A 144179-nucleotide genomic window follows, 5' to 3' on the forward strand; every position below is an offset into this window, starting at 1 on the left:
TCTGTGATATTTTGTTACGGCAAGGCGAGCTGAAGAATCTGACACATAACAATAACGCTGTTAGCACTCCTTAAGAACAAAACCAGGACTTTTAATATAATCTATTATCCAGCCAGGGTTTTAATTTCTTGAATTACTTCATAAACTTTTTCTAGTTGGATTGTGAGACTCAGGACCCAAACATGTTCCTAAGACAGATCTACCAAGCACACATATTCACAGAAGTTTAGCTTCTTGCTTTTTCCTTCCATGGGAGGCAATTGTCTCCTTCCTCCATAGGTAGTTATTTAATTTCTTTTATGGTTTAGCATTCTGTATTTTAAATAAAAGCAAAGACAGTCATAATTATATTCATAATACTTTTCCATTTCTAAGAGAAGTAATAGCATATTTACATTTTCTTTTACTGCTTTTGGTATGATAACACTTTTTTTGTCACAGTTTGCTTCTTTTTTGTGTGAGGAAAATTGGCCCTGAGCTGACATCTGTGCCAGTCTTCCTTTATTTTATGTGGGTGACACCACAGTGTGGCCTGGTGAGCGGTGCTAGGTCTGCGCCCGGGATCTGAACCTGTGCACCCGGGGCTGCCCAAGCGGAATGCACAAACTTAATCAATATGCCACAGGGCCAGCCCCAGTTTGCTTCTCAACATCAGAGTAATTTAACTTTATTTCCTCGATCATCTTTATTAACTTTGTTTCATATCTAGTTTTACTTAAATGGTTTCTCAGTTCTTAAATAAATACAAACATGATAGAAAGCGATCCTTTATATCCATTTTATATGTTCTAATCAGGAGTTTGTAACTTCTCAATTGTTTTTTATGAACCATTCCAAGACATCCTTCCAACTGGAGTTAAATAATGTGTCTGAATTTTATCAACTTTTTTCTTCTCAGATGTTCTGACTTTTTGTTTTGAGTTTTTAAAAGCATATGTTAGAAGTCTTTAAAATGTCATTATGTCCCAACAGCCTTATACTGGGGAGACTATCTTGTTACACAAAAACTCTTCAGAAAGTCCAAGTTTGCATGTGTTTAAAATACTCTATCAACAAGAGGAAGCTGAAAAGAAAAAATATAACAGTTGTAAGCTACCAAAGTAATCAACAGTTTCAGGTACTGTGGAGATTACTTTTACTCTGATGAGATTAAGGGAATGAATTGAGCAAGATACATACTCTGTGTTCTTACGTATGTTTTTAAAAATTGCTTGCAGCTGCCTTTTGAAAGACTTTGCTAAGAGAATGAAAAGACAAGCCATAGGCTGGTAGAAAATATGTGTAAAACACAAATCTGTTGGAGGAATTGCATCTAAAATATACAAAGAACTCTTAAAATTCAGCAATTAGAAAAAAATCCAATTTAAAAATGGACAAAAGATTTGAACAGACACCTCACCGAAGAAGACATACAGATGGCAAATAAGCATATGAAAAGATGTTCAACATCATTTGTCATTAGGAAACTGCAAATTAAAACAATAATAATATATTGTTATCCACCTATTAGAATGGCTAAAATCCAAAAAACTGACAATAACAATTGCTGGCAAGGATGTGGAACAGTGAGATGGCTCACTCATAGCTGCTGGGAATGCAAAATGGTACAGCCACTTCAGAAGACAGTTTTTCATTTTTTTACACACCTAAACATAGTCTTACCATGCAGTCCAGCAATTGCAATCTTAGGCATTTACCCAAATAATCTGAAAACTTATGTCCACAAAAAAATGAATTTTTATAGCAGCTTTATTCACAATCACCAAAAACTGGAAACAACTAAGATGTCCTTAAAAGGTGAATGGATAAAGAAACTGTGATATAACCATTCAATGGACTATTACTCAGTGACAGAAAGAAATGAGCTATCAAGCCACGAAGGACATAGATAAATCTTAAAAGCATATTGCTAAGTGAAAGAGGTCAATCTGAAAAGACTGCTGCATCTTATAGGATTTCAATTATATGACATTCTGGAAAAAGTACAAACTATAAAGACAATAAAAATTCAGTGGTTTCCAGAGGTTCAGGAGGAGGGGAGGAATGTTGAATACACAAGGGATTTTTTAAGACAATGAAACAATTTTGTGTGATACTACAATGGTGGATATATGACGCTACATGTTAATGAAACTTTAGTCTTCTACTTACAATTTTCACACCAGGTGACTGTGATGATTGTGAGAATTTTCCACAAACTGGCATCGGACTCCATTCATTTTAAACCTTGTTTCTCCTCCATTAGTCACATACTTCTGGTGCCAGGTCCACAGGACACCTTCACATCAAGATACAGCCTCTGGCCGCACACTTTTGGGTCATGATGCCCTAGTGGATTGGCACAGTGGTCAGTAGGATTGTTGCTGGAAGCCATTCGCAGAATGACTGCTAACACTTTAAAGGTAAATGGAAGTAGCCACAAATTTAACAAGTACACGACCATGTGAACACATTGCTAGCCCTCTTCCTAGGACTTATAAAGAACCTCTATAAGTGAAGGGTCCAGAAGTTTGAGCTTCATTAGCCTCGCAGAAAATCAGCCTCGGGTGCTAGGAGTCTTTAGCAGTTCTCTTTTATTTTTTCAGTTTTCAAGGTGAAATAGCAACCAAAATGATCAGCTAAGAGTGAGACTGGGGAATGAAGCGGGTGGTTTGAAAGAGAAAATAATGTATGAAATTGTCAGCCATGAAAATAGAAAAATGATTGGACTAGGGAAATTTGGTATAATTGCTGAGCAGTACTGAGGCCCACTTGCAGCTCACAGGAAGGAATTTATAGGGGACTGGTAGGCACGATGGTGTATTGTACTCCAGCTGTGTTTAGCCATACAAGTGTAGACAACGAGCAGGTGGAAAATTGGATTTGAGCAGGGGTGTCATTTATTGGGAAGTGAGAAGGATCAAGAGGGAAGGTGTATGTGAGAGAGTGATTTTAATGTTGTACCATGAATTTTACCTTGTGTAAGGAGAAAATAGAGGACATCAAAGGTTGTTAGTGGAAAATCATGGAGTCAATAGATTGACAGGTCCAGTGGGTCAAAGGATTGTTGGGATTGAAGTCCATGAGAGAGTAAACTGGAAAGATATAAAGTGGTAGTCAGAGATAGAGTGCATGGGATTGAGATATGGATGGGCTGCAGTTAATGGGAATGACAAAGGCTATGGGATGACCATCAGACGGATGACTAGGGTGGTGTTGACAACTGGTTCATTGGGAGAAAAGTTCAAGGACCTGAAAGGACAGGATGTTGAAAGGATAAGGTATGTGCATGTCAAAATGCCAAGAATTAAGACAGGAGTACAAACGAATTGAGTGACAGCAATGAGGAGGAGGAACCTAGGAGTTAGTACTTGAAAGCAACAATGAGTGGCAGTGGGTATGTAATCATCTGATAACATGAGATTCAAATCTGGGAGGGTTTAGGGAGGAGAGAAGAATGGCCCAGCCCCAGGGACAGCTGTGGAGGAAACACAGCCGCCCACTGAAAGGGCCCCAAGAGGCAGATATGTCCTCAGAAGAGAGCCTCATTTCAATTTTGAGTAAGATGATGAAAAGTTCTGAAAATACATCGGATTTTACTAAATATAGCCTGGAATTCCAAAGGGCGCACATTACATTACAACCTCAATGTCCACCTATAATTTCCTGGTTACTATGGTAGAGTAGATAAAAGTTTATCTGGGCTGATGCAAAGTGTTCCACATTCTTCTAACAAATGGAATAGGTAAGGTAAGAGCATAGTATTGCATATACATATGCATATATATAGTTTGCTCATGTCCCCCCAAAAATTCTAGAAGTTAATAAATAGTTAGCAGTGTTGACCTCTAGGGGAACTAACCTTTAATGTTGAAGGGAGATTTTCACCTTTGTTTTATACCCTGCTTTAGTGCAATATTGCAATGTACAATGATGAGAGACAATTAAAATGTGAATACTTACTGGCTCTTTGATATTAAGGAGTTGTTCATTTTTATTAGGTATGACAAGGGTATTATGGTTATGTTATAAAAAGTGATAATTTAGAAATACACATAAATATTTACAGATCAAATCTTTTTAGGCATTTGCCTAAAAATAATATGAAAGGGAGAGTGTTATAAACAGGGCGCTTAGAAAAAGTAAGGCCTTTCAGGAGTTGAGTAAGGTTAAAGCTGGGTGATGGTTCCATCGGGGTTCCTTCCACTCCCCTGTCTACTTTTGCATATATTTCAAATTGTCTATAATAAGTTTTAGAAAATAACTTTTAACTTATAGGACATTATAGTTGATTATAGCTATTCACATCAACTTTTGTTTCAATTCCATAAATTATTATTTACATTGAATTTAAGGAAGGCAGTGGTATAAGTATTCATGTCCCAGTCCTCATGTTTTTATGGCTTAAAGGGGAAAACAATTAGCAATCCAAAAAACCCCGCAAAACTATGAGATAGATGGAGCAGGGCCTTGTAAGTCATGTTGAGGAGTTTGCGTTTTATCCTGAACATAATAAAAATGTTTTAACCAGAGGAAAATATCGTTTCTCCATATTATTCACTTTAACTTGATGAATTGATTAAAAAAGGGCCAAATAGTGGAGGAGTGTGATCAGTTATAGTTGTCTAGGCTTCTATTGGTAGAAGTCTGTAACACAAAGGGTGAGAAGGGAGAATCAGCAAAAAAATTGAAAAGAAATGGTGGGTGAATAAGTGGTGGCATGAAGCTGGGAGATGGGGTCTCAAGAGTCAAACACCAACCAGGGGTTAAGTGGAATGATTATTTATTGCCTAAACCACGTAAGCCATAATGGTATTTGATCTTGTCATTCCTCTTCTCAGAAACACACAATGGCCTTCCGTTACCCCTAAGAATAACGTCCACTCTCTTTGCTGTGGCATTCAGGGCTCTGGTCTCATCTCTCTGTATATCTTTTTACGCATTATATGCTCAGGACACACTGCTTTGATTTGATGGGGTAAGCTCAGAAATTTTATGACTTCTTCCTTTGGCAAACGCTGCTCAGACTGAGTATAATTCTCCTTCTCTATCAAAATTGGTCTCATCCTTCTAAGTCTTAGTCTAAACACCAACTTCACCATGATCCTCCCTAGTCTGTATCCATTTCTCCTCCCTACATGCCCTAAGAGCATTAACTGAACCTCAGTTTTGCACTTGTTACTTCCATGTGGCTTTATGCATATTACAGTCATTTTCATATCTTCTCCCCAACTAAGTTAGAAACCTCTTGAGACCAAACAATGTGTTAATTCAACTTTATCTTCCCTGATTACCTTACCTATTTTAGTGGCTAATAAATATTTATTGAATTAAAATGATTTCTTATCCCCTTGTGTACATATTACAACAAAATATAGATTAATGACAAAGTTTCCATAGAAAAATTTGATTTTAGCTTAATACGTGCTCAACCATGTTGTAAACGTGTGAAAACCTTAAGATATCAAATGACAGGGCAACTTTATGAGAGTGCATAAAATTCTTTATTTAGAACAATAAAGTATATGTATATATAATGTAATTTCAAATTCAAACCTGTATAAAAAAGGGTCAGGACATATACCTATTTTAAAAAGTACACATACAGTATATACACATAACACATCACATTTTACAACCTTTTTTATTTAATTAAACTTCAGTCATAATAAAACTATTTAGAATAGTGTTGACATACATTTACATTACAATACGCAAACTCCAATCTATGACTGACTAGCAATATACCTGTGCATCCATCTAAATATCTGAATACTTTTCAAGTCCATTGACTTAAAAAACGTGGCAAGTGGGACACTATAATCACACATTAATCCTTAGACTATAGAATAGGATATTTTGATTGGAAAATTTTATTTAGTGAGTCTTATAGCTCAGAAATCAAGTAACTGAAAATACTATGGTTTTTAGTTCAAACTATTATTATCTTAATTTTATTTTTAAAAACAACATCATAAGGATGTAGTTGGAGATGGCAGTTATAAATTTACAATGCTTAGCAAACATTTTAGGATCATAAATATTCATTTTAATATGGATTATTTCTAAGACAACACCTTTTTAGGAAATCAAAGTACCATTATTTTATCTTTTCAAACAAAGGCATTTCCAGACTTGTTAATGGAAAGCAGCAACACCATCAATTGTATGATCAAATACCAAAAATGAACTAGTCAGAATTTCCACCTGAATGTTTATCTTTTAATGCCATTTCAAAATAATATTGTTTCAAAGACAAGCTGGCTTACTTTAAAATTCTTATCCCCCTTTTCAATTTTAAAATGTAATTTATGGATTACCCCTTTCCAAATGGATTCTAAATGATCTTTTGGCATTCAAAAATGTTATGAGCATCTTACATTTTCTGCTCTTAGCTTTTAATAAAATGAGAGCATTTAAATCCTTGATGTGGGGCATTTCCAAATGTTACACGCATTTTATAGAATCTCTTCCTGACTAAAATCACGAAAATGTACTACTGGTTTTCACTCTTCAGAGGTGATCCAAAAACATTTATTTAAGCAAAGAAAAAAGCCATCTCTTGTATACATGGTTATCCAATTCACCCTACATGAGACTGAATTTCACTTTTACTAATGGACCCTATTTACATTACAAACAAGAACTAACGGTAATGACTTTTTATGTTCAAATTGCTTATTCACAGAGATCAGAGTTGGATATTTTATATGGAATAGTTTCAGCTCTGTTTTATCTTTTTTGTCTGTCATATATCAATAGGTTTCACACCTAAGATGTGACCTCCAAGTTCAGTATATAAATAAAAGAATTGAGATCCAAAGAGGAGAGGTGATTTACCAATATGAGTTAACGGCAGAATAGAGCCTCCTGACGATTTTTCCCAACATCTACCCCACTAAGCCAAACTGTCTTTTTAAAAAAATACATTTTTTAGTTAAAGAAGCATAGATATGGAATGGCTAAAAGCTCTATATTGGAATTACATGTTGAAACAAAACCTAGCTGCAGAAAAACATTAAGAAATACCCATGAATTCTGAATAGATGTTTTTGTTAATTTAACTTCAATTGAATTAGAGTACCAAAAAATGCCACAACGTTTCTCCAAAGTACTTTAATGCTCAATGAAATGTGTTTCTGATTAAAAGCAAACAACATTTCATTATGGACACATACTTTTTCATATGTTTTCATTTTTCACATACTTAACCCTTTTTTAAGAGGATAGGTTCTATTACTGTATTAAAAAACAATCTGACTCATTAAAAAGTGGCACTGTGGTAAGCACATTAGATTGTAATACAGAATCCAGGAGCACTTCCATATCACTGAACAGGCACCATTTATCACAGAGCCAGTTTCTTTATAGACTTGGGTTCTACCAAAGAGGTGCAAAACTTTCAGTATAATTTAGAATCTGCAGACTTCTGACATCATTTTAAAAGGCAATTTTGAAACATTACAAAAGAGAATGATCAGATACATGGCACCAATTTAAAAAGTGATTTCACGGTTTACAATGTCAGTTGTGAGTTTTCCATGATTTATGAAGACGGATATTCAGAATACATATCAGATAACATAAAGCCTAGATATAGATATATTTCTTTTTATCTCAAAGCAGATATGACACAGTTAATGCCCAAGCAGCTAGCATCCAAAATAATGTCCAGCATTTTTCTATTGTTCACGCATTTTATGGAACTTTAGTGTTTTAAAAATTGGTAATCCATGTAACTCTCAATGAACCAATGTTTCATTAGGCAGAAAACATCTCCCCTCACCTACTATGCCAAATTTCATAACTTGCTGAATATGTCTATTTAACTGTATTGATTAGGACCACGTCCTTGAGTGTTAAAACCCAGCTCCTAGCCTTGAGAACAAAAGCACATTTACTGTACTCTCAAGCTCATTAAACAGCATATTCACATGCCTAAGAAAATTGAAACCACCGGTAAAAGAAACCAAACTATTAGATTGAGAAGTACCAATCTTCTCATCTACACATGACCTACACACAAAACTCATATTAATCTATGTCTATTTTCCTCAAAACGTCAATATCACACACTGAGACAGGTCCTTTCAGCAATTAAACTGATTTCTGATTTTCAATTAATCAATTGTACCATGGGATATCTGAGGGCCTGAATAAGTTAATGCAGCTTCCCAAAGCAACTGGCTTGGATCTTAGTGAAATGACTAGTGTTTGAAGAACCACAGCACTTTAGAGAAGGAAGGAATCGTAGAAATCATCTGGGCTCTTTGGTACAAAAAAGAGCAAAGGCCACTTACTGAAATTATATCTGGATTAGCTCTGAACATAAGCTAAAATCCAAAGATACTAGAAATTCTTGGACTCTTGAAATCAAAGGAAAGCTAGCAGTTAGTTTGTTATGTTCTTTCATATCACTACATTGAAAATGGTCACCTGATGATGGCAGAACATGGCAATAATGTTATTACAAGGACTAAGTTAGAATGGAAAGCTTTGGACTCCTTTATGTGTATGTTCGTGATATGCTAAAAGAACTTTCATCAGAATAAACCATAAGAAATCATTCTTTGACTTTAGTCAGATGTTCCTTTGACTGCAAAAAAAAATTGGCAAGGGGAATTCACATGATGTCTTATAAATTCTAGTTTAAAAGCGCAAGTCCATCTTGGAAATTCTTGCCAAATTCACTCTTAATATGACAAATGCCATCACAAATTTTAAATAGCAAACTGACATGCATAACTACATAAAGCTCTCATTTTTAATTCATAAACCTTAATGAATATAGAGCGCCTGATTTTAAATAAATGGATCCTTTAAACAGATAATAGTGATTATACTATAAATAACTAGTTTCCTGATTCTTTGCATTCTTGTAAAAGCCAAGTAACCTAGTTTTCAACACCCATATTAGCATGTGGGTGTGGTTTTCTACCTTTAGGTACTAAATATCATAATTTATTTTTACTCTCTCCCATGGCAGAAATTGAAAATGGGACCTTCATACATTCAGCAATTTCTCCTAAGTCCCTTTACATAACTCTGTAATAGCTTTAGAATATAAACATTTCGTAATATATTTTGCAAGCACAGTTTATACACTTTATTGTGGTCAAGGGAAAAGGTCATCCTCACCATGGGTGCCAGATGTCCTCCTCGGTGACTGTCCCACTGTTCAATGTTCATAGCTGCTTTGTGCAATGACTCTTTTGGAGTCTCTCCTCTGCAAAGGTGTCACTGTTCTAATTCAGTACTGGCTCCCCTGCATGGATAGATCCAGCCAACCATGCCCATTTGTCTAGTGGGATATAGGTGGGTGTGGCTTATGTCAGGAAGAGACCAAGATCAGACCCATATCATTAATCTGCGGCTACAAGGCTGACACGTTGCCTGCTCCAATCAGTTTGTTGACACTGTTTTCTACTGTACAGTGGCTGATGCTATAAGTTTTTGTTTTTAAAATTTTTTCCAGATCCCTTTGAGAAAAATTATTACCCCGACTATCCAGGCTGAAATCTACTTGCAGAGACCAAGATAACTACGGTTGTAATTGAAAATAAAGCTATGTGGCTTTTCAGTAATTAGACATTTCTGGAGGCATGCAAGATGGTGCATGCAGTCTGGAACACATGCTTTCTTTTCCAACATCAGTTATAAGTTCTAAATGAGACCACAAGTCCCCCAGGTCTTAAAATAGAGTCCTGCTCCATGCAACTTCTTCTTTACAGATGATTAATTCAGTGCCAGTTTCACAGTAAAATACTTTGTTCCAATTTCTGAATCATCCATACAGAGTTGTGGGTAGTAAGAACAGATAAAGATGCAGTCTGTCACTCCAGACAGAATATGAATTTGTTTAAAGCTGCTTCATTTATGAAGCAAACATGAACTGTTACCCGCCTAGAAAAGAAAAAATAAAAAGAGATTATGGCGTATCTGCTTTCTGCCTTCTTCTCATTCTCAATGGCTGAATTCACACGACTACAGAATGAGTAATAGATTTACAAGGCATGCTTCACTTACACAGCCTACAAGAACTTGATAAATGTTTTCCTAGATACTCTGATCAGTCATTCTCTATGATCTCCCTAGTAGCAGTTAACATTATCCGAAGTGATCTTGCTCAGTTTATTGATTGTCTCCTCCCATTAGAATGTAAGTTCGGTGAGGACACAGAGCGTTGTCTATCTTTTTTACTGCTCTACTCCAACCCCTAGAACACTGCCTAGTACAAAATCCGTACTCAATAAGTATTGCTTAAACAAAAGAATGGAGGAGTGAATGCTGTGGCTTTCATACCCCCAGGCATACCATAGATTATTGCCATTTGTGATAAGAGGGTTATCAATCTATATAGCCTTAGATTTCTCTAAGAAGGCTCTGAAAAGACAGTAGACAGGTGGTGAGGGGAGAAGGTGTGAAGGACAAAGGCAGTGTCTAGAGAGAGAAGATGTGGAGATAGATGGAGTCGCATGAAAGAGATGGGGCAGGTGGAGAAGCTGGTCACAGGCCACCAACAAATAATAGCCTCCTGGACACTGAGCAGCGCCAGCATCTTGACCACCTACCCAGGTTCTAGCAACTACTTCTCTCAAATGAGGAAACAGCAGCAGCAAGATCTCATTCAATACTCTCAGCCAAAAAAAGACAGAAATCCTGGCACCACATCCTGACTAAGCCTCTGGGGAGGTTCATTTGGCCTCAGGACAGCTTTGGTGCTTGTTGAAGCATGAAAGCCAGACTTTGTTTTAGTTGTTCAGTGTGTGTTAAAGCACTGAGCTTTGGACTCAGCTTTCAGACTTCTTGACTTCCAAGTGAAGTATTTGTACTTCCTTGACTATTCTTTCTTATAGATAGTATCTTCATGCTATCTTCAATCACAACCCCTCAATGTGTATCTTGCATTTCTTTTCTTCCTGACTCACTATTCTTTCCCTATCTTTGTCTTTATTTATCAATCCCAGAATCACAGATCGATTGGTTTTAAAATAATTGGGATCATTATACAAAATAAGGACAGTATTTTTTCCAGTCTTTCTGTATGTAATCTATTAAAAAACTATATTACCTAATAATTTACCCAACAGAGAACTCTAGAAACTAGAGAACCTGTATTTGAGAAAGTAGAATTAAATCTTGAAGGAAAAATTAAGAAACATTAAGGGAAAACTTCAGAAATCCAAAATACATGACAGATATTTCAAAAATAAAGCTTGGTTATTAAAGCAAAAGAGAATCATGAAAAAGCAAAAGGATTTTTTTTAAAAGCTATGAATAATTTGAAATTCTAAACTTGATCAAATGCAGAGAAGAAAGATTGGAAATTTATTTCTGATTTTGTTGCTGGGTCATTTAGCAAAGAAAATAAACTTGAAAGCTCACAACTCTTTCCCCATAGAACAAAACTACAATTTTTGTAATGATACCTCGGATTCTTGCAACAACCCCAGGAAATAAGCAGAGTGAGTATTATTATCCCCTCCTTATAAATGAAAAAGCAAACATTGACTCATCCAGGAACCCAGAGCTGGTTAAGTTGCAGAGCCAAGGTTTGAATTCAAGTCTAATCTCTTCTAATTCTCTGCATTATAATGTGTCTACAGAAAGAGAGCTCAAAAACAAAACTTTCAAAGCTCCAGAAATTCTTAGAAAATGTCTGGTAAAGAGTCATAGATCTTGCCATTTGGTAACCAACCATTCCCAAGTTCTATGCACTGAACGACCAAACTTGACTTGAGCTCATCTGTATTCCAATTATAGAACTCTTTTCTTCTGTCTTAGTTGAGATCTATCAGAAACTTCCAGGTTGTGTTTCCTTTATGAATCTCTCCACCAGCCTAATTATACAGCCTAATTATAATTATTTTCTGCCCTTACCATGCTGGGGTAAGTCAATAAACACTGCTAACTGAGTGCCTACAAACTCCTGCTACTTACTGTCAACCAAACTGGGCCTTGTCTGTGACTAGGCAGTCCTTCTCCCAAGGTCTCAATTACAATTCTTTGTAGATGACTCCCAAATCCTAAACCTATTATTTCCAACCCTGACTGTTCTCTGAAGTTCCAGTCTTGGAAGACCGGCCACTGGTCAATATTTACTAACAGCTCCTTGTCCCATTTTCTTTTAATGGCATCGTCATCTAGTCAGTCCCATAGGCTCCGAATCATCCTTGAGTACTGCCTGTGATGTCAAGCCTCACATACCATCAGTAACTGGGCTTTGTTGATTCTTTTACTGAAGTGTCTCCAAAATGGTCCATGCTTTCCTATTTCTATGGCCCTGACCCTAGTTCAGGTCATTCTCTCACATCTATTTGGAAGACTGGCCTCCTAAGTGGACTCCCTGATTCCAGTTCACTACTCCCATCCATCTGCCCACACCAACATCTGATTTCTTTCCTAAACCCTCCAACAATTCCTTATATTACTCAGTAGAGTGTAAGCCCTGTACTTGGAAGTCAGACCCTTTTTCAAATTGATTCCCACTCTTTCTTCTCAGCATTTTAACCCTTTATGTTTGACTTCCACTGGAGTCCAGCTGTAGAAACTGACTCTTAAACACAGTCTGTACCGGGGCCTCCCTGACTTAGTTTACACCATTTATAGTATCTGGATTACTCCTTCTCTATTGCTAGTAAAATTTCACCAATCATCCAAGATCTAGCTCAGTACAAATGCCACCTCCATTATCTACACAATGAAGCCTTTCTCCTGTTGGTAGTGATTTCTTTCTCCCTTCAAATAACGCAATTGTATATGTGTGCATGTTACAATTCTAAGGGATGCCACCCATTCCAATGTCTAGAGCTATGTTGAGGACACATCCTGCACAACAACATGCAGTGGCCTTGCCTTTGGTCTCACTGCATTTTCTTGGTAAGTGCCTTTCGTTGCTTTGTAAACCTTACAAACTTCCAGTTTCCTATATATAATAGGTTATCATGCTTATATCTTATTTCCTCTTGTAGGCTTTAAGCAATTTGAGGACACAACTAGGTTACTTTAAGCTCTGTATCTAACAATGCACCTACCAGACTTTGTTGGAGTCATATTTGTGGAAAGAATGAAGCATACAATTTTCCTATGATATACTCTTATTTTATTTCTTTTCTTAAACTCTGCTACACAAAAGCCAACAAATGAAAACTCCTTATGGAATGCCACATATGGATACTTGGCATCAGTTAGTTAACTAAGGGGATTTTTAACTTTTCTTCTATTTTCATGCTTGATGTCAAAGAATCACAGCCTTAGCATATTTTCTCTTAGAGGCAACATCTTTTGTTTCTAGTTCATTATCTATATTCCTTCCACATATTTAAAATATCAAACCCTCCTTTACTTCACTTTCCAATTACAGCTTGGAGAACTAACTATTCCATATGCTTCCTGGTCTAGTGTTCCAATATTTGTCCTGATTTAATTTGTTTTAGTTGGTGAAATTTCCATTTCAGGGAGAAATTCTTGCCATAAACCTGAGTCATTCCCTGCATTTTTCCCTCTCTTGTTAACCAAGGAAATGACTATAATCCAAATTACATCTAATTTTTTAAATATCTAGTTACAACTCCACATTTCTTTTCTATCTAGGTATTTTTCACTACTGCTATTCTTGTTTCTTGGCAGATTTCCCCTCCTACCAAATCATAGTCTGCTCTCCCAAATCTTTCCCTCCATCACATCCCTCTTCTCAAATTATACTCAAATTTCCTTGGCATGTTTTAAACCTCTGTTGGTACAGGGCCAAGTATAAGGCTTTACTCTATACAACAGGTACTCAGTAAATGACTAGAAATGATACATACACATTTTGACTCTGGGGTTTGAAGATTCATGATAATGAGCTGGTTCTTTTTTCTTCCCTTTTCCTATCTTTCTGTCAATGTTTGAATTCTTATTTACTTCTACCTACATAAGTCTATCTTTGTTTCCATAAATTTTATTCTCACATTATTGCATTTCTGAGATATTCATTCATCTCTCCATTCATTTATTCAACAGCTATTTCTTCATCACTTACATGTGCAAAGTATAAGCTCTATAGTTTGGTGGGATTCCAAAATGAAATTCAGAAACCAATTCTGCCCTCTAAGAGCTTATGGTTTAGAAGAAGACGCGAAATGTCTATCTAGCTAACGATGATGTCCTACTAATATATTAGTATTATGTGTCATATGAAATATAATTAGAGAGCCATAAAAAGAGATTACTTTCATTTGCAAAGCCAGTTTTTTTGGATGTGCTGGTACCCAAGCTGAACTGTTAGAGAGCTTTGAAGAGATGATGAGTAAGGTATTCTATGAAGGAGAATGCCACTTCTTCATTCATTCTGTCATCCATTTCACACCACCTACTCAATGATATATGAGTTTATTTCTAAACAATTTGGGGTTTCTTTAGCCTGTCTAATTTCATTCATTTATACATGAGTAATATTTCATATTTTAAGAAAAATAAATGAAGTTAGTAATTTCCCATGACTGTATTCCCCCTTGCTGTCCTATTGACTAATATCATCAAAACACATTTAATCTTATCGCAGTAAGAATATTTAACACGAGATCTACCCTCAACACATTTTTAAGTATACAATACAGCATTGTTAACTATAGGGATAATGTTGTACAGAAGATCTCTAGAACATATTCATCTCGCAAAAAAACAACAAAGCCCTACTTCAGAAGAACTATCTTCCTTACCACTTGGTCAAACTTTCAATTGGGGTTTACTCATTCACTCAGTTACTCATTCAACAAACTTTGACTGAGAGCTTACAAAAGCACAGGCAACAGGTGAGGTGATACAGTAAGAACCAGACAGACTCAGTTTCTGTCTTTGAATGTTCCCTGACTCGTAGACGTATGTATAAGTTGCTTGACTATGGTAGCTTTAAAATGCCATCTTTTTTCTCCTAAACAAGTACCCTGGGTTTTCCCACCATAATCCATTCTCCAAATGTCACAATTAAAAACCACACGACTAAAGACTTATGTGCTGAAACAGGATCCTAGCAATGCAATCCAAAGCCAAACAACAGAGACATTACTTGAGCCTTTAAAACTCAACCATTTAACGTTGGTTTGTGGATGTCTGACTTAAAGGAATAGAAACGGCAGATGGGGAAGATACAGAGAGGCTTGTGTTGGGGTTGAAGGGCAAAGAAATAGGTTCTAGGAAAAACAGTGACTTCAGCTTGGAGAATATGGCTCCAGAAAAAAGTTGAGCAAACAATCTACTCACTTACATTATCTGACAGGAAACATGAGCCCAGAGAGAAGCTAGGATGGGGAGCAGAAAAGAAGGGAGGGTGCTATTCGTGTTTTGGATACGGGGATCAAGGACACAATGAAAGGCAAAACTGAAGAAGTCTGTGTCACAGCAGGGTTAACGTGTTAGAGAAAAATGTGACACAATTATTATTGTATCATGTTATTTTGGGTTGTTGAAAAATGATGTTCCATAACTATAAAAGTGAGCTCCCAGGGGAGGCAAGAGGCTCTCTATGACCCACTTTTCCTAGGGAAGTTTCAATCTAGAGATAAATCTCTGAATCTGGGACAGAAGTGAAAGCTGGAAGGACAGTGATCAGTAGGGAAAGGGCAAAGCTCACCACAGACCATCTTTGCAATAATCAAGGAGAGTAAATGATCCTCTGACAATGAGGAAGTATAGGGAATAACTGAGGATTTAGGAAGGTGAGAGAACACTCACACATCACTGTTATAAATGTGCTTGGGATTCCATGGGCATAACAAAATTAACAGCCAGGTAGCAGAAGTGAAGGTGAGAAGAGCATGAATTGATCTTGGATCAAGTTAGTTCCATTCAGGGTGATTCCCAAAAGTATCTGGAGCTGAGAGAGTCAACAAAGAGGAGCGAGGAATATCAGAGCCTTCTGGCCACGCTTTCTTACCCTCCTTTCTCCACAAGCCCTCCATGAATCCACATAATCACAATAGCTCTCTGTCAGCGGTTTATACACAGTGCATTCTGGGCTCTGGACTGTGATGAGGCACAATTATTACCAGTCACGTGGCAGGTGGCACTTTACCTGACAATTTCCCTTTCCTGACTATAAGATATTTTGACCTTTTCTCCTTTTTCTAAAAAAGCAGGGAAACATTTTTGGCTTTTCCTCATTTTAGCATCTAACAAATGAGATACTTTTTCTATTATGTTATAGTAGTCACACTTAATTGAAATTGGTTTTATTTACTCTTCCTCTAGCAATAATATTTTATTTTAGTCCTAATTTGCCCTATACCCCTTTTGTCTAATTTGTTCTCTGGCCTCAAAAATAATAAATACTCAACTGTTAATTTTTTGTATATCTTCCATACAAGATAAATCCATTAATCAGGACTAATACTGCCTACCTTTCAAAACTCGAGGACACACCATGAATTAGATATGTACAATTCAATTATGTAACAGCTTCACTGAATATACTGACATCAGCTTGAGAGAAGACAATACATTTTGACATCAAAGATGTTGTATAGTTCCTGTTAAATCTTTCAGCTTGAATTCTAAAAACTTACCAATGTATGAAAGTAACAGTGTTGACACAAGCCACAATTACACTTCTTGAAACTCTCTCTCTTTTTCTTGCAACATACTGAAAAACAACAAGAAAAATGCTTATTTGATTTTGGACAGAGATTCTGAAGTACACCATGATCTGGGCATTGTAAAAAGCAATTTTTTTTCTGTAAATATAGTAGCAAAAGGTTGCAAAATTGAAAAAAAGCTTACCTTCATAAGTATTACTTAATCAACATAGTCTCCCAAAGTAGTTTAAAAAATTCTCTATGCATATGCATATATACATACTAAAAAAGTTTATACGCACTTAATATGTAAATATGTATACACAGGCATGATATGAGAGAAAGCAACACGTCAAATGAAAATTACAGCTGAATGTAAAATCAAAGTATTGGTCCTGGGGCAATTTGGAGTTAGGTAAAAAGCGATCAGAGTCAGCTACAGTAAATGGAAAGTTATCTTAAAACAAATTTTGTATTTGGCTTTGGAGAAAATACTGAATAGGTTGAGAAAAGTTAAGGGTTCTGAAAGCTAGCATGAAGTCAAATATCTTAAGTATGCAAGAGCAAACCACTGAAAGTATCTTTACCAGGAAGTGTTATTACGATCCAGGATTTAAGGAAGAAGGAGACAAAGATGGAGTTTAGAAGAGCCGAGGAAAAGATTCTGTGGCAGCAACTCAGCCAAGACATGACGAAGATATGGATGAAGATAATGACTATCGCCAAAGAAAGAGCTAAGCTTGGGAAGAGACTCAGGGAGAAGAATAAGTATGTCTTGTAACTGTGTGTAAAAGAAGGAGAAGCAGCAAACGCACCTCCAGAGCTCCGTGATCCAGGAATTTAAGCAAGATTCTGCTGCTCACAGAAATAAAGAAAGCAGAGATAACCAGTTATGATACCTTAAGAAGGGTTATGAAGACAGTTATGTGAAGGTATTCTACTGGTAAATGGAGATGGAGAACTGAAGAGAGAGGGAGAGATCAGATATGTAGATAAAGACTTGGAAGACACAGGGTGGGAGCTGCCATTCTGGGAGTGGATAACTTCTTAAAGACATTACGAGCATGTGCTGGTATGTGAAATGGCAACGTCAAGCTTACTTATGAACACATTTAGTAAAACAAAATACCTTATCTCATTATCCTCTTCGTTAATCTGTATATTTTCAACTGCCCTTGTAAGATTTGGTTGTTTCTTCTGGGAAAAGAATGACATTTTATGTAAGAATATCAATGAACAGTATAATAGTTAAGAGGTAAATGGTCTCCACTCTTATATCAATAACTCCAATAACAGTTTTCTTCAGCATGCAGCATGTAAAATATTTTGCAGTAAGAAATTATGAAAAATGTGCAGTATTATCAATCCAACATTTTTAGGATGTTCGAGGTAAAAGAGTAATAAACAAACTGAAAGATTTAAATAGTAATCAAATTGAGAAGACATTTCAGAAAGCTGAGTCACAATGAGTTAGCACATTTAAAAATTTAGACAGGCTTCAATAGGAAGAGAACAAAAGAGTAGATATTCAAAATAGCAGATAACACAAATGGCCTTTGTATGTGGTTTGAAGTACAGTGTAAGATTTTCAGCATATTTTCTTCCTTTTTACATTTAGTTTAGGCTATTAAAACCAGTTCCCGTCTCTTAAGTGTGCATTCTCAGCTAGAGGAGTTGTCTCCAAAGCATAATGAAGAATGGGGAAAAATCTTTCTAAGATATACATTCTATTGGAACTATAAGTTAAGGTAGGACTTAACCTATCTTATTTTCTTGTTAGGATCTGTTCTCGAAAAAAGGGCAGTTTGTTATCACGTATGTAAATATGGTATGAATAAGTAAATATATAAAGTTCAGAAAGTTTTTTATCAGGAAAAAAACCCAGCAACACTCACCTTCCAGTATAAGGCTCCAAAAGCAAACCCAATTACAAGAGAAAAGAATGCTGGCAATGCCATGGCTGCCCATTGTAGGTTGGAGTCTCCAGTGAAATTTGAGGCCTTCCCTGTAATTTAAAGAGGACAGTGGTGAACAAAGCACATCCATGCTAGAGGTTTTGCTCTTATGCTGTGGTTGTTCCCAACTGTTTCCATAACGTACTCTTGATCTATCTCTGTTTAAAATATCTGAAATGCAGATTTTTCTGCTGAGTACTGTTTTGGGACAGCAATACAAGTCCACGTAGTCTCCAAAAGATAAACATCTTGAAGGAAGGAAATATCATGAAGAAGGAAAGAAAGCCCACAGACAGAAGATTTGACTTGCTTAATGTTGATACACATGGAACACAGACTTGACATATTCCTGGGGAGAAAATGATTTATACTATAAAGCAAATCAAGCAGTAGCCAAGTATTAGGAGTCATGCCCTGGAGGTGCAAGCCAGCCTTTTCTGATAACATCGTTTTTCTCTCCCTGCAAGAGTTATAAGATGGGATTTGGTATAATTGAAGTGGTACTATTATTACAATAATATAGCTGTTTTAAGGGTCATATAAGATTACATGTACTAGTCTTGGACTTAACTACTATTTATAAAAGTGTTTTCCTGAGAAAATAGGTTCAGAGTTATAGGCAATTCCTACCATTTTAGGAATTTTAATGTCACTATCTGGAAATAATTTGGCTGTTTGTTTGTATTCCTGTAACATGTTTGAATTCTCTTTGATGGCCAACCTGCTATAGTCCACACTGTCTCCTGGGAGTGTTGGTATATAATTTTGATAGATTTGACCAGGTAACCTCCCTGAGGGGCCCTAACCAATGTCTACAGAGAGAACAAAGGACGCTATTGGTATTTGGTCCCCAGACCCCAATGGAACACTAATGAGCTGGGATGCTGCTGTGGAGAACTGCATTACTACCTATGTTTGGGCAGCCAGATGCCCTGGAATCCAAGCAGCCAAACACCCTGTTCTTCCTGTTCTATCCCATTCAGACCAGAGGAAAGACCACGCCCACTAGCAAAGAGCAGAAGGAGCTTTCTAGAGAGTGAGGTATTCTGAGATTCTTCACTCAAAATCCTTCTCAGGTAGGAGGATGGTCCCTAAGGGAGGTGCTCCAAACAGCCCCAGTAAGGAAGGCTCACTCGCACTCCAGAGTACTGGGACTTTTTAACTACTTTGAAAGGTCCACCCTTAGGACTATGGCCCCAAACGAAGTCCTAGAGTCTGAATAGCCTCAGTAGCAGTTAGCTGCCTGTAGGAGATAGGGAGGGAGAGGCAAGGTAAAGACTGAGAGGAGGAAGGGGACCACAGGAAGTGAGCTTCACTTCCTAGAGAGATCAATGTTACCTCGCTTTTGTTGTTATTTCTCATTAATGCAAATGGCTTAATAGCCAGGCCTTTGGTTGTCTCTGGTAATACTGCCATCCCTCTTGCAGGGAGGGAAAAATGATGTTATCAGAAGAGGCTGTTATTTCTTGTCTTGTTAATTATAGCCATTCTGATGGGCATGAGGTGGTATCTCATTGTAGGAAACAACCTAAGTGCCCATCAAGGGACAAATGGATAAAGAAGATGTGGTATATATTACAATGGAATACTACTCAGCCATAAAAAAGATGAAATCTTGCCATTTGTGACAACATGGATCGATCTTGAGGGTATTCTTCTACTTGAAATAAGTCAGAGAGAGAAAGTCAAATACCATATGATCTCACTCATAAGTAGAAGATAAAAACAACAACAACAAACAAACATACAGATACAGAGATTAGATTGATGTTATCAGAGGGACAAAGGGGAGGGAGGATGGTGAGAGAGGTGACTGGGCACATGTGTATGCTGATAGACAGTAATCAGTCTTTGGGTGGTGAACATGATGTAGTCTACACAGAAACTGAAATATAATGATGTACACCTGAAATTTATATAATGTTATAAACCAATGTTACCTCCAATAAAAAGAAAAGAAAAAAAAAAAGAAAAGAATCCAAAACCTAGAAATAGCCTTACACGTAAAGATGACTATTGCTGTATTATCTGTAATGGTGAAAAAAAATTAAAATAAGTTAAATGTTACACAATGAGAAAATTATAATTTAATTTGTAATAAAGCCACTTGAAGTCAAAAAAAAAAAAGAAAAAGAAAAGGCTGGCTTGCATCTCCAGGGCATGACTTCTGATATTGGCTACTGCTGCTATCCACCAAGGATCAATGAGATTTGAATTGTATGCCTCTAGGCCCATATAAAGGGCATTTGGGACCAAAGCCCAAGCCAGTAACAAAGCTTTGCTTTTACGTAAAGATTGCCCAAGAAACCTTGTGCAGTGGGGAGCTCATCTGGACAGGATTTAAGTAATCTCCAATTCGTGTGTAGCTTTCCATATTAATTGTATCTCATTATTACAAAAACTGTCCACTGTCCAAAATTCGTGGGAACTGACTAGTTTGGTTTGACTTATAATACCCGACATCTGTACAAACATAGAAGACAAAAAACTGTGCTACAATTTTGCTGAACTCCTTTTGACAGTGAGTCTGCTTATTGGCACCATGCCTGTGAATGTGGATCTCTTGGTGCTTAGATAACATCTAATTCGGTACTCCTCCTTGATTCAGATTCAAAGCTCACAGTAGGCTTGCCCCAATTACTTCCGGACAGCCTTGGTGCATCTAAGTGTGCTAATAATTAATGGTGAACATATACTATGCATCAAACATGGCTCCAAGTACATGTGTACTAACTCATAGAAACCCTATGAAAGAGACATTATCATCCTGCATTTGAGTGGGGAGTCCAGAGATCCAGAGTCCAGCCCAAGGTCATGCAGCTAGCCAAGAGCTAGAGCTGGGATATAAGCCCAGGCAGTACGACTCAAACTATATTTCTTGAAGATGTGTAAGGTAATGTCAAAGTAAGGATTTCCTTCCATATCATTTAATACTGCAAGGATCTCAACCTTAAACATTTTTTAAATATCCTTTTAGCTTAGTATGAAGGATATTATTACGATTACTTTGAAAACACAACTCCCTTTGGATAACTTGTATGCTTTTATATTGCAGCATGATTTTCCCTTAAAAGCTACAGAGAGGACACTCACATTTCTGGACTACCCCTTAACATGCCCTGGTCCTCTGGCTAGTATGGCCACTTTTGGGGTATTATCCCTGAAAATAACATGCTTTCTTCAAATTTCCCAGATCCTACTCCCAAAAAAGTCTTACCTCTTTTATGCTACAATTAAAAAGATTTACACACTTCTATTATTATACACATTATAATATACATATGTTATAAAATACCATGAGTACTTTATGTCTGTTTCTCTTGTGAGAATGGAAGCTCCATAAGAGCTAGTCTTGTGCATGGGTATCTAGGCACCATATTCATGAATGATATCATCTGAGAGCTGCTGATTACGCAAAGACCCACATATTTTACAGAAAGGAAGAAAAAAGAAAGCAAAACATAAAAGAAGGCTGCCCATTCATTTTGCAATTTAAAAAGTACCTTCAGACTCAGAGGCACAGGGCTGAATAGGAGTTTTACATTCAGTTTGTTTTTTAAAGTAAGTAGAAAAAACTTTTGCTTTCAACCATGATGGGAGATTAGCCTTCCCAACCTAAATTATTATTATACTAGACAAATTACATGAGGCAACTTTTTTCAGACATTAGCCAACAGCAGCACAAGAGCATAATCCCTGAGAGAGGTCCAAGATTGCCTGTTTTCTGGCTAAGAGGCAGCTTCAGACTGAGGTATGAAGACAGAACCCAAGTAGGGCTTAGTAGTTTCACTGAGAGAAGGAACCAGAGACTGAAGTTCAGGGTCATTGATGTGACTGAAGTTTGTGAGGCCAAGTTATTTGCAGGAAAGAAGTTACGCAGAGAAGATCACCAGAAATCTCCAGAGGAGTTTCCTTAAGTCATTGGTCGAATACTAAGCTGTACATGCACAGGAAGAGACTTCAGAAAACCTGGGAATAAACAATGCTCTGGAAGCTACGACTTTAACAGAGACAGTAGCAGTCATACAGAGACAAAGGCATTCTGACAAGCAAGACTGGAGAGATTTTCTTGGCACTCAAGAGATACCTCAGAAATTCCATGCTATAGAAATAAGGCTACTCTCCCTCCTCCCTCTAAGAAAGCTTAAAAACAAGCCTGGGAAAGAGGATAAAGCCGATCTGTCAGTAACTGAACTGCTAGCACAACAAAATTCAAGTCTCTAAAGGAATGCTACAAAATCCAGATACTCAACAATTCAGTATCCATAATATCCAGCATATGTTAAAAAATTACTAGCATCTAAACGGAAATGTGACTCATGATCAAGGAGAAAAAAGTCAGTTAACAGAAACCAACCCTGAGTGCCGGCCCCATAGCCGAGTGGTTAAGTTCACACACTCTGCTTCTGGGGCCCAGGGTTTCGCTGGTTTGGATCCTGGGTGCAGACATGGCACCGCTGGTCAAGTCATGCTGAGGCAGCATCCCACATGCCACAACTAGAAGGACCCACAACTAAAATATATAACTATATACTGGGGGGATTTGGGGAGAAAAAGCAGAAGAAAAAAAAAGAAAGATTGGCAACAGCTGTTAGCTCAGGTGCCAATCTTTAAAAAAAAAATAAAGAGAGGGGCCGGCCTGGTGGCACAGCGGTTAAGTTCGCACATTCCGCTTCTCAGCGGCCTGGGGTTCACCAGTTCGAATCCCGGGTGCGGACATGGCACCGCTTGGCATGCCATGTTGTGGTAGTTGTCCCACATATAAAGTAGAGGAAGATGGGCACGGATGTGAGCTCAGGGCCAGGCTTCCTCAGCAAAAAAAAAGAGGAGGACTGGCAGTAGTTAACTCAGGGCTAATCTTCATCAAAAAAAAAAAAAAAAAAAGCCAACCCTGAGATGAGCTACATGTTGAAATTAGGAGACAAGAACTTTAGAGCAGCTATTATGACTATATCCAAGGGCCACAAAAAAAAAAATATTGTCATAATGAATACGCAGATGAAAAATCTCAGCAAAAAAATATAAAATATAAAAAGAATCAAACAAATTCTAGAACACAAAGTACAAACTTAGAAATGAAAAAATGTACTGGATCCAAACCCATAGAATATACCCCAGCAAGAGTGAATCCCATGTAAACTATGGACCTTGGGCAATTGCGATATGTCCATGAAGGTCCATCAATTTTAACAAAGGTAGCATTCTTGGTGGGGAATGTTGATAATGGGAGAGGCTATGCACATGTTGGGGCAGAGGATATGTGAGAAATCTCTGTGCCTTTCCTTCAATTTTTCTGTGAACCTTAAACAACTCTAAAAAAATAAAGTCTTAAAAAAATAAGCAAAAAAAATGTACTGGAAGAAAAATTCAGCAGATTAGAGAAGGCAGAAGAAAGAATCAGGGAACTTGAAACAGATAAGTAGAAACCATTCATTTTGAAGAAGAGAGAGAAGTTGGGGGAAAAAAACTGCACAAAACCTCCTTAATCTGTGAGACAATATCAAACTGCCTAATATATGTCTCATTGATATATTTGTGATTATATATAAAATATGTGTGATTCCTCTCAGAAGAGGACAGAGAATGAAGAAAAAAGTATTTAAAAGTGTTATGGAGAAATTTTCCTCAAATTTTGGGGAAAACAAACTTACATATCTAAGAAGCTTGACAAACAACAACAAAGATAAATGCAAAGAAAACCACTCCCAGATCATCTTAGTTAAACTGCTAAACAGAAGAAAATTTTAAAAGGCAGAAGGAAACATGACCCAGTACATACGAGGAAAAACATAATGTAAATGCCAGTTACCTTTTTTTCAGAAACAACAGAAGCAGGAAGAAAATGGAGTGGTATCTTTAAAGGACTAAAAGAAAAAAATTCTGTTAACCCAGAATTCCAGATCTAGTAAAAACTACCTCACTACTGAAGACAAAATAAAGACATATTTCAATTAAAAGAAAAAAATGTGTTGTCTGCGATCTGAACTGCAACAAATACTAAAGAACATTCTGCAGCCTGAAAGGAATTAACACCAGATGGAAACTTGGATTTACAAGGGGGAATTAAGAGTACAAGAAATAATAAATATGTGGATAAATATAAAAGACAATATTTTTTTCTTCTTACTTTAAAAGACATATGATAGTTTAAAATAATTTTGAGACTGTATTGTGGGGTTTATAACCTATATAGATATATATGTCCACGAAGCACAAAAAATGGTTGTGGGTAAGTGGATCTACCCTGTTTCAAGGTTCTTATACTTTTTTATGAAGTGCTACAATATTAACCCTAAGTAAAATGTTACAAGTTAGGACATATATTGTAATTCCCAAAGCATTCATAAAATAATGCCAAGAGATGGTGTTGAAAAGCCAAGAGAATAATTAAAATAGAACACTTAAAAAAATTAATCAAAAACAGGGCTAGAAAAAAGGAAGAGAGGATCAATAAACAAATGGGGAAAATAAGAAACAAATAACAAAATGGTAGACCCACATTCAACCAAACCAATAATTGTATTAAATATAAATAGATAAGACACTCTAAGTAAAAGTTAAAAAAAGACTAGATATAATAGCAAGGCTCAATTATATCATGTCTGCCAGAGATGTACTTTAAAAATAAATAGGTTGAGAATAAAAGGAAGGAAAAAGATAAACCATGAAAACAGTACGTCTAAGAAAGACCGACTATACTAATGTCAGACAAAATATACTTCAAGACAAAGAGCATTACCAGAGGTAATGAGGGATATTTCAGTAAGATATAAAGGTCAATTAATCAGGGAAGATATAACAATAATAAATGGACAAGCACCTAATAATAGAGCTTCAAAATATATGAAGCAAAAAACTCAGAACCAAAAGGGGAAAGGGCCAAATCTACAATCAAAAGGAACAATTTTTAGTTGCCCCTCTCTAAGTAATTGATTAAAACATTAGACAAAAAATATAATAAGGATATAGAAGATCTGAACGGTACCAATCACTTTGATCAAATTTGAGAATACTACACCTGATATTTGAATAATACACATAAAATAAGTTTCTATAAATTTCAAAAGATTACAGAGAATGTTCTCTGATAATAATAGAATTAATTTAGAAACCAATAACAATAAGACATCTAGAAAAAACAAATGTTTTTAGACAAACAACCCACTTTCACATTACCTATGTATCAAGGAAGAAATCACAAGGAAAATTAAAAAATGCTTTTAAGGAAATGATAATGGAAACACAACATACCAAAATGTGTGGGATGCAGCTAAACCTGCTTATAAGGAAATTTATGCCTTTAAGTGCTTATATTAGCACTTAAAGAAGAATGGTTTGAAATCAATGACCTAATTTTTCCACCTTAAGAAGCTAGGACGTGTTGAGCAAATTAAATTCAAAGTAGAAGGAAGGAAATAATAAAAAGATTAGAAATCAATGAAATATAAACAGAGAATTGAAGAAGCCAAAAGTCGCTTCTTTGAAAAGATTAATAAAATCTGTAGTTAGTAGGAACGACCTTAATTGACTAACACGTATACAAAAACTTTTCAGATATGATGTGTCACTTAATTCAGAATTTTAGATTTTAGAAGGTCTATTTTGCAAATATTGTATATTCTATAGTATCCTCAGTGAGGTCTGGGTAGCACCCTGTAATCAAACACATTAATATTTCTGTAGTGAAACGTATCTATGTTCACTTTTAGAAGGATAAAGACTATAAATAGCCTCATCTCAGTCCAGGTCAGGTTTTGGTGGCACAAATTCCAAAACAAATTGGATTTTAGGGTTTTTTTTTTTAAAAAATTGAATTATAGAATTGCATTTGTGGATCTGTACTAAATTGACTACTCCTTCTTACAGTTAGGTCTTCTACGTCCCTGAAAATATGACAGTGCTCCATCACTAAGTCTTAAGGGATGATTTTCTTAGCTAAGACGACAGGATCATTTTTTCCTCCTACAGCTTCCATGAGACTAGAGGGTCAGAATATTTAGTAATTCCAATGACCTATACCTAAATTCGAAAAGAGGACATTAGATTTCTAGGAAACTGGGTTCTTGGCCAAAGAGGACAGAAATTTCAGGGAAAGAAGCATATTCTCCTCCAACATATAATTTTATAGTCAAGTAATAAAATCATCAAATCTCCAAACATATAATAGTAACTACTGATAAATACAAAACTGAAAATATCCTTGGAATTCTATACAATCAGCATTTTTACTTTCCATTTTAAAATTCCATTTTTCTCAGGCAAATTCCACACAAAATATATTTTAAGTTAACAATAAAAAAAGCTTAAATCATATCTCTAAAAGTAAGTTCATGCCTTATTTAAAATAATTTTAGCAGACAATTTATTAGCCCAGTTCTCTAAATATTATCTCAAGCCGTAGGGAAACCCAGTTCTATGAGGCTGATATTTAATTCTCAGGAAGACCATAAGAGGAAGAACAGTAACAGAACAGTATTAATAGTAATAATTGTAGAAATTTCCTTTAAAGCCCATGCAATACTCCTACAGATGCTAAGTGGAGCCATGCATGCAGTAAATCAGATATGTGTACTTACTATTACTGCTACTGCTGTCATTCCTAAGGGAGCTGGCTGCAACAGGGGGTAACATAAATGGTTTTGTGACACTGACTCTGGAATCTAAATAGAAACAATAACGTGTCAGTGTTGCGTGGCGATTTACATAAATTACAGAGTCCCCAAAAGGCCAAGTGCAATACCAGAGTACTTTCCAGGTACGCTTCCCAAATCTAGATTATTCAGATCCTATTTATTTCATACTGGGTCCTGCTGTTGTATCGTTATTAAGAAATTCACCACAATCACCTTATAGAACCAAGATTCATTGCTTCCGTCTGCTAATAAAAGTAAATAATGCAAATTGTTGTTAACGGGCTGTCTTTTAAAAAAAGTAATGAAATTAAGATTTTGTATTATAGGGACCCAGTGGGGGGAAAAAAGAGTCTCAATACAGAGTAACTGGTGAGGATCAGAATTCATGAGTCAAGAATTACACCCTTAGTGAAAAGATTTGAGAAGAGGATATTAAGAAGACTGGAGGTGAAGAATAATTGTATATTACTAGCAAATATCAGATAAAAAAATGAGTGGCTATCTTATTTATTGTTTACTCACACACAATTCTTTAATTTGAAAATGATGAATATTGTTTTGGCTTGAAAACCAACAAATCTACAACCATTTATTTCTTTCACGCAATTGATATTTGCTTTTATTAGACATATACACATACACCTTTCTCTAGCTGTGCATATATTTGAGTCTGAGGCAGATTCTGATCTACACACGTAAGATTCAAGCTTGCCTGTTACATTTAAATTAGAAATGCTTATATGTCTTACCTTTTTCAGGACTTAATGTTGAAGACACCACACATTCACTAGTTTTAGATACCACCATCTCCAAGTCCTTGAAGGCATCGATGGATCTATTAAAAATTCTAAAGAATTCTTCAGGAGTAAATAGCCTGGATTCTTGGCTCTTATATGATTTTTTTACATTCTAGAAGAAGAAAAAACAGGATTATATTTTTCAAATAATCTACAGATTTAACTGATGCCAAGGTAATAGACTATAAATATGTCCTTGAAAGATTCAAGTAAAACTAACACTTTTAGACAACTCTTTTAAAACACATCATTCAAATTGGCACTGCAGGATAGTGATCCCATCCAGTTCAGTCTGGGCTCAACTTCAGAGAAAAGGATTGGGGTAGCGGTGGGGGTGAGTTAGGTGACTATAACACCAAAACAACAAATTAGAGACACTGTTCTTTAGAGGTACTCATTAAAATCATTATTCCTCATTAAAAAACATACCCCTCCATAACACATGCTCCAAATAGCCAAAAATTAAGAAGTCTGATGATACTAAATATTGGCACAGATATGGAGCAAAGGGAACCCATACATTAGTGGAATCATGTAAACTGGCACATCTGATATAATCTAGTAAAGTTGGACATGTGCCCATCCTGTGACTCATAAATTCCACTCCGAGGTAAAGACCCTAGTGAAGTTCTTGCACATATGACCAGGAGACATATAATAACGTTCCTAGTAACAGTGTTTATAAACCCTCACATCAATCAATAAGAGAGTGGTTTAATACATAGTGGTATATTGAATCAATGGGAAACTCTATATGCGCTAAATTAATTACAGCTATATGCATCAAAGTGGATAAATCTTACATACGTAATGCTGAGTGAAAGAAGCAAGTCACAAAAGATTAAAAAGAGTATGATTAATTTCTATGAAGTCCCAAAAAAAGCAAATCAAAGCTATACTTTAGGAATTCATAAATGTATGATTCTCTGTAAAGAAAAGCAGGTAATAATAAAAGTTAACTTGTATGTAGCACTTACTATGTATTCCTCTAAGTGCTTTATATATATTAACTCGATTTCAAAACAATTGAGAAATACCACCTGGTATGAATCTCCTGGGTTCCAGCCAAAGTGCCAAGATCAGTAAATGCACATTCTTCAGCATTTGGAATATTCTTCCTGAGACCACCATTTACTGAACACCTAACTCATCTTTCAAGCAACAAAGTGTATATTTCCTTCATGACACCTTGTCTGACATACCCTACTTTTTGTGACCTTTTTGTCATTGTTATTATGTCAAATTGGCTCCAACTCCCGGTGACCCCATGAATGAGTCATGTCCATAATGTCCTGTCCTCAACAGCCCTACTCAACTTCCATAGATCCATGCCTATGGCTTCCTTTATGGACTCAATCCATCTCAGAGTTGGTCTTCCTCTTTTCCCGCTGCCTTCTACTTTTCCCAGCATTACTGTCTTTTCCAAAGAATCCTGCCTTCCCATGATGTGCCCACAGTAGGACCTCTACTTCTTATCAATGCTATTAGCACACTGTTTGAACTATATGATATAAAAGAGATGTCAACTGTAAGATGTCATTGATTGTAATATACTTTCTGATTCATAAATTAGAAAGTAAAACAATAGAAGTGATAAAACACACTGATTAGAGGTTATTATCATGATAAGAATTCTGAGATTGAAGAACACAAATGGGACTGATGTTGAGTCTTAAACGATAAGTGGAATTTGGATGGGGAGGGAATATTTGAGTATTACAGTACAGAATCATGTTTAAAACCTTGGGTTTAAACTTCTAGAAGGCCTCTAGGCTAAACCTCAGCTTGTGAACTCAGTGTCAAAGCAGGTCTCCTGAGACCTATTCTATTATGGACATGGTGTTATAAAAACAAAAATAAAAGTATTTATTAACATTTATTTTGCCAGACGTGGTGCTAAAGCACTCATCATGAATCATCTAATATCAACTCTATGAGATGGATCCTGTATTGTCCCTATTTTAGGCATAAAGACAGTGAGAACAGAGGGGTTAAGTTCACAAAGCTAAGTAGTGACAGAGTCAGGATTTGAACTCCAATACCACCTCCTAATCTCTAGGGGTGCACTGCTGGCTTCTTCAATATGCTTAGAACCCAAAGCACTGCCATGCCCATATTCTGAGGTTGGTGACAACTAATGACTTGGAGATGTTAAAATGCATTTCTTTGCTGTGACATGATTATCATGGATAGGAGCTCAAGTATAAGTGTTCATTATGGACAATTTTCCATTTAAAGGTAACTAAACATTTGTAATCTAATAGAAAGGTTATGAGAACTTCATCCAGTTATAAAATAAAGTCAGGCCTGTTTTTATGTTGAAGTGTGAATACATTTTATTTGAATATTGACAACATATAAGTCAATGTACATTTCAACACTATGATATAACTAGAAACACCTATTTTTCTGTAGCCATCTTAAAAAAATTTTTTTAAATTAAAAGTTTATGAATTAAAAATCACACTAATGAAGACCCCTTCACCACCACCACTACTCAGCACAGGTTTTAGAGAAGAGTAATAAAAAGCCCAATCCCCATGAATGCAAGCTTACCTCAGATGAGTGTTCTTCCATGCACTCCACAAGATCATCCACTATTTTCACAAGTTTGTCTATGATAGAATAATTACTCAAGCCTTCAGAAATATTTGAAAACTTCTCCAAAAGATCAGTCAAGCTGACTGACAAGTGTTGCACCATCTCGCTTATCCAACAATGACTAGGCTGCAAGAAATGAAAGAAAAGTAGATAAAGCATCTATTTTAAGTACAGTAAACTCAGAGCACCCTTCAAAGCCATCAATGTTTCAGTCATTGAGTGCTGGACAAAGGATTTTCTTATATCAGAATAGGTCAGTTCTTGTGTTTTGCTTAAGTCAGATTTACAAATGCATAAAGATCAGAGGAAAGTGTTGATGGTAAAGATTTTGCTTTTCCATGGAAGTAAATTAAGGCAAGACAGATCCAATTCTTAGCCTTGACAAGGTTCAGATGTTAATGGAATTTAATTCTATTGAAGAATATTTATTGTTTACTCTGTTCTTAAACGAGCTTTAGGCACGGAGGGAATTACAAAAAATATTATGGGAGAGAGTCCTAGCCCTCGAAGAACTTCCAGTCTTTTGGTGAACTGAAATATGAAACAATGAATTAATAGCTTATTTTTCTAAAATGCTTGATAGATTTCAAGGCTTCTTCAAAGATGAATTTAATGTGGGTGTTAAAAAAAAAAAAAAACCTGGCAGGAATGTAGTCTGAGAGAGAAGCACTTTTGCCTTAGTGGCAGGACCACCTACATAATTTGTGGGGTCAAGGGCAAAATGAAAATGTAGTTATTGTTCAAAATACAATTGAGATGGTGACCACCATTTCAAGATGGTGACAGCAGAGTATTGAACCAAGCATGGGGCTCTGTCCAGGGAGCCAGTTCTGCCCACTGAGCTAGAAGCTCAAGCCTTGGAGTCCTTGGCATAACTGAGTTTAATTCAGCTGAGAGACTCCAGGCAAGCTACATAAATTCTCTGAACTTCACTTTGCCTGTCTACAGTTTGGGAATAATGGAACAAGATAGTTGTGAGGAGATAATATATATAATTTGAATGTAAGTTTCATGAGGGCAGAATCTTTATAAAATATTATTCCCTACAGTGACCCTAGTGCCTAGAACAGTGTCTGGCATATGGGAGTTGCTCAGAAACTATTTGCTGAACTAATGCATGAATAAATAAAAAGTGAATGAATGAGAAGTCTCTATCAGGGGATCTATACTTTCTGTAAAGGGTTAGATAGCAAATATTTTAGGCTTTGTATGCCAAAAGGCAAAAATCAAGGATATTATGTAGGTATGTTTATATAAGAGAAAATAAATTTCCATAAAATTTTATTATAGAATTAAAAATGTAATAATAATTGAATATATACTCTTTTGCATAATAATGAATTTAATTTCTTTTGCAACACAAGTCTATCAACAAGAAGAATGAAATTCTTTATTTTGGGCCAATTTCACTTAGCTGGGATTCAAAGTCAGCATTCTCTATCATCAAGCAGATTCAAATGGTCATTTGTAAACACCAATCTCAGCTAGCTGGCCACACAAAATCAGACAGTGGACTGGATCTAGCCTATGGAGTATAGTTTGCTGACCCCTGCTATAAATGGCTGTGGATCAATAAAGGTTTAGATTATTAGGAAAAACTTCTCGGCATATTAGAAAGGATTTTAATTTTTTGAAGAAGAAGATTAACCTTGAGATAATATCTGCCACCAATCCTCTTTTTGCTGAGGAAGATTGGCCCTGAGCTAACATCCATGGCCATCTTCCTCTACTTTATATGTGGGACACCTGCCACAGCATGGCTTAATAAGGGGAATGTAGGTCCACACCGAGGATCCGAACCAGCAGCTTGGGCTGCCGAAGCAAAGCACGTGATCTTAACCACTACCCCACTGGGCCAGCCCCAGGATTTTAATATTTTTAAAATAAATATGACATTACTCAAAATACAATAGTTGGTCATAAGTTCACATACTTCATATATTTTAACATTATCTTTTATAAAGATCTTTAAAGTAAAGGCTCTGATTTATTTTTTTAACTCTGCTGAAGTGTTACAGTGAGAAAAATAAGACAATTATTAAGGATAACTCAAATTGACTTGGCTTATTAAGATACTAAATAATTTAATATAACTCCTATTGTAATAAATATCTTGTAATCATAGAGAGTAGCAGATGCTATGTAAAACAAATCAAACCACTAAACTTTCTCTACTTACCAAGAGAATATCTCTGTGGGGGAAGGTCAAGCAATTTATTTATTCTAAATTATACAAGTAGGCCATTTTATATTCATTTAAGAGAACAGTCTTAATTAATATAATATAGCCAAAAAAAGAAACTGGTTTATCTACAAATAGGTAAGCCCTAATTCCTGGAAGCATTAAATGGCATTCTAAACTTTTAGCATTGTTGGCTCTGACTTCAGATAAGTAGAATAAACAAGTCTCCAAATGGGAATTAGTTCAAATAGGTCATTTCATTTAACTCATCAACCAAGTTCTCAAAGACGGTGTGTTTCCAAAGTATGTTCAGAATGCATTCTTTGCTATGTCAAATCAACGCTTATCTCAAGCACATGCAAGTTCATATTTGTATCATTAACAAGTCTGTTGTCAAGCTGTCAGTCTCTCCTTTGCGGCTGAAATGCTCTCCAAGTTTCACTCCATTTAGGGAGGGTCAATTCCCTTTAGATTCAGCCCTATCAGCAAGAGGCAGATTTCCTAGAATATGGGATACAGCACATACTGGAAATATAGTTTGAATGGTATTTATATGGAACAGCCTTCATCAATTAGTTCATTCTGTTGTAATTGAGCAAATTCTTCTCGTCACGATTAGCCGCATATTAATGTATACAAACTGTCCTTGCTCCACTTTGTGAATATGCTTGCCTATTCTCTCGGATCTTCAGACATGTAGGAACCAAAATCAAATGCCCTTGTTTTTTTTTTAAGATTTTAATTTTCCTTTTTCTCCCCAAAGCCCCCCGGTACATAGTTGTATATTCTTCGTTGTGGGTCCTAGTTGTGGCATGTGGGACGCTGCCTCAGCGTGGCTTGATGAGCAGCGCCATGTCCGCGCCCAGGATTCGAACCAACGAAACACTGGGCCACCTGCAGCGGAGCGCGCGAACCCAACCACTCAGCCACGGGGCCAGCCCCTCAAATGCCCTTGTTTTGAACTAAGGTACTCCTTTTGTTTCTGTAGTCTTTGACTTAAATGAACAGGTTCCTTTTTTTTTTTTTTCTGTTTTGCTTTTTTATGGTTAAAGTAGAAAAGATGTGCTTATATGTTTCTTATTTTTAAACTGGGGAACTCTAGGGTGCTTAGTGCCACTTCTGTTTATCTCTCTCTTCAACTGAAGTCTATGTTTACATTCTTTAGTCAAGTTCTCATTTAGCCATAATTGTGCCCTCACCGCCACCCACCCTCTGTTTTCACATACCTCATCAACTGTCCAAGTAGTCAACTTTTTCTACAAAATTTTCAACGTAACCCTGTAATTTCTTACACAATCTAATTGTAGCCCAATAACTTCCCTTTTAAAGTTCTCAATTTGTTGATATGAACTTCTGGTCTACACTGCTGAAAAATATATTTCTAAAAGTCCTATAATTGTATTTCCTTCTTCACTTTTGCCATAATTTCTTTGGAAAAGACTGTATAATAAATTCAAAGTTCTATCTTTTCATTAATCTGTTTAAATAGTTATATTTTATGCTTTTATGTTTCTTGGATTTATTAAAGATAAAACTGAGGTAAACAAATAATATTAAATATAACCCAGTTTTGACTTGGCTGCCTGCACGAGAGGGAACCAGTTTTGACTAGAATATTAAACAGTTTTGCATTTTCTTTTTAATTAAATACAGTCAATGATTTGCAAAGAGAACAAAACACGTGAACTAAACATTTCATTTACGAGATGATAGGAGGTCGTTGTTTTTCAACTCTTCCAAGATTATGATTGGGAAATGGCTGATTAAGTGTTGCGACACTCAAAAATGTAATTTTTTCCTTTGCCTTAATAACAGGCTTTACTGTCACTATTCTTATCTTTCAGAGACCATTTTAAACTTAAATAGATCTATATAAATATTAATTCACAACATTCATTAGAAGAATATAAAATATATTAAATATTCTCTATTTCACTAGTAGAAGAATGTGAAGAACTAGGAAAGTTGACAAATTCACACAGGATATCAAGGAGGTGATGTAAAGAATAACTTTCACACTCCTGTAGTACATGTAATTCAATGTTTATTCACTAGTATACATTCAAAAAGATATAAGTGGGCCTCCAGTATCTGTGAGTTCTGCAACCCTGGATTCAACTAACTACAGATTGAAAGGCCTATGATGGTTGCGTCTGTACTGAACATGCGCAGACTTTTTTTTCTTGTCATTCCCTAAACAATATAGTATAACAACTATTAACACAGTATTTACATTGCATTAGGTATTATAAGTAATCTAGACATGACAAAGTATATGAGAGGATGTGCACATACTACGCCATTTTACAGGAGGGACTTGAGCATCCATGGATCCTGCCTGGTACCCACAGGGCAGCTAGAAACAATTCCCCGTGGATAAGGAGGGATGACCGTATAGTTCTTGCTTTGAAAGGAAAAACTTGTCTGGATTTTCCTTAACTTCATACTCTCAATTTCTTTCTTTCTTTCCTGTTAGCTTCTTTCTTACATTCTCTGGGTTTATTACAGACGTTTTAACTAAGACTACTGGAACAACATATGCTTTCTATTTCTATGTATTTATAACATGTATCATTCTAGAATGCTAACTGAATCAATGCTGCATCAATATCCTTGACCTACTAGCACGCCACTATCACTGAAGGTTTGGTTAAAAACTGTGAACTTCCTTAGAGATTTCAAAGTCCTATGAGCACCAAATTAGTGATTTAACTAAAGGACTAAATAAAAAATATAAAAACTAATATAATTAAAAGTATTCTAAACATAGCTAGAAACATGACTATTTCTGAAAACCAACAATGAAAATACCCATGCACATTCTAAGACTACTCATAAACTTAAAATAGATGATATGTGAATTTCACAAGATGTATGATATAATACTTCTGCAGTCTGAGAACTGGTAAATTTGAAACCCTGGCTGAAATAAATTGTCTGCTTTAAAAACATTCTGGGGACTTGCTAAGTCTGGCCTGCTTTCTCCTCTCCGCTCCCTGCTTCATTCAAGAAACTGTTCTGGTTTGTTAGCTGAAAGAATTTGACACATTATTCTGCATTTGTCTTAGATGCAGAGAGAATCTCTAAGAGCAGTCACCATAAGCTTTATGAATTTAGAAGGTAAAAGTGGACAAAATCAAACATTTCTTCACAGAGGCACTTGGCATTGCTCTCCATCTGGTAGCTATTCTCATAAAGACACCTGTGCGCTTCCTTAGGGCGCCTAAGGTAGGGATCTACCCTGTGAGGGAGTTGTCTACAAAGGAGCTCAGGTGAAACACCCATTGGAGATTCTGGGGGAGAGAAGCCCTGGCTCATAAACTCTGAGGCCTCTGAGGACTATTCACAAGGATTATTCACCCAGCCTTGTAATGCAACTAATCTAATTACTAGCATGACCGCCCAGTTTGATTATTTTTGTTTCGTTTTATTTAGCATGCATCAATCCTCGGTCTTGCCTTGCCGAATGTCCAGGGCACAAGGCATTCCTTTCTTGTGCTTCCAGCATTTACCTCCTGGCTGAGCAATCAAAAGAATCTAGAGCCATGCCATTAGAATCACAATAGTTTAGATATGGAAAGAATATTGAAGACTGTCTGGTCCAGTCTCACGAATTTCATACATGGGAGAGAGCAGTGAAGTGGTTTGTCCAAGGTCACACAACAAATTTAAACCAGAAACACAAGAAACCAAGACTCCCCCACACTGACCTAGTTCTTCCACCAGTGAGTACAGTCAAAGCACATGCAGCTGAAGTATTTTTTCTGCCAGGTTCACCATGACTCTTGTGGTCTCACATCTGGCCCAGGCACACTGGTTCTCAGGCTCAATTAAGAGATTTCTTGGGAATGGAAATGACTCTTTCTGCCTCATTGCAATGAGTCCAGAGTTATAGTGATGAAAGCAAATTTCTCAGAGCAATCGTCACCACCAAAGAGCAAATGCCACTTGCCATTAGTGGACTCTCTTTACTTCCTTCTGGTTTTTACCATCAGGACTCGAATGAAACGCCCCTGCCACTCTCAAACATTCCACGGCAGGCAAATGTAAAACATTCCTATAAAAGTACTTTGCAAAATAGTGTGTGCTCACATTACTAGTATAGTCTCCAAATCTTAACTCCTTGTTGGATGAGCTGGGTTTTCTCATGATTTATTTTAGTCCTTTCCCTAAACAATTAATTTGGGTCTTCGGTGTCCACTTTAGGCATCTAACTTTGCATTTTCTTGTTTGTGTTAAAGTGATGTAGAAACCTCAATCTGATTAAGATGGTAATCAGCCCAAACACTGTAAATATGTGTTGTTTCCCAGGGCCTATAAATGGCCCCTGAGCCAGACACAAAATAGCAGAGTGATGGAGGAACAGTGTGGGGAGATGAGGGTAGCAAAGATGAACCAGAGGCTCAGTTTCCACTCCCAACTCTGTCAACATGCTTTGTGATTTTAGGCAAGTCACCTAATCTATTCAGAGTCTCAGTTTCTCTATCTTCAAAATAAAGCGGTCTGTCCAATCTGTGCTAGCCAACATGGGGGCCATTAGCCACCTGTGGCTACTTATCCTTCAGAAGGTGGCTAGTGTGACTGAGGCACTAAAATTTTAATTTTAATTAACTTTAACTTGGTTAAATTTAAAAATCAATACTTAACTTGGTGACTGGAAAACTTCTAAGTGTATTTGGAAAAGCTTAGGTATGAAAATCTGCATTTTCAATAGTCAATTTTATGAAAACCGAATATGGAGTAAATATTTCCAATGAAAATTTACCATCCAAACTGGAATGTGGTGTAGGTATGAAATACACTGTGGATTTTGATATGAAAAATAAGGTAAAATATTCCAATCATAACTTTATATTGATTATAAAGTGAAATATTTTGGATATATTGGACTAAATAAAATTAATTTAACTTAACCTGTTCCTTTTTACTTTTTTTTTGTGGCTACTGGACATTTTTTAAGATTACACATGTGGCTTCCATTATATTTCTATCAGACACTAATGGTCTAGACCTTCTGAACAGTGTCTTAATATATTCACTTAATTATTAAGATAGGCCCTGTAGTTTGAGTACACAAAAAAGCCATTTAATGATAGTATTTAAAGTTACATTTTAATCATTTAACATTTTATATTCACTCCTTTCAAATAAATACTTTCTTATTATATGGGAGGTAGAAATAAGATAAGCACAATGTCTATCTGGCTGACTTCTATTTCTATAGGAAGTACCCCAAATCATAGGGGTCAACCCTCAGGATCCATACTTACAACTGGTGAACTTGCCCTGTGGCCATAGCTGATTGGACAATGGTAGACCCCTGAGCCAGACAGGCCAATCAGAAAGTCCCTCCTCAAAATTGGTAGTGGTGATAGGAACGGATAATCAGTCTCTGAGGAGGGTCTAAACTATAATATGTAAATTTGGAAGCTCTGAGGCAGTTAACATTCCACCAGGTGACTGGAAAAGAGGAGAAAAATTCTGTGCAGATAGAACAGAATGAGGCAGAGATTCAGAGATGGGGAAAGGAAAACCCAGCATCTTCCCAGTCCTGGTTGGAGTCCCTGCATGAGGGCTGGCCGCATCCTGGCCCTTGACTGGAATGCTGTTCTTAGATATCCTTATAATAATGGGACTTTTATTTGTTTGTTTGTTAAGCTTGAGTTCATTACTGTTAGTGAGATGCAATGTCTTGTGGTTAACAAACAAGATGGGCTCCTTCGAGGTTTGGAAATCAGACCTTTTTTGCCAATAGTTAAACGTTTACTGGTAAGCAGTTTTTAAGTAGCTACTACCTGCTCGAATGGTGAGGAAATACAAAAGAGTGAAAGATTTGATCCTTAATCTTTAGATAAATAAAATACAATACAGAGAGAAAACATAACAACAAAATAATGATGAACTCTGACAATTACTGAATGTATACTGTAACTTGGACTTTCCATATTTTAATTATTTCTCACAAAAATACTTTGAGACAAATACATAACACACACAATTTTAAACAGCTACGTAAGCAATATCAGGTACCCAAAACGAATACTTTCAGGATAAAGTCTATAGAAATTCAGAGATAATGATAAAGGTAAGGCCCACAGGACAGATACCATGTCAGTGTTGCTGACCACTGCATCCCTAGCGCCAAACAAAAACACAGGGTAGGGGTGATGTCAATTTTTACTGGCCAAACGATACAGGGAAGAGAGCATGGTCTGAAACAGTAGAAAACGGCCTTGTGAGAAAGAGGGATCTTAGGCTGACCTTGGAGGAGACGATCACTAAGACGTTTTCAGTCGCAAGATATTTCATGATTCTGTGGGTAGAATTTGGATGAGTGGACAGGAGAGGAAAGAGCATGCCTGGCAAAGAGAAGTAGCACTAAGCAAAGGCTTGGAGTTGAGAATAAGCACGATGATGTGAGGAGGCAGAGATGCATTTGGCTGGGGTGGCGAGTTGTGTTGGGGAATAATGGGTATTAAGATAAGGTGGTTAGGGTGGGGCAAGATTCTTGAGAGTCATGAACATCAGATTCAGGAATTGGCTTGCAGCCTTCAGTCATCAGGAACAATGAGAAAGTTATGAGTATGGAAATGACTCAAAAGGAGTGTAACAGAAGGCTCAAGGAAACCATGATTCCTCAAAATTGCATAACACTCTTACACCTTTTCTCTCCCGTCCACTCATCCAAATTCTACCCACAGAATCCTGCAATATCTTGTGGCTAAAAGCATCTTAGTAGTCATCTCCTCCAGGGTCAGCTTAAGATCCCTCTTTCTCACAAGGCCATTTTCTACTGTTCTATTTTTTATAAAATGCACTTGTATCTAAGAGAACATAAGAACATAGAGGTGCAGATATTGTGTGAGGAGACCCAGGAATTCACCTCATCAGAATAATCTTGTGGATTCTCAGGGAAATTACAAGTGAAAAATATGTTGGAAAACTTTTCTCCTTCTCTGCTTTCACTCCTTTTCCTTCACTTTCTCTCAGCAGATAATTCCTTAAGTGCCTATCCTCCATTAGGCACTGAGGATATGACAGAGCAAAAATATACAATTCCTGTGCTCATGAAGTTTACAGATAAATGGGAGATTGTTAAATAATCCCACAAATAGTGAAAAACTGCTACACTGAGGAGTGCTATGAAAAGAGTTTCTAATAGGAGAATTTGGCTTCACCAAGGAGGAGCGAGAAGGCTTCCTTAAAGAAATGAAATTGGAACTCAAAGAGTCAGGAGTTCCCTAAACAAAAGGACCCACCAGGACTTCAGGTAAGAGAAAGCCAGGTGCAGAGGAAGAGCGGCAACAGGAGGAGGGGCTGAAAAAGGATTTGGAAAGGTGCCAGGTCACAAGAGCCTTGGGGGGCCTTGTTTAAGGAGTGCCTGTTTCCTAAGATCAACAAGCAGCCATTCAAAGAATATGAAGGAGGGGTGAAAGAGCAGGTGTATTTAATTTTTTTTTAAAAATCACTCTGCCTACTCAAGAAGAATCAAAACCTCAAATGATAAATCCTGGGATGGCAAGGGAGATGGGAAAAGCCCAGAAGCAGCAGGGCCAGGCAAAAAAGAGGAGAATACCTGAGTAAAGAAATTGTACATACCCCAGGAAGGCAGCTACAGAGAGAAGACGGCTGGGGGGCTTATCGTTAGAGTGACATTACATATAGCCAAAACTTCCATGTTTGAACTTGCCCTTAAAAAACAACTGAATTAAAACTGACATGACAGTAAAGACTGGTTCAGGTAAGAATCATCAATATATGCTAAATCTATAGGAGAAAATTTGATGAGGAGCTAGATGTTTATATGGTCTTAAAGATTGCTTATTAATTGATTATTAGTTGCTAGTGAGTAAATACACAGAAATAGTGTAACTTCATAACTAGGTGATCAAAACAAATAGCACCATGAGGGGAAGATAGACTTTGTGTGTCTCTGGATGGGATAATGTGAGGACACATCATCACTTATGTAATACCTTGGCTTGGAATGCATAATCTGAACACAATTATTAAGAAATGTCAAAGGGAAACATTTTTATTCAAAAATTTCAACATCACAAAGACAAAAGAAGGCTGAGGAACTCTTCAAGTAGACTAAAGACACATGATGTATTAGTTTCCACGAACTTAGTGGCTTAAAACAGTACAAATTTATTATTTTATAGTTCTTGAGGTCAGAAGTCCAAAATAGGTCTTACTAGGCCCAAATCAAGGTGTTTTATGGGGCTGTTTCTTCTAGAGGTTCTGCAGGAGAATCCCTTTCCTTGGCCTTTTCCAGCTTTTAGAGGCTGCCTGCATTCCTTGGCTTGTGGCCCCTTCCTCCATCTCCAAAGCCAGCAGTGTAACATCTTCAAATCACTCACGCTGGCTCTGATACTCCTGGCCCCTCTCTTATAAGGATTCACATGATTAGATTGGACCCACCTAGATAATCCAGGGTAATCTCCCCATTTAAAATTCTTAACTTAATTATATTTGCAAAAGCCCTTTTGCCATGTAAGGTAAGATTTTCACAGCATGAGACATCTTTAGGGAGCCATTATTCTGCCTATCACACATTACATCAAAATGCAAATCAAGATCCTAGATTGGATCTTGTGCTGGAGGAAAAGAAAGGCTAAAAAAAAAAAAAGATAAAATTGAAATACAGCCAATAGACTGAAGTATTTTAGTTACTACTAAATTTATTGAAGCTGACAACCATACTGTGGTTACATAAGAGAAAATCCTTTACTTAGGAAATACACACTGAAGTATTTAGGGGTAAACAGCCATTACGTATGTGACTTAACAGGTTTAGAAAAATAATAAAGCACATATGTGCACACAAAGTAAGCATTTAGTAAAGTAAATAAGGCAAAATGTTAAAAGTAGATGAATCTGGATTAAAGGGTATAGGGGTGTTCTTTGACTACTCTTACAACTTTTCTGTAAATGTGAAATTATTTCCAAATAAAAAGTTAAAAGAAAACTGATGAATAGATCATTTATTTTAATTAAAAATTGGTGAAGAATTTCTTACTCAAAACCATAAGCAATTCATAGTTTATATCATTTTGTAGACATGAGAATGACTTCAGATGTGTGGCACAAATTCAGCAACTCAATTTTTGTTCTCTCTACAATGCTAGTAAATGGAGAGGATCAGAAATGTTAAGGATTTTGAAGGTTAGGGACTTAAAGCAAATCCTAATGGTCTGGCAATATTATAGTTTTGAAGAGTTTAAAATAGAATTGGTTATTATCATTGGATTTAAATAGCAACTGTTTGATCACACCCTGCTATTTATTTGTGAGAGAGAATCTGCTAGGTAATTTTCTAAGGCCCTTAGAAAAGCAGCCTCTCCTTTTCAGGAGTATTTAGCTGATTTTTAAAACAAAAGCAAAAAATAAAGTGCATTCTATTTTAGAGCTTTCTTCCACCTAGTGCCTCAGGCAGAATTTTATTGCTTTGGCCCCAGAGAATCTTTTTGGTGCCTGACTACCACTCCACCCTTTATTGTTTAAAGACAAAAGATAAGGCAGCTGGGACTCTGACCTCTAACAAATAATCAGGGGCCTCTCCACTGGGAAACTCCTCTCGTCTTGGCAGAAACTAACATTTTAAAATGAAGGTAAAACAAAGCAAAAGATCCCCGTTTCTGCCCAAAGCCCTGTGCACGGGTTGTTTTTCCTGCCAACTGTGGGAGCCAAGAACAGAGTTTCTCCTGTTGTGCCAGGATGGTGTGCCAAGATCAAATAATAGTGGACTTTTCTCAATTATAGAAACAAGAAAAAAATATGTGGCACTGAATCAGATTTATTTTTACAAGTTTGGCTCTTGCTATTACCAGCCCATACTGAAATCTATGATTTTGCACAATCTAAGATTACACCAGCACGAAATAATCTGTTTCATTATTTTCAGTTTAACACTTGTTGTTTTTCAAAGAGCTGCATGATTTCTTTGAGCAATCAGAGGCCTAAATGCTTCTACAGGGTGAGCAGGGTGTGTCTTTATTACTTACCTGCTTCACTTAGAATACTTTCCCTCGCTATTGTAATTATTTAGATGCTCACACTCTGTTAACTTGGGGTTAAGAGTCAGACGACCTGTGATTTCTCTTTAAGACCTTCACTTTCCAGTTGTATAACCTCAGGCAAAATACTTCTGGGCTGTAAACCTCAACGTATCATTTGTAAAATAGGAACCATAGAAGCTATCTTGCCTTCCTCACAGGGCTTTTCTAATCATCCAAGGAGATAAATATGTGAAATCATTTTGAATATAAAAAGGCCAGAAAATTTCCTAGTCAGTTATTATTAAAGGTTTTGAACATCAGTCTGATTGATGTGTATTTATTTCTTAAAGTGTCTGGTAAAGTGCTTTCTCCCTAGTTTTTCCTAAACAAGTACTTGCTGACTGAGTGATTGAATGACTAGATTAGTTCATTTTCAGGTTGCTATAATTTTATATTCCTATTTCCAGAGAATTCCCCCTAACTCAGTAGGACAGACAATGACCTAGACTTGAAGATAATTGATTCAACATGAAGATACGTGTTCTAAGAAGTTCTAAGGAACTTTAGATAGTTCATGGTGAAATGCTTACTCTACTAAATAAAAAGAAACATGCCTTTCACATTGTCTTGAAATAACAAACATGTAGTCTTTGAAAGACTTTTCAAGCACAAGCACTTAGTGATGTGCTTAACACACTTAAACTGGTAATAATTTGGATTGACTAATCCCCAGAAATTACTCAAAGCCTAAAACAACTTGCAAAGATGGATGTGTAACAAGCATTTGCTAAATTATGGAAAGATGTTGACTTGCGGAGCAGAGAGTAACCCAATTGGCTTAAATTAACTCAAGGAACACAATACAGTAGTTAAAATGGAGCAACATGGTACATGTCACAGGCATGTTGCAAAATATAAGCTAGTTGCAAAGTGGTATGTGCAGTATAACAGCATTAACATAAACTATGAAAACATGCAAATATCTTACGTATAGATGCATAGTTCGCAGTAAAAGTATAAGAGCATGAAGGGCTACTATGCACTGTCAGGCTCAACACAACTCGGGGCGATGCTCTTCTCATGTCAAGCCCTGAAACCATGCACTGGAATTAAAATTTCCAGCTCAGAATACCTGTCCTTAAGAGACAAAGTATTGGGGGCTGGCCCTATGACCGAGTAGCTAAGATGGCGCGCTCCACTTCGCTGGCCTGGGGTTTTACCAGTTCGGGTCCGCTCATCAAACCATGCTGAGGCGGCACCCCACATAGCAGAACTAGAAGGATGTACAACTAGAATATACAACTATGTACTGGGCGGCTTTGGGGAGAATAAGAAAGAAAAAAAAGGATTGGCAACAGACGTTAGCTCAGGGCCAACCTTTAAGAAAAAAAAATATAAACAAAGAAGGAGGTGCCAATTAATCAGACTGAAAGTGCGTGTGAGGTGGTTGACTCGCTATCTGCAGGCTCACGACATTAGAAAAAAAATAAAGAGACAAATTGTCCCTAACAGACAAAGTGAGGACTAATGGAGATAGGAAAGGGGCATACAGGGGACTTCAGTTATATTTTTAACGTTTCATTATTAAAAAATATATTTGAAGCAAATATTGCACAATGGTAAGGTTTGACAAGCTGTGTGGTGGGTACTCAAGCATTACATGTATGAATTCTGAAACTCTGTAATGAGAAAAATAATTAAAATTTCTTGGTTGCAGTAATAAGGAGTATTTATTTATTAAACATACCCACATATTTTTATTGTAAGGTTCTAGGAATCTATCACACTACTAATAAATTCTGAGATAAAATATTTTGTGTTCTCTAAATAAGAAAGAGACTTATAGAGGACCTTTTCAGGTATGAAAAGAATTTACATAATTTTCCACTCAAGCCTTTTTGGGGTAGGCTAAAGGAAACAGAAATTTGTGGCTTGCTCTAAGGAAGACAATCTTATTTACTTTGGGAGAATAGATCTAAGACACATGTATTGAAATATTCACCTGGAATCAAAGTTTAGCAGCTGCTTGAGGGAAAAAAAAACTATGCAAGTCAAATTCCAAAGATATCTTCTGCAAATCCTGACAATTAGCAAACTCCTAAACGGCAGATAATTTCCTGTCTCAATGCGAATGATCCCATCTCTTTTGTTGGCTCCTAAAATGAAACTCTTAGAAATGCACAGTTTACATACCAAAACGTCCATCCCGGGGACATATTTGAGGGTTATCTTATAGTCTTTTGGAAGATTTGCCACCTACAGAAACCAAAAAAAGAAAGAAAAAAAAATCGGTGAGAAAAATCCATACATATCAATTAATCATATTGTTTTTAGTGGTTTGGTGAAAAACACATACAAACCTGTTATGTTTTTAAGCTACCACTGCATTTCAATATTTACATATATAGTGACTTTTCATTCTTCATTTTCCTTTGTAATCAAAGGCACTCTCAAAAAATAAAGTAAGTGATAATACAAATCTTTTGGACTCCAAATTCAGTAATGGGTGGCTAAGTATAACCTACTGAGTTTTGGGAACATGATCTGAAATTCAATTTCCATCTGTGGTCTTGGAATTCCTTTCCAAGTAGTTTGTATTCCTTTCCAAAATAGTAGGACTATTTTCCTACTTGTTCCTTGATAGAATTAGTAATGCAAAATATTTTCTTATATATTGGTTCTCAAAATGATGTCAACATCACCAAGGAACCTGTTAGAAACACAAATTATCAGGCCACACTAGAGCTACCGAGTCCTACATAACAAGTACTTTAGATGATTTCGATGCTTGCTTAAGTTCAAGAACTACTGTTCTTTGTTGCTCCTAGAAAAGTCAGTGAAACTTCAAAAGAACAACACTACTAATGAGATGCAAATGGTTTATAACTTAAATAATTTAGAAACATTCAGTTCTGTGATATAAGCTAATTTACTTACCCAGGACTGAACATTTGAGATGCCTCAAATGTTTACCTAGTTTCTTTTAAAGGCTTTAAAAAATATCTTAACACATTTCCATCAGTCATTGTGGCATAAGTTGAACAAGCACCCAATTTGGAACCAGGGAATTTAGAAAGAATCTAAATTCTGTACTTTGCTTTCTCTCATCTGTAAAATGGAGATAAATGTACCAATGCCAAATAGTTTATGATTGAGATAAGTGAATATGCCAAACATTTCATAAACACTCAATCCATATTCTCTGTTGAGAGCTATGTTGGCAGCTGACTTCCAAGGCATATATCCTGGTAAGTTACAGAGTTCTAGGTTCTCTTATCTTCTTTCTTACATACCATACCAACTCTGTCATCTCACCCTTCTAGCACCGTTAAAATTTCCAGCTGAATAATACAGCCAAAAACTGATTTAGTCCATTGAGTCTCAAAACAATATACAACATAAAATGTCATTTTGCACTCCTACATCTTCAACAGACCTAGCTTGCTTTTGCAGACTTATTTTCCCCTTCATCTATTTCTAAAAACTTTACTGGTCCCCATAGTACGCCGAGATCTTGTGCCTATTTGCTGGACTAGGTCATCTCTGACAAGTCTCCTATAAACAATCCATAGGTTTCTTCTTGGCCTTGCCAATAGCTTCTAGAATCTGAGAACAATTTGGTGAGAAAAGAATCCAGGCAAAGGCATAAGTAGGCGGAGAGGAGCCAACGTAGGAACTGATCCCATTATGCTCACTACCATTCAACCTCCTATGGTACCAGCTCACACTCTTCTCAGCCTTGAGCCTAACACTTACTGAATATTTACCATGTGTGGGCATGGTGCTCACTAAGGGCTTATGTCGCATGATCACATCCAATCCTCACATGCCTGTGACATATTATCTCTATTTAACAGATGAAAAACTTGAGGCTCAAAGAGGTCAAGTAACTTGACTAAGGTTACACAGCTACTATGCATTAAGTCTGGACTAGAACTCAGGTCTCTGACAGCAGAGCCCCCCTCGCCTCTTAGCTCCACTACATTTTCATCCACGCTCTGGACACTTGTCCTGGTATTTTCTATCCACAAGGCTCCCCATCATCCCTCCTCGTGCCACCCCCAATAAATTAGTAGAGTCCTTGCTGCTTCTTGAAAACACATCTGGGCTGCCACACAAGGTGGCATTTTTGTTTTTAATTTAGGGGGCACTTTCCTGCTCTTTACATTTAACTTTCTTCCTCTCGGTCAAACTTCCCACCATGCTTCCATAATTTCTTTTGTCTTCTGGATCTTCACCTTCATCTTTGAAAAGCAAAATGGACCTAGTCATTTTATGAAAACCTTGGTGGTAAAGACACAGCTGACATCTCTGCAGGTACAAAAGCTGGAATGAGCTAAATAGTAACATTCTATTTTGTTATGAACCAACCATGTAAACTAAAGCCATTCCAGATGGAGAAACATGGCCAGAAGCGGCAGGTGTTCTGGACACAAGCTGCTTGACAATCTAGCCCCTCCTTAAGCATAATTTACATAATAAAAAAGTAAAGATAGCATCAATCACATTAGTATTCAGAAAACTTAGGGCCCAAGTATATATCTAAAGAGCAGAGAAAATGTAAAGGATGTGCTGACCAATTCCATTGTATTAGTAATTTATATATAAAAGTTGGTTCAAAGACATCAAAGAAATCTTACAAGTTCTCTGACCAACACACTGAAATCTCCATACTTTACCCACTTGAGAGGTATATAATAATAAAGTAATTTCTGCATTAAATAGGTTTACTAATACTTAATTTTTGATGGGACTAAAAAGTAGGACTATTTTTGAAAAATACTTTACAATTCATAATAAGTTTTGATATACAGTCTTTACTACAAGCCCATGAGATATATATTATCAAGCCTAATTACAGAAGAAAACATGGAGGTTCAGAGGTTAAGTGGCATCCCAATGCTAGAGGCATCAGGAGTTCTGGTGGGCAGGATGCAAACCCTGTCTCTGTGTGCTGTCTCAGCACAGTTATCCACAGAGCAGTCTCCCCTGTATTACTTTCTTGGCTTGCATTGGTTTCCTTCCAATTACATTTGGAAGAGAATTTAGGAAGTCTAGTTGTAGATTTTTATGGTTGCTTCATGAATTATTATATTACTTTTTAAGCATTTATACTATATTGAATAGCATTCCGAAAGCACAGATAACCTTGTGATAAATTTGGCTTCTCTGATGTATATTGATCATTGTGGAAACTTTGACAGAGTAGAGGGAGCCTTTGGCCTGGACCTTGGAAGATGTTCCTTCACGGCAACTAGTTTGCTGTAGAAGTCACAGTGCAGGTTCTGGGGACACACTGCCCAGCTTGGATTCAGGCCCTGCCATAGGCTAACAGAGATCTTGGGCAAGTTACTTAACCTATTTAACCTCAATTTCCACATGTGTGAAATGGGAATCATAACAGAATCCAGAGGATTTATAAAGACTACACAAGGATTAAATAACTTGTTTAAAATACTTTGTGCTTGAGCATGGTGTGTGAATGAGCATGAGTTTTTATTATTATTAAATGCAAGGGAGTGGGACATTCTGGATAGAGGAAGGGTCATATGCAAAGACAAAGACATGGGAAAGCACAAGGTGCATTTGGAGAGAGGGACAGATAATGCAGGCTCCAGCAGATAAGAGGTAAGAAATACACCAGGAAAGCCACATTCGAGAAGCACCTGAATGCTAGGCTAAGGAGGTCAAAAGGGAGGCAGTGAAGTCCAGTGGGACCAGTTCTACCACCAGAACCCTATGGCAAGTCACTTTTGCCTCAGTCACTCTGCTTCCTCTCTACAGAACTTCTACTCCTCGTCTGTAAAATGAAGAAGGTGAACTAGACAATTACTAAATACTCAGTCTGCTTTAAGCAGCAGTACCACACTGTGTTTAAGCAGGGAGGGAACACAATGGTAAATTTAGGAAGATTTGTCTGGAAGATGAATTAGAGCAAGGAGAGAATAGAGACAGGGAGCAGTTTAGAAGGAAAGTGCCGAACACGGGTTCAATATTTATACAGAGACTGGAAGCTGAAAGAAGGAGAAATGTGGTTTAGGTTCCAGGGAAGTATGCTATTGGTAGGGTTAAATGGATAAGTAAGCAAGGCTACAGATTTTTATCCCAGTAAAATAAGTTCAGGGCAAAAAAATAAAATAAATAGAACATAAATGATGGAAAATTTTACCAAAGGCCAAATTATTTCCATGAGTTTTGTAGTTTGGAGCATGAGGATGTCAACACTATGCCAAACAGTAAAACGTACAAACTGCAAAAACAAGACACTTGATGATGGGCTCACTTTATTAGGGGGACCCATTTGCTACCTTCTTTGAACGTCTTAAGGATTGACCATACTCAGTGACACTGGGAGGAAAACCCCACAAAAACGCATATGGGAACAGCATGCAGAAATGCTAGAAACTCAGCCAAGAAAAAGTCTCTGCAAGCCAAACAGGCACTGGCTGCATCCTACCCCCTGCAGGTATCTGGACTCAGGAGAAGAAGAACTCAAAGTCAGAACATTTAACTCCCTCTCTAGCCCACTGATCTAAAACCTTTGGATCTCATGATTCAAATATCTTTGAGGTCTCTAAATCTCATGAAATCAGTGGCTGCTCAGACATATTTGGTGAGACACTTACTGGTCTGGCTGTCTCTCCCAAGTTCTAGGTAAGAATCAAAATGCAGTAGCAACTCATGATTCCTTTGACATTATACCTAAAATGTTGTGCATATATGAACCTTTTTGGGAGAAGAAATCCACAGTTTTCAGTCTCATCGGACCGAGAGAAGTTTAAGAATCAATGCTGTAGAGAAAAAAAATCTCCACTTGTACTTAAATATCACAGTTGACTCATGAACAGCGGCTTAGCATAATGTTGGTTGTTCAGCCTTCAGAAATAACACAGGAGAAAGCTTTTCGCTTTTTAAATTTCTTCTAATAAGTCATCTCCTGTTAATACTGACTAAAAAGCTAACCAATTAGGTCAATTACCTTTAGTTTTCAAACGTATCTGGTTCATTTAAAAAAAAATAACTCAATTAGTGATTTTTTAAAAAGTTAAGATGACAACTTCGTAAAACTTTTCTATGTTAATTTTTCTCAGTGAAGAATACCTAAATAAAGAATACCTAAATAAAGATGATTCTTGTCTCCTTTCAAATAGAAGAGATTAAAACCTGTTTTGCCTATTTCACAGACACACCATATAATGATGATTCCAATTAAATAGCACTAATTGAACTTCTACAATCTGATCAATTCCTAATGATAAGATGACTACTACCTAAGAAACAAAATTCAAGAAGTTAGAGCGATAATTCCTAAATTGCAGTTGACATTCACATCTTAAATTAAGACATCATAAATTACAAACTGGGTTCTTGTGCTCCAGAGATAGGTAGTTATGTGTTCAAACTTCTACTCCTCTTCCTATTTCCAGGTGAGGATGGTCAGGTTATTTACCATCACTAGGTCTCAGACTCCTAACCAATAAACTGGTGGTAAAAACAACTACCTCCTAGTGTTGTGAGGTTTAAGGGGAGAATCCCTACAAAGTGCTTTGCATGGTGCCTGAATACAACACACTCACCACTGCTTTAAAAAGTCAAGGAGCAGGAGACATGTTATCTAAGTGGTTTATCCTATGAAGGAAGAGCAAGTTTTCTTCATGATAAGATTGACGTGCTTGGTAATATAGCAAGCCATCTAATTGTCAGTTTTTACAAATATTATTTCTAATACACTTCTTTCCTTTCTTTGAATACTAAATTTGAGCCTGAAATTTAACCTTGAAATAGAGAAAGAAATACTGAGCACAGGAGCAGAAATTAAAATGCTAAGTATTGCAAACTAATAAAAACAAACTTTAAAAACATTCCAACTATAAAACCATTGTTTTTCAAGGGTCAAACAGAACTATATGAGACCTCAACTTTTAAAGAGAAGATATGCTTAGAAAAGTTTAGAATTCACCTAAAAATGGAAAGACTCAGAGACTCCAATCCTCCATTTTAATGCGGTGGATTCTATTTAAAGAACATCGTATTTTAAGAAGAATAAAAATCAGAATTATTGAAAACTATCCATTCAAAGTGTGAACATTTGTTATCTGAGGATATTTTTATAAGATCCCATTATGTTAACCTCCAAGAACCACACATTAATATAACATACTTAAAATTAGTGCCTATCACAAGATGAGAAAGACCATGAATTCTCAGGAGAGTTTTAATTCTATTCTGATTTGTAGACTGAATTTGAAAAGACAGTCATTTCACCTTTACAAGGTGAGCTGGGACAGCAACCTGCCTTAAGCATTTTGAGGAAGACAAATAATTATTCAATAGATATTTAAAGATAGAAAGGTTTTTAAAAAGCGACAAGGTCACATTAAATTGAATTCCTCCAAATGAAGGAAAAATATCACCAAAAATGACAGGAACAGTAGGAAGAACAAAAGTGGACACTAATTCAACCATTTCAATACGTGATTTCCTCCTTACATCAACACAGCCATTAAAAGCTGCAGTCTTTCCTCTAGATACAAGTTTTTAAAGTTGGATTCATCCTCTTCCCAGATACTTGACCCTTCCTTAAGGTAGGTCTGAGTTTGCCATTTAAAACAAGTCTTGCAACATTTTTTAGAAACAAAGCAACATGTTCTGTAAATAAATGAACTATTATGCTGAGTAAACATGTCAGAAGGATTTAAAACGAAAACCATAGGGACTGGAAGGGCAGTACAAAGTGTCCAAGAAGAAATTAAAAAAAAAAAATGACAGTAAAGTCATAAATCATGTGCTTCTGTGACATGAGAATAACCCCGAGCAAACACACTTAAGGTTTGTGGGCACTGTGTGAGTTGCTACCTATTGCAAAGACGGAACTGGGAGAGACTGCAGAGGAAGGAGTTCAGTTGAAGAAATTATTGTGAGCACGAGGCACAAATGTACTGTCAACCCACTTTCCCTTAAATAAAACGTACCAACAACATTATGCCTGCAAAGCAAAGTTCTCCCATTATACATAACCTCCTTTAGTCAAGGCATTACTGAATTATTCCAAAAGGTGCAATCTGAAGAAGTATCATTATGGAATAAAAGAACTTCAGAGCTAAAAAGGGGCCTTCAAAGTTATCTAATTTAGCAGTTCTCATCTTTTGGGGGGGGGGGTGGTCACAGACTTCTCTGGGAAGCAAATGAAAGCTACACACCCTCTTCTCAGAAATGCACACATGACACACACAGGCACAATCTGGAGTTCCATTTGCAATAGTCTGAAGTTTATGAACCCTAGATTAAGAACTATTGATCATGTCTTTGTTCCTCATTTTAAAAACCAGAAATTGAATCCCAGAGAAGTTCAGGGATTTATTTGCCCAAGGCCACACAGCTAGGTAACAGCAGAACTGGTATTCAAGTAACCCAGTATGCCTGGTCGACTTCAAGATACTTTGCCCATTGTCCTTTAGAGAGAGGCTGTGATCATCTGTATCCATAAAACTCAAAAGTCATCATGATCCTGTTTGAATGCGTGAAATTAATGAGTTTAAGGCTAAGGATGGAAACCCAGCTTTTTTCAAACATGAAAAGAAAGCCCGACATTCTAAGTATTATGGCCTAAGCAGTTCCGGCACTTCTATGCAAATAACTATCACCTGGGACACTAATGGGACCTACTAAGTTCCAACACCCATCTCCACAAGCTGAGATTCCATATTTCTGCAGTATGGCCCTGACAGCTGTACTTTTAACAAGTACCCTAAGAGACTGTGATTGGACGGGCGTCAAACGACATCCCACAAACTCTGGCTTAAAGCAGTGGCTTTCATACATTTTCTCATAAGCTCGATTCTTTTTTCAAACCAAGTCTTATTTGGAAACCCAGATACATAAACCAAAGCAGAGTGGCTGGGTGGGCTCTAGGAGCCAGTTTGAAAACCACTGTTCTAGAAGACACGTCACTGGTAATGGGACCAGGAGCTGGGCTTCACTGCTCTTGGATCTCACTTTCCTTATTTATAAAATAGTTTGTCTAGATTGTCTCTAAATTCCCCTCCAGCTCCAGTATCTAATATCCCACAAACACCACCACCACCACCACTCCTAATAGCCAATATTTAGCAGGCACTTGCTGTGTTCCTAGAACTGTCCTATTAACTTATTTAACCCTCACAATCACTCTGTGAGGTTAAGTACTATTAACCTATTATACACTGATGAGGAAACTGAGGCACAAAGTGGTTACGTGACAATAATTGTGGTAAAAAATGTATATACACATTTTCTTATTTAATCTATACCACAAGATTGGGAGGTTAGAACTGAGATTTAGAAAGGTAGTTACTGACCCAAGGGCAAAGAGCTGGGATTTTAAACTCAGGTCGGCCAGATTCCCAAATCCATTCTCTTAACCAATATACTAGCACAGGTTGGGTCCTATGTTATACCATGAAATCTTATAAATGGCACCCATTTGTGTGTTGTTATTATGACGTTAGTGATATGCATTTACATATTCATAGAGATAGCTTAGCTCCCAAATGAGGTTATAAACACTGAGATCAGGGATTAGGGATTATTTTATAGTTTTCTATTTCTTACTCTATAAAATACAGGCTGTGTAGTATGTAGGTCTTTATTCAATTAGAAGTGATCTTCTGAGTCCTACTTTTTATTACCTTGATCTTTTCCAATAATTCAAAGTAAACACACTAATTTCACTAGATCAACTCTTGAAATTAAAAATTTTCCCCCTGAGTCAGTTGCTGGAATGGAGAAAAAACCCTTTTCTCAGTTTAATCATTTCACGTTTGCCCTTGGGATGAGAAATTATATTTTTGTTTCAATATTAATAAGTATCCCTTTTCTAGGAATTCTTTCTCATTAATGCTTCTTGCCATTTTTCCTTGTATTGACTGATATGTAAAACTGAAAATAAGCAGATGGTTAAACACAAGAATGGAAAATCTTGGCAGGTGCTTATAATACCTTCTTACACCACTTGAAAATATCAGTTTGACATTTCACTGGAAGTCGTGCTCATTAAGTAGTATTCCTCAAACACTTAGCAAACAATAATATCTACAAGTAATTTTTCTTAAATACCATGTTAATCTTGGATATGCTCAGTCTGTGGTCAGATACACCATCATCTTCCAACTATGATTTATTGCCCACATACTTAAAATTGCTCCCTAGGATCAGAACGGGTCTCCCCTGCTCATTCTCACATCCATGGTGACACCATCAGCTACAGGAGAGCTGTTATTTCCCAGCTGTGACTTATTTTAAGCCGATTTTGGAGACATATTAATGTGACATCCATATAAATCTGTACAACATAGATAAAATTAGTCATAAAAAGAATGGAGATCAAATTTAGTTTCTAAACTTTGACAGAATAGATCATCCAGAACTGTAGTTCCTAAACCTCCTATCAGAAATGTCTTAAAAATATAGATGCCTGGAGCCCTTCCTCAGACCTCTGGAATCAGTGGGGTCCAGACACCTGTAATTTCAAGAAGCACCACAGGCGATCACAGTGCTCACCACAGTTGTGCACATGATTACTTCACTCATCAGACAAACATTTAATGAGTGTCTTCTATCAATACAAAATTCAGAATATAAACATATATTTTCTTTTCAGTACAGTTTTTTGCGTCACAAACCAACAAGCAACTTGAGGAAAAGGGCCATGATCTATGTTTTTTTTAAAAAAAAAAACACTTCCTCCTCACCTCCATCCCTATACCCAATACCTAGCTGGGCATCTAGCAGGCAAATGTTCCATTGTCGTGGGCAACAGCCCGTCAAATAAAACACATTGACAAATCTTCAGATACTGCATCAAAGGATACTTTTAAACCTGGACCCTCCAGGTATCTTTCTAAGGAATCTGCATAAATTGTGTATGTGTGTGTGTTCCTAATTCTGCATTGAGGTTAAGCTAGCAAGATGCTGATCGTAGCATTAAACTTATTTTGAAGTTTGGCTATGAACCCAAAATAAAACATATAAACCAGGAAATGTATATCGAGAGGAGGGAAAATAAATATCTCAGTAAACATACTTTTCTTTCTTTTCTATATATCACGACCCTCATTTCTTTCCTATTCTCATATCACCTCTGTTCTCTAGACAATATTCAAGTAACTGAGTGCCACTTGGCTATTTTGAACCAGGAACTCACAAAAAGGCTTCTCAAACTTTGTTCATCCTGAAATCATCCTCCGTAGCTCAAATGAGCATGTCCAATCTCCCCTAGATTGTGAGAGTTGGGAAGAGTGCAGTTCAGATGTCTTAGTATGCTTTCCCCCTCTGTGGGCTGCATCTTAAGAGAAGCATGGAATGAAGCTGGCAGTGACCAAGCAGCACCTGTGTCAAATGGCTTTTGTTGACTGAAGAGTTCCAATGTGACGAATGTGTGAGGTGAGTCTGGTCAACATTTGGGAAACAAACCACTCCTCCAACTATGTCCACTGAGAGAGCAAACAACAACGCACGTGTGACAGAGTCTTTATGCTGTTGGAAAGGAGAGAACGGCCAGCCATCACAGATCTGTGTCTTCTTTTTTTGGGAGGAATATTGGCCCTGAGCTAACATCTATTGTCAATTTTCCTCTTCTTGCTTGAGGAAGTTTGTCCCGGAGCTAACCTCTGGGCCAATCCTCCTCCATTTTGTATGTGGGATGCCGCCATGGCATGGCTTGATGAGCAGTGTGTAGGTCCACACCCAGGATCCAAACCCAGGAACCCCAGGCCACCGAAGCGGAGCGCTCGAACTTAACCACTACACCACAGGGCTGGCCCCACAGATCCCCTTTTGTTAGGCTTGTTCAAGAAGAGTAGGAAGGCATGTGGAGGGAAAATAAGACACGCGGAGGAACCCACTAAAGAGATAATGGGGAAGAAGCAGGTGCTGGCACACGAGCACACAGAGAACTCTCCAGCGTCCTTCACTGCCTGTGAAAGAGATGAAAAGACCAGCGAAGACACAAAGCCACTGCAGTGGTGAGCAGTGGGTTAGTTCTACCAACAGGTTCTCCATGACGTTAAATATCTCCTGACCTGCTCTCTGTAAACCTTCTGGAATAACTCAGTGATTTCTTTCCTTGTCTTAGAAAAATACTAATTTAGGGCAAGAAAAAATGAGCTCTTGTTCAAAACACAAGAAAGAGTCATGAAAAGCAAGGACTCACCAATTTTGTCACGTCTTTCACATCATCAGTCACACGGTTTTCACAGATTCCTTTGGTTTTGACGAGAGGATTAAATAGGAGCAGTTGAAGATAAATGCAAGTGATAATCCAAGTCTAAATAAAAACAGAAAAATTGCTGGTGTTAAAATCTGTAATCACTCAAATTATTAACAACTACATCTTAATGTGGAAACGGCAATCTATTATATTTTTTAAAAAATGTTACTGGCTTAAATACAATTAAATGGTGGGCATTCAAACCAGGCTAACCAAATTTTTAAAAATTCTCTTAAAATGTGGTTTGGATTTTTCAGTTCAATGACATTATTGTTAACTTTTGTCAAAAGCTTTCTACAGCCAATTTCCTAATGGCAATTAGGAAGGAACTTGTAGCAACATGGAAAGGATTTCTTACTGAAGATGTTTTCTAAAAACTAGGGAATGCATAAAATTCATACCTTAGGGCACCAAAAGAAACTTTCTCTACTTTTTTTTTTTAAAAAGGTATGCTTTTTGGTGAGGAAGATTGGCCCTGAGCTAACATCTATTGCCCATCTTCTCTTTTTTTCCTCCCCAAAGCCCCAGTACATAGTTGTATATCCTAGTTGTAGGTAGTTCTAGTTCTTCTATGTGGGCTGCTGCCACAGCATGGCTTATGAGTGGTGTGTAGGATCCGCACCCAGGATCCGAACCAGCAAACCCTGGGCCGCCAAAGTAGAGTATGTGAACTTAACCACTCAGCCATGGGGCTGGTGTCTCTCTTCTTTAAATGTAGACTGTTTGGCAGGTAGTAGCTTAACCCTGAAGAGTGCTTTAATCCAATAGTCTACAATAGTATTACCAGTCAAAGTAAAGGGGAGAGAGGTATTTTTAGACCTAGGACAGAATGTAACCTAATTTGTGAGACATCAAAAGAAGCATTGTTTTGAACCACAGCTTTTTAGACATTTAATAAGGAAAAATATTTCCTTAGTCAATAGGAAGACAGTCTTGAGTCCTAGTATGAAGTAATCACACACACACACACGCACTCATGCACACCTCTTTGAAGATAACACTTTCAACCATGTATTATAGTTACTTTTATGCTGACTTAGTTTTTCTTGTTAAACAATATTTTAGGTTTTTAAGAAACTGGGCACATGATTTTTTTATCAGTATCTTTACAACACATAACACAGCACCTTGCATGTAAAAAGCACTTAATATTTGCTGGATGAATCAGTGACCAGAGTAAAAACAGTCTACTGCCCTGAATTCAATACCTACTTATTGAGCACGTGTTATGAGACAGGGACTGTGCCCATCACTAGAGAAAAAATGGTAATGAAGATGCCCTTGAAACTCAGAGGCAGGTAAATAAATAATACCCGCACCTTGTGATAAACGCTTTGGGAGCACCAAGGAGGAAGCAATTAATCAATTAACCTTAAGGGGAAGGACTCGTGGCAGGAAGACAGTGCCAAGGAGAAAATGTGACTCTGGCTGGATTTTGGAGGACAAGGAGGAATTTGCAAGAGTTGACAAGAAAGGGATGAGCATTCCAGGAAAAATAAACAGCAGTAATAAAGGCATGGAGATGTGAAAATATTTCAAAATGTGAGAGTTCTACCCCCTCTTGAAATATATTTCTCTAAAACCCTCTTTCATGATAGGATTTGGGAATCCTCCCTAAGGATCTCTGTAAACGGACATCTCACTAATAACCATATTCGTACTCTAGGCTCTAAGAAATATAAAGGCAGAAATTCTGTTACTTCTGTTCATCATGCCTTATGCCTGGCATTGAAGAAACACTGAACAACATTTGTTCACTCACTCATTGAGCAAATACTTACTGAGCACCTAGTACATGCCAGGCATTGTTCTAGATACTTAAAAGCCAAAAATCCCTGCCTTCATGAGGCTTACCGTCTAGTGAGAGAAGGCAGACCACAACCAATAAACATAATAAGTAACTGGATTATATAGTATGTCAAAGGTGTTAAGTGTCATGGAAAAAGAAAAGTTAGACCAAGGTAAAGGGGATTGGGATTCTAATGCCTACTCTGCTCTACTAGCAGTAGTGGTTTTAGGTTCAAGTTGACAACCACACTCATGAGGCACTGGAGGGCTCACCCAGCACCAAGTGTACTTCTGAGCTTTAAGAAAGGATATAGGACAGGCAACAAAAGAGCACACAGAGCCCCAGCAGAGCAGAGGTCTCCTGACTCCCAGGCAGTCTCTAATGGCCACTTACCACTGCACACTTGGGATGTGTGTGGCAATGACAGGTGATGTTGAGTGGACAGGACCACTTCTCATGCTTCTGCCTTACTGGTTGAGTAGCCCCATCAGGGGCATGTGATGAGCTTCCATTCATTCTCCATCACAGTCACCTCCCACTAGCATCAGCCTCAACAATAAAGTACATATGGGTGCTTGTTCTGCTACCTAATAACTTCAGCAGGATTCTCTTGGATGAAGTATAGGAATACTCCCATAAATTTCTTAAGTTCCTGTTGCAAGGAGGATTATAGAGAGGGTCAAACCCCCAGGCACCCCTGAGTCTAGAGAAAAGGCCACGAACTAGCTATTACCCCTTCTTTTCCAGAGCCTGCTTGAAATTTTAAACAGTGTGATATTTGGTGGTGCCTCATTGAGATGGCACTATTTTATCAAAGATTGGATGGAGCTAAGGGAATGATCCACTCAGGGGTCTGTGGAAAGAGTATTGCAGACAGAGAGAAAAGCTGGTACAAAGGCCCTACGGTCTAAGGAATGGGCTTTATTGAAGGAACAGCAAGAGTAAACCACAGGGCAGTAGATGATGATGATATCAGAGAGAAAATGGAGAGGTCAGATCATATAGGGTCTTGCACCCCATTCTCTGGACTTTTGACTTTTACTGTGAATGCAATGGGATTCATTGCAGGATTTTGAGGAGAGGAGAGATATGAACATATTTAAAATTTTTTTAAAAAGATTTTTTGGCAGTTTCTTACAAAATTGAACATACTTTTACTATATGATGCAGCAATGACACTCCTTAGTATCTAACCCCAAGGAGCTGAAAATTTAGGTTCACACAAAAATCTGCACACCGATTTTTAGGGCAGCTTATTTATAATTGCCAAAACTTGGAAGCATCTGGGATACTTTCAGTAGGTGATTGGATAAAAAAAACTGTGGTACATCCAGACAATGGAATATTATTCAGCACTAAAAGGAAATGAGCTATCAAGCTATGAAAAGACATAGAGAAACCTTAAGCGCATATTTACTAAGTGAAAGAAGCCAATCTGAAAAGGCTAAATACTGTGATCCCAACTACTATGACATTCTGTAAAAGGCAAAACTACAGAACAGTAAAAAGATCAGTGGTTGCCAGGGGTAAGAATGGGAGGGACGACTAGGCAGAGCATAGAGGATTTTTAGGGCAGTGAAAATACTCTGTATGATACTGTAATAGTAGACATATGTCATTACACATTTGTCCAATCTCAGAACGTACGATACTAAGAGTGAACACTAATGTAAACTATGGACTTGGGGTGATAATGATGTGTTGGTGTAGTTTGATCAACTGTAACAAATGTACCTCTCGGGGCGGGGCGGATGTTGATAATGGGAGAGGTTGTGCATGTGTGAGAACAGGGGGCACATGGGAAATCACTGTACCTTCCTCTCAGTTTTGCTGTGAACGTACTACTGCTCTAAAAAAGTCAAGTCTGGTTTGTTTTCGTTTTTAAAGATCACTTTTATTACTGTGGTGAGAACAGACTTTAGGGTAACAATAGATAGAAAGAGAGAGACCAGTTAGGGGCTTTTGCTATAATCCAAGCAAGAAAGGGTTGTAGCAGTGCATTGACCAGCAGTGGTTAGATTCTGTATGTCTCCTGAAGGCTGAGCCAGTAGGATTTCCTGGCAGTTGGAGTGTGATTTGAGAGAAAGAGTCAAAGACGACTCTAAGGATTCTGGCCTGAGCAAGTGGAAGGATGGTGTTGCCATCAGCTGCTATGGGGAAGGCTGAGGGTAGAGAAGGTTTGGAGGGCAGATCAGAAGTTAGGTTTTGGGTATGCTAAGTTTGAAATGTCTCTGAGATATCCTGGTGATGACACTAGGTCAGGAGATTTGAAGCTGGATTTAGGAGAGAAGCCTTTGATATATAAATAAAATTTTAAGTAAAAGAGTGGATGAGATCATCAAGGGAGTGACTACAAATAGAAAAAGGGGAACAAATGACTGAATCCTACGGTGCTCTAACCTTAAGAGCTTTTAAGAGCTCTGGCAAAAGACGTAGAACTCACAAAGGAGGCTGAGAAAGAAGCCAAAGGAGTAGGAGGAAGCCAAGTTGGGAAAAAAATAAAAAAGGTACCTTAAGGAGAAGGAAGTCAACCTATGTCAAAACTCGAAACAGGTCAGGTAAGATGAGGACTGAGAACTGATCACGGGATTTAGCAGAATAGAGGTGAATGGTGACATTAACAAGAATACTTTTATTGAAGTAGTTATGGGGAAAAGCCAGCCTAGAGTAGATTCAAGAGAGCACGAGAGGAGAGTAATTAGAAACAGTGAATATAGCCAGTTGTTTGCTTGTTTGTTTTTATGAGGAAGATTGTCCCTGAGCTAACATCTGTGCCAATCTTCCTTTATTTTCTATGTGGGATGCCGTCACAGTGTGGCTTGATGAGTGGTGTGTAGGTCCACACCGAGGATCTCAACCTGAAAACCCCGGGCCGTGGAGGCAGAGCGTGTGAACTTAACCACTACGCCACTGGGCTGGCCCCCAGACAGCTCTTTTATTTTACTTTTATGCAGTGGGGGTGGGGAGGAACCTAGACAGCTCTTTTAAAGAGTTGGCCTTCAAAGGAGGGCAAATAAATAAACAAACAAATAAAAACAAAGTGAGGTGATCACTGGCAAGGAATTGAGCGGAGGGAGAGAGTTTTATTTGTAAGACAGTAGATATACTGGGATTTCCAAATGCCTACTGGGGATGATCCAGTAGAAGGGTACAATTGGTGATGTGGGTCAGAAGAGAGGGAACTGCTTGTGCAATGTTCTTGAGAAGGCAAGAAGGCGGGGATCTAGCTCTCAAGTGGAGGGCTGGCTTTAAATAAGAGCATGCAGAGTTCGTCAGTGCTATCAGGCAGGATGTCCCAATACATGAGCGGAGATGCTGGTGTTTTTTGAACGATACAGTGAATAACAGCTACCATTTACTGACCATTTACTATGTACCAAACATTGTGTACACCTTACCACAAACAAAATTTAAATTTCATATATTATAATGCTAAGGACAAAGAAATTGAGGTACAGAGAGATTTGGCGACTCTTAAGTGGTGAAATCAGGAGAAAAACCCAGATCTGTCCAATTCTAAATCCTATCCTTGTCACCACCCCCTACCATCACAGCACTACCAGAAAGCTGTTATATCATTGATGATGACTCCAGTAGCATATCTCTAAAACTTTAAGTAATAATTTTTCAAATATCAAGCATATGGAGACAAGTCTGTTCTGCATTCCATGCCACAGCTGAATATTCTACACTTTTCAGACTACCATAATTTTTATTATATGTTCTTTGATAGTTCTTAAAAATATACTTATATAGACTTCTATAATAATTGCAAAATAAATTATCGATGATATTTTGCATCAGTTATATACAAACATCTGCAAAAATATGATTTTCCTCATTTTATAGGAAACTATTTGGTCAGGGCTAAAATTACATCTGTTAACTAAATACATTCAAATATACTCAAACCTGTATTTCTTGAAGCATTTATTTTAAAGCTATTAAACAAGTATTTAATAAATTCGTGATTTAATTTTGTATATACTTTGCTACTGGAAAAGAATATTCGTTTTTCGTAAAATTCAACAATTCTCTCTGGCATAACTAAACATTAGGATGGAGAAGGAGTCAAGGTCGAAATGTACTGAGAACTCCGTACAGCAGTAGCAATCCCTCCTTCATCAGTATTCTCAGGGGACAGCTGAAATGCAGAGCTTACTTCTTTATATGGAAAAGCAATTTTTCAGTATTATCCTATACAGAAATCTTTCTAATATATAGTACACAAACTTCCTTGATTTCTTAAACAGTGGGCAGAAATATCAAACTTTGCTTTTCTTTGATGATTCAAGTTCATCAAATAAAGAGAAGACAAACTGAAATAAACCAGACACAGAAAGACAAATGTTGTATGATCTCACCTATATGTGGAATCTTAAAAAAAAAAAAAAAAAAAAAAAAAAACTTGAACTCACAGTAAGAAAGGAGACTAGAACGGTGGTTACCAGAGGCTAGGGGTGGGAGAAAAAGGAAGATATTCATCCAAGGGTAGAAACTTTCAATTGTAAGACGACCAAGTTCTGGAGACCGAATGTCCAGCATGATGACTATAGTTACTAATACCGTATTGGATACTTGAAATTTGCTAAGAGACTAGATCTCAAGTGTTCTTACCACACACACAAAAGAGTAACTGTAGATGATAGTTTGATTGTGGTCATCATTCCACAATGTATACATATATCACAACATCACATTGCACACCTGAAATATAGACAATTTTTATCTGTCAGTCATACCTCCATAAAGCTGGGGGGAAAAAGCATTTCAGTTCCGTAGTTATGACTTCTCTCCTCCAAGTAGCTCCAAATTACTGTACTTGTTTGATTGCTTCTAAAATTTTATTTTAGTTTTTGTCACTTTGTTTCTCAGTTTACTTGTTGCTCTCAGAATGTCAGGTCATGACTTGCAACATATTTTTACTGCTATTTCTAGACTTCTCTAGTCTTAATGGCAAACACAACACACGGCCCATGGTAGGTACTTATGGCAGGCAGAGTAACGGCAAAAAGATAGTTACGTCCTAATTCTTGGAACTTGTGAATATATTGCCTTATATGGCAAATGGACTTTGCAGATGTGATTAAGCTAAACTCTCCTTAAGACGGAGGGATTATCCTGGATTCTCTGGGCCCAATCTAATCATACAGGTGCTTACAGGCTGGAAATCTTTTCTAGCTCTGGTCAGAGAGATGAAATGATGGAAGATGGGCCAAAAAGATGTGACATGACAAGGATTTGACTTTCCATTGCTGGCACTGTAGATGCAGGAAAGAGGCCAGGAGTCAAGGAACGCAAATGCCTTCCAGAAGCTGAAAAAGGGCAAGAAAACCGTCTCCCTTAGAACCTTCAAGCAAGAACACAATCCCACCAACACCTTGAGTTGAGCTCAGTAAGTCCCATTTTGGACTTCTGAATTTCCAAAACTGCAATATAATAAATTTGTATTGTTTTAAGTCACTAACTTTGTGGTAATTGGTTACAACAACAATAGAAAAATAAATCAGGGCTCAATAAACTTATTTTCTGAATGAATGAATGAATGAATGAATGAGTGGTGTAGTATTGTGATGTTCAAGCTGTTCCTGGTAAGGAAAATAAGCTGCCCCTGTCCGTATTCTGGGCCCCCAACCCCTGCCTGAAGTAAAGCAGCTCAGTCTTTTTTCTGTTTTATTTGTTCATGCTTCTGGGGAAGATTTTGTTTGAACAAAGGTTTCCAAGGACAAGAAAGAAAGAAAAAAACACGCTTTTGAAAACTGGTGGTGTGATGGCAGAGTACAGTACATGGATCCAGGAAACCTCTGAGCCCTTTACCATGTGACCTCAAACAGGCCAGTTAATCCCTCTGAGTATCTGTTTATCTGTCTCTCAAATGAGAACAAGAATAATCTTTGCCTCACTCACCTCATGGAGTGCTTGTGAGGATCACATGAAAACTTTTCGAAATATAGGTTTGAACTACAGGCAATGATTCCTTGTGTGGTTGATGGGTTTGGGATCGCCTAGGAAACCAGAGAAACAAGTGCTTCGAAACCACTTGAATAAAACAGTCAGAGAAAGGACTTCACAGAGTCAATCTTCCATGAACAAAGGGTAAGACCTTTAGTGCATGGGTATTTTGACACTGATTTGGGGTTCAGATGCCTTTTCCAATTTATTTCTTAGTTCTCAACTGTGTTTAAAGTAACTTCACTTAATAGACAATTGACTTCCAATTAAGTGAGGTGTTCCAATATATCAACAAAATATTTATCTTGGTTTTCTCTCTCTCTTCCTCTCTAACTTCTAGAAACTGCAACAAGGGTATACGGGTGTCTAAACGTGTGGGCGTGTGTGCACACACACACCCTACTGGAGATAGAAAGCTGAAGCAAAATGTCCCTGCGTTTGTGACTTCTGCTCTAAAATGTATCTTTTCAGTTTGGGTAATCATCTCACTGCTTTTCTGTAACATTTTCTGCTTCTGCCTATGACATTTTTCTTTGGCTACTTTGTTTTAGTGTCCTACAACTTTTCCCTCTAGGTCACGCTCATTGTGTGATAACCTCTCATTTCATGATAACCTTTCACTGCACAGACACATTAAACTAATCTTGTCGTCGGCAGTTCTAGATTTTATTATTTAGAGGCATGCGTCAAAAGTGTCCCCCACATACTCCCCACAACACACAAAATTCCAATAACCCTTTCATTGCTAAAAGTTGCCTTCAATTATTTACGTGATGAAATAACTAACAGAAATCTGTATGTACTGTTAGAACTAAGCCATGCAATAGAAACAGTCCCGGTAGAGGGAAGTAATAGTGACGAAAATTCATACTCAGTTGTGAACGACAGATATAGCAGGTTTTAACAGTGGCAGATAGTACTGGGCAGGTACTTTAAAGAAGGCGGAAAAAGTGACCAAAAGATGAGAGTGGACACCCTGAAGGCAAAGGTCTTACCTCAATCTCATTTTTGTTGAGAACCAATCTCATCAGACCCCAGTGGAATATTCACCCAGTCACCAAATCTTCCTGAACCTAAGAGGCTTCCTTATAATAAAAAGCCACATGCCACGAAAAGGAGCTGCAAAGTCCTCCTAAAGCAAACCATTTGCTTGATCCGAACATGTGTTGAAACAGAGAAGTCACTTTGCAGACTTCTTTCCTTTAGTAGAAATTAACATGTACGCAGCCCAAGAAACATCAGGGGAACATATGCTGTTCAAGAAACCAGAGGATTCCAATCTTCTAAACTTGAAAAGAACCCAAACTTTTCTATGAATGTGAGAAGTGATTTTAAAATATGCATTGTCAGGGTCCACATTACAGACTTCTCAAAGTCGAAAAGGTAGTGGGGTGTCCTGTGTAGCTCATTTCTTTATGCACAGACATACAGAGTGGTATTAGGACTGCCCTGAACAAAACAGCAGCTGCTGCCAAAAACAACATCCATCTTCTCTTTAATCTGGAATGCCAGCTAGCGAAGCAGGCAGCTCCCTTGTAGCCCAAATGTGCTTTGGAAGAGAGCCAACTCGCTCAGATACCCAGACCCAGGAAAGCAAGTTACCAAGATACAGGTACAGTAATTAGTCCGGAGTTCAGGTCTTCTGAGGTCATATGCACCATATCCTTCAAAATTAATCTTAAGTAAACCAATAAGAGATTCTTGGTCAGTGAATAACCGTTGAATTCTACATGACTTCTTCAGATTTCTTTATTTTTCAAAAATTTACCATTAAACATTATAGAGAAAATACCTAATCAACCTTACACAGACTCAAATTCTTCTCCAGTGATTCTCCAGTAATCTCAAAAGGGCAAAGGAAACACTTAGCAGGTTTGTTTTTTAAACTTCACTGCTATGAGGAAAGCAGATGTTAACAGGATAGCTAACTGAAACTTAAACCAGCTTCAAGTCCAAATTGGTGCACGGAAGTCGTGTAAACATACTCTTCCACCTCTCCCCATGTAGAGCCTTTTGTGAAGAAGTGAAACAGAAATATTTTAAAACATGGAGGCCAGCCTGGTGGCATAGTGGTTAAGTTTGCATGCTCCACTCTGTCGGCCCAGGGTTTGTGGGTTCAGATACTTGGCGTGGACCTACATACTGCTCATCAAGCCATGCTGTGGTGGCGTCCCACATACAAAATAGAGGGAAGATTGGCATAGATGCTAGCTCAGGGCCAATCTTCGCCAAAAAAATATGTATATATTTTTTTAAATATGGATGATCACTAAAATATGTGGCTAACGTGCCCTTATAATAAAAACTGAACATCCTAGAAAGGAATTGCTTAATATAAAAAGGCAGATAATGGCTTTAATATAAAAGGGGATTTTAAGGATTTCAACGTATTTAATCTACAGGAAAAAATTGGGAAAAATCACCCTGAGATAGTCAGTCTGTATTCTAAATGTAAATGTTATTTAAAGGCGAAGGAACTGACATAATATTGACTCCTACTAAGGGCCACACAGGGAACAGGCAGGTTGCAGATATTATTTCATATAACCTTCCTAACAACCAGGTAGATATTATTACCCCATTTTGCAGGTGAGTAAAACATGATTCAATGAGATTAAGTAACTTGCTTATGGCCATTCTGCTAGTAAATCTCTGGGCTGGATTTAAACCAAAACCTACACTTCACTGAAAAGAAAAATACTGGGCCAGTCAGATAATAAACTGATTTTACGGATATTTAAGGAACTAATCAATTTTATTTAAAATGCCTATGCTGTGCACAGCACAAAGTAATAACTGAATCAGTTTCTAATTGAAACCACAATGTCAAGTTATTCCTAGGCTGGGTAAACAAGAAGTATAGGTAAATCAAGTTATACTTCGTGTAGCTTGAAAAAATTACATAGCTAGAGGGAGGGGAGAAATCCAAAAAATAAAGTCATAAGTTGCTCCTTCTGATAAAAATAAAATTGAGTGCTTTCAGACTTCTAAGAAGAGCTACTTATTCATTCAATGAACAGGTATGGAGTACCTGATAGGGACATAAGATAAAGACACAAAAGATATGGTCATTGGCCTTGGGAAGCACAAGCTACTGATGATCACAGTAGGGAGACAGACCATCTGAGAGCAGAAGGGCCCAGGAGGGACTGCTAAACCTGACTCTGAGGACAGAAGACAGGGCATGGAGGGATTAGAGATAGCTCCTGGGAGGAGATGACACCTTCTTCAGAGGTAAGTAGGTGGCAGCCAGATCAAAGGCAGCTGGGGTGAAGACTCCTGATGGAGGAAGGAACAGGTGCCCACAGAAGTGAGAGAACAAGGCATTTTCATAGAACTTCACGTTTATGATATGATTGGAAAATGAGTTTCAAGGAATAAGCAATAATAGATGACGCTAGAGAGATATACAGAGGCTCTCCCAATTTTGCTAATGGATTTGGATTTTATCTTCAAGGCACTAGGGAGTTCCTGAAGGACTTTAAAGCAGGGGAGGAGCAAGGTCTGATTTATTTTTGAAAGGTTTATCAGGCATCAGAACTGAAGGATAGCTTGGGGGAGGGTGGCAACAGGCCTGGGGGCAGGAGGCTAGTTAGGAGTTCACTGAAGTCATCCAAAGTCAACAAGATTACAGCCTCAACTAGGGCAGCGGGAATGGAGAGAAACAGACAAGTCCAAGAGGAAATGGAAGTAGAATGGAACGGCTTGGGTGACTGACAGAAAATGAGTGGGAAAGGAGGAGGAGAAGCCACAAACAGCTTCCAGGTTCCAGTTTAGGTAACTGGGTAAAAGTGCTGCTATTCACTGAGCCAGGAGGTGTAGGAGATGTGGCAGCTGGAGATTGGAAGTTTATCACCAAGAACCCTGGAGAATACCACCATATAAGGAGGAGAAAGAACTATTTGCCTAGGACACAAGACAATGAGAAGCAAAATACATGAGAGGCAAGTCAACTGATTGTGGGATACTGTGGCCAGTGGAAAAAGAAAGTACAAAAGTGAGAATATGATCAATAAATAAGCAGTAAAAGATGTCAAGCTGATAGTTGCTGAAGAGTACTTAATGGACTTGACCTTGATGAGGACAGCGCCCATGGAGTGATAGAACTGGGAGTCAGATCATAGTGCATGGACCACAGCAGTAAATGAATGGGGGGAATTTCTAGGGTCTACTAGAAGAGGTTGTCTAGAAAAGGAAGAAGAGACGAGGTAACATCTGGAAGGGCTAGAAAGTTAACTTCAGTCCCGGTAGAAGGGAAGGCAGCTCTGAAAGAGTGGGGCTAAAATGAGAAAGTAAGCCTTCCTCTTTCTGAAATGGTCTGTGGATGGGGAACGACTCATCTGTGGTTACTGAGAGCTATGTAGGCTCAGAGACTTCGCCACTGTATGAAAAGCCCTGCAAAGGACTTCAACCTCAGCTAGAGTCTAGGGCAAAGGTGTTCAAGTTTTGCTGTTATTATTATTTTTTTGGTGAGGAAGATTGACCCTGAGCTAACATCTCTTGCCAATCTTTCTATGTTTGCTTGATGCATATTGTTGCTGAGCTAACATCTGGGCCAGTCTTCCTCTGTTTTGTACATGGGACCCTGCCACAGCATGGCTTGATGGGCAGTATGTAGGTCTGCACGCAGGATCTAAACCCATGAACCCCAGCCCGCTGAAGCAGAGTGTATGAACTTAACCACTACACCACTGGGCAAGCTCCTTGCTGTTATTATTTTTAACAGAGACATACATAATAGAATAAACATTTGTGCCAGCAGTATAGATTGGAAACAATGATAAAATATAGGTCATTAGATATTCATAATAAAGCTCTTTAGCAGTCATACAAAAGCAGAAGGAAAGAACCCCCTAAACATTATAATCTACTGTGCTTGAGGGAGAAGCTAGATGATGACAGACTCTAACCAATTTTATGATGATATGTATTTTGCTACCAATTTTATTAAGATGATATGTAACAAACCAAACTAGTCTACAAAAATGGTGGGTGCTAGTTCAATGTTGAACCTAGATTTACCTGCCTATTGCCAATTCTTTTTGCTATAAGTATGTATTTTCAAAGAAATAAGAGAGACAGGCCCAAACATTGGCCAAGCTATAGAAACATAGCAAAAAAATTCATGACAGTTCTGAAATCCACATACCCAAATTCAGTGTTCCACAGGCACTGGTTCTTTTTGGATGGCATTGTTCACAATTATGTCAATTATTTGCTCTTAAAAATGAACCACCATACTATGCAATCTGAGGGTTATAGCTTTCCAAAAACAGCTATAAAAACCTAAACATGATTTATATTCTTCTAACTATGTGACTCACTTCTGAAAGAGTGATCTCATGTAAATCAAAAGCTTTGCAATCCTTCAAAACCTGTAAAATCTTTTGAACACCAAACAACTGACAAATAAAAAATGAATGTAGGCTCCAGTAGCTATCTGACCCGATGTGCTGAATTTGGACTGAATGCCTGAACTTCCTAGAATTTCTTGGGGTTTTTTCCCCGATGGTTGCAATTAAATGTGCTCAGATGTCTGGTCAGATCAGCCACTTGGAGTCTGACAAGTTTGGTCTCACAAGGCCTTTTAATTTTTAAGAAAACTTAATCTGAGGAAGCAGCTCAGGAAATCTCCAGCAAAGTTTCTCTCCCACCTGGGTTTTTAACTACATTAAAATAAACTAAACCTTTATATTCTGCTTGAACTGCTTCCAAACAGGGTCAAATCCAGTGGAGTTAAAGGCATGAGCTGAAAGAACACTCACAATCTTGGTCATTTTCTCCATCACATCAGATGACAAGTCCTATTTGCAAAGGTCACAGCACGAGCTTTCCTGATTATGCAATGTGTGCTGGACACACCAACTGCCTTTGGTTGAGCTGAATGAACTGCTGAAATGTCCCCCTCACCCTTTCATGGAAGCTGTACCAACTGAAACAAGAGGAGTCGACTGTCTTACATTTAGATGAAAGTGTAATCATCTGGGGCTTTTACTAAGAAAGTAGATTCCTGGGCATCATGTGGAATCCAAATTTCTGAGGGAGCATCGCAGGAATCTGCACTTTTAACAAGCCCTTCATGCGATTCTTAGGTAGTCTCTGGAGGCTGAGACAGACTATTTTAGGTTGTGCTAGCCCATGAGTGCTATATCATTACGGAAAACAAACAAAAATGTCTAAAAAGGTATACAAGGTTGCATTTGGTTCAAGTGCTACACATTAGATGCTCCTGATCTACAGCAACTTGAAAAAAGAAAAGTTAAATGTAGTGAGTGTGGAGGATACTGCCAAGTGATTCTTTCAATTCCCCTTCCCATTCTGTCTCGGCATATTCTTCAGAACTGGAGTGGCTGGAAAACTAAAATCTCCATTTCTCGAACTCCTTGGCAGTTAGCTACAGTGGCAGATGTGACTGAGGTTCCACCAGTCAGGCACAACTCTGCAAGATTTGATATGGGAAGGAAATCCTTGAGAAGAGAAGCTGCATGCTGGGTAAGCATTTTGCTGGGTGGTAATGGGGGACAGTGAGACCCTCCAGTCAGCAGTGTGACTGCTTCCTGCACTGGCTGTAGCAGCTTTACAGACTGTTGCGAACTCAACTGGGTTCTGGGTGATGAGAGTGTTCTGGAAGCTCCGCCTACTCTTCTAGCCCTTCTAGTGATTTTAAATCCATCAAATATACTTCAACGTGTCTTTTTCTGTTTGAAATAGCTAGAGTGGACTATATTGTCTGCAACTAAACCCTAAGCAATACTAGAAGAAAAGAGTAACACAAGTTACTAAGCATTTATTTCTCATAAAGGTTCGTCTAAACGTTCCTTAAGAATTTTCCATTAGTATTTCAAAATTCAAATTTTAAAATAAGGACTATTTAAAAAAATTTTTAAAAGAGTAATTTTTGATTGGCAATCCACAAGAATGTTAATGTAATTCTACCCCTTGAAGCACAGCAAAGCATTCACCTTTGACATGCCCAGGACATGTTCCTCTCGTAACAAGACACTTCAGATGCAAATTCATTGCTTATGAAAGAGATGGTGTTTAGAACAGAACATCATCAGCAAATTAGGACATGGATTCACATCCTGGTTCTGTCACTTACATGCTGTAACCTTGACCAAATTATGCAACCCCGGAGCCTCAGTTTTCTATTGGTGATAACATTTCTTTGGATTTTTGAAAAGATTGTATAAGACAATGTTACATAAAGCACCCACAAGAGGATTGGCACATCATAGATCATGACATGATTGTTAATGCCATAGTGATTAACTTATCATTATTACTAATCCTTTAGGTGTTGAATTCATAATTAAAAGGGTTATGAACAGTGAATGTTGCAATCCCCTTTATGTTCTGCCTCCTCCATAGATTAAAGATCAGCACAGGAAGGTGATAAAGAGGTTGTGAAACTGCCCCCTGGGCTTAGATTCGGATCAGCTCTCCCAAAGCAGGCAGGCTCATCTCTAGCTGGTGCAAAAGTGAGGCCGAATTGTTTAGGTAATAGGTGAATGTTAACCTAAAGAGCAGAGTTTCAAAAGTCAACTTTAGTTGCAGTAATAAATCCAAGAGAGCTCTAGAAAACAGAGTGTGTTTACTCATGCACAGAGAAGCAGTATAGAGCGGGGGCTGGGAGGCCTAGATTCTAGAACAGGGCTACCCAAGTTTTCATCTCTACTCTGCCATGAACTAACCTTGCGGCCTTTGGAAAATAATTCCATTTTTCTGTACTTTAGTTTCCCCCCTGTAACATGGGCATGATAATAGAACCTACTTCACAGGCTAGTTGAGGACTAAATGGAGTTATGTATGTAAGGCACCTAGAAAAGAACTCGACAAACAGCACACCCTCACAAATGTGCACTATGGTTATGATCATTGCTGTCTTTTCAATCAGCCCAGAACAAGCAGCCCCAGTAGGGTCATTTCCAAACTTGAAGGATGGTGGTTCAAACCAAAACTCTGGGCACCATCCTTGATTCTTCCCATTCCCCTATTTGCACATCCAGTCTGTCAAGTCCTATCAGTTCTACCAGGAAACATTCACTTCTCCCCATCTCATCTTGTACCACTACGGCTTGTACCAAGCTCCATCACTCCTGCCTGGAAGACTGCAAGGACCCTCTAAATAACCTTCTTTGTTTTCATGCTTGCTACTCACAACAGTGTGGTCTTCTGAGAATATAAAACATCACTACCTACTTAAAACCTCGGAATGCTTTCCACTACATTTACAGTAAAATGCATACTCTTGACCAAGACCTACAGGGCCCCATTTAATGCAGACTTGCCCACCTCCATGCTCACATCTTACCACGCTCTCTTCTCCCCACATTCCAGCTACCCTGGCCTCGTTTCCCTTCCTGCAACATCCAAAATGTACCTGAAGCCCTATGATCTTGCTGGGCTCTGCAAAAGGCAAGTCTTTCTCATTATTCAGGACGCAGTTCAAATACCACTTTCTCAGAGAAACCTTCCCAGGTAAGCTGTCTTAGCTCCAGGACCCTCACATCACAGTTTTATTTCCACTGAAACACTTTTCATCAGAAATTATCTTGATAACCCAATTAGTTTACTCTTTTATCACGTGTCCTTTCTGACAGAAATGTAAATGGTGTAAGGTCAAAGATTATAGTATTCTTGATCATCATTCTGATCTCTAGTATCTTGAACTGCTCCTCACTCATAGTACATGCTCCTTCACATTGGTAGACCACATGCATTGCAAACTGCTACTGAAGTATCCACAAAAATGCTCCTACAATCAAATTTTCTTTTATATAGTACAGGCCATGGTGGTAGCAATATCTAAATCGTTTGAATAGAGAACAAACTCAGGTATATGAGACAGGCACAGATGAAGTCTGGAAAATGTATGGTTCAATCCTCAGCAGATGGTGTTCATATACACACAGTGGAACTGCAACATCACCCACTAGTTTTGCCTATTATTTTTCTCCTACACTTGAGTTGAGCACCATAAGGTAGGTACTTTCAGCCACTCACTGTTTTGTCCAAAGTGGGTAGAGCAGTGCCAAGCACAGAGAAGCCTCTCATCAACATTTTTTAAAAGAATGAATGAAGGATAAACAGAAGAGTTTTTCTCATCAATTAGGCATAAACCATTGCCATACTTCTCACTGTTGGGTCCAATAACTGCTAAGTCCTAAGGATGGCCAGTGTGAGAAATGTTGCAACATTCTCTTAATTATCCAAAATGCGACATTAGCTAACTGCTTCTCTGTTTGAACTTTTAACCATTTTCCTTGTACCTTTAAAGACTTCTCTAGCTCCAAGAAAATGGAAAATGAAGATATAAAACCTGGGATAGACTGTAAGCTCCAGAAAGAGTAGAACAAGGTAACTGTTTGGCTCACCATCGTACCTCTAGCCTGTAACACAGTACCTTGCCTGTAGTAAATGCTAAATAAGCAATTTTTAATGGATAAAAAACCAGTGGAAAATTACTTTCCTAGCAGATGTGGCCAAGGATGATAATAAACTAAAGTGCTGACCTGCCTATAAAACCCCCAGAGCTCTCTTTTAAAGGAACTAGATAAGTATAATGTGGAGTTACTTTCCTTTATTGACGCAACGGGGCATATTGAAAACAAAAAAAAAACAATTACAGACCTGGAATCTACCCTTTCCTACAGCAAGTTCAAAGGAAGTCTACAATTCTGTACTTTATTTAGAAGTCAGTATAATACGCAACTGTAAATTTCTCCCTGTCATCCCTGTCATCCCAGTGAACTGCAATCCATCAAAATTCCTAAAGCAGCCATTCACAAAAAAATTGTTCATAGTGACTCTGCACTGGAAACACACAGGGAACATGATTTCATTTGGGAGCAGACACTTTCAGAAGTGATGACATAGATTAAGTTTTTAAAAGCTAATCTTATCTCCTCCCAAAGCATTAGTTGACTCTTATCTGTCATCCCCGCTAAAGCAGGCAGACAAAAAGAAGGCTCATAGAAGTTTTTTGTGTCATCCAGACCCATTCCTAGTCTGACTAAAGAATAAAACCGGCTACCTTTTCTTCTGAGTCACACAGGCATAGTATTGCTGCTCCCCCTCACACGACTTATTTGCAAGAAACAGAAAGTTGCATGCTAGCCTACCCATGAGCTGACTCAAATGACACTCCCCCACTCCCCCCAAATAGGTTTTATTATTGTATTTTTATGCTAATGAGCATGATTAAGTGGCAAGGTCTTTTATTCTAGTTTTCATCATGATATCCATGGAGTTATGCTTAGCATTCTCCATAATACCACTATGTAGGAGGAGACTCCAAATTCAGTAGAGAAAGGAAGATGTACAACAGAAATAAAAAAGGAGAAGACTTTACAATGTATCAGGATGTGAGTACAGGCATCATACTTTTTATTATTATTATTATTTTTAACAAAAGGTTCTGAGTTAACAATCTTCAAAGTAAATGTTAATTATTTTGTGTTCTGAAATTGTTCCTCAAAGAAGAGTTGGGAGGATTATCAATTAAGCCTCCTAGTTTAAAAAACAAAAGAAGAATATGGAAAATGTACTTTAAACCCTCAGGTCCTTAGTCTAAATAATGCCAGGAAAAGAAGAGAGGAACTTTCTCTTCGGGTCAGGAAAGAGGGTGAGCGGGTAACCACTGCAAGACAATCTCTTGGGTTTCTTTTCAAAGCAGCTGCTTTGCTGAATCAAAGAGTGGAGGAAAAAATGTAAACAGAAAGACTGCTTGGATTGCAAAGAGACTCTCTCGCCATATGGGAGAGAAGGAGGATCTTTTACTGAGGAAATGAAGAGATGACTGTGCGAGCAGTGTGTTCAGCTAAATGAAATTTAAAAGATATGCTTCAGCTGCTGTATGAGTCGAGTGTCAAATCAGGACAAATCATTTTGCACATCCACTTCAGTGTTGCAGTTTTGTATGTTATCTCATCTCATTTATGGTATTAGTAGGACCTTTTGTTTGCCAATTGAGACAGGAGGTAGACTTTGCTCGGTGATATAATAATTATCTAAAACTTGACAGTTTTATGGGTTCCAGAAACGTTAACCTTTCAGTTCTACACCCTAAATCAAGAAGCTTACCTGATTTTTAAAAAGTAAAATATACTCGTGCTATGTGGTTGGATAACTTTAAAAACTGTAGAACTTTGAAAACTTGGCATCAAAAGTTTTATGAATTTTTTTTTTTTGAGGAAGATTAGCCCTGAGCTAACATCTGCCACCAACCCTCCTCTTTTTGCTGAGGAAGACTGGCCCTGAGCTAACATCCGTGTCCATCTCCCTCTACTTTATATGTAGGATGCCTGCCACAGCATGGCTTGGCAAGTGATGCATAGGTCCACACCCAGGATCCGAACCAGTGAACCCCAGGCCGCCGAAGCGGAACGTGTGAACTTAACTGCTGTGCCACTGGGCTGGCCCCCAAGAGTTTTCTGAATTTCTTAAAGTACACAAGATCTACACATCGTTACTTTAGAGCACTGTGTTGTAAAGCAGTGGTATTATTGCCTTGGGTCACTAAAATGGTGGCTTCTAATCACAGATGAAATTTGAAAACATCACTTCTTGTTAACCCTTCTCCAGCCTTCTTCCTCTACGCTTAAATCTATCTTTGATCTTAAGTACTGAAACATCATTTTTGCTAAATTCCTTACCCACATTTGTCTTACATCCTTAAATATCATTCAAATTGAACCACCTAAAACTTCTCATATTGCCATGTTTCTGTCTTTCATCACTTTCCAGATAAAGATTATACACATCAGGATCCAAAACTACATAACACCTTGTCCTTGTCTACTGCACCGGGTAACTATTAACAGGCACAAATGGGGCAAAGAAAACATGAAAGGAAGCATCTTGAACATGGGTGAGCTGGGGAGGAAGAATCCATTTTCTCTATTTATAACAGTCTTTTCATTATTATATATCCAAAAAAATCTTATCTGGGCAAAAAAATAAGATGACAGCAATACTAGTACCAAGCAAGGGATTAGGAGCAAAAAGACCAGGTTTGTAGACTGACTAGTTGTAAGATGCTGAGCAACTTGTTCAACCTCGCTATGCCTACATTCTCCTTCTGCAAAATGGAATATTCACACGACCTCCCTCACAGATGGAGAGAATCAGGGGAGATAAAGTATGTCGCACACTTAGCTCAGGATATGGCACATCGAATGAGCATCAGAATCAGCATTTTCTTCATCATCATCAACAGAATTATATACTAAAATCTCTTCTGGCTCTTAAACCCTCTATACATCTTGAATCAGCAAGCACCAACTGGTGCTTGCCATTCAACCTACTGTGTTATTTCCTTAAAGATGGCCAGCAACTTACCCCACCTTCCGTTTTTTAATCCAGTCTCCACTCTCTTATACAGCCCCAAGTGGCTGATTTATCATTGCTGTCTCCGAACAGAATTATGTTTGAACAATGCATGTACATTTGTGCGGGTGGTGTTACACACACGGTTACATGTGTTTCCAATTGGCATCAATGCATAATAGTAATGTTCTCAAGTTCCTCTTACCTTCCCAATCACCCTCCCAAGTGCCAACCCACGTGTCAATGAAGGTCAGCAGGTATAAAATCGATAAATACCCAGATCCATGCTTAAAATGCTGATAAGCACTCAGAATGTTGATAGTCAAAGATTTAGTCAAGGGGCCAGCCCCGGTGGCCAAGTGGCTATTAAGTTCGTGTGCTCCATTTCAGCAGCCCAGGGTTTTCCCGGTTTGGATCCTGGGTGCGGACATGGCACCACTTATGAGGCCACGCTGAGGTAGCATCCCACACAGCACAACCAGAAGGGCCGACAACTAGAATATACAACTATGCACTGGGAGGCTTCGGGGAGAAAGAAAAGAAAAAAAAAAAAAAAAAGATTGGCAACAGATGTTAGCTCAGGCACCAATATTTAAAAGAAAAAAAAAAGATTCAGTAAAAGATATATCTGGCATGATTCAATAACTCATAGCTTGGTTCAGAAAAGCTTGACCAAGATTTTGGTGCTATGCCACTAGCTGGGGATACCAATGAGAGGCAATTCAGCCAGGTAGACAGGTAAGTAAAAAGACAATTTCAGTATATGATTTTTTTTTTTAATGCTATAGAAGCACAGGGTAAAATCACTGAACACGGGGGAATGGGAGGCGGGGAAGAATGGGAAACAGACATCAGGGAGGGCTTCCAGGAGGAGGAACGATCTCAGCTAAACAAGTGGAGGATGAAGAGGGGCTGTTGGCCTTTGAGACCAAGTGCAGTGTGGTGGGTATGTCACTGTACCACTGCACTTCATTAGGTGACACTGGAATGAAATTTACCACTCAGAAAGCGGAGGAGATCAGCAACAGCCAAATGACAGAGAACCGTGTATAGTGTGCTGAGGGTTTGGACTTTAACCTGCAGGTAATGCAGAGTCAGTGGAGGATTTTAACCAGGGTAGTGGCACAGTCAGACTTCCATTAATAACTGGAGATTGTGTGCATTAGAGCAAATCTTTAAAATTACAGAATTCACCATTCATTTTGTTGGATAATGAAACGGACATCCTCAGAGGGACTAAACGACACACCAGCACTACATAGTTGAATTGAGCACATGGATCACCTGTGTAGTCAGCAAGTTCTTGTTCTGATTTTCCCACATTACCCCTCAAATGACAGGACAGCAATTTTCAGGAAAAGATGCCAAACTAAGCCCCTTGGCAATCCAATTCTTCTACTGAACAATTTATAAAAATGACCCATGCCGATGATTCTGTCCCATTCCCCTCGGAGACTTCAAGAATAGACTTACACTTTATTTTTCTTTTTCAACATTTAAAAGAGATTTCGCTTCTTGGTTTCACAGTCTTGGTTCAAGTCTTTGTGTTACACCCTAGTCTGAACCGAACCCCAAATTACTTCACACATTTCTGGGTTGGTAACTGAATCACTGAGGGAGCAACAGTCAAAGATTCAGTCAAGAAACCGCCAGAAACAGCCTTACGACCATACAATGTTAGAAAGTAGGAGCTGTTTTTCGTCTTTCACAAGTGCTTTGAACAAGTCAGCACTCCATCAGAAGGAAATAACAGCTTAATATTCTGTCAAAGAATGGGATCTTTGTTTACCTGAAGAAACGGACAGATAAAAGGAACTTGCGTCTGTCTTGACTGGTACAAAACCTACCTGAAGATTAACCTGGATAATCAAGCCCTTACACTCTAATGACAACCACTCACAAGAAAATAAAACCTGAATTCATAAGGAAGACATCTCCAATCTGTTGATCCTACACACTTACTGAATTCAACACATGCCAAAAAAAAAAAAAAAAAAAAAGGCTTTGAATGCAAAAACCCATTCTGCTTGAAAGCAGCTAGCTAGCATTTACCTAGGTTTTCTGGGTATCTGGCACGGTACTAGCCCTTCTTGGGTACTGGCTCATTTAATCCTCACAACTACCTGGGGAATTGGACACTATTATAAGCCTCATTTTACAAATGGGAAAATCAGAATGTTAGGAGAATCAAGTGACTCAAAGTCACCCAATTTGAAGAGATGACGCCAGATCTATGAGTCTCCAAAGCCATTAAAATATACTATACATAAAGTAGTTTGGGGCTCATTTTGGAAGATACTAATAAACACAAAGTTTCATGTATTTAGAAAGTTTGAGGTTTTTTGCTGTTGTTGAGGAAGATTGGCCTTGAGCTAACATCCATTGCCAATCCTCCTCTTTTTGCTTAAGGAAGATTGTCGCTGAGCTAACATCTGTGTCAATTGTCCTCTATTTTGTATGTGGAACACCATCACAGCACGGCTTGATGAGTTGTGTGCAGGTCTGCACTGGGATTTGAACAAGTGAACCCCGGGCCGCTGAAGTGGAGCAGCAAACTTAACCGCTAATGCCACTGGGCCGGCCCCAAAAGTTTGGGCTTTTCATCCCTAAGACTTAGAATGATAATACAACCCTAGGTCTGTGAATGGAACGGCACAGTCTACAGAGCACTACTCTATTAATTACCTCTCAACTCTCAAAACAACTTGTGTGTGTCAGCATCTTTCATTACAAAGGAGAATGCTAACCCCGATCCAGACCATTTACTAATCTCAGTTCAGGGTTACACAATCCTATTCTCATAACCTCCCCTAATCTCGTTCTGCTTTTCAATGACTACAGGTTTTACATTATTATAGCCATCATCCAAATGGAGCAAACTGAGGCAGAGAGGACAGTCTGATGCATATTGATCTGTTTGCTGGCATAAGTCAGTCCCTAAAGATGAGATATACCACTTGTTGAACATCAGTTCTGGGTCAGCCAATTTCCATATATTATCTGATTTAATCTTCCTATTCTTCCAACCATGGACTATCACCCCATTATACATATGAGGACATCGAGGCCTAGAGAAAGAAAGTTGGAACCTGCACATGGTCTTGGTGTATAACAGATCTAGGATGTAAGCCTCACTGTGTCTAACTCCAAAGTCCATGCTCCTTCGAGTGTCTATGAGGCCAACGAGTCAAACACTTTGCACAAACATAATTTAGTGCTTAACAGCATAGCCGGAAAACATGTGTTAAGTCTCAAAAATATTTTCATAATAACCCAATTCTGTGAGTGACAATCACAAAGCAGGTATACAACATACTAGTTCCAGGTTTAAAAAGTAAGAAAGGGAGGGAGGAGGGAGGGAAATGGGAGGATGGAGGGAGAAAGAAAAGCTGCAAAGTGTTATTATTCTATGTTACAGAAGAGGAAGTTAAGGTTAAGAAAAGATTAAGCAAAGTTAAACAATTTGCCTAAGATTCCTTGGTAAGCTGGAGTCAAGAGCCAGAGGTAAAACCTAGATGCTTTTGACACAAAAGCCATGTGCTTTCCATTTTCCCTTGATGAGCGGCTCTATTTCTCTTGATGCTGAAAATGACTTCTCCCCCCAGAGAGGGAAAAGTAGGAAATCACTCACCAATTCATGGGAAGGACCCATGTTCTGTCCCCCCAGTTCGAGGTATAGCACAGAGTTTAAAAACGCAGGCTCTCGTTCCAGACCGCCTGGTTCACAAGCCAGCTCCACCACGTATTAGCTCTGTGACCTTGGGCACATGATAGAAAGAAGTAACTTTGCTCTAGGTAAACTATCTTGCGATTATAATTATACACATTTAGCTCTCTTTTAGTTTTTGTTGAAGTAGGGAAGGAAAACAATTAAGTTATCCAGGACTAAAGTGAATTTGAAGCCTGAGTTATTTGGATAAATGGCCTCAACTTTCCCTTTCATTCTGATGCGGAGACTTTGCAATTAAAGCCACTTTCTTTAAGAAAGGAGTCATCACTGTTGATAAGCTTACCATTTGTTCAATGCTAATGACAACAGCAAATATAGTAAATAATAAGTATAGTAATAGTGACTGGACTAAGGGCTTTTTGTGGATTATTTCATTTAATCTTCATAACTACTGTTAGAAATGTACTATTGCTCTCCCTATTTGGCAGATGGGGAAACTGAAGCTCGGAGGATTATGTGCTTTAGCCAACCAAAGCAGGACATCCAACTGCAGTCTGTTTGGTTCATCACACCTCTGCTCTGTTGTCTCCTTCACACTCATTCAGATGATGCCAGGACCTTCCAGGCAACGCCTTCATTTCCACCAAACTGCTGATGAGAAAGTTACATAGCGATGCTGCTGATAAGGGTGCTCCAACAGTCATTCATTTAAAAAATTGCAACATCAATACAGAAAATGCATTTTTACTATTCATGCAGTTGGACTGACAAGGAATTACAAAGCAAAGGTCAGAACTTAAATGGCTGGTGGTTCTAAAACCCAGACAGGAGCATAAAGACATTATTCTTAAATAGTTTTCTAATATGATCACAGTCACTTAAAACTGTCTTCAAAAATAGCCTGAAAACAGGGTCAGAGCAAATCGATTAAAGTAATCCCTGAAGCATCTTCTTTTCCAAGAAGTTATTATGAAATATAATTTTAAAGTATTTTAAAACCTGCCCTCTGCCGACAAAAGTACCATTTTGTATAACACACACCAAAGTTTGGACAGTAATTCTTAATTCCATAAAGTCAAATGGCAATTTACAGGTTATAAGGGTCCTCCCTCACAACAGTCAGATGAGGCAGGCATCTGACAGGTAGGGTGATGGAGGTGGCAGAGGCTGGGGACCAAGCCCAGGCTCCCTGGCTTTGGGAGTGATGTTGCTCTGCCACAACCATTTACTCTCCTGGGTGGTACTGACGAATTAAGTCAGAAGCAACCTGTCACTCACCCAGACACTCAGCTTTGTCTGCTCTCAGTCTTCTCCATATAAGATTAAAAGCCATCATCTGCACACACAATTAAAAAAAAGAGCTCAAGCCTTACAGATTGTAAGTAGACCTAAATACTGGAGCATTCTATGAAGTGGTAAAGTGGAAAGCAGTCTTTACAATTAGACAGCCTCGGCTTCAAATCCAAGCTCTTCTACTTCTTTGCATTTCTTTTCTTTTAATCCTGGGCAAGTTTTCTTAATCTCTCTGAACTTTAGTTTCCTCATTTGTTAAAAAAGTGATATCAATAATAATACCTACTTCATAACATCTTTTTGTTAGAAGTCTGTGGCATGGTGCCTCATCCATGGTCAGTAATCAACAGATACCGACTAGTCTTATTACTTCCCTTTTCAATAAACTGCTTTTTCTCTTCGTAAGCAGCTTGCCTTTTGCCTATTTTGTATAACTGTTTCCTTTCACAGAAAGGGGAGAAAGGTAAAGAAGATAAAATTGAGGGAAAAACTTGTTTAATTTGCTAAGAGGGCTGATGAGGGTTCAAGAAAGCAGATAATGTATAAACAAGGCAGTTAAGGTCCTAATCTCTAAAGATTATTTTAATTCATTTATTCCTGTAAGCCCCACAGCCAAAACCAGGAATTGCTAACAATGAATTTATTTCTTATAGCATGTGGACATTTGCTGTAATGTTTTGTGATTTGCTATTCTAGCAGAGAAGGAAATATTTACTAAGTGCAAGCCACCGTGCTGTTAGACGGTCTCTCTCAATCATCACATCAATACTACTACTAAGTAGTTATTTCTGCACCCATTTTAAAGACTGGGAAAGTAAACACCTACTGAAGGTCACACAGTTAGTAAGTAGCAGAACCAACACCCCATTTGATCTATCACTCAATACAATGTTTTCTATTTTCTCACATGGCCTTCAGTTTCGCTAAATGATTTTGCATATCCACTGAAATCTATTGCTGTAAACGCTGAGCAAAGTAAACTTTCCAATCGTCACCCATCACATTTCTGTGTATAACAGATCCAATACAGTAGCTAAAATCTGCCTTCCGTTAAAAAAAAAAAAACCTTCTAAAAAACAATATATCAACACCTAACAACCTGAATCAGGCATTGATTCATTCCACAAAATTTAATATATATTTATTGAGCATCTAGTATGAGCCACTTGAATCATGAAATTTTTGTTGTCCAAATTCCATTACTGGCAGCTGTTTTTAGTATCTGAGTTGCATTTATTTGTTTGTTTGTTTGCAGTGACATTAACTTTTCTTTTTCTTCTAGGAAGATTGGCCCTGAGCTAACATCTGTTGCTGATCTTCCTCTTTTTCCTCTCCCCAAAGCCCCAGTGCTTAGTTGTATATCCTAGTTGTAGGGCCTTCTAGTTCTCCTATGTGGGATGCTGCCTCCGCACAGCTTGATGAGCAGTGTGTAGGTCCACGCCTGGGATCCGAACCCGCGAACCCTGGGCCACCAAAGTGGAGTGTGCGGACCCAACCACTATGCCGCCACCCTGCGGGTCCCTGAATTGCATGTGTTTTGATTCAATGTTCCTGTAAACAGAATGCATATCTTTGAGGTACTGAATAAGCCAGACAAATGCACTGTGGTTGTGCCAGCTACATCTCTTTGGATATTAATCTTGGTAATAAACACTTGGAGTTGGCAGAGGAAAGACCTTACCTTAGTTGCCTTATCTGTGAAATGGGATTAAAAAAATAGTACCAATCTCCCAGAAGAAAAGTCCTATGAACTAATCTTGGAAATGTTCTCTACTAAGTGCCATTTTGGCATGATCTTATTATCAGAGTGATTTGATTTTATAAAACAATGATGGAAGCTATTTAAAATGGCTACACATTTAAATGTCAAACACTGGACACATACAGTAGGCCCCCGTTATCTTTGGTTTTGCTTTTTGCAGTTTCAGTTACCCACTGTCCATGAGATCCAAAAATATTAAATGGAAAATTCTAGAAATAAACAGTTCATAAGTTATTGCGTGCTGTTCTGCATAGTGTGATGAAATCTCGAGCCATCCCACTCCATCTCGCCCAGAATGAGAATCATCCCATTTCCAGCATTATCCACGCTGTACACAGTACCTGCCATTAGTCACTTAGTAGCCACCTCTGTTATCAGATCGACTGTCATAATATCGCAGTGCTTGTGATCAAGTCACCTTTATTTTACATAATAATGGTCCCAAAGCACAAAAGTAGTGATGCTGGCAATTTGGATATGCCAAAGAGACCCTGTAAAGTGCCTCCTCTAAGTGAAAAGATGAAAGTTCTCAACTCAAGGAAAGAAAAAGAATTGTATGCTGAGATTGCTAAATTCTATGCTAACTTTTATTACAGTATACTGTTATAACTGTTCTATTTTCTTAATAGATATTGTTGTTAATCTCTTACTGTGCCTAAATTATAGATTAGACTTTATCATAGGTATGTATGTATAGGGAAAAACATAGTATATCTAGGATTCAGTATTATCCTGGTTTCAGGTATCTACTGGGGTCTTGGAACATATCCCCTGCGGATAAGGGGGGATTGTTGTATTGTGATCATTTATCTTTCTAATGAGCAGTAGAATGACATGTGTTAGAGTCAGTCCTCCACCTGACAGAACACATCGGAGATCTCTGCATAGGGCCGACTGAATACAGCTTTCTAAAATCACCAGAGACCCAAACTGAAGCAATCACAGAAGTTTTAATTGGTCATCAAAATGGGAAATCCCTAATGTATTGACTATTTCAGAAGCATTAAATTGTAGGTTTACACAGAACCACAAACAATGATGGGTGACTGCTGATGTTTGTTTTGCAATCTTTAGGTTTTCTAGATCACATTAAAAACCATTTCATATGAAACATCTCTTTCCTTCTTCCCTCTGCCCATCTATAGCTCTGCAGTGAATACAAATTTTAGCAGCCATCCATATGGGCACATATCCCAGAAGGGGGGGGCAAGGCCTTTATAACACAACCCACTTTCTCTGCAACACTCTTCTTGGAAACCATAATCTGTGTTTTGGCAAGGCAGTTGTCTAGGAAGGCGTTGAGAAAGGGACTCCAAGGAAACAGTGGAAACTCAGCACAAGGGGCTCCCTCACAAGACAGCCACTATTAAATTGCAATTTTTAGAGGCAACCTGGTTTATTATCACTCAAACATTCATATTTAGATGAAACAAGCCAATTACGAGATGTGATTCAGTCCTGGGGTTTGGTAAAGGCAATTAAATGAAAAGGTTCTTGGCTTCCAAGCGATTTTACTTCGAGGCGTAAGAGAGGCAAAAGTTCTAAGCACCCACAGGGCTTTTGTTCAGAAGATGAACTTATGTTCCTGAAAGGGCAACAGAGAATGCGTATACAAAACAAACACAACAACTCCCTCCGGGCCATGCTCTTTCCTCCCAGGTCTGCAGCGGGGGCACATTATTCTGTGGGGTGCCATTTCTGGAAAGGTGAAGGAGGCTGAGACTTTCTTTCTCAAGTGAGCAATGACGATAGGTTTGCTCCCGCTGTCATCTTTTACATCCTTTTGCATGGTCACCCTAGAGAGCAAAGGCATTCTTTGCAAGGCAACTGCTGGATTTTTGAGCTGCCGTCTGTGCACCCAGAACACAGAAAAGGCACCTAACTGCCAGCATTAAGGCCACATTCTAATGAGCAGCACTCAAAACCCCAAGATGACAGCCACACCTGCAAAGTCAAGTGCCGAATTCTTGCACCCATATAACCAAAAGATGGCTGCAGCTGCTTACTTGACTGTCTGGATCATTGTCTCAGTTCTGAACTTTGTTTTAATGGGTGCTGACTAGACTTTGCCAGTGCTTAGAGGAGGGGAACATTATCATCATTGTCCAGGCTCTATTTTCTGAGGAATCCATGGTCTCTTGACTGGAGGAGGGGTCCAGCTAATCTTTGAATATTCTTACGTCACCAATGAGAAAAGGACTGTTGTGGCATCTGACTTCTAAAGAAAACCTGCTACTGGGCTTGCCCCAACTCTCAGCTGATGTCAGTCCAAGAAAGAAGTTAGGAAAGGAGGAAGGCGGAGGTGTTCCAGAAATGGTATTGAAGCTGCAAAAAGCCAGAGCAAGGAGAGGCTTGGCCAAGTGTCACCCACAGGAACTGTCTTTCTCTTAGGCAGAAAGACTGCTCCCTCCCAGTCCAGCCTCTGTCTCCAGCTGCAGACCCTCCTCTTTACTATCTTCCCAGGATTAACTCTAGGGCGAGATTCAGAGATCTGTGACTTGCCTAAGACTTGTCCCAGACCTCTGAGACTCAATGACTGGCAATGGAGCCAGAGCCAAGTGCAGGACCCATCCCTCTGCTCCTCCTCACTAACGCTCTTTCTACTACATGAGCAGACTCTCCATTTCTACTCCGTGCACACAGATAGTGGAGACTGCGGGGGCAGAAAAGAGAAGCAAATATAGGGAGGCATTCATTACCTTTTGTAAGCTTATCCCCTCTGTCTGACTTTGTCTTATGAACCTTCCTCACTTATAGAACTTAAAGATTAGAAGAAAGAAAAGATACTCTTCAACTGTGGATATTGCTAAAATAGGAAAGTGTTGATATCATTCTTGTTATAGAGAAATATCAAGCAGCAGGTGAAATGCTAAAAGTAGAACAGTCTAAATTTAAATCTCCTTCATTTCTCCGGATTGGCTGGTTCATAATTATAAAACAATGGTTATAATTTGTATTCACACAAAAGCAATGGCTACATAAATCTCAGAACCAAAGGAAGCTTAAATGCCATCTCGTTCAAACCTCTATTTCACTTGTATCTTAGAAATAGAGAATTTTAGACCTGGAAGGGACTTAGAAATCTCCTAGTCCTACTTTTTCATTTTACAGCTGAAGAAACTGAGGTTCAGAGAGATTCAAATACCTTCTCAAAGTCATACGACTTAGTATCCATGCTAATAAAAGAACTCCATCCCGTGATATCCAGGTCAATGTGGCAGCATAGAAAAATAGTAAGATGTAACAGAAAGACAAAGAGAGCTCCATAAAGAAAAGTCTTCCTTTAAATGATACACATTGTGATTTTAAAAGAAGAATCATGAGCCTAATTATAAGAAAATCACCTCCCAGTACCTCCTTTTTTCTGGACAGAAGGAAATAGGTAGAGATGGGATAATGACAATTCTCTCAAATTCCCAGCCCTTGTAACAGTTCGTAGCATGCTCATAAAGAAGTGAAAAGGAAAAACACCTTGCTGCATCTCTAACTCAGTAAGGCTACAGTCAACGGTTTCTATGAGACAAAGTCTATACAAAATAACCCTGAAAACAGCACCTATTATAAAAGCATCCTGGCATTCTCTCAATTTGTTTCATAAATTGTTCTGACTACACAGGTGACTAACACCCAAAACAGAGTCTCCTGCAGCTGCTTGTGATTCATGTACTAGAAAACAAAGATAAAAAAGATCACACCTCAGAGATTTATATCCAAATGCCTTACCCTGATTTACAAAAGGGACCATTAAGGTAATCAAGAAAAGGACAAAAAAAAAATCTCCCAAACTTGCATAATGAAAAAAAAAGTCACTGAATGTTGCCTGGTAAAGACAATAAAGACACCCTGTAGAAACGAATGCCTGGCTCAAGGGCAAGTACAAGAACACCAGGGGATAGGAAGCTGACCAAGTCTCTTTAGTCTAAAATAAAATCAAATAAACCCTCAGAAATGTACAAGGGGAACTTGGAAAGCATGAGTGTGGAAATATGGAAGTGAATCAGAGACTGATAATATTTCCACCTTTTTGATTTCTATTTTCACTTCTAATTCTCTCATTCATTTTCACTTTTAAAGAAAAACTGTAAAGAATTTAATATTTCTCATGCCACGTATAGCCTCTGTTTTCACACATTCCTGGTTTGATGTGTGTTAACTACAGTCCACAAACAGATACCAGCCTCCAACAGGAGGCAATCATACAGATCCAGATGTACAAAACCTTGGTCTCTGTGATTTGCTGGGAAAGCATCGTTTACCTGCAATTGCCAGTTTTTCTCTGGTTTGTAAGTTAGCCAGCAGGCAATTCTTTTCTAAGGGACAATAAATTCATACTGTAATTGTAGTAAGCCACTGTCCTGGGACAAAGACATACATAAAATCTCTTTTAGTCTTTACCACCACCATGTGAAAAAAATCTTTATAACTATTTTATAATCATTGTACAGATTACAAAACAGAAATCCCAGTAAGTTTAACCATTTGCCCAAGGTCATCTGTCTCACCAGCGGTAGAACAGGAATTAGAATCTAAGTCTTCAAAAGCTAGAGCCTAGGATCTTTCCACTATTTCTTAGGTGCTCTTCAGTCACGGATGGGGAAGGACACGTGCAGTAGTGTGGGGTTCAACAGATCATGCAAGAAACCTCCAATACTCAGACCAGCTATTTGGGCAGGGATTTTTTTTTTCTATTATTTATGGGGATGGAAAGATTTCAATCGCCTATCATTAAAGAACAAATGTGACTCACAATTTGCTATCTTCAAAGCAGCAGTTACATAAATACAATTTAGCAATTTTAATTGGTTTGGCTCAGGCCTTCCGATTTCCATATGGTTATTTTCCTTGTTTTATGTTCAATGTAATCGACAGCACTTGAGTTTTAAAGTCTTGGCAGAATGTATCAATTAAAAGCTACATAAATTAGAATTAGTCAAAGCACACATGCCAAATTGAGTGATTTTAAGGACAAGATTAAAAAGTGCTCTTTTCATAAATGTTAATTTTTTTTCTATAAACACACATCATTATCCAGATGACAAACTTCATACAGACAAAAGAAGGATATTTTCGTTGGAATAACAAAAGCTAACAAGCATTCTATTGCTTCTTCTCTGAGCACTAATGTGTGCCTAAAATGGCCTTTTCTATACTGTCTGTGAGATGAATTTTTCCTGTTTTAGTATTTCTAAAACTGTCAGCATTCATGAAACTCTCACAAATCATCTCAAAACTAAAAAATAAGTACAACATTGATAAAAATGGTGCCAGGCCCATTAAACTGATAGCATTTTGCCAATTGATCTTGTAAAATATGCTACCCAATTATTATTTAATATACCAGTATATCAGAGGATTATGTTGACTAAAATGATTAAACACTGAAATAGATGTTCTTTCTAAGCCAGAGCCACAATTCCCTTCAGAAACTGTAGAACCACACAATATGAATAAAACAATCAGAAATGTGAAAAATGCAAAACACCCACTTCTACAGACTTGTGATTAAATTTATTGTTACAATTGCTCCTCCTGTAGTTAAGACTACTACTGCCCATGTAATTATTTTCCAAATACTGAAGTCCACCACACGTGCTAAATAAATGAAAGAATCATTTATCAAACCCCAAGTGGTTATGGATGGAATTTCCAAACTTATTTAGCTTGACTGAAAGGCCAGAATGCCTGGTGTCCCTGTGACTCTTGGACACCTGCATAATTCAAGTTAAAGTTTATTATTATCACTATTATTAAATTTTCTTTTTATATCTTGGGTGATGGGAGAGTACAGAACCATTTGCCTTATAATAGAATATTGGTAGTGATGCCATCTTTATAAATGACTATTTAAACTACTGAATATTAATAGATACTCCTCCCTGGCAAGGATACCATTTGATTCAGTAGAACAAGTGATCTGACTTAGTGTCTGATTTTCTTATGCTACTCTCCATCTATACAGAGGTGCACAGTTCATTTCTTTGTAACTTTTGCATTAGGAAATTTAACAATATGAAGGAAGATCTAATCCCTCCCCCAATTCCACGGATTATTTTATTGATTCCGTGCCATTTCCAGTGTCCCCTTTTTCAGTGGCAAGAATGTGGAATTATTAGAAGTATCCTTAAAGGAAACCTTGAAGGTCACTGGATCCCAGGCAATGAATGCCTTCATTCAACAAGGACACTGCCCTCCTTTGCCTGCAAGCCCTTTAACATCAGCAAGTCCCCCCAAAGGGCTTGCACTTTAACTTGGTCCCAGCAGGTCACATTTCTAAAATACTTAGCCGTCTCAAATGTCCCTGGTCGGCAGCACTGAGTCACCAATGCCACAGTGTTTCAAGCTAGATCAACCTCTAGCTGTCAATGGAATTATTCCATGTAATCCGATTTACACAGCCATTTAATCAAAGTGAGAAAGGAGATTACAGAGCTCACATTTGTTTTGCAAAGCAAGGGTGCAAGGATCAGCCATCCTCCTGACTCTCACAGTGACTTGAGGGCACATCGCCCCCCTTTGGCCTGTTGGTCATTAACCTGATCTGTCTCCAGTGTTCTTGTTTAAATAGGAAGGGTTAGGCTCTTTCCCTGAACTAGAAGGTAGCGGTTTCTCCATCCAGATCTCACCACTACCATTCACGTGGGAAGATGCTACTATTACAAGGATTTGGTTCCCCGCCCTCGCTTACCTTTCCACAAAGCAGAATGCTTGTACAAATCAAGGAATTACATTAAAACTTTCGTTTTGTTGCCAGAGTCCTTAACATTTGCATTTTAACAGCACACACTGCTGATTTCCAAGTGTGGCGTTCAGGGCTTTGCCAATAAACTAACCTGCCTGCAAGAGAGGAATCTGCGCTTGTCTCCTCTCCGTCTTAGGCTGACACTCTAGAGACGACACAAACCTCTTTTCTGCCAGGCCATGTCCCTTCCCCCTGCACACCGGTGCAACGGGCTCGATTCTTCCTACTTCCTTCTGAATGTGTACATTTCCCAGGCCTAGATATCTACTTAAAATACGATACGAAGCAGGTCATTTAGTAGAGCATTTTCAGCACATGGATGCCTTCACTCTAAACAGACGATTTGTACAAACCCCCAATTTCCCTTTTTCCCCACCACTTCCACCCCTTCGATACATTTCAGGAACTGCAATCTCCGACAGAACCTCTGGGGGGTGAAAGGGCAGCCTCACCCAACCCGCAGCAGATACACAGAGAAATTCCTAAGGGGAGAAGCGGGAAGAGGTAAGAACTGCAGCGGTGAAAGAACCACTGATGGAAGCACCGTGGCGGCCCTTCCTAAAGGACAAGCCAGATATCTGCTTCAAGGGAAAATAAAATCTAATTGTAACTCCGGGCGGTGCTTTACTCACAGTGTTTATGTAGAATGCACAATTTAGCAGCATTGGGAATTACCGCAATAACTATCATTAGAGGTGCCCATTGGAAAAGAAACAGAAAACTTTTTCTCTTCTATAAAGGAAGAAAGTGGGCGCAATGTGGAGGTATTACCCCGTCTGGAGCTCTCTGCGGAGCTCACCCAGAGCCGCGAACCTGCCAACCCCGACCGGAGCCAAGTTTCCCGGGCCGCCCGGGAAGGTTCTCCGCCCCGCGGAGCGCTGCCGCTGAGGAACTCCGGGTTGGCTTCGCTCCCGGGGCTACACCCGCGTCCCTACCAGCCCCGCGCCTGGCTGCGGGCTGCACAAAAACCTGGGTGCAAGAGAGCGAGTGTGGCGCGCGGGGAGCTGTTTTTTAATTTCCCGGAATCCACGGGAAAATGTCTCCCGTGCAAAGCCATGCCTTCCTGTGGTAACTTAAACGCCCCGGTCAAAGTGCAGATCCTTCCATCTTACGGGAACTGCGGTTCCCGACTGACAGCTCCAAACTTAACGGTGGCGCCTCCAAACTTGACGCCCGTTTCCTCGCATCACTCCCACTCCTCCTCCTCCTCCTCGCTCGGGCTCACCCTGGCCGGGCGGCTCCGGCTCGCACGCCACGCTCGCCTCCCCCGCACCCTCCTGGCTCGCCAGGCAGGTCCAGCCCGGCCCGGCCTGGCAGCCGGTGCCGGGACGCGCCGGCGTCTCCAGGGCCCCGGGCGCGATTTTCATGGAGAACCGGCGAGCTCCCGGGCGCGCCCTACTCACTTGTGTCTTCTTCATAAGGAAAGGCAGCGCTGTGATCCAGCCCAAGCAGCGGTGTGGCGACTGCGTTTAGCTGTTCTGGAGCTCCAGCATATTGCACGAGCAGCGGCTGCAGATAGTCCACGCATTGGGCAGCCCGAGCGCAGCGCCCTCTCTCCGGCCCGTGATGCCCGCGGCGCTCCCGGTCCCGGCGCGAGGCGGCGAGTGAAGCCCGGCCGGCCCGCCGCCAGCACTTTTATATAGCTCCCTCCCGCCTGCTCCGGACACGCCTCCTTCCCTTCCGGAGCCCCGGGGAAGCGAGACGGGGCAGGGGCGCGGGGGGAGACCAGGGAGGGCGGCCTGAGCACTGTGCACGCCCCAGAAGTTGCACAGATCTGGCCCAGCGCGTCCCCCCGCATGGGGGCCCCGGGCGCTCACCGGCGGGAGGCCACGAGGGCGAAGCCTAACAACCTGCAGCCGCTTCTGGCGCTGCGCTCCGGGCGCGGCGTGTCCCAGCTCGGCGACTCAACTCCGCCGGGGCTCACCTGGCACCGCCAGGGGACGGACGAAATACCTCGCGCGCTGGCGAGGGTCTGGAGCTCCTGCTTTTACTAAGAGGCGGTGCGGGAAAGGAGTTCACCGTGTGCCTAGCAAAGAACTCACCCCGCCCCGCCTTAGGGAAATAAAAAAAGCTTAATTAGGATCTATAGTTAGGCCATCATCTTAAACCGCCCTCCCCATTTTTAAACAATTACTTTAGTGAATGAATATTTAATAAAAGAGTTGTTGACTCTCGGTTAAGTATTGCTAAGGGAGATGCTATTTTCGGAATGGTTTACTGCTCCTTCTTTAGACATTAAGATTGAAACAGAAGCGATAGATTACTACATGTGCAGGTCGCCAACACAGCAACGGTTTTGAAAGCTGTACTTTTTTGTTAGAAAAGTTTTTGAAATCGGAAAGATAACGCATCAACAATAATAATAGCTAACACTGTGATGCGCTTAATTATACACCGGGCTAAGACTTTACCTAGGTTGTCTTACTAAATCTTTCCACAAATCTATTGTATAGGTCCTATGATTTTTATTTCTATTTTATAAATGATGAAACAGAGGTTTATAAAGGTTAATTTTCTTAAACCACAGCTAGTAAATGGCAGAGATCAAGTTGAATCCAGAGCCCTGGCTATATAGCCTTTAAAAAATACTTAGAACAAATCTTTTATTGATTCTCCAAAGCCCTTCTATATTTGTTCTTATACCTGAAAACTATTAAAAAGCATTTTATTAATTTTTAAAAAGAAAATGTTAACTAGACATTAACGTCAGTAATCTTTGGGAACAAGAATAATGCATAAATTTAGGAATTATGTACTTTAATGAGCGTAGGATTCCAAATTTGCCCTAATTAGTTTGGCCAGTGTGCTTTTGTTACAAATGAATATGTCAAATCTATAACTGTGCAAGAGCAAGAAACTAGGTAAAATTTGAAGCTGTGTTAGTTTTCTATTTCTGCTGTAATAAATAACCGCAAACTTAGTGGCTTAAAACAACACGAAGTTATTATCTTACAGTTTGAGTATCAGACTCACTAGGCTAGTGTTGACAAGGCTGCGTTTCTTATAGAAGCTCTAGGGGAGAACGCCCCTCCTTGCCTTCTCCAGCTTCTAGAAGCTGTTCACATCCTTTGGCTCATAGCTGCCTTCATCTTCAAAGTCAGTAATGGTGACTTGAGTCCTTCTCACATCAAACCACTCTGACCCTAATTTCTGCCTTCCTCTTCTACTTCTAAGTGCCTTGTGATTACACTGGGCCCACCTGTTTAAGCCAAGATACTCTCTCAACTTTAAAGTCAGTTGATTAGCAATATTAATTCTATCTGTAATCTTAATTCCCCTTTGCGGTTTAACATAACATATTCACTGGTTTCAGGAGTTCAGGATTGTAAACTGTGTGAGAGAAACCTTGACTGGATTGGAGTCACTGAGGCCTGTAGGGGGAGCACTCACACCCTATCATACATGCTCAGTTACTCCAACCAGGAAGAGAGACAGGGCTTCCACCTCTGGCAGGAAGTAGAAGAACTTTACTACTGAAGGAAGATTCTCTCCCCGCCTAGCAACAGCCCAGCCAATGAGAAGCCGTTGTGGCCCTGAACTGCTTTCCTCCAATGGACCTTGGGTTAGAACAGCCTCTCTCTACTCCCCCTTTTCTTCATGAAAGCACGCTCTCCTCCTTTATTCTGTGGGTTTACCTGTGGTTTGCCATAGCATGCACATCCTGAATTGCAATTTTTTTTGGCTATTCCCAAATAAACATGCTTTGAGGGTAAAATAACAGGTGCATTTGCTTTTTAAGTTGACATATATGGTGTCAGGAAAGTGAAATTTGAGGGTGGCAACTCCCAGAATCCAGCGAGGTACAAGCGCTAAGCCCTGTGTGCTCGTCTCTTCTGTGAGTTGCTGCCTACTTTCAGTTGGGTGAGTCTTCGCTCGGATTCTAGGCTCTGGTTTCCTTGAGTTTTGAGTTCTCTGACTTTATTTGGGATTGGGAGAGGCTTTGTCCTTCCAGTTCAAGGCTCTGCACTTGGGTTCAAAGCATCATCCCTGGCGAATACTCAGTTCTTTTCCGAAGGTAGGACAGCTCCTTTGGGGGTCAGGCTTTCTGAGAATCCAGGAGTTTTTCTTTGGTTTTCAGATTCCTTTTGGAATCAGGGCTGAGAACCCAGCAACTTTCTTTTGTTTTTAGATTTCTTTGGGGATCAGGGCTAGGACTCTAGCAATTTTCTTGTGTTTTCAGAGGAAATTTCAGAAATGAGATGCTGGTTATCTAAATGTTCTGAGGGAAATCCTCCTTCAGTGACCCTGGCCAGGTTTATGTTTAAGAACTCTGGGCCCCTTACATGTGCATTTTTAACTAAGTGGGCCAAACTGACCAAAAGCAGTCTGAAATTGCAATGACCATTATGGGGAACTTTTGCTCTCCCCAAAATCACTTTTCTTGAAAGCAAACTCGAAGACCACAGCTCTAGAATTAAGCAAAACAAATGGTACGTGTATTTTCACTGGTATCTGGAGGCTTCTGGGTGCACACAAAGTTCTAAAGTCAGCTCACTACAAGATACCTTGTCTAAATTAGTCAAAACAACTAAAACACTGAGGGAGAACAAAATGGCTTCTGAAACCACATGTTCCCCTCCCCCTTCTTCTTTGTCTCAAGTGCCATCTTGTTTGTCTTCCTTGACTCCTTTGTCTCAGACCCCAACCCAGCAGCCATCTTGTGCCTAGGTGCCCCTCCAACACCGTCTTCCTCTCTTACCTTCTGCAAAAACCTGTCCCTTTAAAATCAGACTCTCTGAGAATTCAAATGCTAACCCCCTATTATTTCTAAGTTAACTGGAGCAAATAAACAACCAGAAGGAAATATATAAATAGCAGTTACCCTAGACTTTTGCTAATAGACAAAAACAGCTCTAAAAGAATCCTTACAGCATGCAAATAAAAATCTTTAGTAGAAGACTTTAGCCGTCTGAACAAGTAACCTTAACTTAGTCCAGTTAACTTCTGCCAGAAATACATTTTGGATCCAACTATTCTTTTGAGTTTTGTACCTGAGACATGGCTAAAAGTTTTCAAATGAAGACTATGAGGTCTCTGTGTGTGCCTGTCTCTACATATGTCTATGTACATATGTTATAGAGATGTGACATTTTTCTACCCTGGACGGTGTTGCCAAAACTAATTTGTAAAGAGCCCTATTTAATAGCCTCAAAATTAAACACCTAGAAATTAAGTATTCCTAAACTTCAGAAATATAATGGAAACTAACTCAAATGCTTTTCAAGTTTATATGATCTAGGATTAATCTTTAGTAAATAAAAGCTAGCTTACGGTAGTTGGTTTAATTGAAACAGATATAGTTTTAGAGTTATCAATGCTAAATATAAGGCAGACACACAGTTTCATTCTACCTGGGTTGTTAAACTCATGTTATCTCTGTTTCAGAATTTGTCAGAAGAAAGTAACTTAAGATGATGGTTGGCTGTTTAATGTCTAATCTAAGCATGGCTGTTGAAACCAAATAATTTAAATAAATGTAAATAAGATCAAAGTTTTTACTAAGTTAAACTAAATAATGGATAGTCATTGAATACCTAAATCATTTCCAAATAAGATAAACATTAATTACTAAACATGGGTTCATCTACTTTTGGCTCTCTATTGTAGAGAGGCTAATCTGGAAATTTATAAAAGGTATTTATAAGTTGGCCAAGCCAAAGAATGCTAATATAATTCACGATTGCTTACTTCTTAGTTTTCACCAGGAATTAACGATTCTAAGTGTAAATATTTCTAATATATGTAACTAAAGCTACTATGAACAAAAACAGAAACAGCTCTGTACACAAGGAAAGTAGGATGTGTGTTTCGGTAAAAGAAGGTATGAGGAATGGAAATGTATTTTGCTGAGGAAAAGGAAAATACTTTTGTCCTAAAGAGAGGCTGGTTATTTTAGAATGGGAAAGAGAAAAACATAGGGCAAAATCTGAATGTAAAAAGAGAGTTGTAGAAGGTTTATGGAAAGGAATCTTAAAAGGAATTTTACGTGTGATCAGGACCGGCAAAGATTAAAATTAATGAGTATTAATATCAAAATAAGTTGATGCAAACTTAAAATTTGGCTTTGTTTTCTGTTAAAAGGACAGACTATTGGACTATTGGTCTGCTGGTGAAACAGATTGTGAAAGCTTCTTTACCTTTAAGTAATATGCCTAGAAAACAGAGATTTTATGTTTTATTAAAATAATTTTCTGGTTTTTTTTTAAATCGCGTCTTTACTTAGGGAAACAGTCTCCTTAATATTAAAAGAGTTAAGTTTTACTTACAACTATGTGGCCTTTTGTATTTGCCTTTGAAACCTGTTATTGTTACTTTGGTCAAATAGATCCTTAAGTATTATTTCATGATGATGTGTGATCCTATTTGGTCAAATGTCCAAACCTTCTGATATTATTAACAAGCTTCTCAAAGTATTCAAACTCTAAATGACATCTTTTTGAGCTGGATGTAACTTTGGGAGTTTCCAGAGGACACCAGGGACATCTCAAAAGATTTATCTCTCTCTTTACAAAAAGAGAGAGATTATGCTAATTAGGCATATTTGGTATGTCAAGTTACATGAGAAGCATGTTTGAATAAGCGATAATAAACCTTTTTAGAATGTTACTAAAATGTGTTCTAGAAATTGTATAAAATTCCCCCAAATCCGATGTCTTAATATAATGTTATTACCTGTAATTCTAGTTACTATCTAAAATATATGTCACAGAAATACCTAAATTTCCTTGTCAATTGCTTTTACTCATTGACTTTTCAAAAAGTCTTTTGTCAGTTACAGTTATTGTCTTACTCTGATGCTTTTACAAATATGTTTCATTTTTATAGAGATTCATGGAAAAGACTTTGACAGGTATTCTGTAATACAGGCTCTGCTAACTTTAAGATCATAACACTGAACTGGGTGAGAGTTTCAGGAACTTGAGTGAAAAACTGATTGCTTTGATGTTTTGTCTTTCAGATGTAAAGACCCCTTTTTCTCCTCTTCTTTAAGCTATCTATAAATTACAGCAATTTGGTAAAGTATATCTTTGCAACAAGGGTTAAAACATTTATCTTTTTCTCTCTACTTGATCCCTCTAAAATTCGGAAACTCTTAAGTATTCTTTTCATGACAATATAAGTATTTGCAAAGGTTCAGTGAAGTCCTCTTCTCCTTGTAACAGGACACAATTGGAAATATTGGCTGCATTACCAAGGCTTTGACTATAACATCATATTCAAGAAAGACGTAATTTTAATTTAACCCCTTGGGAAGGGAAAACAAGATCTTTTGAATATTTGTATGAAAAGTTTTGTAGGACCATCTATGTAAGTTGAATTGGTTGTATCTTTCTTAACATGTCCACGTATTTAGGCAACCTCTTGGCATGTAACAACAGTATCTGAGCCACAGTTATGTAATACTAATGACTCTATGTCAATGAACAAGTCTATAAATGATATCACTTATGTGGGAGCCTTATGTACGCCCTCAGGTTACATCTACATCTATGGAGGTTTCAGTAATGGCCTTTATGCTTAGGCAACTCATTGCCTTAACAGCTGGAGAATAAAGATGATGTGCCTTTGCTGTATTCACTGTCCTATTCTCTCTACATAATGAGAGGCCTCTCACTGGTTGGTTCTATTATACTTCTATAACTACTTTAAATGAGAAATTCCAGGAGGCATGCATGATTCTTGGTTTGTCTTTGCAGGGAGAGTTTTCTTCCCGTGGATCAGAGTGACTGCCAATGAACAAATGACCAGGAATCTCTCTCTGACACTAGAGGAATTGACCGACTCCACAACGAAGACAGTTTCAGCTCAGCAACAGTTGCTTAACTCATTGGTCAAGGTAGCTTTGGATAATCATATAGCCCTTGATTATATAACCCTGATCAAGGAGGTGTCTGTGCAGTGGCAAACACCTACTGTTGCACACAGATACATGCCTCTGGTGAAGTAAAAACCCAGTTGCCTAAGATTAGAGAGCAAGTGCATTGACTACAACAAATTTCACTTAACAATCTATTGTCTTTTGTTTTGTTGGACTGGATACCTTCAGGTCTGGGCTCCTTGTTTAGAATCATCCTACAAATTGGGCTTATAGTATTGCTTTTAATCCTACTCTGTATACTTATTGTAAAGTTCTATACCTATTGACTGTTGACCCTCTGTAAAAATAACCCGCTCTATAAGGTGATGCTGGCTCAACACTTCAAGATAATCTCCAACACTTATGACTTTAATGAAATATAGACTTTAGATAAGAAATGCCTGAGAGTTCTCCCTCCTAACCTTCCTTGTTACTCAAATTTGATCCAAATGATTTCCAACTACTATGCACCTTCCCTCCAATGCAGGACACAACAAACAGGAAAAATTCTTCCTGGCACTGAGGGACAAGGCCACTATGTGCAGAGAACCTGATTGTTGATCAGCGATGCTTTTGGAGAAAAAAAATCTTGATCAAAAGGGGAAATGTGAAGTGAATAAGAGAAACCTCAACTAAACTGGAGTTGGGAAGGCCTGAGGGGGAGCTCTCAAGCCCTATCACACATCGTCAGTTATTCCAAACACAGAGAGCTAGGCTTGCATCCCTGACAGGAAGTATGACTACTTTACTACTGAAGGAAGATTTCTCTCGCCACCTGGCAACAGCCCAGCCGATGAGAAGCTGTTGCCGCTCTGAACTGTTACTCTCCCCCAAAGGACTTTTGTTTAGAACAACCCCACCATACTCCCCCTTTTTTCTCTACAAAAGCAAGCTCCGCTCCTTTATTCTCTGGATTTGCCTATAGTTTACCATAGCATGCACATACTGAATTGTGATTCTTTTGGCTGTCCCTGAATAAATTTGTTTTGAGGGTTAAATAACAGGCAAATTTGCTTTTTAACTTGACAAGATAGTGACATTTTTGGGGGGCCATTATTCTGTCTATCACACTCACTGAGTACCAAACAGGTTTGGGGAGAACATGGAGTGATATGGACTTGGTATGTTACTGTGCATCCTTCATCAAGTGCTTCACTCAACGTGGCTCTGGAGCTCCCAGCTAGAAGGCTGCCTCCCCCTCCATAGTTACAAAAATAAATATTTACACAAAGGACACTGGTTGCATATTGGTTAAGTTTATATGCTCTGCTTTGGTGGCCTGGGGTTTGCTGGTTTGGCTCTCGGGCACAAACCTACACACCACTCATCAAGCCACACATACAAAACAGAGGAATATTGGCACAGACGTTAGCTCAGCAACAATCTTCCTCAAGGAAGAAGAGGAAGATTGGCAACAGATGTTAGTTCAGAGCCAATCTTCCTCACTAAAAAAAAAAAAATCACACCAGACGTTCAGAGTATTAAATAATTGCTTTCACTTTCAATCAAAATGGTGCTGTAAATCATTTTAAGCAGAAGTGGAAAGAAGTCTGAAAACAGAAACAATTATGACAGTATTGGAAAATTGTTTAACTAGTGACTCTTGCCTGGTAATCTCAATCTTAACACAACCGGCTCTTAAGAGTAATTTTGCTCTGCCAGAGTCTCAAACAGTTGCATATATATTGTGCACAAAGGAGCTACATGCCTGAAATGTATCATTGTGGTCTAATGGAAAGTAAAATGAGTTGGAGGAAAGTTCATTCTATTTCAGATTCTGCTGCAGGCTCTATGACCTTACCTCAAATCAGAGGTTTAGCAGTGTGGCATGCATAATTGTAAAGGTGCCCAAAGTTACTTTAGGTGGTACAGAGATGAACATTTTTGTTTATTTTATCAAATGAATATAAATGTATATTTTAAAAATGTATACTATATACATACATTTATAATGCATATATATCATATCAAATATATATATCAAAAAATATATATATCATGTTACATATATATGATATATATATAGTGCACGTCAAGCAGATGATTCCAAGTTGATTGTTTCTTAGAAAAATATTGTGAAGGGTCAATTTAAAGTCAGTTTAATGTGTAACATTAAATAACAATAAATGTAACATAATATAACAATAAATAAATAATAATTAGTACTAAAGGAAGGCATATGTGATAAAAATCATGAAGTTGGTAGAATTACTGAGGCGTGGAAAAATTTAATCTAACCATACTAATTTTATGAAACCAATAGGAAGGAATGGCTTAATAAATTAGACCAGGTTATAAGAAAGCGGGGAGTGGACCTATCAGAAATTCAATTCAATTTTTTTTCATTCAACTCAATAATTCATCTCAATACTCCATATATTCATCTCCTACAGTGTACTGTCACTCTTCAGCATCCAGTCCCTCAGCAAAAGAAAACCAAGAGCCACTTAAAAGTGAACAAGAGGCAGGGATATGTCCTAAGTGGATAGGAGGCAGGAGGAATTTTTCCATTATAGGGTACAGAAAGTACAACATTTGGTACATTGGGAAGAAAGTCTCTCCATAATTATCTGGTCTTTACTTGTATACTTTCAACTCATGATATTTTTTATTAATCTAATTGCTGGAAAGCATTTTTTTTTTAGCTTTAGCATTTGTTGTTCTTAAGAGACAGGTTTAATTTAGTAAATCAACTTGTACGTTTTGTCTTGTGCACATGAAACACCTCATTCATTTACCACTTTGTGGCTGCCCTCTGTTAGACACGTATGTTGTTTTCAGCCCTGTTTTTTTAAAAAAATGACATCCCAAACTGAAATCCATATTGTCTGACCCCAGGCCAGACCAGAGGGATGCCGTCCATTCTCATCCTCGGGGGAGGCGGCAAAGGAGAAGGATAAGAATCACTCTTTGATCGTGTAACTTCCTCTGCTGAAAACTCTCTGGAGACTTGCCATTGCTCTTAGGATAAAGAAGCAGATACCTTAGCAAAGGCTTCAGGGCTTCCAGGGTGTGGGCCCTTGTTGGCTGTCCAAGGTCAGCTTATACTCCCCTGTTCCAGAAGCAAGGACTTTCTTTCTGTTCCTCAGAATTCTCTCCCATTTCACAGCCTTTGCACATACCCTTCCTTCTGCCTCTGCTTGGGCCACTTTGCTCAACCCTCTCCTCTTTGCCAAGTAAATATCTTCTCATTATTTAGATCTCAACTCAATATTCCCTATATTCTGTTCCTCAGGCAAACTTTCCCTAACATCTGCTTTGGTTAACTCCTCTCGTATTATAAACTCAAGTATGAATTCCCTTTCTGTTGTTGTACATGCAAAACAGCAGCAGTTTAACATTTGTTTGTGTGATTATTTGATTAAAGTCGCTGACTATGACTGTCCTCACTCATTATTTTATCTTCAGTGTCTAGTACAGTGAGCAGAACACAGTGCATCTCTTAGATACTGTTCTAATTAGGTTACTGATGCCAGACGTGAGGCAGGAATTGGGCCAGGTCCTTAGCGATCCTATTTCACTTACTTCTCACAACAGTCACATAAGGGAGATAATTTTTCTATTTGATAAATAAGGAAACTGAGGACCAACAAGGTAAAGTAACTTATTCAAGATCTCTCAATCGGTATGTAGAAAAATCATGATCTAATCCAGACATATGGACTATGGTTAGGATTTTTATCTGCCCATCACACTTTCCTATTCCTCTTCCTATGTTACCAGCACCCCACTTTCTTTTGTAGAATTCACACTCAATTCCATGTCTTTCGGGAGGGGTTGTCTTTCTAAAGGCTCTGTTTTCCCTCCTCTCCCCACCTCCACTATAGGGGTGGATTTAGCATCCAGGTCTGTCTAATCCCCTGATTGGCGAGGGATGGGTTGAGGTGGGCCACTCAGAATCCACGTGGGGCTTACCTGTTAAAGTTAATTGGAAAGATGATTTCTTTTCTATGGAGTAGCCAAGCTACAAAATTGGAAGCTTCCTTTATCCTCCAGCTGTGTGGTTTTACCAGCCTTAAAAATGATGGAAGACATCAGTTCAGGGAGTACTCTTTGAATAACCCAAATACTTGAGTATTGAGGGAATACCATCAAACCCATCTGATTAGTTCTTTCTTGATTATGGAATAAAGATTAACAAAGATTGCCAAGAATAGTAAATACCTAAATTATTGGTAGTCGGCCTTCTTTTCCCTTTATACTGTGCCTGAAAATTAATCACAGCTCCAGTTTACAAATAACAGTAAATAATTACATTCCTGAAAAAAGTTGAGCCTATATAATAGCAAATCAGAGATTTTTTATTTTTTTTAACAGTTTTTGTGGAATTCTAGAAATGCTCATAATATTAATTCAGAATGTCCTAGTGTTATCAATAAATATTGATCACATATCAAATGGAATTTGATTGACAAAAAAAAAGAATGAGTGTTCCATGGAGATAATTATAATACAGATAGATCGTTATACTCTATGTCTATCGAATAATCAAGAAAGTATTAGCCATCATGGTCCAATGAAAAAGTGAGATTATCAAGACATTCTCAAGGAATAAACTTATTAAAACATTCTCGTAGGAACTTGAACAAAAAGAAATCCAATAGATCTTAGAGAGGGAATTTCCTGGTATATTTAAAACCATTAATTCAACTTTTCAGAAATAACTCATATTATTTATTTATTGATCAATTCATTTGACAAGTATTTTTTAATACTCCAGATGACATTAATAGTTTCCTCTAAAACATGTTCATTTCTATAATCACTGCTCTACTTCAGTCTCTGAATCTCACCTAAACTATTTCAGCAGATTCACCAATGGTCTCCCTGTCTCTGGTCTTCTCTTACTCCAGTCCATTTCAACGTCACTGCCAACAGTACAGTGGAATCTATAAAAATCTAGTCACACCATCTCATTGTCTACAAAAGGATTTTGATCCTTGGCATCTAGAGAATAAAATCCAAAGCTCCTTGCAATTTGGCCGCAATATTTATAGTTTCCTAGACTCATCTATTGTACTAGCCACTTTCTTCCAACTAGCCATATTGGACTTCTCAACATCTTCTGTTTGACACTTTGTTCCTGTGTTCGCATTGTTCCTTAATGTGGAGTAACTTTTCCTCTATTTTCTGCCTTAAATCTCCTTTTCATCATTCAATTCCTGGTTCAAATAACACTTCTTTTTTTAAAGCAGAGTGTTTGCTCATTGCCTACAACTTTAATTAGGTTTATAGTTAATGGGATAATTCGTTTCTAATACATGAGCCTTCACTCAGTGAAGGAGAGAAGGATGTTGCTCAAAATGTGCTGAGTGAAAGGATGAAGTGAGCTGTGGGAATTTGATGGGAACATTCTAGAGAAAGAATATGCATATAGGGCTTAGTAAAAGTTAACTATGTTTTCATGTTATTTTTTTACTACTAAAAGTTTAACGAGTATTTTTTGACTGAAAATTTATTTTTTAATAAAAGAAATATAATTATTTCATTTAACTTTTGTAAACATTTTGTGTGTGTTTTTTTAATCCTTAGAGATTTCAGAAACTGAGTTGTTTCACAAATACATAGGTTTTAAAACTAGAAGACAATTTTGATAAAATGTAGTTTACACAATTAATCTACAGATAGAGAAACTGAGATCATAGGGCGGCTAATTGGAATGAGGGATAAACTCACGTCTCTGGAACTGACTTATGAAACACTTTCTGGCTAGTCCGGAAGCAGTACTTCCAGGCAACCAAGATCAAAGAGTAAATGTTTCACCTTTGTTTATAGTAAAGAGTGATTTATTGTTAGTAAGACAATGACTTTTAGATATTCACAGGAGAATTTCTAGAGAAGAAGAAAAGGTAGAATTGATTTTCTAAATGATATATATATTTCTGGATATATATTTTCTATATTCTATATTTCCAGAAGATAGGAGACTGTTGAATATACATATATATTTTAGATGCTCAAGTATCATGAAATGTTACAACTTTTATATTTACCGTGGGTCCCTCTTCTCCATAATATTTAAGAAATATGTCATCTAATTTTACATTTTTGCATAATTTTCCTGGTTATGACTTTCATATATGTCTCATAACTTTTATGTGTACTGGATAAATTAATTTAGGTTGCTGTTTTTGGCAGGGATGTTATTCTCTTCAGTTAGGTGATTTTAAGAGATTTGTGGGCACTGGCCCCGTGGTGTAGTGGTTAAGTTCGCACACTCTGCTTCGGCAGCCTGGAGTTTGCAGGTTCGGATCCTGGGTGCGCACCCATACACCACTCATTAAGCCATGCTGTAGGAGCGTCCCACATATAAAATAAAGACTGGCACTGATGTTAGCTCAGTGACAAACTTCCTCCAGCAAAAAGAGGAAGATTTGCAACAGATGTTAGCTCGGGGCCAATCTTCCTCACCAAAAAAAAAAGAGAGAGATTTGCAGCTCCAACTGTGGTAATGTTCTTTCTCATGTTCTACTTTTGAAATGCGTGTTCTCTAATGAATCATAAATGAGAAGTTTCTAGAGCATGGCTTATTTCCTAATAGACAAGTTTGTTCTGTACAACTCTTGAATGGCACAGTTAATAAAGAGACACAGACAACTATACTACTTTGTAAAGCTCTATCACCAGATGTAATGCGACTGCCTGGTTATCTCTTCCTATAAAAATTATTAACAGGGAATGGCAGAGAAGCTGCCTCATATTTGGGATTTTCTTTCTTTTTTGGTGGTTGGTGGGTGATAAAGAATGGACTTGACCTTAAGGCAGCTAGGGAACAGATAACTTTACTTTTTGGGTTCCACAGTCTGAAATAAGCATTGTAGATACTTTTTTTTTTTAGTGGATGTACAACTTGCTTAGACAAGTAGCAGATTTTTCACGTCTTCTTCAGCGTCATCAGACCACTTATCAAGTTTGGATAAAAGACATTTGTTAACAATGTACCTCATTGTCTGTGTTTTCCCTCAGCTAGAAACTGACTGTCTGCAATGACCCTATCTTTAGAGGTTATGGTGATCTTGACCAGTTTTAAACCTATTCTCCAGAGGCTGTGAGGAAAGAGATGGCTTTCAGAATTCAGAGATCCAAACTTAGAATGGCTAGTAAGCCCCGGACATTGTCATCATCAGCCATGTACACCAGCTACCTTCCCCCATCTTCCTTTATTCTATTTCTATTCAAAGCCGTCGTTCCAGCTCTGGAGGCCCCTACGGCAAATCCCAGATACCAGCCTTCCTTTTCTGAAGACTACACCCAAGGTAAGACAGTAGATAAAAATAAATTGATCACTGGGCCTGGCCCAGTGGTGTAGTGTTTAGGTTCCCATGCTTGGTTTCTATGGCCCAGGGTTCACAGCTTCAGATCCCAGGCGCGGACCTAGCACCGCTCATCAGGCCACGATGTGGAGGCATCTCACATAAAATAGAGGAAGATTGGCACAGATGTTAGCTCAGGGCCAATCTTCCTCACAAAAAATAAATAAATAAATAAAAATAAAGTGATCATTGTCATAACCATTGATTTTTAAATGTATATTTTCTTTTTTCATTTATAAAGGATGCATGCTTCAATTAAATTGACTATTGCTATGATATCTTCCATTTACCTTAAGATATGCAGTGTGGTGTTGTGTGTGTGTTATTTGATCAAGAGTACATCTCAGGTGCTGTAAGCATTCTATTCAACAATTTCAGTCCAGGGCTGGCCAGCTAAGCTTTCTAACTAGAAGTTCCATGCTCTAGAGGCTACTTATGCATGCACTTCCATTATCCATGTTTATACTATACAAATCTAACTTATTCATAGATGTTAGAAATATGTTAGAAATAAGAATATTAGATATTATTTATAAATAGCCCCCTATATGGCAAAATAATTTTTTAGAGGTAAAAATGGTGGTTTATTGACAAATATCACTAATGTAAGACGAGAGCTCTCATTGGTAAAATTAAGGCTCTTCAGGATATGTAGACTGGCTAAAATCATTTTAGAGGCATAGACATGAACAGGGTATAAGAATTCATGGAGGCCTGAAGCCTTTAGCCATAGAAATGATGCTTGAGACTTGAGACCTAAGCAGACTGGTTCCAGCCATTGGTGTAGGAGGATTTCTAATGATGTCTTTATCTTGAGTAAATATTTCATGCAAGATGTTAATGGGAGCACTTAACTGTACCAAGAGCTGGGAATTTATCAAGCTTTAAAGAATATTTTCTATGACCTAAGTTAGGGGTCTATTTGTCAGTTTATTGCTCTATATGCTTTGCAGAATTTGGTCTGTGATTTGCTTTTACTGTAATCTAGGGGCCACATAATCTACCATAAAGAACCTAAGAGTTGTGCATGTTAAATTGGTTTGAGGTCAGTTCATAATTGTTTCTGGAACACTGACCTAGTGCTAAGTACTTTGCTTGTATTTTTTAATCTTTACAGTAATCTGTACAATAATCCTCACAATACTCCTCATACAACTGTTATTGTTCATTTTTGTTTTTGGTAAACCATCTATGCATAAGGTGGTGCTAATCATTGTCATTATTTAGAGAAAGAGAAGCAACATGATCAAATTCACCTCTGAGGTGAGTACAATAACCCTGTTTTACAGATGAGGAAACTAAGGCACAGCATAGTTAACTGACTCCTCATTATCACAGAGCTAGAATGTGGCCAATCTTGGATTTAACCCGTACCTGAGTGACTTTAAAAGCCCATCCTTATAACCATGATGTTTTACTGCTTCCCTTAATGATTCTTTCTTGTGAAATAGAAGAATTTATGTGCTAAGATGTGAGTTAAATATTTCTGATAATACAGTATTTACATTGCAGAGTTTTCTTACGTGATTGAAAGGTAGAAAATAACTTGTCAAGTCCCAGGGCATGCTGGGTAGCTATCAGGACTATAGGATAATTAGACACCTTTCAAGCAGTCCTCTCAGTGTGGAAAATGTCCTCAAGGACTTTGATTCAAATGACTGATTTCATGACAATGAAGGGCTCCAAAGGTGGAACAAGTTTCTTTTATGGAGAGCAAAGGAAATAGTTAGGCCAGCACTGAGTCTTTTCAGGGTAAACATTGGAAGCTGAAGATTATCTGTGCTGATTTTTCCCCTAATCCCTGTTATTGGGTTTCTGCTTACCCAACCTTAGTATAGCTGGTATAATATCATCTCAGTAACCTTTGTGTTTGCCGGTTTATCTTGATCAACTATCAGTGCAAGATGAGAAGCTGCCTTTCATCTGGTTTCCAATGGTGCTAACTAGAAAAAAAGAAACTAAAAAGTTTGCATTGAGCAGAAATAGAGTAGTCAAGGTATTAAACCACCCACAGTGAACCTAAAGAAGGTGTTTGAAGAAGGAAGGTGTCCTAGGGAGAAAGTTCGCTAAAGAATATTGACACCATGGGACACTGTGAACAAAGAGCGTTGGCTAAAATCTTGATTATTCGCAGTGATACCAAGTTTTCTTATTTGAACTTTGATAACGAGTTTTTGTCAATTAATCCTTATGCTGAAGCTATTCTCCTAAATCTGATATAGCAAATATTTGGCATTGTTAAGGAAGATAATCCTTGAACTCTTAGCATTACAAGCAGAGCTAGCAAAAAAATAGAAAGTATAATGCTACATAAACCTTCCTCTGTAGAAAGAAAATAGAACAAGTGTGATTTTTGGAGACGAGCTAAATCAGACAGAAGAGCAGAGAGAGTCTTCAGGGCCAAGGAGGGAGGAGAAAGTGAACAAGGAAGTTGTAAAGCACAAAATGATTTATTTTATACCTGCTTATTAAATGAAAAGAGAAGGTGCTTCACTTATCTAACGTGCTTCCTTTTACAATGTGTTGTAGTGGGAAGAACATTCCCTTTGTAGTCAGCAGACCTACGTTTAAATCCTGGCTGCGCCACTTTCTGCCTGGGAAATTTAGGGCAGTTTCTTTAGCCTCTCCGAGCCTCAGTTTCTCGATAAGTTAAATGGAGCTCTCAGTACCTGTCTCTTATCAGTGTTGGAGCCTGTATCTGTCACTTACCTTCTGTCTAACATTGGGCAACTCAACCTGAGCGTCAGAAGCTTCATCTGTAAAAAGGGAATAATAATGCTTCCTGGCTCCAATCTAGAACTTTCTCCTGTACATGTGGACAAAACATACAGGACTATACACTTGATGGTTTTTGTTTTGTCAAATCAGAAAAATAGTGACTACCTAGTAGTGGCATTCTAAGAATTAGGCAGTAATGTATTTCAAGTTTCTAGTCCCTAGTAGCCAGGCAATAAATGGTACACAATAGGCATATTAGAAATACATTATTAAATTCACACAAGATCTTTTAGTGACATTGGCTTATTTAATTCTTGCTTTCATGGGGGAAAATATATGCCAAAGCAGACAACATAAGAGACTAAAGTTTCTCACATTTAAATTATGTTCTCCATTTTTCAAAACATAATCATCTCTTCATGGAGAAGGATACACATACATCATACTCCCTGTTTTCCAGAAAACAAGGCTGAGATCCAGAGAAATTTAAGTGATATTTACCAGAGATGATGTGAATTTAAGTAGAGGAGTCAGAGCTGGAGTCTGGATTCCTGAGTTCTGTCCTAGTGACCTCCCCATTTTACCACATTCTCATTGTCCTGTGGGTCTGGCATACCTTTCTAGAAATACTCTTTTAGGGTAAACTGTAAGAGCAAGAAGTAAGCAATCAAAGTAGGCTTTCCTCTTAGGAGTTCATGATGTGTTGACATCCTTGGCTTATTGTTTCAGTTTTTTTTTTTTTTAAAGATTTTATTTTTTCCCTTTTTCTCCCCAAAGCCCCAGTTACATAGTTGTATATTCTTTGTTGTGGGTCCTTCTAGTTGTGGCATGTGGGACGTTGCCTCAGCGTGGTCTGATGAGCGGTGCCATGTCCGCGCCCAGGATTCGAACCAAGGAAACACTGGGCAGCCTGCAGCAGAGCACGCGAACTTAACCACCTGGCCACGGGGCCAGCCCCTGTTTCAGTTTTTTAAATGTAAAAAAAAGATGAATTCTCTGTAACATTTAGATACGAACAGAGAAAATATGCATTTTGCTAAATTGAGTGGACTCATGCCACTATCAGTGTTGAGCCTTGAACTTATTTCAGACCCTCGAAAGGTGAAAATTAACAAAATATTTTGCCTTTTTTCAAAAAGGTTGAAGCTTTTAAGATCACAAATCAAATTCATCAACACTAAACACCTAAGGAAAATGATCAGCAAAGAAAATTGAAATACTAACAAAATTATTAAATTTTCTTTGAAACATATCTACTTACAGTACATGGTTACCGACTACACAATGTTTAAAAGCACTGGGCTTGTAAGAATCAAGCCCAAACTGATTTAGATTCCATAATATAGTTTATTTTACCCAGCTAAATATTTTAATTTGGGTACAAATTTTTTCTTTGCAGTATTAAAATGCTTTTAGAAAGTACCAGAAATAAAAAGCATTGTGTAGATGTAATTTACTATTTATTTTAGTTCAGCTCAACCTACATTAATTTAACGCAACCTACAATACTCATGGAGAGCCTACTCTCTAGGGCATGAGGCTGGCCCTGAGATAACTAAGGACTGTTTTCAAAGAACTCAGTGTCTGAGCTTTATGGTAATAAAAGCGTACAGTTGCTAATGTTTATTGATCTCTTGCTATGTGTCAGCCACTCTGCCAAGACTTTTGCCTATGTTTTCTTATTTAACACCCCCACTTAAGTCCTTTGGAGATAACATTTTATTAGCCCCATTTTGAGAATGAAAGAACAGTGGCTTAGATTAAGGAATTTATCCAGGGACACACACAGAGCTCATAAATGGTTTAATCCATTCACTTAATAGATATACTCACACAAATACACAGTCACAAACCAACATACACAAAAGTAAACCCAAATACTTGCAACTTTTATTTTTTAAAAAACTGCATATTATTTTTCCTTCTTTAATTGAAACAAAGGTATTTGCTGTTATTATTGTTTCTTCTGCCAGCTTATGCTTAGATAATGATTGTGCAATAGGAACATTGTTGTTGTGCAGAAAGGGCAATGCATTGACAATCAGAGAGGGGTGCAAAAGTCTTTAGTGGCTGTTAACTCAAGTCTCAAATGCTTTGACCCTAATACTGTATTTTGTTCATTTTTCAAAAGATAAATTAAGGGCTGGCTGTGTAGCATAGTGGTTAAATTTGGGCACTCTGCTTTGGTAACCTGGGGTTCGCGGTTTCAGATCCTGGGTGTGGACCTACATACCATTCCTCAAGCCATGCTGTGGCAGTGTCCCATATACAAAATAGAGGAAGATTGGCACAGATGTTAGCTCAGCAACAATCTTTCTCAAGCCAAAAAAAAAAAAAAAAGATAAATTATAACCAAAATGATATTTAAACTTTAGGTTGACTTTATAGTAAAGCTTCTAATCTTAAACCATATTTGTATTTTTCCTAGGAAATTGTGGTAATAACATGCTTTGAATATACCCAGAACTGTCTTTTATAAAAGGATCCCAAACATGCAAGGCCAGAGAACCTTAGAAATGAGTGCATGGGGGACACATGTATAGGAGGGAAATTCAGGGAAGCATGAGGTTTTAAAAAGAGTAGTATTGCCCCCGTTTTATTTAAAGTTTGTAAATAGAAAACTCTCCATAGAATATTAAGAAAAATATTAGAAATATCTAATTTCATTCATGCATTGAAATAGTAGATTGAGTAACTATATTAGCTTAGTAGGTTGCCATAACAAACTATCACTGACTGGATGGTTTATACAACAGAATTTATTTTCTCACAGTTCTGGAGGTTGGCAGTCCATAAAGTGCCAGCAGGGTTGGTTTCTTCTCGTTGGGCTCTCTCCTTGGCTTGCAGATGGCTACCCTCTTGCTGTGTCCTCATTTGGTTGTCCCTCTGTGCGTACATGCCCTGGTATCTCTTTGTGTGTCCAAATTTGTTCTTCTTATGATGACAGCAGCCAGATAGGATTAGGGCCCATACTGTTGGCCTCATTTTAACCTAATTACCTGTTTAAAGGCCCTCTCTCCAAATACAGTCACATTCTAGGTACTGGGTGTTAGGGCTTCAGCATATGAACTTTGAGGGGACACAATTAAGCCCACATAAGTGACCTCTAGCTGCAAAGAGCTGAGAGTTCTTCCAGATCTGGACTTTCATGCATCTTATTCAAAATTCTCACTGTATATAAATTGACCACAATGTGACTTGCTAATATAGTGCTTTTCTTTATGTATTAAAAATGACATTCCTTCTTTCCCATGCTACCCAGAGAGGGGTCCATACTGTGGTGTTTTGGTTTATTGATGTAACTTAAAGGGAAATTTTCACAAGGTCCAGAGTCCTTGATGTCCTGCAAATGAAGGAGGAGGATGGCCTCAAATTTCTTGCAGCTGGAACCCATTTAGGTGGCACAAACCTTGACTTCCAAACAAAACAGTATGCCTATAAAAGGCAAAGTGATTGTATTACCTCATAAATCTGAAGAGAACCTGGGAGAAGCTTCTGTTGGCAGCTGGTGCCATTGTTGCCACTGAAATCCCAGCTGATATCAGTATCATATCCTCCAGGAATACTGGCCAGTGAGCTGCGCTGACGTTTGCTGCTGCCACTGGAGCCCTGCCTATTGCTGGCTGCTTCACTCCTGGAATCTTCCCTATCCAGATCCAGGCAGCCTTCCAGGAGCCACCACTTCTGGTGGTTCCTGATCCCAAGGCTGACTACCAGCCTCTCAGAGGCGTCTTCTGTTAACCTGTCTGCCATCACTCTGTGTAACACACTCTCTTCTGAGGTATGTGGATATTGTCACATTACCATCCCATCCATCAACAAAGGAGCTCACTCAGTGGGTCTGACATGGTGGATGAGGGGCTGGGAACTTCTGTGCATGCGTGGCACCATCTCTGGTGGTCATGCCTAATGTCTACTTCCACAGAGCTCCTGAAGGGATTGAAAAGGACGATCAAACCGCTGCTTAAAAAACTGTGGCCCAGGAGGTTAATGGACTGCTCCACCTCTGGAATTTACTGCTATTCAACCTGAGGTCACAGATTGGTCTGCACGTGCCCTCTGTGCCTATTCAGCAGTTCTCTACTGAAGGCAGGAGTGCTCAGCCTGCCACTGAGGACTGGACTGAAGCTCCCACTGCTGGGGCCACTGAATGGGTAGGAACAACCACTGAGTGGTCTTAAGCTGTTCTTCCACAGCCTCTTAAACAGCAAATAGAAATAAGGTTGATGGAAAATAAACAGTTCCTAAAAAAACAAAAAGACGTTCCTGAATTAGTTTTAGTAGGACGTTATATATATATCTGTGTGTATACACACACATATACATATATGTGTTTGGACCTATATATCCATATATATATCACTGTATATAAATGTGTATATACATATCCACACATATATATGTATGTGTTGGGTAATAGGGAGATAGAGAGACAGTTGCGGTTGTATCTCCTTTTTATTCACTCACACATTTACAACCAAAAGTATACATCCACTTATTAACCAATTAGATGTGACCAAATGAATAACGAAAGTCACACATTTTCACCATGCTAAAAGCATTCTTTGTAAAAATGCATTTGAATAAGTTTCTCTTTTAGATTAACCTATGATTTCATGCTACGTTCAGCCTGGTTTTGGCTATGTGTGTATAGAATAAAATAAACTATCTGCAGGTGTACTGCAAGTTAAAAGTCATCGCAAGTACATTCGATAAGAGCCCCACTGTTGTGGATCATATTTTCCAAAAATGGCTGCAACAACATTTCCAATCCCACAGACCTTTGTACCTTCCAGTCAAGAGGTGGAGAAATGCCTCTCTCCCCTCCCCCTCCCCTCTTTAAGACTTGGTGGGCCTTTCCAACTGCCTTTTAAATAGAATGCAGCAGAAGGGATACCATGGGACTTTTGAGAACAGGTCATAAAAGGCAACATGGCAGTTATTTATATTTGCTTAGTTGACTATTTTTAGGCATGTTCTTAAACTACATGTTTGATTTTATTTTGCTGCATATAGTTCAAAATTTTACTTAATTTCTTGAAAATGATTCATATAATAAATATCAATATTTTCATGTAATACGTTCGTTTGCCATTCCGTAAAGAATAGCCATCTGTTTTCATTGTGGAGATAATATCTTATAAATCTTGAATTATTCTATTTTCTTAAACTATGATATAAACCAACATAACATGCTGAAAAATTCATTAGTAGTCTCAGGTTGGCTGTTATTAGCTATCAACATTTTACTTCTCTAGACCAGTTCCCTCATTTATTAAAACATGGGAGGTTATACCAAATCAGTATTTTCCACACCATATGACCACAAAATTACCTAATATATTTGTTATAATGTTCTAGGTCCCTCCTTGTGAAGATTCAGTAAGGCCTGGAGAAGTAATCCAGACCTTTATTTTTTAACAAGACCCAGATGTGACTCTTACGGTTAAGCAAGTTTTGGAGTAATTTCTAGTTGTGCAAGTCTTTAACATATGAAGATTTCAAACTAAATAGAATTACATTTAATTCTTAATCATCGTCAATAATGGGAGCAGGATGTTAATAATTCAAAAGAGTGAATAATCCCCAGATTTTGTACTTTTGGATTCCAAATGAATTTTGCATTATTTTGTCTATTGTTGCATAATCATAATTATTCTTTTTCCTTTAGATATAAAACTTAGTATTAATTGTAAGATCTTTATCAACCATATATAGTTCCATCAAAAAATTTTAAACAGATTCACTTTTCATATGATTCAATTATTCCACTCCTTAGAAAAATGAAGATATATGTCCATACAAAGATTTGTACATAAATGTTTACAGCTCCTCTATTTGTAGTAGTCAGATAGTGAAAACAACCTAAATTTCCAGCAGGTAAATGGGTAAACAAACCATTATATATCCATATAATGGAACATTGATCAACAATCAATAGAAACCAATTAATGCTACACATAAAATCATGGATGAATCTCAGAATAATTATATGGAGTGAAAAAAGTCAAACAAAAAAGAGTACACACTGTGCGAATCCATTTATTCAAAATTTTAGCAAATGCAAGGCAATCTATAGTGACAAAATCCAGATCAGTTTCAGCCTGGGGACATAGACGGGAGTGGGTGAGAGGGATACAAAGTATATGGGAAAGTTATCGTGTGGTGAATATGTTCATTGCTATGATTAGTTTGATGGATTCATGAGTGTATACTTACGTTAGTACCTATCAAATTGTATATGTTAAATATGTGCCCTTTTTATGCTAAGTATGCCTCAAATAGCTTTAAGAATAATTTTAAAAACTTTAACAAATCAACAAAAAGTGTGCAAGAAAATTTTAAGACCAAAAAAATGTATAGCATGTGTGGGACATTTTACTAGATTCTTTGCAGAATTTTTATGCCTTTACTGGATGGCATGAGGAATATTTGTTTCAAATTTTTATAATTATGCATTGTTTATTTTTTTGCAATGACTTTATGTTAATTCAGGAATAAATATTTGAAGAATAATATAAATCTATGCTCATAATGAATAATAATAGATTAATAATAATATATAATTAAAAAATCCAAGTATAACCAATGTTAGTTTATTGCCACAGAAATATTCATTTTGCTGTCTTGCTAAAAATTGTTTTCTAACTTGATTTAATGCCAGTTACTTACTCAGCATGAATGTTTGAATAACGTTATGATATGGCTTGTGGGTGGTGAGATAATGTATAAGAATTAGAGAAAGTTTGAAATCAGGTAAAGTAGTGAAGACTCTTACAACTATAACAGAAAGTGCTAAATGCCTTAAAAGAATTACAGAAATTGAATTACAAAAAGAATTATTAAAAAAAAAAGAATTACCATGAAAACCCAAATGGATTGCCTGGGGCAACTCATCCTTTTCAATGTATGTGTATTGCATTCCTATAGATCACTCATATCTGAGAAGATCAGGGATGGTTAATGGTGAAAAGGCTACTTGAGATGGCACCTAAAGGCGGAATAGAATTTGAACATTAGGATGTGGTTTGGAGGAAGAACATTCCAGATAAAGGGAACTAAATGTGCAAAAACAGAGATGGCCAAAAATGCCAGAAACCTGTAGCAAATTTTGACTAGTTCAGGTTGGCTTGAATATCACCGTGTGAGGGCCAGTACTTAGAGTATAGTTGGAAAGGTAAATTGGGATCAGATCAGGTCTCAAAAACTGATGTGGTTAGACTTGAGTTGGTAAGCTATAGGGAACCATCAACTGTGCTGAGCATATTCATGTTATGATAAAGTCTTTATCTTAGGAAAATGACTACGGCAGCAGAGTGTAGGAGAAATTGAAAGAAAAAGAAAAAATATATATTTTCTGCTCCAAATAGTTTTTCCTCCTTGAAATGGTTACCTATGTTGCCAAAAGATGCTTTCTTAAGCAGATAGCATATTGTCTTTGCTCAGGATGGGTAGAAAGAGCAGTTAGTTATTAGAAATGGGATGGGGCAGTTAAAGAGCCAGTGACTGTCTGATCCACCTATAGACTCAGGCTTACTCGTACTCTGAAACCAGATCATACCATCTATGAGAGGGATATTTATCTGCCCTGTTGAGGCAGCTTTTTCCAGAGACATGGACAGCAGCAGGAAAGGCTAAGTTAAAAGGCGCAAGACTAACAACCTGGCAGACGGAAAGGGTCAGGTGGGTATGAAGGTACACCTGTGGAAATTCGATAAAGCAGGGATCAGCATCCAAGTTCTCCAAGTTAAACCAGGCAGTGGGTTAGAAGCAGTGATGGGGGCAGAGGGGTTGGGAGAGGAGAGGAAAAGGCCCTAATTTGTAGCATGTGCCAATTACCCTGGTGTAAATACTCCTACCATGACCAGATTCGAGTTACCAAAATTAGCTCACTGGGCTCACAAAATTTTTGAAATTTTCACAATCCATTCTTGTGAACCAATATGGGCCAGTTCAGCACACTACCAGTATTGCCACAGAGATTTATAACTCAAGTAGGGATAATGGACCAGGGATCAGGGACTGACGCCAAGACACTGGGTGAGAAGTTGTCTGCGTCCAGGCAAAGCATCAGGATGGTATGTATTGCTATCATCAGCAAGTAAAAGCTAGCTGTCATTGAAAATCATCTGAGCCATGGCCTCTCTCTGTTCTCTTCTTTGATCTCTGTGGGGACAGGTCAGAGGCAGGTAGAGGAAAGTTGGAGTATCTGCCAGACAGGGAGCAAGAGGCCTCAGAAGCATCATATGGCAGTCCCTGTCTTCTTTCTTCTGGGTAGGTATTCTGGGTTTCTAGGTCCTTAGTGGGGCCTTGGCTCCTTCTTTTGATTAGATGCTTCATTTCTAAGCCCATAGCTCGACAGGTGTGGAAAAGGTAAAGGTTGTTGCTGAAGGAGAGCATTTCTCTGACTGTTAGCGAGTCACCTGCTTCTGACCACCTTCAGGAATGAGATAAATGAGAAGATTTGTACAAAAATCCTCCAGCCTCTCTCTCTCTTCTTTATAAATGTTCTGCTTTGCTTGAAGCAATCTATCATTTCAAGTGATGCCATTCACAAATATTAGGTATTACAAGAATATTCTTTATCTCACAATCTAGGATGGGAGTTTTCAGTGTCTAGATCTGTGAATTTATATCATTTTATTTCCCGAGGAAATTTTTTTTATTTCCAGAAGAAATTTACAACCTAAATAAGAGTAAAAAGAATTCCAAATTGACATGATGACTGTAATTTTAATCACTTACTAGATCCTTTAAAAATAGCTATCTTTAACATGCCAATGCCTGTGAGCCCGGCCTTTGGGTACAGTTTTAGTAACGGTACTCCTGTTGATAATTTCTGCCAGTTAGTTATAAGGCAAGAGAAGCCCAGAGAAGCCTTCCAGAACGTCAAGAAAGTAATTAAATATGGTATTTAAAAGATCCAAATTTTGCTAGAGAACAAAACTAAAAATTTCTTTATTAGAATATTCTCTTTCCTTTCAAATGATTTTTGTTAGTTTTAACTAAATATCATTATGCATTCAATTCTGGGAAATAGTGGTTTCTCAAGATACACATCAGCCTTATGCCTTTGTAATTTTTGACACAATTAATGTTTCAAAAATTTTGACACAATTTAAAAAATGGAATATATAAAATTAATTTTGTAAAATCACCAAAAGTCATAGAATTGGAAATAGTTTGTCGTTGGGTTCTGTGTCTCCTGTGGAGGGGAAAACGAGATAAATAAACAAAAATTTAAAATATTAGTTTAAAAGGCTCCCTGCCCAAGCCTACTGTCTGTTTCATTTCTCATTCCACAACTCTTAACTCTGGGCTACCACTGCTTTTTCATGCTGCCAAGTATGCCTCCACCTGACTGGAGAGTTCAGGTCCAAGCCCATCTCTCATAAGATACCCGAGCCTCTTCTCCAAAGTGCCCGCCAAGGCCTTAGGGCTTCAAGACTTCTGTTTCTTATAAAGTCCAGAGGCTCTCCCAAGAGAAGGATGAACTCACAACTGTATGCCCAGGTTGACAACATTTCTCCTCATGAATCCACAGCACATGGTAGAATGTAGGCCTCTTTGTAAGTTGTAGGCTTCTTTGTTTACCACACCATTATAGGCTGTTTATTCCCCACTCCCCCCTGTTTTTCTCTGAGAAGGGACTGGGGAGGTAGCTTTGGTGCCCCATTTCCCCTGGATTCTGTAAGAAGCTGCGTAAGAAGCTGGAGTACAAACTAGAGTTACACCACCCTAAGCCATTTCTTGACCTCTCTATTTAAAATTTCCTTCTCTCAGACCTTTAAGCATGCTCCTGGCACTCTCTATCCTCTTTTCTGCTTCATTTTCCTGCCTAATATTCATCACTGACTGGAATGCCATATATTCTGCTGATATATTTGACTATAGTTTCTTTTTTCTACTAGAATGTAAACTGTAGGAGATCAGAGTTTTTGTCTCTCTTGTTCACGGCTGTATCCCTGGCACCTGGAGCAATGCCTGGTACACAATAGGTGCTAAATAGTTGTTGAATACATGAATAAATAAAAGAATGAATGAATAAATTCTGGAGGATAGGGTTCAGAGCTGGCAATAGGGTTAGAGTATGGCTTTCTACTGGCAAACTTAACAAGAAATAAGATGGAGATAGTTTTCATTCAGGGCTATTATATATTGAAAATATATATTTCGTTCATTCATCCACTCATTTAATAACAAAGATTTGTTAAGAACTGTTGTATACAAGGCACTGTTCTATATTGTGGAAGTTGTGCAGAGTTCCAGGATAGCAGGCTTATAAGGTTTTAGAAATGATGGGTTTTATGATGATATGCTGTTCTAGATGCTTGCTTACATACTTACTGAAGGAATATGTCAATAAATGTGAGAATAAGTGTCCTGATAGAGGTAGATGCAAAGTGAGAGCACACAGAAAGATGTGAGTGCCTTTAAGGAGGTTGTAGAGAGGTGTTGCTGGGCATGGATCAATGGAGAGAAAACATTATTCTATATACTGAAGGAGTTGTTGGCAGTTTCCTCTGGGTTGAGGGAACTGAATGGTCAAAAACATAGATGAAGAAGTTTATGGCTTTTGGAGGGAATTGCTGAGTTATTTGTGACCAGAGATAAGGGTGGAAATGTGGGTTAGGGCAGAATTAGAAAGCATCTTAAGGATTATAATTTTATATCCTGTAGGTTATGGGGGACCACTTAAGGTTATTAAATGGGGAGTGACATATATGTTATATGTCTCAGAAACATGAACATTTTTGGTACAAAATGTTTGGGATTGGAGGAGGAAAGATATTTCATATAGGGATGCCTGCTAGGGAGCCATGACTCTGGTCCAAGTGGAGATGATGAGGACCAGGGTAATAGCCATGGGAGCAGAGAGGAGGTAATAGAGCAAATAAATATTTTGGAGGTGGAATCCATAAGATTGGATGACAAGAATAAGGTAAAGGAAAAATGAGGAATGGCGATGAAGTTGCTAATTCAGGGAACTGACGGATTGTTTTATCTTTAACTGAAATGAGTAATACATGGGGTAGAGGGAACAGCCTTGGTGGAAAGATGGGGAAGGAGACACTAGTTTGCTGTTAGACATGTCATGTTTGAGTTGCCAGACAGTATTAAGAAGGTGAGCTCTGAGCTCACTGTAAAGTGGGGCTGTAGATGAAGATTTGGGTGTCATTGCTGAAGCTATGTCATTTTAAGATCTCCATCAGATAGAGGATACAGAGCAAGAATAAAAGTACTCCTAGGTTGGAATCCTGAGGTATATGAATGTTTAAGAGAAACTGATAAAGTTGGAGAATGAATATTCAGTTTCACCAGAACCAGAGGAGAGAGAAGGGAGGGGAAATCTTTGCAGAAGGAAGAAATGGTCAACCAACAAATGCTGCAGAGATCAAGAAAGTGAGGTTCAGCAATTAGGAGTCTTGGGTGACCTTAAGAAGAGCAATCTCAGTTGGGTGCTAAAAGTAACAGCAGGATTGCTGGTTTTGGCAGGTGAGAAAGCAGAATGGATGCTGTACATTTTATATGAATGCATAGCAGCATCCCCTATTGCACCCTTTGCCCCACCCCATGCAACCCTTCTCACAGTAACAGAGTCTCAGTTATGCAGGGCTTACAATGAGCTGAATTAATTTGGCAACTTGTGTTCACATAACTCTATAATAGTATTCACACGCTTACACGATGTGACTGCCAGCCCTTTCCTCTTCCTTTAGCATCCTCACAGATATTTATTTACATGACTGAAGAACACCACTTACTGACCAAAATGTATTTGAGGAGATAAGTGAGGTCTAGGAAGTCTTCACTTATAAAAAAATCAAGGGCGGATGCTGCAATTTCCAGTAGCAGTCATGCATCCTGAGGTGTCCTTGATTTAAGTTTGATTGCTTCTGTGATGGTGACAACATCCTTTCTCACCTATGTGATGAAAAATAATTGCCAAGATCATTCTATAAGCAGAACTTTCCCAAAGTAAAAAGGCAAAGAGTACATATATGCTTATGAATCTATGTTTGTAACGTATAGAAAAACCCGAAGGTTACGCACGTAACAGTTAGTAGTGAGTAACTTTGGGGAGAGGAGTGAGATTTGGGGAGGGATAAAGGCAGAGCTTCACTTTTTAATTTATACTTTTCTGCACTGTTTACATTTTTCAATGAGCATATATACATGCATTGCTTGTGCAATTCTTTAAAAGAGGTACTATCTCCTTATGTGTCAGACTGTCCTTCCTACACCTACCTGAACACAAAATACTACATAGAGTTTATAATGCATCATGAGTTTAAACATGACTTATACTTGTTGATGTTAGTCTTCATCATGAGCCCATTGGCAAAGGGAGAAATGTGAGAGAGAGGCTAACAGATGATAGAATAAAAATGTGTATAAATATCATGAGCAAAATTTGGTGTTCTTTTTGGCAGCCAGATTGTGTAGAACACTTTCCCAGATTATGGTCCACTTGCACTGGCATCACAAGGGGCGGGGGGCGGTGTCAGTAGAAATTCAGATTCCCAGGTCCCACTCTTGATCTACCAAACAGGATGCTCTGAAGATGAGACCCAGGAGCTGGCATTTCTAAAGAGCACTGTTGGTGATTCTTGGGTGTACCAACATTTGAGGTTCACTGGTACATATAAAAAAGTGCTAGAGGCTGGCCAGGTGGCGCAGCAGTTAGATTTGCACGCTTCACTTCAGCGGGCCAGGGTTTGCTGCTTTGGATCCCACATCGCTGTCAAGCCATGCTGTGGCAGGCATCCCACATATAAAGTAGAGGAAGATGGGCACAGACGTTAGCTCAGGGCCAATCTTCCTCAGCAAAAAAAGAGAAGGATTGAAAGTGGATGTTAGCTCAGGGCTAATCTTCCTCAAAAAAAAAAAAAAAAAAAGAGTGCTAACTTGGGAATCTGATGGCCTGAGGTTTAGTCCTAACACTTTCCATTTGTGTGTCCTTGTACAAATGGCTTGTCTTCTCTGTTCTTCACTTTCTCATCTGAGGATTGAGCATTCCCTTCCAGTTCTAGGATTCTATAATTTGTGTGATTGAAAGCGTGACTTTGCACTGTGAAGAAGAAATATTCCTCCAAATAAATCTCATTGTCATGTTTAGATTTGTGCTTGGTCCTGCCAAGTCAGAAGAAGCCTTTAATGATATAGTGTTTATTGTTTGAAACTTTTAAAATCTGCGCTTTTCAAACCCTCCAGTGCTCACCTCTGACAGGAATTCCTGCTGCTAATGGTCATGGGTGTCAGTCATAGGGGGAATCCTTGGCAGTATGGTAATACAGCAGTCATTAAAATTTCTCCTATTCCTTCCTAATTTGTAAATATTTGGATGCGAAGTGTCTGTAAAATGGCTGGGGCAGGAGATGGGGTTGGTTGAGGAGGCATGGGGGTTAGAGGGAGTGTTGTGAACATAAAGAAATTGAATTTCTTGACATGGAGGTCATCGAAATACTAAGTTGTCTTTAGTGTAGATGTAGGACTTGAGTCTCACTTCCTTTCCATGTTTAGTAACTGGATAGTTAGGTCTCCTGCAAGCTTGCTTTGCTCCTGTTCTGACAGTTTGGACCAGATGCCCTGTCTGCTGGCAACTCAGTGATGAAGGGTTAACCTGGTGAAGTGGCCTGGGGTTACACCCTAACGTGAGAAAACTGGAGCAGCCAGTTGTTGAATATCAGGATAGAGATTCTCTTCTGCTGAACTTTGCTCTACTTCTAACCTAAAAGAGAAAAAAGGAAGAAGGAGATTGGTGTACTTTTGGTATTTCACTGTACAGAAATTTGTGAGAATTTCTTACATTTGTTTAAAATTACAATTGTTAAAGACATAAAAATGTGGTTTCACTGTTGTGTAAGTACTCTACTAAATTCTGTATAGCCTGGTATAGCATAACCACATACACACACAAATAAATAATACCCTAAAATTTCCTAATGGTATGTAGGGTATCCAAGTCCCAGCTGTATTTTGCAAGACCTTGTGTCCTTTCTTTGCTATTTCTCTTTCTTTTCCAGCCCTGGAACTATTGCCTTCCTTTCTCTCTCTCTGTTTCTCTCTTCCTTCCTTCCGCCTTTGAAAATTGACATATCTAATACATTTGAGCCCCAATAGCACTTTTTCATAGATTGGAATGACATAATACATGCATTAGAACAACGTTTCAAAAAGTGCAATTGGGCCTGGCCCCTTGGCTGAGTGGTTAAGTTCGCTACGAGCTCTGCTCTGGCTGCCCGGGGTTTCGCTGGTTTGGATCCTGGGCACAGACATGGCACTACTCATCAGGGCACATTGAAGCAGCATCCCACATGCCACAACTATAAGCACTCACAACTAAAATATATAACTATATACTGGGAGGATTTGGGGAGAAAAAGCAGGAAAAAAAAGAAGATTGGCAACAGTTGTTAGCTCAGGTGCCAATCTTTAGAATAAAAAAAGCACAACTATTTATGAATTCTATGGTGAGGGGAGGTTGGGGGGAAGCAAGATTTAGTTTTGAGTGGAGACTCAACTTTTCTTTGGAAAAATCACCCTAAGAGGACTATCGTTTATGAAAAGCAAAGTCCAGGGTATGTGTGATGGGAGAGGTCTGCAAAAAGAAGAAAAAATTGCTATTTGATGAACAATGAAAAAGACAGTGTTTATTGAGTAAGCAGGCAATTCTGAGAGATTGTTAGGCTGACTCTTTGCTTCCTCTGGGTGGTGGATGGTAGGAGCAGGAGACAAGGATCATTGGGGGATGATAAGAGACAGAATAAAAGATCTTGATTTGCAGAGGTCTAAGACTCAGTCCTTGGGACCAGGGGAAAGGAGGGAGATTACAAATAGGGAACACCTCATGGAAGGGCATCACCCATGAACTTTAGGAGCACTAATAATATCTGAGCCTAATTTGTTTCATTGTTCTCCTCCCTTTACTTATACTTACATTTTCAACTAAGCTTTATAAATCATTGAAGCCTGGATTAAACTTTGCTGAGGGACATTACGAGATGGTTCATTGTCCACACTTGTATTGAGTTCATGATGAGAATGTCACTGTTTCTTCTTCTGAGGCTAATTTGCAGGTGACAGCATCCTACCAACAGGTGTCATCACTCCTTGAATTCTCTGAGTTGGCCAGTAACAAAGAAAGTGAAGTATGAAAGAGGAAGAAATGAGTAGTGACATCCAAGATTGGCCAATAGAATGTTCAAGTATTCTCCAAGATTCTCTGTAAAATTAAGAAAGGGGAATGTGAAAGAGACATAGATATCTGCAATCATGCAAGATAGAGAATTGAATGATTTTTATTTGGATATTAAAGGAGATCTCCAAAGTCTTGCAAATTGGGGACTCTCAGGTTAGTCATAGTATATTGCATTTTTGAAATGCCTCACATTTAAGACTATCCATTTTGTAAATGTGACTATTATACTTGCACATTCTATAAGTTAGAATTTAAACATTTCCTTAAGTTTAGGGATATCCTGTTAAAAGTGATTTCATATAATACTATACCCTATGTGATGGTGTAGGGGTTAAATTTTATCCAGATATACAAGACCACCATTTGATTGCACTGAAAAAGATGGGTAATGTTGGCGAGACTGAACTCTTAGAGGTCGTCTAACTTTTATAAGATGAATGGAGTTTACTTGATTGACAGAGCTCATAAAAGAGAATTTTGACGGAAAAACAATCTAACTTTGTAATCAGTCACAGTGTTGTTTTCACTATCACCCTAGAATTCTGCCATTGATGCAATGCCTGCTTTGCAATCCATTGTTTCTTAGTCACTGCTTTATTCTTCAAAATTCTCTTCAGATTAAGAAATACAAAGCCACACTCAGTAACAGTGATTCATGAATAAAAAATTTACAATCCATAACTTCTTCTAAAACTCTGAATTTTTTTCTCTTCCTTGAGCTTTTTTTTGAGTTTAAAAATTAAATAGAGGCAATTCTGGGAAGATTAAATTAATTTGTCTCAAATTGTTGTCATCAAGTTAAAAATTATTCAATTCATATTGGCCTTATTCTATCCCAAACAGTGAGGGTTTTATAGGTAATATTCCTTAAGGATAGTTAGTTTTAATCTTTTAGGAAAAAGAATCTCCATTACTAGCCAATAGTCCAGTTCCTGGGAGTAGAAGGACGTGCGTATTAATTATGGCTGACACTGAGCACCCTACATCAGTGATTATATCAGGAGTCAGGGGCCTTAAAGGGAGATATAAATTGGTGCCACAGACTTGGCGCCAGGCACAGACAGGGCCTGGCTCTCAGTCATGACCAATGTTGAGCTGTCAAAGTGATTTCTGGATGTTGTGACCTATTACCAGCTCCCCTGCCCTGAGATGCACAGCCAATATTGAATAAACTTGCTGTTAATTTGTTTTTTTTGCTTTTGTGTTCCGTTACTTTTGTGGCGTCTCATCTTCATTTTACCTCATCAGTAGCTAACAGACTATCATCTGGCAAGTGACTCTTGAGAAGTTGGACTGTGGGGCCACGATTGTGATAGAATTAAAGAACAAGCTCCCAGCGGCAGGAAACTTGAAGGAGCACAACATTACAGAATGTGGTCATTAGAAAGAGCATCTTAGGAGGAAGAAGGTGTTGAGAAAGAAAATCTGTTGAGATGAAGAATTTTCTCACAGGATGTCGTGACAAAAAGGGACAGTATGGGTGTTACCTGGGAAAGAAAACATCATAGCTGAAAAATCAAAAGGAAGTCAGGCTGAGAAGGAAGAAAAGGGGGAAAAACTGGTTAGGAAGCAGCAACAGAGAAATTAAGAGGTTGGGAAAGAAAGCAGAAAGAGGATGCTTAAGAATGACACATGTGCTAGAGACCATTTCAGAATCTCCCCTATCCGGTGGTATACACTCATGCTTTCCCCACACTGAGCTTTTCTGCTGTTTAACAACCTTCATAGCAGAGATGCTCCCAATGCATAATTAAGTATCTATAAATATATACATTAGGAAAGGTCATCAAAATAAATTTGATTATTAGATATGAAAATCCAATTTCCTTTTTTTTCCTTATCCAGTCTTTAGAACCTAATGGAGATTGCCTCAGGGGGTTTTTCTTAAGTCATTATTTTAAGAAAATCCTATCCTCTTCTATTCTGCTATGAAAGCTTTTCATGGCAGTGGACCAAAGTATGTTAGAGTTATACTGGGGAGGTGCTAGTGAGGAAACTTAAAGCAAATGGGATGAGAATATTTCTGTTCCCCTCTGTTCCCATGGGCCTCAATTTACTAAAGTCACCGTCAGCATTTTTCTTCAGCTGGATTTCTGTGTATATTCAATTTTAATTTAACCACACTAGATTTATTTACTTCCTGGATTATCTAAGATTCTTTTTAAATTTAATATCCAAATATTAAGTATGGTTTTAGAGTCTGAATTTGCTCCCATTGTGCAGTTGATGTGTAATCATGAAGAAGGCTGAGGTGTGTGTCAGCAAAGCATAGGAAAGCTTGATGTGAAAAACCAAACTGAAACATAGAGAACACCTAAAAATCAAATATAGTATGCGTTAGATTGTCCCTTGTTCGAGATTATTTCTGTCGTTAAAATTATTCCTCTTCATTAGCATGGACGACTGCCAGCTGACCAAATTCTTGTGCCTGGAACTCATAGATAAACAGGAAGACTATCAAATACTATAAAATCATTGATAGGTGCATTCTTAAGTGACCAAGCATTCGATACTTTTCTAGAATCACCCTTGATCTCATTTTAAAATCCAAGCAATAATTTAAAAACAATTATTCTTTCCAAAGCTCCCAGTTTTCTGTACTTCTGATATAGTGGGTTAGAGTATTACATACACATTTTTGGAAAAATTAGGCCACTTCTGCCAAGATAAATATTGTGTAACCCCCTAAACTATCATAATGGCCCCACAAGTAAACTTACAACAAATAAAAAGAAAACAACCTTTTGCAAAAAGCATGATCAGCAAGGTAGATACTGCAATGTATTCTTAAAGACGTTGAATACATACTTTATCTTAAACGGAATATAAAAAGAAAATATTTTTGCTTATGTGTTGAGATAAGATCTAAGAAACAGCCCATACTTTTGGATTGCTTTAGTTTGTTCATGGTAGAGAGGAATGGTAGAATATCAATATGACCACTTGACTGCTTTTCTTAACTATGTTTATAATAGTCAGCAAAAGCAGCTTAAGTCTTTTTTGTTCTGCTCTGGACTGTGGCTGAGTTCTTAACAGTTTCCGTGGTCATCCTTCCACCTGAGGTCATTGTGTTGGTTAATTCTGCATCAACTTCATTAGACTATGGGGTACTCAGACATTTGGTTAAACATTATTCTGGATGTGTCTGTGAGGGTGTTTCTAGATGAGATTAATGTTTAAATTGGCAGACTGAGTAAAGCAGATTGCTCTCCTCAAGGTGGGTGGGCTTCATCCAACCTGTTGAAGGCCTGAATAGAACAAAAAAGGCTGAGTAAGGGAGGATTTGCTCTCTCTTCCTGACTGTCTTTGAGCTGGGACATCAGTCTTCTGATCTTAGAGTAGGACTCAGACTGGAACTTATACCATCAGCTCTCCTGGTTCTCAGGCCTTCAGATTCAGACCCAAACTATTCCTCTGGTTCTCCTGAGTCTCAGTTTGCAGATTGTAAATATTGGGACTTCTCAACCTCCATAACTGCATCAGCTAATTCCTTATAATAAATCTCTTTATATGTGTATATATCCTATTTGTTCTGTTTCTCTGGGGAACAATGACTAATACAATGACCTATTTAGCTTTCTCATGAGATTGTCAACAGGCGCTACGCTGGACTATAAAAACACTAGTTTCAAAGATTTGTACTCCCTCCCTGGAAAGTCTCTTCATAGAGAGAGCTCCAAGAGGGAAAGCAAAGAAGAGCCATTCCCATTCATGGGCCTAGGAGCTGTCCCAAGGCAACCCCATTTAAACAGATCATCAGAGCAGAGAAGTGCTGCTCTGAACCTCCTATCTCAGGCTCATTTCATGTAGCTCTATGTCTATTTGCCTCTGGCTTAGAGTCCCAAAATGCTTTTAACATCTGGCAGCCACTTGCTCTGTTCCCAACTGCTGATGCTCCACTCCTGGAGGACTCACTGGCCTCTGGAAAATTACATCTGGCCTCTGAAAGTCATCTTTGCTGTTGTTATTTCCAACCTACCAGTCTGGACGCTCTACTGGAGTAGAAGTTCTCCAGGGGGATTCTAGACTTCTGACTTGCTCAGGAGTCTTTACCCTCACACAGATGGATGGGCTTCTGGAAACCCTGGAATCCCATGACATTTAAAAAAAAAAGTGCTGAGCCAGCCCTGATGGCCTAGTGGTTAAAGTTTGGCACTCACTGCTTTGGCAGCCCAGGGTTCGCTTCCCAGTCACGGAACCACATGACCCATCTGTCAGTTGCCATGCTGTGGCAGCAACTCACGTAGAAGAACTAGAAGGACTTACAATTAGGATATACAACCAGGCACTGGGGCTTTGAGGAGAAAAAAAAAAGAGAGGAAGATTGGCAACAGATGTTAGCTCAGGGTGAATCTTTCCCAGCCAAAAAAAAAAAAAAAAAGTGCCCTGAAACTTCTGATCTTAGGGAAAAAAATTCATCTTTCAAAAAAAAAAGTGCATATATGTCTTTTTCTGGGAAACAGATCACATTTTTTTACATCAGATTTTCAAAAGTTCCCATGACCCGAAAAAGGACCTTTGTCCAAGGGAATTGGTAGACTTGCTGGTTCTGTAAGACATTCTGGTGGTTCCTCTCTGTCCTGGAAATGAACATCAACTGGGTCAAAAGCATTGTTTGCTTTATTGAGCTGAGAAGAGTTCAACAGTATTTTGGCACTTTCTTAACCAATCTTGCTCCCCTGAACTGCAGAGGTTGCATATACTTCTTCCTCAGAAGAACACATTAAGGCTTCTCAGCCATCTCTGGTTGAGAAAAATAGCTCAAGGTTAAGCACAGCTGTACATTTTTTCAAGGAAATACTCTAGTCTAAGTTTTCGGGTTGCGGTGTACACAAGTTCACTGTTTATTCCAATTTTATACTACCTTGTCTTTCTTAAGCATGCATATTAGTAAAAGATGTATTTTTCTCCACTTCCTCCAACACGCCTCCCTCCCCTTCCAACATATATTTGGGTGCAGTAAAGTTCAGTGTTAGAGTTTTCAATGTTTTCCAACAAATATTTCTTGAATGCCTCTGTGCTATACGTGCCTGGACTTTTACAATTGTCAGCTACAGAAACAAGATAGAGTCACTGCCATTATTTTTCCCTGAGTAAAAGAATAGTACTGGAATTCATTTATGTTCTGCCAATTTGTGGTTTCCACCATAATAACTACTAATCATTGGGAGGTTTATTCTTAGATATGTTCCTCTTGCCTAGCAGTAGGACTGGTCCTTGTCTGCATGGAGCTGTCAGTCTAGCAGGAGAAAGAGCTACACAAACAATGATAATCAAAAGTGGCAACAACTATGACAATGGTGTCTATAAAGTGCAATGGAAGTGCAGCCTGGGGAGCAATTAACTCTGCTTCTACACGCGTCGGGGGGAGGGCTGGGGAAAGCTACTAAGAGGAGAGAAAATTCTCCTGGGTCCTGACATAAATATAATTTGACCAGGGGGACCAGTAGCAAGGAAAAAGATCTGATAACTGTAAAATAAGCCTTAAAAAAATCAAAGGAGGCATTCTTTCTTAAACTAATGTTTGGAAAACAATTACTGTTTGAATAAGAGTGTTTAAATGTTCCTATTAAGCAATGTCTTTAAAATGCTTGTTTAAGACCAAGAAATTCTGTGCCAGTTTTTTTTTTAATAGAGAAACAGCTGTATGAGTTCAATGCCTTATTAGTTTTAATTTTAAACAATTTGAAAACATTTTAAGGAGCAATTTTTCTTTTTGAATTAAATCCATTATTTTTATACAAAAGCACTCCAACTTCCTTATTTGTCTAACATTTATGGAGTGTTTTATGTACTTTACCTAATATATATTGACTCTCTTAGGAAAGGATTTAATGATTTCTATAAAACAGAATTGCTACTGGCTGTTACTATACGATTTGATTTATTACAAGGGTTTATAAGTTAGACTCATTAATATACTCTGTACAAACAGTCATTCTGGAAGAAATTTGATTTAAATTTTTAAAGTTGTTATAATTACTAGTCAGAACTTTCTGAAACATCCAGTGCCCCCAATAAAGTATCAAAAGTCTATATTCTTTGTGCTTTCATGGATTAGGGCTATTTTTGGACAGTTATTTAAAGAAATATGTTTGAACACATTTATGCACAATCAGTTAGTCCCTCTTATATAAATAACATGTCAAGGACCATAAATTTTTGTTGTTTCGAAACTCTTTCCGGTATTAAGTGTTCTCTTTAGCAGATTCTTTGCCAATTTGTTATGTAGATATTTCTGCTGTTCTAATGGCAATTGAAACTTCCATCTAAAAATACAATAAACTTGATCACCTCCCAAACACCATATTATGTGCTCAGTACCTGTAACACAGAATCTGGGTTAAATTTCTGTGGGGAATAGATAAACTTGTAGACAAACAATTATAGAGTAATTGGTTAAGTGCTATGAAAGAAACATGCTTAAAGTGTCAGAGACTGAAAAATTATGAAGCACTGAATTCTGTTTAGGGAGGGGTGAAATGGTTGAGAAAGGTTACAGAGGGGAGAGGATGTTTGTGAAAGATTCTAGGGGAATAAGAGGGAGAGTATTTTAGTTGAAGGCGACATCATGAGCACAGTGAGTGTAAGGGATGGTGAGAATTCCTATGGGGCAGGAGGTGAGGTTGGGAATGAGGCTGGGGACACATTAGTAAGGATTCAACGTATCACTTAAGCTGAAGAGGAAATGGCATATACTAGAGAGATCACCTTGGTAACAGGAAGAAGGACGGACTCCTTCCAGAAAAAAACAATGACAGGAATACCCATTAGTAGTTAGTAGGCAATATGAGAATCTCAAATGCAGTACTCACAATGGAAACAGCCAAGACAAGTGAGATATGAGAACTCTTTGGAGATGGTGTGCTTGACAAGAACTGGTGACCAATAAGGAAGAGACAGAAAGGTAGAGATAATGGAAGAGGAAGAGTAATAAATGACTAATTTTTAGTTTGGGAAATAGAATGAGTAGTTGTATGATTAACTAATCTAGGAGAGAAAGGAGGAAGAATTTTGGAAGAAGCAGAAGTACTTAGTTTTGGGAAGAAGTGCATTTTAGTGAAAAGAACATGAACATAGTTTTCTCTTTTCTACTGGTTATTAGCCATGTGAAACTTGAGCAAACTCTTTAACCTCTCAGAGCCACTTTTTCTTCTTTTAAAATAGGGAAAATTATACTTATTTTGTAGAGTTGTTGAGAGGATTAAATGACAAAATGTATGTAAAGTCACCAGCATTTTCCACAAATATCAGAGACACTCAGGGAATGTTATTTTCACTTCCACCTTCTCCTTTTGAATTTGAGGAGCAGTAAAGATCTCAGATAATTAACCAGCTAGGCAGTAGAATTGGTGAGAAAAAATTGAAAATCCAGTCAGAGGAAGGAATAAACTGAAAAATTCCAGAGATTTAAAAAAACTGGAATATAATTGATTCAAAGTTCTTACTTAGCTTCTTATTTGAGATTATATTGGTATATAAAATTAAAGTGTCTAACAAGTCTTTAACATGACTGAGTCCAGAGAAAAGTAATTTGACCGTTATTACTACTCTTATTACCACATCATCTGTACTTAGTATTATATTTAGTCTTGATCTCTATAGCTACTTTAGAAATACATTATATTCCAAATAATTTATTTCTGTTCGTTTATCTGCCCAGTTAAGACAAGACTCAGCTAAGGAGCATTGAAAAAATGATAGCTACTAACATTAGCCAGAGTAGGAAATGGATTCTAGAAAGTAAATGTGTTCTGAGAGGAGAATATCCAAGACGAGATGCAGTTGTAATGTTATTTTTTCAATTCTGGTAAGATATGGGAAAGGGGGAGGGAAGAGGTGATAGTTTGGTGACTGGTGTGCAGTTGGTATCAGTAATGATTTGCTGGCTGAATTAATAGATTCATGTTTCATGAAGCATTTTGAAATGAGCATATTGTAGACCCCTCTATTCTTCTAAGTCATCATTCATTCAGCATTTTCTCTAAGTATACAAAACAATTTTTTCCCCACAGAATGTCTGAATATTCTACAAATATCTCAATGTCAGATTCAATCTCCTGAACAGATTAAGATTCCAAAAAGTTTTTCATTGTTTTTCCTTTTATTCCCAACCACAAGAGGGCATAAATCTCATCTTCTCTTAGAAGTTAATAGAAAAATATGGGAAATGTGAGCCTTTTCCAGTCTGTCCAGTTGTCTACCCTGTTCTGAGATCTCTGATTGAGAGAGAGGTTCCCTACTGCCTTGTAATTGCCTTTGGTATGGAAAAAGGTTCATCTATTTATTCACAAACATTCCCATTTAGTATCGTGAATTTATCCAGTCCCATCTAGAGTCTGTTTTTTTAATCTGAATCATTCCACCATACCAAATAAAGAATATGGATTTACTCACCTGTTCTATCAAATATTTTAGTAAGATGTACTTAGCCATCTTTCTAAGAACCAGGGTGTACCATCTTTCTACAGTTTTGCAGTTTGGTCAATAAGATAACGTTCACTCTGACCATGGATCTTAATGGTCCTCCTGAATCTTTATTTTTCTTTACTATTTTTCCAGAAAAGAGACATCCCAAGTCCCAGGAGATCCCCAGCTGACTTGTAGATCTAGCTCCAAAAGAAATAGGAGGGTGTTTCAGGATAGCAGAATAGGTTTGGATTTTGTTACATTGTTACTCCAGGTATAAGTCTATTCCAAAGCAAATTGATTTTATTTCATTGGAGTTAGGAGGGGTTACACCACCTTAAAAGATGCCTATTGTCTAGGCTGGCATGGCCCATTGGAAGGCTGGAGTCTCTACAGCTTACGACATACGTTTTTGGTTCCTCAGACCTTCCATGAAGTTTCCAAAGCTTTAGTGTTTAGGGTTTAGTTCCCCAAACATTCCAGGCCTACCTACATTAGAGTTATTGCTTCCTCCCAGGATATTTTCCAGTCCCTAGAAATCTCCCTTCCTTCTGAAGTCAGGATATTCCTCTCTTGTTCATCCCCGTGAGACCTTCTCTTTCTAAAATAATCCATCTCCTTTTTAATTAAATTTGAAAAAAAATGCTCTAGATCACAAAATCTTGCTTGTTTTTTAGAGAGGGAGAGGCAAAATGATTCTTATTTTCCTGATGTGCCTACAATAAAAGTAACTACAGTTTACTTCTTCATCTCCTTGTCCTGTCACATTGATTTAGTATTCATTTCTACTTTAAAAGCTCGTAAGTGGGTGCTTAACTATTCCTGGTACAAAAAAATGAGATCCTAGAACTGGGATTTTGTGTGTAGAGATCTTTTAGGTTGAACAGATTTTTTTGTGTGTATTTTTACATGTACACGTATCAATAATTCAGTATGAGGTGTAGTCAAGTAGAAAATCAGATATTCATCCCAAAAAGATTTGATGGGGCACCGCTATGTCCTAGGTACTGTGATCGGCATTGGGATTTAGGGTACAGCTGTGAACCAGACAGACAGATCATAGGATCTTACATTCTATTAGGAAGTCTTCTGGAGAAAAATGATGATTAAAATGATGATAGGCCCTGTCATAAGTGATGCATGTAAATTATTTTATTTAATATTTGCAATAATCCTGTGTGCGAGTATTAGTCCCATTTACAGATAAGGAAACTGAGGTGGAGAACACGTAAGTAGCTTGTCCAAGTTTAAATTGCCTATAAGTGTTTGAGATACCATTAAAATCCAAGTATCCAAACCTGGCCTCCATGTAACCGTACTAGTTAGGATGGTGGTAAAGATCGGGACTATAGATTAGTTTTTAAAAATAGATGAGTCTTGATTACTTCTAGAATATGCTTAAATTGCAGGTTTATCCAGTGAAAATTAGAGACACAAACTGTTATGGATGGAATTCTGTACCTCTCAAATTCATATACTGAAGTCTTAATCCCAAGTACTTCAGAATGGGACTTTATTTGGAAATAGAGTCATTACAGATGTAATTAGTTAAGTCAAGATGAGTAGGGTGAGTCCCTAGTCCAATATGACTGATGTCCTTATCAAAATGGGAAATTTGGACACAGACAAATACACACAGGGAGAATACCATGTGAACATGAAGTCAGAGATATGAGTTATGTGTCAATAAGCCAAGGAAACCCGAAGATTTCCAGCAAAACATCAAAAGCTAGGAGACAGGCATGAAACATTCTTCCTCACAAGAAACCAAACCTGCCAAAACCTTGATGATGGACTTCCAACCTCCAGAACTGTGAGGCTGTAGATTTCTGTTGTTTAAGCCACTCAGTTGTGGTACCTTTTTATGGCAGCCCTAGCAGACTAATAGACAAGCATCTGAGGCAACACATCACAGGTGCATGTGTAGAGATTGATGAAAATGCTCCCTTAATGTACCCTATTAATTGGTGATGAGGAACAACACATTGAGCACATCGTATATTGTAACATAATAGCAACAAACCATTTAGTACACATGTTCATCTATATTGCCAGACTTTATGGCCACCCTGCACATTTTCCTAAAGAATATGATTCATTTAAAAAAATCAATAATTAGATTTATCCATCATATCTAGTAAATCCTTCTTTGTTTGGTTGAGGAGTTTAACCAAAGGGAAAGGGGGAGAGCCATAAAAATAAATTTTAAAAACAGAACAAAAATTATTAAATGTGAAATCTAAAACTAAGCATTCAAGATAGCCAGTCTAGTCTGTGATGATCCAGGAGAGTTCATCAGATATCAACATCTCCCCTTCAAGCTCTAAACTTTTATATTAATGTTACCTCAGAGTTCATAGCATAGGGTGCTATGGGAAATAAATAATTTCTTGTGGTTGAGTAGGTGAGGAAAGATATGTACATAAATAATGTTGCATCAGATAGTGATGCACAATAAAGAAAGGCATATATGAGGCAATATATTAACCCTGACTTGGGATTAAAAAAATGAAAATAATAAAATAAGGTTTCTGTTAGTGAGTAATTTGGAACTTGAGAATCTTGAAGTTAGTATTTTGAATGGCAAAGCAAACCAAATAAAGCTAGAGTTTTTACCAGGGCAGGCACTGGTTTCTTTACTTGTCTAAAGACAATACTTTTAATTTTTCCTTTTTTATAGACTTGTCTTTTGAGGACCGATTTAAATTTAGAGAAAAATTGAGCAGCTAGCACAGAAAGTTTCCATATACCACTCCCCCATGCACACATACTCACACAGTTTTCCCTATTGTTAACATCTTGCATTACTGTGGCACATTTATTACAATTAGTGAACCAATATTAATATATTGTTATGAACTAAAGCCTATAGTTTACATCTGAGGTTCACTCTTTGTTTTGTACAGTGTTATGGGTTTTGATAAATGGATAATGTCATGTACCCACCATTATCATATTATTCAGAGTTCACTGCTGTAAATTTCCATGGTGCTTTACCTATTCCTTCCCCTACACTCCTTTAACTGTCTGTATAGTTTACCTTTTCCAGAATGTCATCTATCTGGAACCATATATTATGTGGCATTTTCAGTCTGGCTTCTTTCATTTAGCAATATGAATTTAAGATTCTTCCATGTCTTTTCATGGTTTGAAATGTAGGACTATGTTTAGCTTTGTAAGAAACTGCCAAACTGTCTTCCAAAGTGGCTGTACAATTTTGCATTCCCATTAGCAAAGAATGAGAGTTCCTATTGCTCTACATCCTCACCAGCATTTGGTGGTGTCAGTGTTCTGGATTTTGGCCACTCTAATTTCTGTGTATTGGCATCTTGTTGTTGTTTTAATTTGCATTTCCTCGATGACATATGATGCGGAGCATCTTTTCATATGCTTATTTGCCATCTATATTTCTTTAGTGAGGTATCTCTGAAGGTCTTTGGCCTATTTTTCAATCAGGTTGTTTGTTTTCTTATTGTTGTATTTTAAGAGTTCTTGGTATATTTTGGATAACAGTCCTTTTCAAATGTGGCTTTCACAAATATTTCCTCCCGGTCTGTAGCTTATTTTCTCATTATCTTGACATTATCTTTTGCAGAGCAAGGGTTTCTAATTTTAACAAAGTGCAGCTTATCAAATATTCCTTTCATGGATCATACCGTTGGTGTTATATCTAAAAAGTCATCATCATTCCCAAGGTCATCTAGATTTCTCCTATGTCATCTTCTAGGAGTTTAATAGTTTTGCGTTTTACATTTAGGTCTGTGACCCATTTTGAGTTAAATTTTTACAAAGACTGGAAAGTCTGTGTCTAGACAAATTTTTTTGCGCATGGAGGTCCAGTTGTTTCAGCATCATTTGTTGAAAAGACTATCTTTGCTCCATTGTATTGCCTTTGTTCCTTTATTAAAGCTCACTTGGTTGTATTTGTGTAGATCTGTTTCTGGACTCTATTCTGGACCACCGATCTATCCGTCTGTTCTTTTTGTCCATGTCACATTCTCTTGATTAAAGTAGCTTTATAGTAAGTCTTGAAGTCGAGTGTCAGATCTCTGGCTTTGCTCTTCTCCTTCAACATTGTGTTGGCTATTTTGGGTCTTTTGCCTTTTCATATAAACTTTAGAATCAGTTTTTGACATCCATGAAATAACTTGCTGAGATTTTGATTGAGATTGCATTGGATCTATAGATCAGTTTGGGAAGAGCAAACATCTTAATATTGAGTCTCCTATCCATGAACATGTAATATCTCTCTGTTGATTTAGATCTTTGATTTCTTTCATCAGTGTTTTGCAGTTTTTTTCAGATAGATCTTATAAATATTTTGTTAGATTTATACCTAAGTATCACATTTTTGGGGGTGCTAATGTAAATGGCAATGCATTTTTAATTTCAAATTCTGCTTGTTTAATGCTAATATATAGGAATGCAAGTGACTTTTGTCTATTAATCTTGTATCCTGCAGCCTTGCTATAATTGCTTATTAGGTTCAGGAGTTTTTGTTGTTGTTGTTGATTCTTTTGGATTTTCTACCTAAATAATTATGTCACCTGCAAATAAAGTCAGTTTTACTGCCTTCCCAACCAGTATTCCTTTTCTTTTCTTTTCTTATTTTATTGCATTACTTAGGACTTCAAGTATGATGTTGAAAAGGAGTGGTGAGAGGGAACATCCTTGCCTTGTACCTGATCTTACTGGGAAAGCGTTGATTTTCTCACCACTGAGCATGATGTTAGCTGTAGTTTTTTTGTAGATATTCTTTATTGAGTTAAGAGAATTCCCCTCTATTCCTAGTTTGCTTAGTTTTTGTCATGAATAGTTGTTGGATTTTTGTCAAATGCTTTTTCTGTATCTGTTGAGATGATCCTGTGACTTTTCTTCTTTAACCCGTTGAAGCAATAAGCTACATTAATTAATTCTTTTTTCCAGTTTTAATGAGACATAACACATCACTGTATAAGTTTAAAGTGCATAATGGCTTGACTTACATATATTGTTAAAATGATCCATTGATTCATTTTTGAATGTCAGACCAGCCTTGCGTACCTGTAATAAATTCCATATGGTCATGGTGGATATTCTTTTAATATGTTGTTGCTTTCAATTTGCTAATATTTTGTGAAGGATTTTTACATCTATGTTCATGAGAGATATAACTCTATAGTTTTCTTTTATTGTAATGTGTTTAACTGGTTTTGGTATTAGGATAATGCTGGCTTTATAGAATGAATTAAGAAGTGTTCCAACTGCTTCCATTTTTTGGAAGAGATTGTAGAGAATAGGTATAATTTCTTCCTTAAGTGTTTGATGGAATTCACTAGGGAAGCCATTTGGGCCTTACTTTCTTTTTTGGAATGTTATTAATTATTGATTTAATACTTTTAATGGATATAAGTTTACTTTGAGTATCTATTTCTCCTTTTGTGTACTTTGGCTTTTGCATTTTGTATATTTTATCTTTCAAGAAATTGGTGCATTTCATATAAGTTATCAAATTTGTGAGCATGGACCTATTCCTAATATTCCTTTATTATCCTTTTTATGTCCACGGAATCAGTAGTAATGACCTTTTCATTTCTCATTTTAGTAATGTGTGTCTTTTTTATTCTTGATTAGCCTGGTTAAAAGTTTATCAATTTTATTGATATTTCAGCGAACCAGCTTATATTTTTGTTAATTTTCTTACTGATTTCTTCTTTTCAATTTCATTGATTTTACTATAATTTGATTATTTCTCTTCTTCTACTTGCTTTTAGCTTACATTGCTCTTCTTTTTCTGTTTTCCTAAGGTGGAAGTTTGTGTTGCTGACTTTAGATTTTTCTCCTTTTCTAATATATTCTTTCAGCACTATAAATATCTCTCTAAACGCTGCTTTTGCTGGATCCCACAAGTTTTATCAGTTCTATTTTTATTTACATTTAATTCAAAATATTTTTAAATTTTCTTGAGACTTCTTCCTTAACCTATTAATTTTATTTTTTGAATAACTGTAAAGGCACTACTGTTTGAAATTTGTTAAATACCAAGTTGGATATTTATTAAATATCATCAACACAATATATAAATAATAAACAAATAAGCTAAAACCTGAAAAGTTCTATATTTTTTTGTAGTGTAAGAAATTAAATTTCTATTCATGCTGATTTAATTACTGTACAGAAAAATACATCACATATATTTTATTATAAATAATTAATTGTGCTGTAACTAATCTAAACCCTTAAGATAAATAATTTGATTTTTTGTTTTTGTATAGGCTTCTAGCAAGGGACGAAGTTCATAAGGGATTCACTTATGAACTAGCCATGTTAAACAGTGTCCAGCTCATTACAATGTTAGGGCTTATCTCCTCTCCAATGCTATAACTATATATCTATATAGCATGTATATATATGTATTGCAAAAAGAGGTCAGAATTAAGCAAATCTCTCATTTGAATTAATTCACTCAAATAAATTATACATAAATCCTAAAAAAATTTTTTCCCCGTACTTGCATTACTTAATTTAGCTGTTTAAATGAATCTCTGCCTGGCTCTGCTAGCACAATAGCTGCCGCTTTCTTATGCTCTCTCTATCCCACTCTACAACGTATTTGCAGCCCTACATTTTGAGTCCAGTGGTGTAGCTCCCTGCTCTTTTTGGTTTCAGCATCTTGTACTTCCTTCCTTCCCTGCTTATCCCCTCCTCCCTCTACTGCACTTTAAGTTACCTGAGCACTGAACAATGTTCCTTATCCTACTTTCAAGAATTGTCTCCTGGTTCTGGTCTGTTTAGCTGACATTTGACCTCTTATTTGTCTTGACCTCAGTTATTTGGGTGAGGAAAAGACTCTTTTTAAAAAATCCTAGAAAAAGAATGGCATGAGAGGGAATGTTCCCCTCTTGACATTTCCTTAGTTTTGTCTTAAGTTTATGGTTGAAATAAAAACCTGCAATCTTCATTGGAGGCTAAGGCATCCTTTAAAGAAATAAACCTTCTGGAAGAAAAGACAACTTCCCAGTTATTATGAAATGCTAACTCATATATATGTTCCATTAAAATAAATTATCTAGCCTTTAAAGAGCTTTTAGAATTTCAACAATGAGACTCATTTCTAGAGTGAGAAGAATATTTTTTTCTTTCCACAGCATGATTACAAATCATTTGTCCTGCTGTCTAATGCTTTTCAAAATCATCATGGAGTGTAGAATCCTTCCACTTCCTTAGTTGAAAAAGGAAGGAACTAAAGTCATTAATGGTTGATGAAATTAGGAAATTCATACTCCCCCAGCCCCAAAGAGAATATGTTAAAAGTTTTAACAGCTTAAAAGTCTCTCTCAACTTCTCTCTGTGTTCATTAAGAAAACGCAAGATGAATTCCCATATGGAAAGTATGGATTTTTCTTTCCCCTAATCACATAAAGTAACTTCTTATCTCTCCTCTCCTTTCTGCAGGAGTGAACTGCACTAAACCACAGGCTACTGTCTGTTTCAGTGCATTCTGGTCCATCTCTACCTCTGATTAATTGCTTAGTGCTCAAATACAAAGGTAATCAGCTTTTATATTTTAGAAATGTGTTGACTCCTTCTCGTAAGTATGTATACAGAGCCTTCTGCCAAAGTTTCTAGGCACTTTGTCAAAGATTCACCATCTGTAATGAAGATGGGGGAAGTCACAAGCACGAAGAGCAAAGCCCACAGCTGCTTGGAGAAACAGTGCCAAGATAAGAGCAGCTTTGAAGGATAAACTGGGAGATTATGTTAGCAAGCATGGCCAAGGCTTCTGTAGGGCTGGGGGAGGCTGCACATCCATGGAACATCGTAGTACAAGTCTAAGCGTTTTATTATTTCTAATGAATTGTTTATCTTCCCTGTAGGACAGCAAATAAAACTTTTCCTTCAAAAGAATAATATTTCATTAAAAGTGCTTAGGCTTTGGAGTAAACATATTTTAGGACCTAAGGGAATCAAGGACAATGATTTCTACAAACGTCTGATCTATTAGAAATGAATCCTTAGCTGGCTTCCACATAGTCATGCCAATCGTCTTTTCTGAAAATATTTTCCAAAAGAGTGGGGAACCTTTAGGCCAGTAATCTACTCAGTGATGTATGATTTCAAATAAGATCTCATTTTTGTTCTCTGTCATAGTTATATTTCATTTCTTTGGAGTAGTTTCTTTCTCTAATTAGGCAATCCTAGGCAAAAGTGTTTCTTGAAGTTCTACTTTTCTTTATGCTATATTTTCCCCCTTTATCTTTGAGCACCGCTTATAAAAATTAAATTTTAGAAGCTGATACAGACATTGGGAACATATGGAATTCATATAAATTCATACTGATATATGGAATTTAAATGAATATCTAAACTCTAAACTTTAGAATTTGTGGTGATCTATATGATTTTCCTGTTGCAGTTTTGCTTTCCCAGTTATGTTTTTTGTTAGACTAACATTAAACTCAATTTCCTTCCTGAAGAATACATACTGGGAAATAGACACAGATAAGGTAGCCTAGAGCAATACCTACACATAGTAGCTGGTAAATATGTGCTGGCTGAATTAGTGAATGAAGGGATGCCATTGAATGAAGCCCTGAAGAAAATCAGAGTAAAAAGATTTTATCAAATATCAATAATCAAGAACATAGCACATTTATTGTAGGTAATTCAGAACATATCCTATTTTTCAATTTTCCATCATCATGGCATTTTACTATTTATTTTTTCCACAGTGATAAAGAAATATATATATATATATAGTCATTTTAACTTGTTTTTAAAGCATTATGTTATGAATGCTTAATGAATATTGAATTAACTTAGATATTATATTGAATTAACTTAGATATTATATAATAAAATAAGGCTACATTTTTCAACAATGCATAGGGTATGAGTCTTTACCAAAGTAATTTTTAAACTGTTCTAACTCAGTTTTTGTTCAGCTCAAATGCTCTTTGATATTGGCCTGAACTGCTGTTGAATCAGGACACAAAAAGGATGAAAGGCTAATTTTGTTCACAGGTCTAATCCTTATATTTTTCCTCTGTCAAAATACATTTCTCAAAAATCTTTTTTTCTAGCTGTGTATTTATTGCAATTACCCCTGGCCATTTTGAGAATAGTACCATTTTAACATCTTTACTCCATGCAGCATAGGATATCTTTACAGCATCTAGAAAGACTTGGTTGATATGCTCAGGATATGGTAAAGGCTAATTTGGGAACTGTTACCAAGAAAAGAGGTTATAGATGTTGGTCAGGAAAATATCATAAATGTCCACTTCTACTATTATTCAGCTGATGCTCCATGAATTCCATAACCATTTCTCTAAAGTTGAATCTATAAGTTGTTTTCGAGCATTTATCTCTAATAAACATTTTTCTCTAAAACTAATTAAGAGCAAAATCATTGGGTCTAAATATATTAGTTATTTTTTCTTGATAATTTATTTTTGTATATTTTTCAAAATGGTTTTACTGACCCACAATACTAACTGGGTATCATCTGTATGCAACAGTAAAGTAGCAGTTTCTCAGAGGGAGTTATAGAAAAAAAAAATCAGCCTTGTCTGAGGTTATGCACCAATTCAAATTTAGAGTACAATGCACAAACCCAGAAGACTATGTTCCCAACAAACCTTAAAACAGTTTCAGAAACCTGCCTTGTTCTTGTTTGGAGAATGTATAATGTATTTATTTATACCCCACCTTATTCCAGAAAGTGTTTCAGGATGAATAAATGTATCTGTTAACAATGGCTCAGAACAGATTTGACAAAGCTGGGCAGAATATACATCAAATTTCCTTCCAAGCAAAAGATAATGGAGAAAGCAAAAGCCATTTAAAAAGTCCTTTACATCCAACTTCTTTGTTGAGCTTGGTCCTACTTAAAGCTGAGACACAGGCAGATTCAGTCTCCTGGCAGTAGCTTTTATATCCCTTTTGGAAAGCAGTTTGGCAACTACACTGTGAGCCATAAAAATGTGCCCACTCTAACTCAGTAATTTTACCTCTGAAAATCCTAAAAAATAAGTTATAAATGTGAGAATAATAAAGTTTGTGTTAAATGTTCATTATAGTGTTGTTTATAATCATCAAAACTTGGAAACAACCTAAATTTCCATCCAAAAAGGAAAGACTAGATAAATAGAATTATATCTACTTGTGAGGATAGTGATTTGGACATTAAAGTATGATTACTAAGCACTGCAAAAATAAATATAATGTTGAGTGAAAAGGCAGAATATAAACCATGTGTAGTATGACTATAATTGTGTTAAAATAGAAAAAGATCATAGTTTAAAGGAAAAAAAAAGAAGTAAAATAGACCAAAACGTCCATAGTCACTGTATTAATATCAGGGAAACTAAGGGTACTTTTTATATTCATTTTCTGACTAAAATTTTATTATAGGCTTATATTACTTCCAAATAAATTACTTTGAGGAATAATTAAGCTTCCATATCTAAGTAATCTCGTTCTTATATCCTGATGTAACATTAAGAAACAGGAAAAATTGCTGTTAGGAGGTTACCATTAATGTTCTATGCCCTATATTAGCCCCAAGCAGGACTGCAGTGGAACATGCAGAGTTCTGCAATGGCAAGACCACTGAGGCCAAAAGGAAGAGCAAGCTTATGGGAAGGGGAGATAGTGGAAGCTCACAAGGTTTGAGAATTTGAGAAGAGCCAACAGCCTAAAGCTAAAAGTCAAAATGGGGCATAACTTAGGCAGTCTTTGCATAAGGAGGCCCCAAGGAAACAAGATGATACCATATATGTGAACCAACATGTCTCAGAAGGGATGTGCACACCAAAACCTATGCTAGGTCTTGCCAAAATTCCATTCCTGCAAAATGTGAACACACTCATGAAAGTCTGTCTCTTCTTCCTCTTATAGATGAGAAATGGAAACTAAAGTAGGTGAAGGCCCTACCTAGTTGGAATGAAATCACATAGGATTCTCCTTGAATGGCAAGAGAGTTCTCATTTTTTTGTGAACCTGCTATTTTTCAAAACCTGTGTTCAATGCTTTATCTGTGTTAGTTTATTTAATTCACACAAAGCTCTAGGAAGTAGATGATATCGTTCTCATTTTATAGAGGAGGAACCTAGATTCCAGAGAAGTTGCACATCATGCCTAGGGGCACATAGCTAGTGGTGGAATTAGGATTTGAACCCAAGTCTACAAAACTTGGATATTTTCTATTATTTCTAGTGAGTCTGAGAGTGAAATGACCTAGTAGCTAAAGTCTGATGAATTGTTGTTACACTTTCACCCCAAGGCATAGGGCAGAGAAAGTGAAATTCTGTATCTCATTTTCTCTGGAAAGCAATTGAGTTATCTTAACCCGTTAACCTACAAGTGATAACATAAAAGGCCATATTCAGACAGCTGCATTCAGAATAGTTGGAATGTATCTAGGTCCAGAGTCACACCTACGTTTAAGGTAAGATTAATAGTAGTAATGGCATCCATAGAGAAAATCTTAAATGCCTCCAGTCTTGCAAAATTTAACATCTGGTGAAAGACAAATTGACTTATATTGACAAATGTACATGTTTCGAGAACTCAATTGTCCAAATTTAATCCAAACCCACCCAAGTCAATGAAGTAAACCAAACCAAACCAAAATAGCTCTTACAAACAGCTGGTGACATAGATATGCAATTAGTAACATAGAGTATTTGGTTAAGCAATGAAATAATTACTGACCAGATATTTACATATGTACTTACATTTATGTAGAAGAAAAATGTCACACATCAAATACATGTGTTTGTGAGTATGTAGTTTCCATATGCATTCCTTCTATTTGGTAGTTTACATTTTGTCTTTGTTACAGCTTTTGAAGTCAAGAGTGACCTCCTTTTCCTAAAATTATACTGATTTCATAGTCAATTTCTTCTTTACTCTAAAAGACTTGTCTCAATCTTACAATATCCATTGCCCTTGGCTCTCACAAAAATAACATTTTTCTAAATCCTCTATTGGAGTCATATATTTTAAAAATGCTAACCTAGTCATGCTGTGTTATTGACAGACCCCCTGAATATTTTTCACTTAAAAAATAGCAAATCCTTAACCAGATGGCTCATACTTTGGTAGAAGGTTCAGTTTACATATTTAGTAGAATGAGCTCAGGTTGTCTTAAAGTAGGAGATTTGAATCGACCCAAGAGTTCATTAGTTCTCTGAAAGCAAGAAAATCTAATAAGAGCTTGAATTAGGGCAACTTAGGCTACTCTTCCTATTACTGAAAGGTAATCACCTTTAATAGACTTGGTGTAGTAAAAAAGCTGAGAAAGCCTCTTTGCTCTCCTTAAGACCTTAACAGCTGACTTTCCTAAAATGTGATAATCACACCCGAAACTAGAGCCATAGTCAGTCATAATTGAAATGTGTGACAGGAATTTAGAAGAGGGGGAAAAGAATGTTATTATTAAACTTCTCTGTGTTGAAATCTCAATGTTCTGTTTAGAATTCAACTCATGGAGGACCACCACATCCTCCCCTCATTTTTTTGCCACTCTCTTCCCCATTGCTAGCTCTACTGCCCAGTCTCAAAGCCCATCCCTTCCTGAGCATGGTAAATATTACTGCTGTGTGTTCCTGCATCAGCCCAGTTCCTATTTAACTTGCCTCTGCTTTTCCCAGCTCTTCACTTTTGGATTCAATGACACTTTCCTTAATCCCATTTCCTGAGCCAACTCTGGTTCAATAGAAAATATCCCCATATCATTTAATACTTTACTCTGGCCAGTCTTTGGGGTTCGAAAACTAAGTTACCAAGAAGCCAATGTGAAAAGACTACATACTGCGTGATTACAACTGTATGACATTCTAGAAAAGGTAAAACTATGGAGACAGTGGTTGCCAGGGGTGAGGAAGGGGAGGGATGACTAGGCAGAGCACAGAGAACTTTTAGGACAGTGAAAATATTTTGTATGATACCATAATGATGGATCCATGTTATTATACAGTTGTTCAAACCCATGGAGTGTACAGCACCAAGCATGAACCATAATGTAAACAGTGGACTTTGGATGATTATGATGTGTCAATGTAAATTCAACAGTTGTAACAAATATACCACCTTAGTGGAGGAGGTTGATAATGGGAGGGGCTATGCATGTGTGAGGACAAGGATATGGGAAATCTCTGTACTTAAAATTGTTCTAAAAAAGTAAAGTCTTAATAAAAGAAAAACAATTTT

At 37.8% G+C, this 144179-nt stretch overlaps 1 protein-coding gene and 1 pseudogene across 2 annotated transcripts; one reads left to right on the plus strand and one right to left on the minus strand.

The window, feature by feature from the left end:
• Window positions 1–5460: 5460 nt before the first annotated feature.
• Window positions 5461–91370, minus strand: KITLG (KIT ligand). Of its 2 annotated transcripts, XM_014849474.3 has the most exons (10): window positions 90886–91370; window positions 55891–56004; window positions 44895–44957; window positions 30474–30644; window positions 27870–28029; window positions 27064–27147; window positions 18428–18537; window positions 17662–17729; window positions 16524–16600; window positions 5461–9882 (listed from the first exon to the last, which is right to left on the minus strand). In XM_014849474.3, the coding sequence occupies exons 1-9, from the start codon at window positions 90898–90900 to the stop codon at window positions 16561–16563; spliced, it is 825 nt and encodes a 274-aa protein (XP_014704960.1). In that variant the 5' UTR covers window positions 90901–91370; the 3' UTR covers window positions 5461–9882; window positions 16524–16560. The 2 variants fall into 2 exon arrangements, with proteins under 2 accessions (XP_014704960.1, XP_014704961.1); XM_014849475.3 differs by lacking the exon at window positions 27064–27147 and having other exon boundaries at window positions 90886–91095.
• On the plus strand, window positions 91279–111552 carry LOC106836527 (small ribosomal subunit protein uS2-like; annotated as a pseudogene).
• The last annotated feature ends 32627 nt before the right edge of the window (window positions 111553–144179 follow it).

Source organism: Equus asinus, chromosome 4 (genome assembly GCF_041296235.1).
Source record: "Equus asinus isolate D_3611 breed Donkey chromosome 4, EquAss-T2T_v2, whole genome shotgun sequence".
NCBI lineage: Eukaryota > Metazoa > Chordata > Mammalia > Perissodactyla > Equidae > Equus > Equus asinus.

What these genes read in the sequence shown, in the direction of transcription:
- KITLG (XM_014849474.3), bottom strand. An exon ending in TGAAAGACGTGACAAAATTG is followed by an intron (nt 44,958 to 55,890) that starts GTGAGTCCTTGC and finishes TGGTTTCTGTAG; the next exon opens with GTGGCAAATCTTCCAAAAGA. An exon ending in GAAGAGGATAATGAGATAAG is followed by an intron (nt 16,601 to 17,661) that starts GTATTTTGTTTT and finishes GTTGTTTTTCAG; the next exon opens with TATGTTGCAAGAAAAAGAGA.